Genomic DNA, 135,406 nt, shown 5'->3' on the forward strand with positions numbered 1-135,406 from the left:
CTGTGTTCCCCACTACTTTTGTGTTTCACTGTTTCATGTTACTTACTGTATTTTCACAGGGCAGAGCTATCTGCCTGTACAGAGAACTGAAGCAAGGATGGAGAGTTTGGAGCACGGCTTCATCAGAAGAGTAAACAGATACTGATTTGCAGTACTGGTGGAGAGGCTGAGCTTGTCTCCCACTCATGCCCAGCAGTGGCTGGTCTCAGGTTCTCTTGTGCAGGTGCCAGCTCTGACACAGAGGTGCAATCATCCAGGCTCACCAGCCACAGAATTACACAGATAAATGAGACATTTTGATGCATAAAACAACTTCTAAATACTCTCTTATGAAGCAGTTGAAATTTGATAGGGAGAAATTCAGTTCCATAGAAATTAATTCAACCTGCAGGATGTAGCACTCAGAGCTATTCCTCTGTGTGCAGCGTGCCTCTAAGTAGGCCTACCAACTCTTTTTGGATATTGGCAACAAGCTGGACTTTTCTCACAAAGCTAGGATGTGGTTCAAAGAAGAACAGTAAGCAGTAACAGACTTCTTTGTTAGGTACTACAAATCCTTAATCAAGCTATTAAACCTTTCAGCACTACTTGACATAACCAATTGTGGACTTCACTATTTCTTCTTCTTTTGCAGAAGTGGGAAGGAAGAGCAAGATTATATAGCAGTGATTTCATGAAGTTGTCTCAGGATACCCCAGGAGAGCAGTTCTCCCTGTGTAACTGGCATGTCAGTCGTTTGCAAGGTTAACACTAAAGACCCATGATTGGAAGTTTATGCAGAAGCTCAGACCAAAATCATAGAATCATAGAATGGTTTGGGTTGGAAGGGAGCTTAAAGATCATGTAGTTCAGCCCTCTTGCCATGGGCAGGGACACTTATCATGATGATTAAGGTCCATCAAGGTTCAAGGTCGATCAAGCCCTCATCCAACCTGGCCTTGAACACTCCCCATGATGGAGCAGCCTGTTCCAGTGCCTCACCACCCTCACATAGAAGAATTTCTTCCTTACTTCTAGTTGAAATTGACCCTCAGGTCAAAACCATTACCCTTTGTACTGTAAGTACATACTTTTTTAAAAATCCACTCCCCAACTTTCCTGTAGGCCTCTTTAGGGACTGCAAGGCTGCTGTAAGGTCTCCCCAGAGCCTTCTCCAGGCTGAATAACCCCAAATCTCCCAATCTGTCTTCACAGGAGAGGTGCTGCAGTCCTCTGATCATCTTTCTTTTCCTCCTCTGGACCCACTCCAATAGGTCCATGTCCTTCTTATGTTGGGGTCCCAGAGCTAGACACAGCACTGCAGGTGGGGCCTCAGCAGAGCAGAGCAGCACAGAGCAGAGGGACAGAATTCCCTCCCACAGCCAGTTGTCCATCCTGCTTTGGATGCAGCTCAAGGTATAGTTGGCACATTGCTGGGTCATGTTGATCTTCCCATCAACCAATACCTCCAAGTCCTTCTCCTTAGGGCTGCTCTCAATCCACTCACCTTGTATTTGTGCTTCTGACCCTCATGCGGAACCTTGCACTTGGCCTTGCTGAACTTAATGAGGTTTGCATGGACCCATCTCTCAAGGCTACCCAAGGTCCCCCCAGATGCCATCCCTTCCCTCCAATGTGTTGACCGCACAACACAGCCCGGTGTCATCAATAAATTACAGTAATAGTTCCACTGCATATGCTTCTAAATGCTTTTGTTAGACCATTATAACACAGCATAGACTGGAAGAATATGGAAGTGATAAAAAAGTAATTTAGGGGAAAAGGAAATTCTTTTAAAAAGCTCCATGCTATCAAACTCTGAGGGGGAAAAGATCTTTAAATCCTTCATTTTGTTTGCAGCCTGACATTTTTTTGCTACTCTGGGATTTCCAAATGTCTGTGATCATGGAAAGAATACCTTGGCTATCAGTATCTGGTTCCTCTTCTGGGAACCTGTCTTGGCTAGAAGTGTGTAAAGTTTCCAAGACATGTTCTCTCTCCTAAAACAAAAATAGTTATTTTAGTAAGTCTTGTGGTTTTTTGTTTCATGTCTGTTTCAGGATGAAACTACCACTTGTAAGTGTTGGTTCAGATTCCAGGAAGCCATCTGTTCAGGTGACATAGTCTTCCCAGGGTACAACAACTTGAGATTTAGTTCCATCCTGCCATGTCCTGAAGGGGCTGTTATTTGGAGAGGGAAGAGACCTGTGGGAGTGTGTTTCCTCAGCTTCAAGACCCTGGAGATCCCTGACCCAAACAACCTCTCCCTAAGTTAACAGTGACTACCAAAGAGAACTATGTTCTGGCTAAATGATCAAATGTCAGAGTAGGAGGAGACAGAAATCTTTAGACAGTAGACTTGCCAATGAACTCAAAAAAATCACTCCCAGCAGAAATCTGTGTAGTCATGAACCTCAAGGCTTCAGAGGCAGACAAACCCTCTTGAAAAACATGCACTTTGGGAAATCAGACTCATAGACAACATAGACATAACAACAGACAACCAATTTAGGCTCCAGATTGTGATGGCAGAGGAAAGGCAAGTATAACTTTGAGTACTCCATGATTTTGAGAAGTATTAATCTAGCAATAGCATGAAAGATCACATAAAACTATTAAAAATATCAGAGAGGTAAAAGAATTATTAAGTTGTATTGGTTTAGAGTGTTACTGTGAGGGTGATGATGTGTTGGTTGTCCAGAGAGGAAGATATCCATCCCTAGCAGCGCTTAAGGTCAGATTAGATAGGGCTTTGTGCAGCCTGGTCTAGTGAAGATGTCCTGCCCACAGCAGTGGGGTTGAAACTAGATGATCTTTAAGGTCCCTATCAACTCAAACCATCCTAGGATTCTGTTATTTTGGCTCTTTCAATAAAAAATTCATTATTTCATTTCATACTAGCATATTTTCATTTACTTGGCAAAACCGTTGACAACAAAAGAAACACTCTGTCAAAATGTCACTGGATCACATGGGAAAGAAAATACTTACAATAATAGTTTGGTGAAATTATCTCCTCTGGCCTCCTTGGAGGCAAATCTGGATTACTGGGCTCTAATGTTGTCAAAAGAAGCTTTGTAGAATACCATACGGCTAAAAACATAATGAGCTTTACTAGAGGGGAGTATAACTCTAAAGTTCAGCAGAAGGTGTATGTTTGTATGCAGTGACTAAGCATATGCAAGTAGGAGGCAATTACAGATGGCTGGAAATATGCTACTACTGCAAAACACATATGATGTTTTGTATCCCAAAGCAGAAAGCAGAAATGCTCTGAAGTACACAAGATTGGCTATTAGCTGATACAGTGATGCCGAATTTGTGTTATTTGGGGGCACAGCACCACGCTCAGCAGCAGCGCATCAGCGACAAAAGGCTGCTCACTCCTTTTTTAAAGTAAAAGAAAGTTAAGAGGATCATGGAGAATTTGCAGAGATAAGAGGGATGTACCAAGTAGAAAACAGTTCAGTAAGTTACATCCAGTAAAAGCCCCACTAAGAAAAAAAAGGTATGAGCTAACTCTGAGGCAGCATACTTCAGACACAAAGGAAACAAAATCTCTTAGCTACCTTTGCCAGAGTGGTTAGCCTGCCTTCTCTGCTCCTTTTGGGGCTGTCTTATCTATTTTTTTTTTTGGCTGCACACAGTTCTGAGACTGGTTTGGGCTTAATAAATAGTGTTGCTGATTGTAAAATATTCCTTTGAGGTGTATTAATGCTCTTAGATATACTTTACATACGTATTGTTTCACTTTTATCTATGCATTGAGAGATCAGCCCTCACAGCACTCACCAATTTGCATCTTAACTGGGGAAGTGCCCTCGAGGAGCCTTATCAAGGGATTGTTTTGGAATTGTTGAGTGAGAAATGTCATTAAGGTGATGTTTGTTGGAGAGGACAAGGGACAGGGAAATAAGAGAAGAGGAGACTGAGGGGGGATCTCATTAATATTTACAAATATCTAAAGGGTGGGTGTCAGGAGGTTGGGACATCTCTTTTTTCGATGGCACCTAGCAACAGGACAAGGGGTAATGGGATGAAGCTGGAACACAAGAAGTTCCATTTAAATATAAGAGAAAAACATGTTACTGTTGAGGTGAGGGAGTCCTGGCACAGGCTGCCCAGAGGGGTTGTGTGGTCTCCTTCCTTGGAGGTCTTCAAGACCCACCTGGACATGTTCCTATGTGACCTGATCTAGGTGAACCTGCTTCTGCAGGGGGACTGGACTAGATGATCTATAAAGGTCCCTTCCAACCCCTACCATTCTATGATTCTATGATTCTATGAAATAAACACTGCTTGCCCACCTGTGGGGAGGAAAAGAGGCCTTGCACTGGATGACAAGTCTGTATTTGGAAAAGGAAAAAAAAACCAACAACAACAACAAAAAAAACCCAACAAACCACCCTCAAAACCAAACTGCTCTCCACTCCTTATTTCACTCTTTTAGGTTTCAAACCAAAGAAAAATCCTCCTGATGTCTACCGACTGATCAGAGGCAAACTAACTGGAAAGAGCCACCCTGATTTTAAGAGACAACTGATCTATAGGACTATACAAGTCTTGTATTCTATAGAAGGATAGAATGGATGACTAGGACTCATGTTGCTGATCTGACCAATTTAGCATTGTGTGAGAGAAGAGACAGGTAACCAGACATTTTCTATAGATATAAAGAATGGATTAATATAATGTATTATATTCTATATATTATACTGTACAATATTATAGAAATTCATAACTATGAGCTTATATTTTTAATATAAAATTTATATCTACATAATGTATGTAACTTAGAGCTATGCATTACTCTTTTTTCCCCCCCCATCTAAGGCCTGTTCAGCAGCCTTATTGTAGGGTCAGCAGGACACAGAATTCTGCTCTTAAGCCTGGAAATTGCATCGATGAGTCCAACTGCATCTTGAAAGACTGGAAAAATGAAATGAGGATTTCCTGCAGAACTGCAGGAGGTAACATACATTAGCATACTCTGCCCAGAATCTACATAGGCAGCAAAGCTCTGAGAAATAAGTCAAACTGATGCCTCTTTTGGAAGAGTTAAGAGCATTCACACTTCCTCTGTTAGGAAATTAAGACCTGTGTATGATGACACACAATAGGCTCATTCAGAGGACAAATGTAAGAATTCATTTTTCTTACTCTCAGTTGCTCACTAGAAGAATCTGGTAGCTTGGTAAGGAAGCCCTGACTGACTGTCCTCCTGATCTGGGACACGTGAAAAGCCTTAAGAATGTGCTGGAGATGTCTGTTTTGGTAGAACTGGTCACTGAAAACATCTCAACTCAATCTTAAACTAGCTAATGAAGATGCAATTTGAATAAAGTCTGCTCTCCCTCTCAGGGATCTACCATCTGCATTGCCTCATCCTTATCCAATGAGCCTCAAGCATTTGCTCCCTCAAAGCTTCCATCTTCTGACTGTCCATGGTAAATGACTATTGTTAGATTGACAGCATATCTTTTAACACCCTGTCGGGAGACAAAGGCATCAAGAGAAAATCCTCACCAGGATGAATGACCAGCAATTGTAACTCCTTATCCCATGCTTAAGAAAACAGAGCTCTTTCTGAAGCACTACTTCTAAATTTTCTGGATTTTGCAGTGCTGTCAATCATTCAGACTTCCTACACTACACTACACACACACACTAACTAACATGTATCTGCAAACATGACAAAGGGACTATACTTTTGCATATTAGCTCCAAACTACTTAATTATCACCATGGAGCTCCAGACCTTACATGGGGAACCACTGCTGTAGAGCATCTTACCACCACCATTTAAGTGTGGGGATGCCAAACTGCTCACCCTTCCTGCATTATAGAGGGATCCCAGTGCACTGTCCCTCTCTCACACTCCACCATAGAGTATCATATAGGGGCCTGATACGTACAACTTTCACTAGCCTCTGGGAGAAGACCATAGGTGGGCATGGACTTGACCTCAGTCAGCCCAGTGGGTGGAATGAACAAGAGACGAGAGTCTCTCCAGGGAAGGCTCTTTCACTTGCTCCAGCATCTCAAACTTGACATTTTTACTGTTGGTTAAAAAATTGTACTAAAATAAGAGTCAAGAAGGTGGAAGTGTATTTTACATTGAGCAGCTGGAGGTCCTTTTTGGGTTTGTTTTCATATGCATGATGACTAAACTATTGATTCCTGGAAGAACAAACCTTACTGCGAGGAGGAAAGGTCAATGGTACTAATTATCAAAGAAAGTAGTTTAGCTGAACAAAAGGGAGAGGAGAATGTCTGAATATGCTGATCCCAAAGAGCAGAGTTACAGCCTTTAAATTCTAAGCCAATAAATGTATTAACTAATAAGGAACCATCACAGAAATTGTGATAAAATTGATTAATCCATGGAACTTTTTACCACAAAATGCAACTGAGATACTACAATGTTAGTAAGATTTAAGAAACAGAAATTATGCTTCAGAAAAAAACATTTCCAAGGAGGTTAAAAAGAAAACTTTTCTGTCAAAAGCTTGTTTTGTACCAACTACTGAAAAATTCTTTCCCTTTCTACCGGAGTAGCAGAGATATTTTTAGAACAGATAAATTACTGGTTTTATAAGCTTCAATACTATTCTGGTAAATAATACCTCAATATCTGTGTTCCTAGCTGTAGTCTAAGACAAAAAACATGTTGTTTTACCATTTTGTACAACACACTTGTTTTTAGGTTTTCTGAGATAAAACGTGTTTATCAGCCTGATAACAATCTTGACAGAAGAATCAGATTAATGAGTGCACTCTGAATCACCATAAAATGTCTATTTTCTGCTTTTCTAAACAATCTGGGTTAATTATCTTTCTTTTTCTTTTTTCCCCACAATCACCTAGTTTACTCAACCTTAAATGTTAAGTATGACAGCATTATAAATGGATTAAGATGTTATCTGATTTTTGCTATGATTTCTATTTGCCTGTATCTTCACTCAGGAATAATGTTCTATGAGCTGTTGCAAAGATACTTTTCATCAAAACAAAACGTATCTGTTCATGTCACAGCAATAAAATATAAGGAAAATGACATTCCTCATCCAATGGCAGGACTCTCTTCTGTGAGCACAAGGAAAGAAGTGAGCAACCACTCCATACTTCAAATTTGCTTTTTTCAATGACCACAAAAAAATGCAGAATAATATATTGTGTATATATACATAATAAACCCCAGCAGTTCAAAACACTGCTTTTCTGATTCATTCAATGTGATTTTGATGTACAGGAACACTAAGCTTAAATTAAAACACAAGGCCTGATCCAAAGCCTCTTGAAAAAAGAGAACAGAAGTTGTTTTAAAACAAGTACAGGTTTTGGGGCTTTACTGAAAACAGGGGTTACATACTCAATGTGACAAACTACTCCAACCATACACGTTTACTAAAAGGTAAGATAGATGGCTACAGACAAAGGGAAAACACCACAGGACTACATGGTTTTGATGTGCTACAAGCTTTGTACAACATTTATTTAGAAAGCTGTTACTAAACATAGAGGGAAAATAAGCAAAAGGGCTTTAAAGATTCGTACACCAAGATAAGTACTCTTGGGAACTTTACTATTTTCAAACAGACGTGTTCTGACTGTGCATAGTATAAGAATTATATCATGCTGGCAACAGATTAACAGGAAAGAAATAGATGGGAAGTTACTGCTCCCTGCTCTGTTTACTTGAAATTTGCTACCAAAAATAGCTTATAGAAATGCTTCTTCATGCAAAAATATAACTTTTTGCAAGCTCAGCAAACTATCTTGATAATTATGTAACAATCATCCACGTAATTTAATATATTTCATTAATGCAGCACTGGCAGACATGCAGGTGAACTGCACTTGCAAAAACTGACGGTGTTTTCTTGGCAAAAACTCTTTTTTGGCAAAAAGCGTTGGGAAAAATAAGGAAAACATCAAAACATCACTTTCCTATTTTTTTGTAACAAATACTGCATTTTAATAGACAAAGGAAAAGATGTTTAGGTTTCAGAGTCACAGGACTGTTGAGGTTGAAAGGGGCCTCTGGAGACTGTGTGGTCCAATCCCTCTGTTAAAGCAGGGCTACCTAGAACGGGTCCTCCAGGACCACATCTGGACCAGTCAATCAGATGCCTTTTGACTGTCTCCAAGGATGGAGACTCCACAGCCTCCCTGTACAACTTATGCCAATGCTCAGTCACTCTCACAGGAAAAAAACCTCCTGTGTTTCAGTTTGTGCCCATTGCCTCTGGTCTTGGCACTGGGCACCACTAGACAGCCTGGCTCCATCCTTTTTGCACCCACTCTTCCCATCCTTCAAGTATCTATAGCTAGAGGGAAGATCTTCCTGAGTCTTCTCTTCTCCAGGCTGGACAGTCCCAGCTCTCAGCCATTACTCACAAGAGAGATGCCCGAATCCCTTCATCATCCCTGTGGCCCTCCATTGGACTCTCTCCAGTATATCCATGTCTCCCTTGCACTGAGGAGCTGACTTGTCCAGCACTCCCTGGGTCTTCCTCCTTCAGATTGCTCATAGGTTACGTAGCTTTTATACAAAACAGCTACAGAGTATACAAACGAAAACACTTTCCCCCTCTACAACGATTATATCCTTGTGAATCCAAGACTTGTCAAAAACAGTCTGAATTTTTAAATGGTGATGAGAACCCTCTCTTTCACCAGAAAGCCACAAGATTTACAACACATCTACTAACACAATCATAGAATCATAGAATGGTAGGGGTTGGAAGGGACCTTTAGAGATCATCTGGTCCAAATCCCCTGCAGAAGCAGGTCCACCTAGATTAGGTCACACAAGAAAGTGTCCAGGCAGGTCTTGAAGACCTCCAAGGAATCAGACTGGGAACAATTTATATCAGAAGTGTATCAGACTCAAAGAAAGAGCAAAATAGTATGTCTTAAACCCCACTGTTCATAGTAAAAACTATATTTTTTCAGTCTCATATTGCTATCCATACTATGAACACAAGCTAAATATTCACTGTGAGGGCAACAGAGCACTGGCACAGGCTGCCCAGATGGGCTGTGGAGTCTCCTTCTCTGGAGACATTAAAAACCCACCTTGACTAGTTCTTGTGTGACCTCTTCTAGGTGGCCTGCTCCTGCAGGGGAGTTGGACTTGATGATCTTTCAAGGTCCCTTCCAACCCTTAAGAATCTGTAATTCTGTGATTCTATGAATAAATCAGTTATATTTCATAATGTTTTCTAAGATTCAGATGCTAAGCCAGCTTATTAATGCTATAGACTTATTACACATCTATGGGGACTAAATAAGACTTACCCCCATAGCAGCTCCTTCAAAGAAAAAAGATACTAAGAAAAAAATCTATTTCACTGTTGAGATGAGGGAGCCCTGGCCCAGGCTGCCCAGGGAGGGTGTGGAGTCTCTTTCCTTGGAGGTCTTTAAGACCCACCTGGAAGAGTTCCTGTGTGACTTGATCTAGGTGAACCTGCTTCTGCAAGGGGGTTGGACTAGATGATCTCTAAAGGTCCCTTCCAACCCCTACCATTCTATGATACTACAATTCTATGATACTAAGTCTCCATATTACTTGGGGAGTCCTGTAGTTTATGTTCAGTTCAGAGAATGCCTTTTGTGTGACAGCAGTCAAGCTGCGTTATCCCATGGATCAGCCTCCTGACCTACAAAATAGGGATTTCTCTTTCTTAAGGTAAAGCAATCAGAGAAAAGGCAATATAGATCTAAATAGGGTTTTTGAATATATGTTTAACAATTAAACACGCTCAATATCCCTATCGTTTTTTTTCAAAACATATTCCCAATTGTCTAAAACATATTCTAAACTAAATCTGTTTCAGTAGTTAGGATATTCTCATTTTAGCATCAGTGCTGCATTTGAACAGGAACAGCTATCCACTGTGGTCGCCGGAGGGTCTGCAGGAAGCACTTAAAGCCATGTACCTCTGAGAAATATGGGGTTTAAGCAGCATCTAGTGGTTAAACTTATGTAGGCAGCCTACTTAGCTTTACTTTCTCTTCTAAATGCCAAATTTAGGAAGTAAGGGAAGAGGTTCATTCCATCACTTTCGGTAAACAGGATCCAAAGAGATATTTCCTTTTAAAAATTCTTTATGTATCATTACCTTTAATGTAAAACAAGGGGAAATAATTCATTACAGGAGAAAGACTGAAGTATCTTTAACCAAAGAATATAGAAACTAAGTTTCAACTGCATCTTGCAAGGTAATTTTTTCCGATTTATCTCAGAAAGTTACAAAAGTTTCCCAAGGAACATCTACAAATACAACTGACCTTCGAGATTTCCATAAAATGAAAAGATGAGTTGATGTGCCTGATGAAGGACAAATTGTGAGTAAACAGGGGTAGCCAACATGGCTTCACCAAGGGGAATCCTGTTTGACCAACCTGATGCCTTCTATGAGTGCATAACCAGCTGGCTAGATGAGGGGAGAGCAGTAGATGTCATCTACCTTGACTTCAGCAAGGCTTTTGACACTGTCTCCCATAATATCCTCATCAGAAAGCTCAGGCAGTGTGGCTTGGATGAGTGGACAGTGAGGTGAATCGAGAGCTGGCTGAATGACAGAGCCCAGAAGGTGGTGATCGATGGCACAGAATCGAGTTGGAGGCCTGTGGCCAGTGGAGTTCCACAGGGATCGGTTCTGGGGCCAGTCTTGTTCAACATCTTCATCAAGGACTTGGATGAGGGGACAGAGTGTACCCTCAGCAAGTTGGCTGATGACACCAAACTGGGAGGACTGGCTGATTCCCCAGAATGCTGTGCTGCCATTCAGCGGGATCTTGACTGGCTTGAGAGTTGAGCAGAGAGGAACCTCATGAGGTTCAACAAGGACAAGTGCAGAGTCCTGTATCTGGGAAGGAACAACCCCATGCACCAGTACAGGCTGGGGATTGACCTGCTGAAGAGCAGCTCTGCAGAGACCTGGGAGTCCTGGTTGATAATAAACTAAATATGAGCCAGCAATGTGCCCTTGTGGCCAAGAAGGCCAATGGCATCCTGGGATGCATCAAGAAGAGTGTGGCCAGCAGGTCAAGGGAGGTTCTTCTCCCTCTCTACTCTGCCCTGGTGAGGCCTCATCTGGAGTACAGTGTCCAGCTCTGGGCTCCTCAGCTCAAGAGGGACAGGGAACTGCTGGAGAGGGTCCAGCACAGGACCACTAAGATGATCAGGGGACTGGAATGTCTTCCTTCTGAGGAAAGGCTGCAGGAACTGGGGCTGTTTAGTCTGGAGAAGAGGAGACTGAGGGGAGATCTTATTAACATTTACGAATATCTAAAGGGTGGGTGTCAGGAGGTTGGGACATCCCTTTTTTCTATTGTAGCTAGCAGCAGGACAAGGGGTAATGGGATGAATCTGGAACACAAAAAGTTCCATTTAAAAGTAAGAAAGGACTGTGTTACTGCTGAGGTGAGGGACCCCTGGCCCAGGCTGCCCAGGGAGGGTGTGGAGTCTCCTTCCTTGTAGGTCTTCAAGACACATCTGAGATAAGAGGGATGTACCAAGTAGAAAACAGTTCAGTAAGTTACATCCAGTAAAAGCCCCACTAAGAAAAAAAAGGTATGAGTTAACTCTGAGGCAGCATACTTCAGACACAAAGGAAACAAAATCTCTTAGCTACCTTTGCCAGAGTGGTTAGCCTGCCTTCTCTGCTCCTTTTGGGGCTGTCTTATCTATTTTTTTTTTGGCTGCACACAGTTCTGAGATTGGTTTGGGCTTAATAAATACTGTTGCTGATTGCAAAATATTCCTTTGAGGTGTATTAATGCTCTTAGATATACTTTACATACGTATTGTTTCACTTTTATCTATGCATTGAGAGATCAGCCCTCACAGCACTCACCAATTTGCATCTTAACTGGGGAAATGCCCTCGAGGAGCCTTATCAAGGGATTGTTTTGGAATTGTTGAGTGAGAAATGTCATTAAGGTGATGTTTGTTGGAGAGGACAAGGGACAGGGAAATAAGAGAAGAGGAGACTGAGGGGGGATCTCATTAATATTTACAAATATCTAAAGGGTGGGTGTCAGGAAGTTAGAACATCCCTTTTTTTGATGGCACTTAGCAACAGGACAAGGGGTAATGAGATGAAGCTGGAACACAAAAAGTTCCATTTTAACATAAGAAAGAACTATGTTACTGTTGAGGTGAGGGAGTCCTGGCACAGGCTGCCCAGAGGGGTTGTGGAGTCTCCTTCCTTGGAGGTCTTCAAGACCCACCTGGACATGTTCCTGTATGACCTGATCTAGGTGACCCTGCTTCTGCAGGGGGGTTGGACTAGATGATCTCTAAAGGTCCCTTCCAACCCCTACCATTCTATGATTCTATGAGTGTGACACATCTTTTATTGAAATAAAGCAAAATACATTTACCTGTTGATTCAGATAAGGGAAAATATCTTCAGGTTTTCAGCATTCAGTTCAAAATTAAGTGCTGTATGTTACTTAAAAAAAAAGTAAGAGGGTGCTGAGGAGTGTGTGTTATAAGGGGAGGTAAAAATCAACTTAGGCTGCAGATTCTCTACAAATGTCTCCTTTCACCTGACTTGTTTAGCACATCAACATCCCTGGACCTTAAAAACCCTCCAATCAAAACACAAAGCTGCCTTTACACACCAGAAGGAGAGATAATGCAGAGAAATTGCCAGGAGCAAGACTATCACGTAGAACACAGCAGCATACTGTAACAAACAATTTAAAAGTAAATGGGCAAATCCAGACCTGTTTTCTGTTTGGGTTAAAGCAAGGGGAAAAGTCAATGATTCATGTGCTAGTGAGTGCTTATTTTGAAGGACATAATCTGCTTATCTTCAGGGACAACTTCTGCCTATTGTGTAGGAACAGACAGAAAGTTCAAGTCACATGTTGAAACTCGCACCATTACACAGCTGTGACAATGGTATACAGTACTGTCTTACAGTTTTACCTATTGTTTATAGGCCTAAAGAGTAGCTGCTTATAACACAGATTTTACACTGTGTATCTTTATATTTCAATTTAATCAAGCTGTTTATTCTGTTCATTTCTCAAAATTCATACTCCAATATCACTAAAAGAAAAAAACCTCACATAAGCAATACTGCATTTTACCTCAAAGAGTTGACATTTTTGAACATACACAGATAACGTCTTAAAAAACACCCAACCATGTAACTTAGAACATCAATTAAATGGTTAACATGTTATCTCAGAGGTTTCTCTTCCCCATTAGCCCTTACACCTCCATTACCCTCCTTCTTTCCCCAGGAGCACCTCAAACCTTTCCTCTTTACACCTCAATAGCCCTCTTGGATGATTTACAGAATCACAGAATTGTTTTGGTTGGAAAACATCTTTAAGATCATGGAGTTCAACTGTTAACCCAGCACTGGCACATCCACCACTAAACCACGTCCCTCAGCACCTAACTCAGCTACAAGTCTTTTTAAATACCCTCAGGGATGGCAACTCCACCACCTCCCTGAGCACCTGTGCCAATAATTGACAACCTCTTTGGGGATGAAATTTTTCCTCTTACCCAGGCTAAACCTCCTCTGGTGCAACTTCTGTCCTTTCCTCTTGTCCTATTACTTCTTGCTTGGCAGAAGAGACTGGCTCCCACCTCGGTACAACCTCCTGGCATGGAGTTGTAGAAAATGATCATGACTCCCCTCAGCCTCCTCCAGAATGAACATCACCAGTTCCCATAGCTGCTCCTCAGCAGACTGGTGCTCCAGACCCTTCACCAGCTCTGTTGCTCATCTCTGGACAGACTCCAGCACCTCTGTGTCTCTTGAAGTAAGGGGCCTAAAACCAAAACTCAAGGTGTGGACTCACCAGAGCTGACCCCCTGCTTCTTTTGTAGGAGTCAACAGAGGTCATTTTATATTTCAACACCTTTTCCATGGAGAAAATGAAAGGAATCGCATATAAAATATTAGAAAATCTTTTACTGCAGCATTTTCAACTGAGCTGATGGTTTAGTAACTCCTCTGAAAGAACAAAAATGTCACGAACAAGTTTGCTCCGTTTTAAAAAGTTAGTTATCGTTAGCAATCCTAATCCTCATTCTTTTAAAAACAGTCTGGATTGAGAGCTTCTGAAGACCATGAAGAACTGCCTAAGTGCCAGTACACACATTCTATCTATCTAAACCTTCACTGAGGAAATTTCTTTGAGGTGAACGTGCTTTTAGTGGGGTTGGACTGGATGATCTCTAGAAGTCCCTTCCAACCCCTGCCATTCTGGGATTCTGTGCTTCCCATGACAGAAATCTTTTTAGAGAGTTACACAGTCAGTTACACAAGTGTTGTGCATGTCACATGGAAGCCACGTCTCAAATAGGTACCACACATGGGTTTAACTTGCTCTCAGCTTAAAATAAATGGCTTCAACAAAGCCATTGTAAATTTGCATTAAAATGGGGCTAAGAACACTTCAATATTAGAATAGCATACTATTCATTACCATACCTAATGTAAAATAGCCACTGTTTTAAAGAACAAGGCTCTGAAACTCAGATTCCCTCCTTCTAGATAATTGCCTTGACCAGAAGGCTTCAGAATCTTACTCTTGTTGGTTTGGAGTGGGGTTTTTTTCAGCTGGGGTTTGTTTGTTCATTTTGTTTTTCATGATGAACTCTAATACTTAAATGAGACATATTCTGCTGGATTGTGGAAAGATGAAGACAGATCCCTGAGAAAACACGAGGCCTACAAATTGCAGCACAAGTGCTCTAAATGAGTCACCATGGCTGAGCGCCAGGAGCATGCTGCTGCAGGCACCTAAGTCCTTCCAACAAGACAGAGAACAGACATAGGAATCACCAATGTCACAATCTCAGAAACACCTGGCTAGTGCAGTGGATGTGCTTTATCTTGGTTTCAGTAAAGCATTTGACACTGTCTCCCACAGCACCCTGGCAGCAAAACTGAGAAAGTGTGGGCTGGATGATCAGGCAGTGAGGTGGATTGTTAACTGGTGGAAGGGAAGAAGGCAGAGTTGTGATCAATGGGGCAGAGTCTAGTGGAGTCCCTCAGGGGTCAGTGCTGGGACCAGAACTGTTCAATCTATTCATTAATGACCCTGATGAGGGAACAGAGGGCACTGTCAGCAGGTTTGCTGGTGGTACTAAACTGGGGGGAGTGGCTGACACACCAGAAGGCTGTGCTGCCATTCAACGAGACCTGGACAGGCTGGAGGGTTAGGCAGGGAGAAATCTAATGAAATTCAACAAGGGCAAGTGTAGAGTCTTGCATCTGGGGAAGAAGAACCTCATGTACCAGTACAGGTTGGGGAATGAACTGTTAGACAGTAGTGTAGGGGAAAGGGACCTGGGGGTCTTGGTGGGCAGCAGGATGAGAATGAGCCAGCAATGTGCTCTTGTGGCCAAGGCCAGCGGCATCCTGAGGTGGATTAGAAGGGTGGGGGGCAGTAGGTCAAGAGAGGTTCTCCTCCCACTCTACTCTGCCCTCAGGAGACCACATCTGGAATATTGTGTCCAGTTCTGGGCCCCTCAGTTCAAGGACAGGGAGCTGCTGGAGAGAGTTCAGCACACGGCCACAGAGATGATGAAGTGGAGCATCTCCCTTATGATGAAAGGCTGAGGGAGCTGGGGCTCTTTAGCTTGGAGGAGACTGAGGGGTGACCTCATTAATGTTTACAAGTACATAAAGTGCAGGTGTCAGGGGGATGGAGCCAGGCTGTTCTCAGTGATGGCCAATGAGAGGACAAGGGGCAATAGGTATAAGCTGGAACATAAGAGATTCCAAAGAAATATAAAGAAAAACTTCTTCACTGATGGTGACAGGGCACTGGGACAGGCTGCCCAGATGGGTTGTGGAGTCTTTCTCTGGAGACATTCAACACCCACCTGGATGAGTTCCTGTGTGACCTACTCTAGGTGGTTCTGCTCTGGCGGGGGGGGGTGTACTAGATGATTTTTCAAGGTCCCTTCTAACTCTTAAGAATCTGTGATTCTGTGACTTCTACACAAGGTATGTAAATTCAGGTACTGAAATTCATACACTTTTAAACACAAGTGCTGATGTTAATCAGCATAGAAGCAGCATGTTAAAGGCTTCATAGTCACTAGAGTTCAGTTAAAACTTAAGGATTTTTTTCTTCTTTACCAGAAAATATGTCTATGTATTATAATCCTGTTCTAGAAAACCCAAACATTCTATTGAGATAAACTAATCTGAAGCTCTAACTTCTCACAATTGGTAGACAGCCCAAGCCGTCTCATCTTCCCAGAAATCACTAAACATAAATATTAAACTCTGCCTTTTTTTGGTTGCAGACTTTTAGAGATTGACACAGAGTGAAAGATAACCATGGAATATGACTTTCTGAATAATTTCAGGAGGACAGATTAATGTTTTGACAAGATTTTATTGTGAAACATTGGATTTAGAAAAGGTACAAAATGTCAATGGTCAGATGTGTGGCAGTACAGTATTTCAATAGTCTATACATGTGGACAGCTGAACAGCTTCACTGCAGAACGTGTAGCTCAACATACTATCTAAAAAGGGGCTGCAATATTCACAGGCTTAAAATACATAAATAACTTGAGCCAAAATGGCTGTTACTGGTCAATGCTAATCAACATCTGGAAACAGGCTAAGAAGCACAAGACAGTACAACAATCTCCTCGCAGATCCACGTTTAAAGAACATCAGTTTATCATGTCAATAATCTACAGCTCCAGGACACTATTTTCAGGACTGGGATTCAGTTGGCTGGTTTACAACTTTAAAAAAAATCAAGTTAAAAATGAGATTATGGAAAGTATTTCACTAGAACTAAATGCTGTGAAGCCCCTAAAACTTTTTCAGATTGGGATTTATAAAGTCAATTACTTCTAATATAGAAAGTCATTTGGTTCCTTTAAAATGTCCTTCCTGCAGCTTGAGCAGGTATTACCAAGTAGTCTTCACTGGAACATTTCAATTTACTAAGCATTCTTGTGTTTTAAAACCAATTTTGCCAAACAGGGGGTGCCATTCAACTGGGAAAAAAAACCCAACACTGCCAAAATACTAACTCTGAATTAATGAAAGTCATACACTTGTGTATCAAAAAGAAATAACAAAACCCCCAGAGGATGGCAGCATTCTCTACCCAAGTTTGGCAAGTTTAAAGAAGTACATTTATAAAGATACAAAGTTGATTTTAGGGTATAAAAAATACACATACACCATATGAAACGAGACAGCTTGACTTTTCCAAATTACTCAGTAGTCTGCCACTGATGGAACTTGTTTGAACTACTGAAAAGGTATCTGTAGCTCAATACATGGGTGGACAGACTGAAGAGGAACTTCAGATTTTAGTTCTTTAGTTAAAAGCTGTGTAGTTTACTCTACACAATTAAGCTTACTGAAATATAAGCAGTTATCCCATTACCAATCAGTATCCAGAGCTGAACCAAGTCTTTTTTCTTATGTAAATCCACTTCACTTTATGTCAATCCACAACTCACTTTCCTGAACAGAGACCCTGGGGCACACTAAGTTATGTTCAATAGAAACTTTTGAGGATGACCAACGTCCATTAGGAGCAGAGCTAAATTTAAACTGGTGTAGTTCAGAATCAAAATCTACCCAAAACATTAAACCAACCCACCCTTTGGCACCACGTCCACTCCCTTAATTCATTTCAAGACTGTTACTTTTGACTACTCTTTTCTTCTTGTGTATCTTTTACTAGGGGATGAGAATCTTGCAATTCATTAAGAACTGTCATAATTTACAACAAAGTATATGAAATCAGACAATGGGGAGTCTTTCTTTTTAACCTTTGAGACGACATCAGCAATTAAGGATGCAACATTGGCAGTACAACGTCTGCTACGGAATTCAAATGAGCGCTGTGCCAAACGGGGAAAGTACACAAATAAACCACTAAACTCCAGTGTGGCAGAAAACATTTCACTTCATTTTTGTTCAGGAAGTGTTTGGCATAAGCAGCACTAACAAAATTCTACACCTCACAGACACAAGCTACAAAAGTTACCTAAAGCCAATACTCACTGCCCGTCAATTCGCTAGCTCTTAATGCTGCTTCAAGCACTGCACTAGCCACTTTGATCTTTGTTTCGGATTCCTCTGTACACACATTTATATTTACATAAAACATTTATTAAACATGATTTTAAAACATAAAAACCTTATGTACAAAATACCAACATTCCTATAAATAAACAGTTGGAGAAAGGCACTTGCAAGAAAAATCTACAGTAAATCTTACAAAAACCACACCTGCCTCTGTTACTGTACAATAGATAATCTTTCGGTAAACCCCTATCACAAGAATGTAAAACACTAATTACTTGTTATAACTAAGAATATAACCGTTACAGTTGTATTTACACATACATAGAAGCCTTTTCTTTGTTCAGTTTCACTTGAGAGCACCATGATTTCCCATCTAAATTTCTCTTTTGATACAAAGTAAAAGAATAGTTGCCAGAAACCAGCCTTCGCCTCAGATTCACAAACTTTCCGCTGACATCACTGTCGTTTCAAGGACTCAGTTGCTGCTTTCTAAGAAGTACACCTAGTCTGTTATTGCATGTTGTCCTTTTAGAGAGAGCACTGCTATGTTCTCTACGCAGTTGTTTAATACTATTGCTGGCAAAAAGTTTCCAATATCAAAAAAATAAAAACATTCTTCAAGCCAGTTGAAGTATTTCATCTGAACAGGAACTAAAAAAAGCTGCATATTAATTATAAAAACGTGTAGGAAACATGCCAACTCATCTGGTGTGCAAAAATAGTTTTTTCCACTACACAGGATTTTAAGGGCTTCACAGAATTACTCAAATTTACATTGAGTAGCAAACCCTATGAATAACCAGTTCCTCAAGGAGACGTTAGTATGCTCCCACTTTTATCGAACTTTTTACCCTTGGACAATGCTGCAACCTGTTTGAGCAGTTCTCTGTTTTTGGCCTGCAAGACAGACAAGAGAAGTTTTAGGAATTACTGGAACATCTCAGAGTATAGTATCATGCACTCGCTTCCCATAGCCTTTATGAAACAAATTCTCAAAATGAACATGCTGAAAATATTCAAAGAAAGTAACAACCACTTTTCAAAGATTTGGAGATGCTTTTTGACACGTGTTCACTCCTTAACAAAAAAGACAATCACAATTGCTGAATTGCAAAATGTAGTATCTGAGGTATTGCACTGAGCATCTGCTCAGTCTGTGATTTATAAGGTGACTAATTCTGGCTTTCTCCCCAATACAGTTACTGAGAGATATTTACCTGTCAACTGTGTTAACGCCGAGCCCTTAAGTCAGCTCCATAGCACACTGACAACTGATTAAATATCAGAGAACAGACACAAAAAAATAACATAACCTTTGAGAAAGCGTGTGAGGTAAGCCCCCATCTCTTCAACTTAGAAAGCAATTCTTACAGTGAGTGAAATTGACAGGCAGATTGTCTGTTGACTGCAGAACTGCTGCACAATGCATCCCAAGTTAAACATGGTAATGACCATTCAAGAACTCGGTACTACTTCATTGCTAGCAGCCAACTGCCTGGACACATCATTCCATCTGAAATATTTCTCAAGTATGGATAAGCAAATACTCACCTGCAACTGTTCCACAGTTTCCTTGTGAGCTTTCTCCATACTGTTCATCTTTGTCCTCAAGTTAGATTCCTGGTACTGGAAATCTGCCTTCAGTTCTGTCAACTGAGAACACCAATTCTATGAATATTTGGGCTGTAACAGCCAACACTTCTAATCAACCTGTGAAATCTTTACAGATGCCTCAGGAATCTCTAGAAACACTGTGTTTATTTACTATTGTAGTATTGACAGCTCAGCACTGGAGAAACAGCATGAAAAGTGAAGTATGTCTATTTTGTATGAAGAAAACAACTGTACCTTATATAAACATATTGTTTGGTATAAAGATATTAATCCTGAACAAGAAACAAACCTCAAACAACAAAATACAGGAATAATTATTTATAATCACAGCTGTTCTTTCAGCTGTGACACACTTATCTCTGTCTCCAGTCTGTCTCTTCAGTGATAAGGTATGGTAACACACAGACACCAGAAAATACTTGTGTCCTTTTCTGTTGCAATTTGTCCTGAACAGAAGCATATGTTCCAGAGTCCACTGCTTCTCAACCCAGTAAATTAAACTGCACTATTAAAAATGTGTAACTAAAAGGACTTAATTTATAATTGAATTCTGAGTGCGTGGTGTAGTATTGTTGCCATTGGGTCTCTCCTGAGACAGGGAGAGATGCAGATAACATACACCAAGGCAGGCATTTCTAAATTGGGATATATGCCTCTAACCAAGCAGCTGATTGCTTCTTCTGGAAGCTAGGTGACCTACTAACTGTTGTATATGGAATCAGAAATCTTAGGAACCACTTCTTTAAAAACTTTAGTTCCTCGTGGCATCCCAGATTCACCTGGCTATTTTGAACCTTTCTGGTCAATTTGGATTTATTAAGAAATTAAGTCCCTTCACTATCAAAGCAGCCCACAATATTTCTAAAACAAGTACCAGGACTCCTATTACCAACATTAGCATGTGCTAAATGACACATTGTCCTGGTTCTGGCTGGGACACAGCTGAATTTTTTCTTTTTTCTCCTAGCAGCTGATACAAGGCTGTGTTTTGGATTTAGTGTGAGAATAACGCTGATAACACTCTGACGTTTCAGCTGTTGCTAAGTAAAGTTTTTACTACATGAAGGACTTTTTAGCGTCGCATGACCAGCCAGCAAGAAGGCTGGAGAGGCACAAGAACTTCAGAGAAGACACAGCCAGGACAGGTGATCTAAACTGGCCAAAGGGCTATTCTACACCATAGGATATCATGCCTAGTATATGAACTGGGGGAGCTGACCAGGAGGTGTGGATCACTGCTGGGGTCAAACCATGACACAGGTACTGAAAGAAGGTGTTCAAAAGAATTGTCAATCAAATGGCTTAAATAAAGTGCAGGTATCTTGCCACAAGGATATACACCTCACTATACACAGACTGCTGCCCAAAGTATGTACTTACAGCTTCTGGGGATTCAGTACAAAACTACATACCACAAACTAAATAGCAAAAAACCTACTGGTATTATTCCATCTCAGCAAAGGAGGCAACTAGATGAGCAAACAAATGACATTTGAATACTCAAACTGTGGTCACTTCCTAATGACAGAAGTTTCAGAGACTAACTGTAGTGTCCTGGTATCTCTAACATTTAGTCCAGAGAGCAAAACAAGGCTAATGCTGTAAACAACAAGCACTGGTAACAGCATGGCTGACACATCGACACGTCACAAAACTGTGAAGCCTGAGTTGGTTTTGTTGCCCTACGTTGCATATTTCAGAGGTGTTTTTCTTTTGGAGTACTCTAAATTGTTCAGAACGTTGTCCCCACTCAAATCTTGGGATAAGATCTCAATAAGAATGTCTCAGAGGTCTGGCTCAGGTTTTATCCCAGTACATGTCTTTACATTTACTATCTCACAGTCAAAAAAAAAAAATCAGCAGTGCATTCATTTGTTGTGAAGTTTCAGCTGTGCAAACACTGTGTTCATTTTTTTTCCTCTCCTTGCAGCAGCTAAAGTGATATTCTGTGAGTAATTCATGCCTGAAGGAATCTTTAAGTTGAAAGACCTCTGGGCTCAAATAAAGTTTTAGCAATGGGGAAATTATCAGACGCTCTCTCTATGGAAACAGCATCAAACAAGTTAAATGTGTGTAACCACTGCAGTAAGTGTAGAAATGAAGATGCTGAATGATGATTTAAAAGTGGAAGCAGTCTGCTTTTAGCATGAATGGGTAAAAGCTGGAACATAAGAGGTGTCAAAGAAACATAAGGAAAACTTCTTCACTGTGAGGGTGATGGAGCACTGGAACAGGCTGCCCAGATGGGTTGTTGAGTCTCCTTCTCTGGAGACATTCAAAACCCATCTGGAAAAGTTCCTGTGACCTACTCTAGGTGGAAGATCTGGAAGATCTCTAACCTTTCCAGCCCTTAAAATTCTATGATTCTTAACTATTCATGTTTTGAAAGGCCACTAGGCATCTATCATCAACATTTTTACTAAAAAATAGAACACAGTTCCATAACCTACTCAGTCGTGGACAGACATTATAGAGACATGCTACAGACAAGTGTCTACAGACAAGAATCTAGTTGGCAGAGAAATGAGCTCTAATAAAGGTTAAGCATGTATTTGCTTTATTTCTCTTTTCTTGTCAGTCACCAGGTTGTTTGAAGAGTGAATCTGTTGTCTGAGTTTCACTGCAGCTATTTGGGCCTGTTTCACTTCACCTTTGTTGCCTGCCAAGCATCTAATCAAAGCTTTTCTTCTAGTCTCTGACCATTGACAAAGACTTGATAACCTACACTACACAGATGCTACCAATCTTTTAAGATCAAAATACTTAATTTTCATACACTGTAAACATAAATTTGGACACCAATTCATTAATTATGGCTATAGCTGCCTTAGTTTAAAACTAAACAAAAACTAAGCTAAACTCAGAATGGTTGCTACTCTTCATCCTTCTCTTGTGTGCCTGTCAGTCTACATAGGTATCCAGGATCTTTGCCATGACACACAAAACACTGTCTGGCATTTTATCCATCACCTGTGGCAGCAGCCTGAGTAACAGTGAAGCAGATGGTTAGCTTCTAGATGGCTAAAGTGAATTAGGATGGATTCCTCTTTGACTTGGAGGCAAAATACATTCGTGACATAGAAGTCCCAGACTTGTTCTTTAAATGGTAAGATCTGACTAGCTGCTATATTAAAAAACCAATGGATTTGCTATTTGTTTTATCTCACCATTTTGACACTGATAGGAGTCTACAAAAGAGAAAACAGAATGATAAAGTTCTTATTAAGCAGGTGTGACTTTTACCTTTTTATCTTTTTCTAAGATAGTCTGATCTCTTTGCTGCAGAAGACGTTTAAGTGACATCACTTCTTCTTTCAGCTGACTTATGAGGACAAAGTTGTCAGTTCCTCCACTGTCTGCTGACTGATTTATAGAGCTACTAGAAATAAAAGCCAATAGTTACTTACAACATCAATGGAAAATAAGACAGTATTTTTTTTTAGTTTCAAATTGGATAATTAATAATTCCACAAACATCCTTAAGGACTAATGCAAAAAAAGTATGTACCTGACAGAAATGGATGCAACTGGCAAATTACCTTACTAATGGCACACATTACATACACCTGCAGAAATATAATTAAATATTAGCTTTGAGGGGGACAAATACCTTTTGACTGAAGCACCCACTTCTACTTTTATTCCAATTGTTTGGCTAGAGACAGAATAAAGATTCAGTCTCACACAAGGTCCAAAAGACTTTCTCCAGACACAAGGTCAGCTTAAGCAGAGGTACAACTCTGCATCTCATTGACAAAATACCCACGTCAGGGAATACTGCTGCTTTGATAACTGTTGCCACGTACATACACTTAATTTTTCCCCAATCAGCTTATAAGTATGAAAACAGTGCCAGTTTTCTGCTAATAAAGTCATTTTGTTGATTGATAGCACTCAGATGCCACCCAATAATCAGTCTGGCTGGATAATAGTTCACCTCCCTCATTCTTCAGACAAAAAAAACCCACCCAAATCAAAAACACAACAGAAAAGAAGCCACTGGCCACAAATCAGTGCTCTAGTTGCTTGAAATGGCTCAGCTTTACAAAAATATAACTTTACCTATCTCCATTTGATGGCTTGGATTCCAGTTTGGGCTTTTTCTTTGGAGTTTCATTCTGAATAGCTGCAGAGGATTTATGGCTGAAATCAAACAAAATGTAAACCTAAAGCCTCATGCTATATAGCTCTAATATCATGTAAAAGAACTCACTCATGCTCCCAGCTGGAATGCTAGAGACTAGCCAGAAACACAAGAAAAAGGAAAAAAGTATTTTAAATGAAAACTCCAAAATAAATTAAAAGGAAATTAACAAATAATATCATAGTTACCTCTGTTTCCATAGTCCCTGATCTTGTTCTGGACTCAGACTGCTGATTCTGAAATAGGGGAAATAGAAACAATGAGGTGTTTGGTCAGTTACCAAGTTTGTGTGAATGGTATCTGTACTTGAGAAAAATCATAGAATGGTAGAGGTTGGACCTTTAGAGATCATCTAGTCCAACCCCCCTTGCAGAAGCAGGTTAATCCACACTCCATTTTTTTTTAGAGTTGACTATTATGAACATTCACCTGGCCAGGCAAATCATCTGTCATACTCATGACCACTTTTTACTCTGCCAGGATGCTAAAACATTTACACTGTTGTATAACACAAGGGGTAGACTTCAAGTCTGATGGCTGACCACTTCTGCTGTTACCTCTCAATTTTGGTGAACTTCATACTGCTAATCTTGTAGTCAGCAAGCTGCCCTAAAGCAGCATTCCTGAGATCCACTGCCTGAGGTGGTGCTATCTGGTGGCATAAGAGCACAGGTAACTTTTGGATCTGTGAAAATAACTGCTTCTCAGGTGTTTCAATCTGGTTTTAATAATTTCCAAAGCAATTAACTGAGAGGGGCACAATGTGGAAGACTGCATTGAACAAAATAGTTCAGTCACTCTGTAATTCTACCTCAGTGTCTCATCTTAACAATAGCTGAAATGGACAGGGAAAGAGAGTCAGTATTTACTGGGCCAGAAGCAATGGACTCACGGAGGCCTATAGAAAAAAGGTGCCAAACCAGGAACATTGTTATCTGTATGTAGATATGCTTACTTTTATAACTCTTGAGCATACTAGAAGCTCTGGTCTGTAGTAAAGAGATAACTTATGCTTTATTTAATCCTTACCATATCTCTACCACACACACTAAATTAGATTTGGTTTATTGTAACTCAGTTTTCATCAGAGATTTGCAAGAACAGGAACAGTGCAATAACTTTCTGCATGACAAGAATAATTTTCTCCAAATTCCTAATAAACCAAATCTTATTTTTCTGTTTAAGTCAAAGTGTGTGCATTTCTCTTCTCATCCCCCATATCATTCTAGATCATTTTGCTTCTATCTTTGTGTCACGCTTCCCCAGGAAAGTTTCAGTCGAAATGGAAAATTATAAGCACTAGAAAAGTGAAGCTCAGAATGGAAGTGCTCTGTGACTGGGGTCAGGGTCATAACCATCACAGCTGTAGGATTTACTATCCAATCCATAAATTAAAGAAGTAGTTTCTAAAGTTATGTTGCCATAAGCCTACCAATGAAAATACGAATCATGATTGCTATTATACTGCCATAAATCCCAAATGAATTCTGGCATTTACAGCTAAATAAAGTGGGTATGTGTGTTCAGGTTGGTATGCTGCATATGCCATGGCCAGAGATGGCATGCTGAGAAAAGTTGCAGAAGATGGGACAAAACCGAATGAAACGCCATCAGAGCGCCAGAAACTGAACTGACAGTGTTCTTTTTCTACACAGATGCTCACAAACTGCTTATTTCCTGCAATATCTGGTTACAAAAACTAACAAAGACATATAAACTGGTCTGAGACCAAGGGTGATGTCACAGCATTACTCTTGCTTCTCCATTTCACTGCAAGTGTGTGCACAGCAATGAGCCAGGGTGAGGTATGCTGAGGGTGAGAATTCTAAGCAAAGTAGCTGTTCTATGCTCACTGCTAACACACACCTCTTAACCCACCATAAATGTGTGTCAAATAGCAGTTACCACACAGCAGTTACTGCTTAGAAAACCAAATTCAAGTTGTGTCTGTAGCCATCCTGTGGGGTGCCTGTAGCCATCCTGCAGGTCTCTTTTCCAGACTTGCTACCAATTTTAATATTGACTAGTTGAGTGATGAACAAGAATTTCTGTTTTTTGCTGACCTCCCTTCATCTATAAGAATACAATGACTTTGACAGACTGTGGAGGAACAACATGTTGCTCCTGCTTTTGATGCTGTGTTTTAAACAGCATTTCTCACTTCCTTTGATTTGATCTCAGTGCTAACAGAAGGAAGGGGTACTAAGAGCTGTTTTAGCTTTTGAGATACTTACTTATGGTGACTGCTGCTGTGACGATGGTGGTGGTGGTGATGATGGTGGTGTTTGGAATGATGCTGGTCTTTCTCAGTAAGAGATGAGGATGAGGAGTTAGAATGTGAAGATCCTAGGCTCTTCCTCTGTTCTTTTGTCTTTTGCAGCACTCTCTTGTAGGACAGTGTGCAGAGCCAACACAACAACTTCCCATCCACCTTTGGGGAAATAATTCATGGTAAGGTTTTTTTTTTCCAAGTGTACTTGCACTACAAAAAAATATTTCAATATTTTCAAGAAAAATTTGTTTCATTTCATCTCTTTGTCAAAAATCCAGACATTTACAGGACAGCACTACCACATCTCCAACATATGCACGTTATCTTTTAGTAAAGCAAATCTTGCTCCATTACTTTTTGTCATCTAAAGTGATCCTAGAAAGCAGTCTTAGAAAGTGTTACAGTCCCTCTATATCACAGAAGTGACAATAACTTTTTAAAGAGGTATCATTTTTAGTTTAGACACCATGTACCCTCTGTCAGCCCATGGTACTCCAGGCAGAATCAAGAAATGCAGTCAACGTGTTATTTGTACCAAGTAAATGCTTTTGTAAAAACAGCATTATTCCTGGGTTCTGGCAAGAGGCTTTTGAGGTCATTTCCTCAGCACCTTCTGGAATGAGAAAGTGGCATTCACCAAAGCCATTTATGCAAACAGAACACAAAGGGCTGCTCAGAGCAGTCCATCTCTCTACTGCTGTACTTTTGGGCAAAGACAGAGAATCAGCAGAGGTAACGTGACAGATTCAAGTTACAGACATACAAAAGATCCAACAGATAGAAAAACACAAATGCCTTAAAATCCAAGCAGCAGGAACTGTACAGCTGCTTAACCTCTGACCCCCAGCTACGACTGACAGCTTATGCTTAAGCTTACTTTTTAAAAAAAGAGTGATTTAAGTCAGTTAGCTCAGCAGCTAATGTAACAATTGTGAAATCCAACTCAAATGTTGCAAAGCACAGCAACATCATTAATCCTACTGAACTTAAGATACAGTCCTGGTAATCTTTCTTTTATGAAAGAGGAGCATTTTCTGTTGTCAGCCTAAGCCAGCACAGCTGTGGAACAAAGCCTACCTTCCTTCTTCCCTCCTCTTTTCGATCAAAAGCACACTGCTGTTTGCACTGTTCACACGTCTGAGGTGGGCCGTACTTCTTCTCCGAGTTGGTGCAACGTTGACATTTTGTGCCAATGAATGCTGCAATAATGTTACAATACTGACAAGGCTTGGGCTGAAAGACAGGGAAGTGGACTGAAGTCAGTACATTTACAGCTTCTGTAATGAACACAGGTATTTCAAATCAGATGGCGATGCTCTGAATTACTAGGGCTTCATTTAACCTACTTCGAAAAACCTTCTTCCTAACATTTCTATATTCTATACTAAATTTTTCCCCTAAAATAATGCTCCTTTGATGCTCAAAAACTGTCTGGACTTACCATGAAAACCCAGGTACACATTCAGTGAAACACACACAACATGACTGTTCACTTTTTTGTTTGCTTGGTTTTTTAATACGATGATGTTTCTGTTTTACTACAACACTAAAGTAATTGCTTAAAAAACTTTAAGAGTAAATGAGTTGTTTTTTAGACTGGTAGTTTCTGAAAACATTTGTTTCCCTTGCACTACTCAGGGATTTGATAACCATACAGTTCCAAAATGAGCATCTTGTTCACTGCAATTCTGCAGTAGACAAAAAAAACAAACCCCCAGATAACCTCGATTAACATCAGGTCAAGATATTGACTTTGATATCACACACTCACCCAGACTAATACACTGTTGAAAAAAATGCAACTGCTGTCAGGTTTCACAGGTTAGGAATCTCCAATTATCCCCAGTGCAGCTCTATTTTTTAAACAATTACTGATAAAAACATTGCTGTATCTGTCTTGCACTTCATTTTGCTACATTTTAAGCTTTTGAAAGGATGTTCTTTGTTCAGTTTACATTTACATTCACCAAATGCCTGAAAACATTCCAACAGCTGCTCTGTTTCACAAATAAGCTGAATCTCATCTAATAAGGTTTGTGTCAAGTTTGTTTCACAACATGGTTATCTCCATACCTTCTATAAACAAGTTCCTGCAGGGTTCTATAAACAAGTGCTCAGGGTGCTCAGATACAAGAAGTGTATTCATATCTTTAAAAACTGTTTCTTTTAACAATGTTAAAGCTGAAATTCCAGATGAGAAAATGCAAAGTACCACAGATACAGATAATACTCATAAAGTCTTTTTGCTTAGCAGCTTAACATGACTAATATGCATTTAAAATTAAGACTTGCATACTACAAAGTATGTGGCATTACTAAATTTTCACATCCACCCCTCATTAAAAACACAGAGAGCTAACGGTCTTTCTGCTATCAGGTGTAAATTTGGAGGAACATGCAAAGACTAACTTTACATGCATGAAGTAACATTGTTTTGGCCCTGCCCAGCTGTACTGTGGTTATTGGTACCTGTGAAGTTAAAGATAACCACAAGGGATTCCAATTTGAAAAAAGAAACTGCAAGCCATGAAGGAAATCAAGAGCTGCCAGTAATTTGCATCACCTTTCTGAAAGGTAATTTCTCTTTTTATCCCCAAAAGGGCCTAAGAACTTTAGTTGCAAGGAAACATTCTTTGTCTTTCAATTTAAAACCTGAGTGAACTTCACTTCAGTAGGTAGAGCTTCAGCCTACTCACCGTTCCAAACTGCTTCACGTTTTGGGCGCATTTCTTGCATATCGTATTAGTTTTGCTAAAGATAAAATTGCATAATGTTGAATTCAGTGACAAACACAGACCTTGAAACTCTTTCCCATGCAATTACTGGAAAACACACATGCAAACACAGGCTACGGGAAGCGGTTAACAACAAGGGAACGGATCTAACACTGTGCTGCCTTCCTGCGGCATGCTCCTATCACCGGAGAGGGCAAGTGGGTGATTTTATAGTGGTTTTGGCCTCGTTAGTGCCTCCATGGCTCCAGATTGCTGCTGTTACACCCGGTGCTGCCCGTGAATAGCTGTTCCTCCGGCAGGTCCACCGACCGCCTGTGGCGGGACTTCAGCTGGGCGAACCCCCCCCGTACCTCTCCTGCTGGAACTCCGACCGGCAGTACGTGCACTTCACGATGGGGTGCGCGATCCGACACTCCTGAGGAGAGAAGAGCGACTTTAGTCCCCTCTGCCGAAGCCACCGAACCCTCAAACCGACCTCACCCGGCGCTCCGCGGCCGGTCCCCCGGCGGGGGCTGCCCGAGGAGCGTCCCGCTGGGCCGGCGGCTGCCTCCCCGCACCAGGGCCGAGCCGCCCTCACCCTCCTGCTGCCCGGGCAGCTGGGGCTGATAAGAGTCCCAGAGAGGGAGCCGGTCCCACCGGGCGCTGCCCCGCGCCGCGCCCCCGCCCGCCGCACCTTGCAGAGCTGCTGGCCCTGGGAGAGCTCCTCGAAGGGGTAGCGCTGATTGCACTTGGTGCAGGCATAAAGAGCCGGAGCGGCCGCCGCGGCCGCCGCCGCCATCCGCGCCACGGCCGGCGGGGCGGACACGGGCGGGCTGAGGGAGGGGAAGAGGGAGGCGCCGGGGCGCGGGCCGGAGCGGCCGCCGGGGCCGCCGCCGAGGAGCCGCCCGCCGCCGGGGCCGCCGCCGCCACCCTAGGCCCCGCGCCGAGCCCGCGCCGCGTCCCCCTTGTGTCGGTGTCGGCAGCGGCGTCACCCCGCGCCCCCCGCCCTTCTCTCCGCCCCGGGCTCGGGCTCCGGCGGCAGCCAATCGCCGCCTCGCGCCAAACCTGCCTTCAAAACGCGCCGCCCAATCGGCGCCTCCGCCGCCCGCGCCGCCGCCAATCCCGCCGCGGGCGCTCTGCCCTGCGCCGGGCCGTCATTGGGCGGCCGCGTGGCTGCGGCGCTAATTGGGCCGCCCAGGGCGGCTTCTGCTCCACGATTGGCCGAAGCGCTGGGGCTCCCCGTGACAAAGACCGTCCTCTTCCGCCTCCCGCGGCCCGCGCGTGCGCGGCAGGCGCCGTGTGCCGCGCACGAGTCCCGCGGCCGCTCGCTGCTCTTCCCCGCTCAAGCCATTGGTCGCAGGAGGCCGCACGGCCTCCTTTGAGCTCTCCCCTCCGATTGGCTGAGAAGCGCCCTTCCTCTTTTTTTATTGGGTGCCTTGCGTGTCACTCCAACCCGAGTCCCCCAACGGGCGCTCGTCTTCCTTCGGGGTGGGGCCGACGGCGCCAGCGCTCCCTTGCCACTGGCGAGGCGGGCTGTCACTCAGGCGGTGCGGCATTGGCGCGCAGGGCGGAGTCGCCTCCCGGGGCTGGCGCCTTAAAGAGACACACAGCAGCGCCTCCCTCCCGGCGGCATGGCGGCGGCGCGCGGCTACCAGCGCACGGTGAGGCCCGCAGCCCGCCTCGGCGGGGGCGGCGGCGGCTCCGCGGGGGAGGTGTCGAGGGTCCCGCAGCCTCCCCGGGCCGGCGCAAGTGGCCTCTCGGGCGTGCGGTGCTGTGTCAGCCGCCTGCGCGGGAGAGGCGGGTACCGGGGCCTTCGTCCGCGTCGCTGCCGCCGGCAGCCGGCCGGAGCCGCGCTGAGGGGAAGTGTAAGGCGGGCGGGGCTGCGGGCACCGGGCGGGCGCTGCGGGCACCGGGCGGGCGCTGTGGGGCCGGCGGCCTTTTCCCCCGGCGCCGGGAACAGGCGGTGGGGTGGGTGAGAGCGGCCTCGCCTGCTGAAGACAACATGCGCGTGTGCTACAGGCCCTGTGTGCCCGCACGTGTCTTCCCAACGCGCCGGGAAGCGAGAAAGGCACTGCGCTGGGTACGGCAGCCCCTGCGCCGGCCGCCGGAGAGCGCGTTCCTAAGCGGGTGGGAGTGAGGCGTTGGAACTCGGATTATTTTCGGAAGTAACTGGGGCTCGCGGCTTTGAAAACGCCTGTTCCAAAGCCACATGGAGCCGAGTGAAAGAGAGGCTTCTGCAGTTATGGGTCTGTCAGGCCGTCCCAGTCATCCGCCACCTCCTGAAGGAGAGCTGGTAACAGATCAAGTCCCTGGTCGGTTGTCTGTAAAATGAAAACGTTACCAAATAGACTCGTGTCCTTGGGGGTGCGTGTGAGCCTCTGTCGGGTTTGGAAGTAACGTGCAGGTGGTTACGGGAAGGACCAGAGTCTCCTCTCTCACATTCCTGTGGAGGTGCTGAGCACAGGGAAGCAACGGGAGCAGTGTTTCTGCCGGAAAGTCACGTGAAGAAGCAGATGCTCGGCTGGCTAAACCTTGGAGGCTTATGATGGAGTGGAACTGAGTGCCTGGAGGCTGCCTCAGAGGGCAGTTTCCAGCTGGGTTTCTCATTTGACATTTTGGCTTGATGTTTGCAGCACTCTGAAGTCAGGTGGCTTTTTGGTTGGGTTTTGTTTTGTGAGTAGCTGTCTTATGTGTGCTTTAGAGAAGTAGAGATGGTGAAAAGAGTGAAGCGTGATGGCGTGTGAGGTATGTCTCATGAGAATTTGTGGCTTGGGGTCTCACTAGCTGCATCATGAGCACCCAGCTTGGTGTCCTCTGTTGTGTATCTCCTGTTTAGTCTAGGGAAGAGGAGACTGGAGGAGGGGGGGAATTGAATCACATTAATTATTAACAAATATCTAAATGGTGAATGTCAGGAGGTTGAGGCATCACTTCTTTCTGTTGTATCCAGTGGCAGGACAAGGGGTAATGGAATGAAGCTGGAACACAAAAAGTTCCTCTTAAACTTAACAGTAGTGAAGCTTTTCCTTCAGGTGAGAGAGCCCTGGTACAGGCTGCCCAGGGAGGATGTGGAGTCTCCTTCCTTGGAGGTATTCAAAACCCATCTGGACGCGTTCCTGTGTGACCTGATCTAGGTGGACCTGCTTTGGACTTAATGATCTCTAAAGATCCCTTCCAACCCCTACCATTCTATGCAGATTCTCCTCTGCAGTGTGGTCCCATATTTACACCTGTACCAGCAAGCATCGGGACAAGAATTTGAGGACACGTATATCCTGGTATTTTTTCTAGCATGTGTAGAAGAGGATGTCGGAAAACTAACTAGTTCTAATCTTAAGGAGATGAATGTAGTCTAGTCAATGTATTTAACATAACTTCTAAGAAAAAGAAAAAGACTTTTTATATGTGTTTTTAAAAAAAGGAGAAAAACAAACTTTATGCCTTCTGAACTTTGACAATAGTTGCTTTTAATACATCTGTCACACTTCAGCAGAAATGTCACAAGAAAATACTTTAGGTCTTTTCCCTATTGAATGTTAACTTCATTGAGTTAACTTTTTAATGTTTGCTTTTAACTAGAGATGTCATTTAAATTTGGAGTGCTCCTGACTCGGTATCAGGGAGACACAGACAGCACTGAAGTTGGTCTCTGGGTGATAGGGGCTGTTCTTCCTTCTCCACTCTCCCAGTTATGCTATGTTGAGGGAGGAAGGCAGGCTGCTAATTGAGATTAGCCCTCCAAAATGTTTTACTAGCAGAGTACTTGAGTAGTTTATGCACGCTGGACTCAATGCCTGGTTATTCTGTTTTCTCTCAGTCCCTACATAGTTGGGGTATTTTTATTCAGGCATCACTTACAGCATTACCAAGCATCTTTTGTTATTTTTTTCTATTCCAAGCACCCATGTAAGAACTTGCAATACATCCAGTCTAACTCGATCCCTGTTCCCAGTGCCAGAGTGCTGGTATCAAGGGTACTGACTTGGTACCTTCATACTTTTTTACTGGAGTTGTTGCCAGAGAGATTTTTCTGTCTTTTTGGTTCTACAGTTTGTTTATAAATAGTCAATACTTTTTATTGTCCAGGGATCTAGCCAAAGTCCGTATGGTAATGAGAAAAGCATAGAGCTTTTTTTCCTGTGGGAAACATGCTGTACCACTGTCATGGCTTAACCCCAGGCAGCAGTGCAGCACCACACAGCCGCTCACTCCCTGTCGCCAGCCCTCACTCCCTGGTGGCGTGGGGAGGAGAACTGGAAGAAAAAAGCAAAACTCGTGGGTTGATATAAGAACAATTTAATAACTAAGATGAAATAAAATATTATAATACTATTTTTAAAGTATCAAATAATAGTAATGAAAAGGAATATAATAAAAAGAGATAAACAATCCCTGAGCAAAGACAAGTGCTGCCAAGTGCAGTTGCTTACCACCCACTGACCGATGCCTTGGCAGTGATCCCCCTGCTGTCTGCTCCCCCCAGTTTATACACTGGGCATGACCCTCTAGTATGGAACAGCCCTTTGGCTAGTTTGGGTCAGCTCTCCAGGCCGTGCTCCCTCCCAGCCTCTTGTGCACCTGCTTGCTGGCATGCCACGGGAAACTGAAAACTCCTTCACTTAAGCGCTATTTAGCAACAACTACGATATCGGAGTATTATCAACGTTATTCTTATGCTGCATGCAGACCACAGCCCTGTACCAGCCACTGGGAAGAAATAACTTGAACCAGCCAAAACCAGGGCAGCCACTGAGATTAACAGCCTTATGGAAAGTTTTCCATGATGTGTTGTATTTCTTTCCTGCACAGAGAAGCAACAATGTTAAGGTGGGTCATTTTTAGCATCTACACAAGTTGCTTGGTTTGAGAAGTGTACCTCTGCACCAAGCACTGACACATCCACCGCTAAACCATTTCCCTCAGCACTTCATGTGCACATCTTTTAAATACCCCAGGGATGGGAAATCCACTACTTTGCTGGGCAGCCTGTGCCAATGCCTGACAACCCTTTCAGGGGAAAAAAAAAAATTCTAATCTCTAATCTAACCCTCCCCTGGCATGACTTGAGCCCACTTCCTCTTGTCCTATCGCTTGTTACTTGGGAGAAGAGATCAACCCCCACTTCACTACAACCTCCTGTCAGGTAGTTGTAAAGTGATCATGTCTCCCCTCAGCCTCCTCTTCTCCAGACTAAATGCCCCCAGTGCCTTCAGCCACTCCTCATCAGACTTGTGCTCCAGACCCTTCACCAGCAGCATTGCACTTCTTTAGACACAGTCCAGCACCTCAGTGTCCCTCTTGGAATGAGAGACCCAGAACTGAACACAGCACTCAAGATGTGGCCTCACCAGTAGGACAATCACTTCCTTGGTCCTGCTTGCCACACTGTTTCTGATACAATCATGCAACTGCTGCATTAAGCTGATGCTGCTCTATGTTTTTAATGTTCTCTTTGACATGCTTGAACACAGTGGTAGCAGCAATGGCTTTTGGAAGGTGATGTCCTCAGAGCTGTGAAGGCTGAATGTGTTCAGTTCTCTGCTGTCTCACACACAGGTGCACTGAGCTTCTCCTGGTGCTGCTGAGCCACTTCCTGTGCTATTGTGAGGCTCGAGGGAGGAAGGACTATAGGAAGCACCCAGTCAGAAGGAAGATGGTGTAATTGGCAAATGTGACCTAGCTGAAATTCAGAACAAATATATAGAGTTCTCTGATTTTCATATGTATTCTTTTTTTAAGTTTAAAGATTTTCCTGAGCATCACAGCATGATGCTCCCTTTGAGAATTTCCAAGAGTATAAACAGACTTAAATAATTTTTAATGACTTGAGAGACACTGAAGTGCAGAGAACTGGTGTGGTATCTTAGTTGGAAATTTGCAATATGAAACATCATCAGTGAATTTCCTAAACTTTCTCAATTTTTTTGCTCAGGTTGTTTAGAAGTTGCTCTTTGTGGAATGTTATATAAACCAGTCATCTGCTTAAACATCTAAGAAAATGTATTTGGTAATAAGTGATTATTTAGGCTGAAGCAAAGAGTGATTGCTTATTCAATAGATAATGTTTCAGCACAGTTTTTGTCAATGTTTATTCAAGTAAATATCTGTACTATGACAGTATTCAAACCAATACCGGTGCAGTACATCCTGCAGAAATGTCAAAGTCAAGCAAGTGGTCAAAAGCCTGTATTTGTTTTGCTTTGTGTAACTTTATGTTCAGGTGTTCAGGAGCTTTAGGCTCAGGAGTGTGCTTGCTTTTTCCTTCCTTCAGCATGCTGTTGTCTACAAAAAAGGTTACCATGTAAGTGAAAAACAAAACCACTGCTGTAGTTTGGTGGGTTTATGCAGTTATTTTTTATTCACAGACAAGATTTTACAGGTAAAACAAAAAGACATCTAGGAAAATTGTAGTACTGGCAGCCTCACTTGGATTTCAGACTGATTCTCCCTTTCTTTTGGCTGTTTCCTGGGACACCTTTGATTGGAATCAATAGCAGATAGTATGTTGATATTTGAATCAATAGTTACTGTCATTTGGGTTGCTGAGGATTACGTTACTGCTCTTATTCTGTTGCCTGCTGTATAAAGTACTATGTTTTGCTCAGTTCATTTTTACTTCATTGTTTGCTCATCTTATTCTGTGTTTACGAATTCAAAGTCCTGTAGTGCTGGTAGCATTTTTGCAGGGCTGACATTTAGGTGTTAGCACCCAAAGGCTTTCATTTGTCTGTGAATTCACATGTACTGGTTAGATCAGTGTGGCTGCTGGATACAAAACTGTGTGTACATGCAAAAACCTGGTAAAAATATTTTTATTAATATATTCTTAATTAAGGAGTAGTGTTTTAATTGGATTTCTGTGGTAGCAGAAGTTTTGTGGAAATGCAGTCATTCCAAGAAAAACAATTACATTGTAGAGAAAAATGCTGTAAATCCAAACTGCAAAGCATTCATAGAGCTGTGCTTAGAAATGCAGATTGATACATTCAGAGAGCTTAGGGTCCTAATTTTCTTGTCCACAATGACCCACTTTGTAAGAGGAAATTACCTGTGTATAGGCTTTAAATAACTTACAAATTTCCTTACTTTTTTCCCATTTTATTTTTCTTCTTCATAATGTGTTTGGGCCATTGTCTAATCTGCTATGAGATGGTGATGTAAATACTTTCTGTAGTTAATTTAGGTCATGATATACTCACAATAATTTGTATTTTGCAAATTGGTATTTGCAAAAGCTTAAAAAATAGCCCTGACAAGATCAGCAATTATCCAGTAGATGTATCATAGAATCATAGAATGGTAGGGGTTGGAAGGGATCTTTAGAGATCATCTAGTCCAACCCCCCTGCAGAAGCAGGTTCACCTAGATCAGGTTGCATAGGAACATGTCCAGGTTGGTCTTGAAGACCTCCAAGGAAGGAGACTCCACAACCCCTCTGGGCAGCCTGTGCCAGGGCTCCCTCACCTGAACAGTGAAATAGGGTTTTTTTATGTTTACGTGGAACTTTTTGTGTTCCAGCTTCATTCCAAAACCCCTTGTTCTGTTTCTACTATAGAAAAAAGGGATGTCCCAACCTCCTGACACTCACCCTTTAGATATTTGAAAATGTTAATAAGATCTCCCCTCAGTCTCCTCCAGACTAAACAGCCCCAGTTCCTGCAGCCTTTCCTCATATGAAAGATGTTCCAGTCCCCTGATCATCTTGGTGGCACTGCACTGGACTCTCTCCAGCAGTTCCCTGTCCCTCTTGAGCTGAGGAGCCCAGAACTAGACACAGGACTCCAGATGAGGCCTCACCAGGGCAGAGGAGAGAGGGAGAGGAACCTCACTTGACCTGCTGGCCACACTCTTCTTGATGCATCCCAGGATGCCATTGGCCTTCTTGGCCATGAGGGCACATTGCTGGCTCATATTTAGTTTATTATGAATCAGGACTCCCAGGTCTCTCTCTGCTGAGCTGCTCTTCAGCAGGTCAACTCCCAGCCTGTACTGGTGCATGGGGTTGTTCCTTCCCGGATGCAGGACTCTGCACTTGTCCTTGTTGAACCTCATGAGGTTCCTCTCTGCCCAAGTCTCAAGCCGGTCGAGATCCCGCTGAATGGCAGCACAGCCTTCTGGGGAATCAGTGAAGTAAATGCCCCATGCAAAGCTGTATGAAAATTACATCTTCCTGCATCCCACTGCTCTGTTAGGCTACCTTCAGATTCCATTACTGAAGTGTTTAGTGCTGGGTACAGTTGAGAGATTCCTCTCACGCATTAAAAATAAGCATCATATTTTATTTAATGCATAGACACGTATCACGAAGCTTAGACCAGCTGAGTCAAAGCCATGAACACAGTACACTAAGTGCCATGCCCTTTTTTTCTCAGAAGAATGTTATTAGAAAACACATGGTTTGCTGGTATCTCAACTGCAGAGCAGTTCACAGTCCTGGAACTGGAAGATTGGTGGAGGCTCTTGGGCAGGCTGTGGTCTTTGTGGCCATGTTTTTGACAACAGTTTCAAGCTGATCTAACAGCACATTGCTGCCCACAGGCAGAAGTACCTTCCTATTACCTTACTAATAGCCATACCTGCTATTGGTGATGGTACCTGTAACCATGTGCAGCATAAAGTCATCTAGATGTAGCATGTTTGGGAATCTCATTCAAATATCTAAATGGTGGATGTCAGGAGGTTGAGGCATCACTTTTTTCTGTTGGATCCAGTGACAAGACAAAGGGTAATGGAAAGAAGCTGAGACACAAAAAGTTCCCTTTAAACTATTTCACTGTTGAGGTGAGGGAGCCTGGTACAGGCTGCCCAGGGAGGGTGTGGAGTCTCCTTCTCTGAAGGTCTTCAAAACCCACCTGGACATGTTCCTATGCGACCTGATCTAGGTGAACCTGCTTCTGCAGGGAGGTTGGACTAGATGATCTCTAAAGGTCCCTTCCAACCCTGCCATTCTGTGACTCTCTGTATCTGATGAGGAGGTTCAATCTGTTATGGAAGGATAGGGAAGGTGAGTTGAAACACTGGAAAAGAGGAGTTGGGCCTCTGCAGCTGGGAGGGTGAAGTGAGGAGAGAGTACGTCCCCTGCCCCATCTACACTCAACTGTTACATTAGATGAGTGGATGTAGGACTGTGGTCCTGGTTGTGTTTTATCAGGTTTAGCCACCTTAGTGCAGGATCTTGTGTGCAGTAAGTATCAGCAGTAGTTGAGAAGGCAGTTGTTTTCCAACTGATTGTGTATCGCCTGCTCACAATAAACAAGCCACAGTATAAGTAGAAAACACAGTATAAGTTGAAACTGAAAATTGGTATTGAAAACACACTTTCAATGTGTTTCAATGCTATTTTTAGTGGAGGGAAGTTGGCTAGAAAAATGACACAGCCTGAGACTGCAAGTAAGGAAATGCAGTTTTTGAGGGGTTCCAGTCTCTCCTACAGCAGTACTTTTACACATCATCTAATTGGATTCAACTTTTTTATTGTTGTTGTGAAAGAGAAATGAATGCGCTCAGTAACATCTATGTTTTGTTTTCAGGATGATCTGCACAAGACTCATAACTCAGTGTCAGCCGCAGATGGACTCTCCTCGACTTCATTTATAGACTATCCAAAGTACAAGCCTTTTATTAATTCGGATTTGCTGCTCTCTCCACGGAAACCAGTAATTCCATATCCTGAAAGCAACAGCAGAGGTAATGTAGTTCAGCAAAGTTGTTTCCTTACCTGTTTCCAAATCACATGGTGAAATACTGTATGTCCATATCTACAGAGGTTGCAGATATCACTTCCACTGGGAAGTGATATACAGGTCACTGGTTTCATAGGTCCCTTGCCCTTCTCTTTCTGAAGAATACCTTCTGAAAAAGGTCGTCTTACAGCTGGAGGAAGACAGTAGAGAACTGTGTAATTGACTGAGTACTTAGGGAAATTGTCTTGACTGGGCTTTTTTGTTCCTTCAGTCATCCTCTCCCTCACTCTTTCCTCTCCTGATTTCACAGCTGAATTTGAAATAAGGAGACTGTAGCCCCCAGAATGGTTTTGGAGCAAAGGAAGAGGTTTGGTTCCACTCAAATGGGAAGGCATGTCTTGGACAAGAGGTCCATGGGCCTCAGGATGAGGTATTTGGATGAGGATGTGGTGAGAATATTTATCATATCAGTGAAGACTTAGAGGATACAGACCAGATGATCTCTAAAGGTCCCTTCCAACCCCTACCATTCTATGATAGTGATGAACTGAGAGCTCATGACACCAAAAAGGGAGGTGATTTTACTCCCATTTATTTTTCCTTGTCTCTGGGCCATTCCTTCTCCTTACTTTCCCACTCAGGTCCTAGTATTGATCTCCAGGTAAACAGATTTGTCTTCCTTGACTGGACATGACAAAAACATTCTTGGTTAGTTTTCTGTTTTAGTGAATTGACTTGCCATGCAATGAGATTCACTCCAGAGCTGCTGTAAGTGCCGGAGGTAGCAGAGGGAGTCAGGAGTCTAGAGCAGGACTGATCCTTTGATGTGAGCTGTTTGGCTCAAGGTCATTGTAAAAAATATACCCCTTAAGGTGAGTTGCACGGAGACTTAAGGGCATGGAAAACTTGGTATTTTTTCCTGATGGAGATAAAAGTGAGAAAGACTAAGGATTCATCCTAAAAATCAGTGTGCGAGCCACAAGACTCTGCTCCAGTAACATAATTCATATCTGAATTATTGGAGACTTTTACATTTATGATCTGATAGATGTTACATTGGTGACAAACTTTTGACTTCCAAGTTTTTGCTCGGCAACTTGTTTTCAAGCAGGGAATCTGTCAGCTCTGAGATAAGTGTGGGTTTAGGGAGACAAGCTGATAAATTACATCCTTCTTAAACAATTACGAAATGTCTTTATTTTTAAAAGATGTTGAAGTAAATATGAATACCTACTGGAAATGTCATCCAACAGGCAGATGATCCACTATCTTCCTCCTTTTGCATAGCTTTTAAAAACGTAGGACTGTTCCACAATGTGTATTTTGGTAAGTTTAAGGATATAGGAATTAACTTCAGATGGCAAAATAGATTTGGTGGTTCTTGAAAGTCCTCGCTGCTCCTCCCACGCCCCACTTGAAAAAATATCATCTTGAAAAATCCTGAAGTTGATTATAATAAGTTCTGCTTGTTTTGGTTTGCATTTGTTTCTTTGTGTTGTCTGTGCGTGTCTCTCATAACTGGTTTTAACACTCTTAATAGTGATGACTGAATGATGCTTGGCAACCTGTTGGGTTTCAGCTTTCTCTGTATGTTGCTTGAATTGCTTCATTGCTGTGTTTTGCTAGGTGTTACTGTAAATATACAGGGATTTCAATGTAGCTCTAAGGGTAAGAGTAACAAAGATACTTATAATTTTAGCTAGGCCCATTACAGCTGCGTCTTGATAATAGTACTATAGAGAAGAGGCTACTTTTGGTCTTGTAAACTAAGCCAAGTTACCTGTAACTTCCCCCTGAACTGTGACTGTGTCACTTGTTTACTTAACAGCTGCCTTAAAGCGTGTAGTTTTTAGTGATGTAGTACTCTAATGTGCTCTTCTGCCTTTCAAGATTTGATGAGACAGAGACCTGGCACAGGCTGCCCAGGGAGGGTGTGGAGTCTCCTTCCTTGGAGGTTTTCAGAACCCACCTGGACACATCCTTGTGTAACCTGATCTAGGCAGACCTGCTTCTGCAAGGGGATTGGACTAGATGATCTCTAAAGATCCCTTCCAGCCCCTGCCATTCTGTGATTCTATGAGTTTTTGCTCTGGAAAACTCACTGTGATAATTATTTTCCCTTTGTTTTTGGTAAGCTGATGCTCAGACAGATCTTCGGTCCCAACTTTCTTTGTGCTCATGCAGTCTGTAATAAAGGTCTGTGTTCCATTTCTCTAGAATGGGTTGAAGCACAAAGGAGGGGGCTAATGTGACCTCACAGATTAGTCTGCTGTGTGAGCTGTCTGAACACAGATGTTGCTGTGTTTAACTTTAATAGGACTGTTTAGGGGAAAGGGCTTATGGTTCCCCTTGTAGAATTAAACAATGTAGTTAAGAGACGTAATACATCAGATTACCAGCAGATGGTCTAATTGTAAGGTGATGTGAGTTCTGTTACAACTGCTTTGCTTTTTGTGGTGATGAATATATAAAAGTTTTGTGGAGTAATTGCCAAAGGAGGGAATGGAAGAGAAAGAAGGAGAGTTGTTGAGCACAAAGGAGATGCATGTCTTGGTGGGAAGCGGGGAGGACACAAGTGTAAAACCAGAAGAATTGAAAAAGAGCTGCCACTCAGAGAAATAAACACTTTTATAGTCTCTCTGGTAGCTAACATTTATTCTGCTCCATGACTTATTTGTCACGCTAGCATGCACTTGTAGAGGAATAATAATACAGAGAACTGCTTCTGTTTTAATTAGTTAGTTGTGACCTTTCATTTTTCTCTCCACAAAGAGTCAGAAGATGCACTGTTTGCACTCAGTCTACAGCATATTTACGTGCCTTATTCTGGGAAACAGATGCATCTTCAATGTTTCAGATGGTGTTGTGCAGCAAGGGCATCTCTTCTTTTGAGACTAGTTTTAGAATCAGTGATGGTTTAAAGGGAAGCAGGTCTTAATTCCTGGAAGGATTCTTGGGTGCCGGTAAGGAACACACTCTGAGTTTCTTACATAACAGGCTTTTATAAAAATGTTTCAGGTGCAGTGTTACCTTGAAGTGGTGTTTTAGTGGTGTCTCACACAAGGTACCTGTTCAATTACAGCAATATTTTCTGCTCTGAAGAATCTCCAGGAAAAAATTCGGCGACTGGAGTTGGAACGGCTGCAGGCAGAGGAGAATGTGAAACACCTCAGCAAGGAAACTGCAGACTACAAAAAAGTGCTGAGTGAGCAAATGCAACACAAAGAGCATGACAAGACTGAAGTGTCAAAGAAAAACCAAGGTTGTTTGCAAATTTTATATAGATACTACTAAGCACTAATGCTGATAGAACTCAATTTTGATCAATGCATAAAACAATTGTAACTTCCTTTGTTCAGCATCTTTCACTCTGCAGTGACACAATTTAAAAGCATACTTTGTTTTATGGATTTGCATGTATACAGAAGTTCATGAGTTTTAACCAGTGAGGTGTTTTTTTAGAGGATCCTTTTCTTGTTTGTTTTGGAACTGTCTCAAAAACAGGATAAAAAAAAAGTCAGAGAAGAGCAGTGCATGATTTCACTTTTCTGCCTTCTGCTGTCTTCAGAACTGGCTTCTCAACTGGCAGCTGCTGAGTCTCGGTGCAGCCTGTTAGAGAAACAACTGGACTACATGAGAAAAATGATCCAGCATGCAGAAAATGAGAAATCTCATCTCTTGGAGAAACAGGTGTGTTCTCAAGATAATCTCAGGGTTAAGTTATAAAAATCATTAACTATGCCATGATATTTTTGTAGTTACTGTGATTGTACTAGCTTGACGTGTGGATATCTATTTCAGCTGGCCTTTATAGACTTGGGTGTGGATAACTTCTCCACTTAAATTTCCCAATCTTACCAGAACCCTCCTATTTTCGACCTTTGTGCACCTGTCTCTAAGGCAATGTCAGCTCTGATATGAATAAGAAATGCTTGTTTCTGCATGATTGGTTTACAGCAGTAACTAATTCTTATTCCCCAGTGTTAAAGCTGTATGCCACTGGAAAAAAAAACAAAACTCCCTTTTGTGTTTTGCTCTTCAGATCTTTGGGAGTTTTCTTTACAAGTTATTGTTATTGCCAAACTGTGGCTGAAAAACTGATGCTACAGAAATAATAGTAAAATTTCTGTTTCTATCAGTGACTGACATTCCCCTTTTATCTAAAATGAGCTTAAATTTTGTTTTATAGGAGTGTGGATCACCTAAGGTGCCTCTTTTCTTTGGTTTCTGTGGCTGTCCTAATTCAGGCTATTAAATAGTTAATGAGTTAAAAAAAAACATGAGCAAGCTATCTTGAATAGCTGAGGATGAGTGTTTTTTACAATGATGGAGTCAGAGGGAGGAGAGACTCCAGAGTTATCTCTCATCTGGTGGAGTGTTGGGCTTCCCAACATTGCTGGGCCAGTGTGCAGTTGCTCCTTAATCATAGCACCATCTAAAATGACACAGAGGATGCCGTAGTTCCTTCAGACTATTGTGGGCCTCCCTTGTGCAGCAGGCAAAGGCTTTCTGCAGATGGTGACATTGTATTGTGCTTGTCACCATTTTGTTTTTCTTTCTCCCTTCAAGGGTTCGTTGGAGAGAGATCGGCTTCTTGATCACTCACACGTTCAGTCTAAGTTGGAGAAGCTGGATATGCTGGAGAAAGAGTACAGCAGACTTACTACAATGCAGTCCATAGCAGAGGTCTGTCATTTGTCCTGGATACTGTATCAGTTACCTTGTTTATTGTACTCAGCAGTTTCCATGTCAATAACAGTGCTAAGCAAAACTTGGTGCTGTAGAGAAAGACAGCAACCAAACACTATAAGAGTTGGAGCTTTGCTGAGCCTGAATGGTACCTGTTGATGGTGTTCTTGTGAGGTTAGTTGGTGCTAGGCATGTAGGCCTGTGGGTGTTCCTGAGCATGCAACTTCTGAGTTGCCTTTCTAGCATTCAGTAGCCTGCATATTGGACCCAGATTTAGCTTGACTTGTGTGGACTTGGTGTGTTTGGGTTTTTTTGTATTAGCCACTTGCCCTTTTCCTTAAGAAAAGCAATTATTACTGTTTATTCTGTGTGCTGAATTCTGGAGCTTGGCATTACCAGGCCTCCAGAACTGACAGGCTGCCAAGGGGTTGCAACCAATCTGTCTCTTAGGGTTTTATTTTGAATCACCTTGACCATGTTTGATCTTATTTCTGTTTACCCTCTGTGTGGTGTTGGCTTCTGGAGTCCATTCCATGTTCTGCCTCTTTCTGCTGCTATGTAGAGAGACCCCAAGACTCTCAGACTTAGGAACTGCAGAGGGATTAACAGGGAGAAGCTTCCACGTGCAAATTTCCTCCATCCAAAAGAAGCAGAAACTGAATGATGAGGTTGTGGTATGGAGGGCAGCTCGGGGCTCCGTCAACTGATAAACTGTAGGCTTGCCACCCTGCACACTGACCCTTACCAGGTGATGAAGTAGATGGTGTTTTTCCAGGATAACCTAAGGAGATGTTGGATAGTAAATCCTTAAGTGGCTGGTTTGCTGCAGGGCCTGTAGACACTGCAGCTATTCTGGGGAATCTCTGGCCCAAGGCAGCTGCAACAAGCTGTTTAGGGTCATGACACCCTATTTTGATGAGCTGCCATTGTGGAGTACATGTGCCAAACTCTTTCAAAGAGACAAATGTCTCCTGGGCCTTGTCATTGAAAAGAGCGGCAGGAGTTCCTTTCTCAAGGGCTTTTTACCAAGCTTTTACTGGTAGCTGCTGGAGTTTGGTGGGGCTGGGTTGTTTCAGTTTTTGTGCCTGGCTGCTGAGTGTGATTTAAGCCTAACAGTTTTTGTGGTGGTGTTCAGTTTTTTCTTCCTGGATCAAACCCGATGTCTTTGATTCTTTAATATCTTTAGGAATTAGTAGCTGTCACAATTAAATCTGTTCTAATGGAACTGGGTGTTAAATTCACAGTTTTGAATCAATTCTAGGAACTGAGAGAAATCTGGATTTAACTCTGACTAAAGGGCATTTTCCCTGTGACCATTTTGCTGTCATGAGCCATTTTCCCGTCGATAGGTCTATCTGCCTCTGCTTGTAGGCTGTGATTCTGTGTGAGCATCCATGTGCTAGGTGATACCTTATCTTGAAAGGGTGACTTGTGCACTTTGCTCAAAGCAGTTGCATCTGTTGGCTCTTCTATCTCTGCATTAGTTGTAGCAAGACCACAGGACCATTGCAAGTTTAATTTGAAGCAAGAAATAGATAAGAAAGACTATTTGTATAGATGGTGTGCTGAGAGGAATGGAAGGTGGTGAGATTACTACTCAGGAGTGAGCAAGGATTTCACTGACCCTGATTTCAGACACTGCCAGAGCACAAGTTGCATGTTGGTCTTGCTGAGAGCATTTAATCTCTGCAGAGCCACTACCTAGCCTTATAAGTATTGCTTTCAAACAATTTGCCAGTGTTTATATTGGTTGTGAAAAAGAAAATGCTGAAGCTCCTATTCATGTCAAGTACTTACAATGTAAGCACTTGCCCTAAAAGCATTTTCTGGTGTATGTTTATTGCAGCTGTTGTGGTGCAGCATAGTCTCTGGATGATTGGAAATCTGAATGTACCTGTGTTTGAAGACGGACTAAGGGAAGGGGGAGGATGTTCCCTAAAAGCACAGTTTGGGCTCTGGTCTTGTGTGTGGCCAGATGGCCAGAATTTGAATGTATGTTTTTGAAGAGCTGTAGTTGGTAGTAGTTGGTCTATTGCTAACAGTGAGATTACTAAATCCCACCATTCTGTGAACAGCATAAGTAAAGAGCCCTCAATTCCTGTTGTGGCTGTAGGCTACTGACACCTCTAGTTTCTGTCTCCTCTAACTGCCAGGGGATGAGAAGCCACAGCTGCTGCATGCAGCTGGGTGTGTATGCTGATTGCTCAATGTCCAGCAGGTAGTGAAGCACAGAGGTATAAGCTGTCTTCACACTGGAGACAGTTTCTCTCTGATAAAACTGATTTTTAGCAGCCTTTTTTTTTTTAAAGAAATGTGGGTATTCTGTATCTTTGAGGTCTCAAAACTTTCTGTTCTCTTTGGTTAAAATTATTTGAAGGATGGAATGCCATCCAGAGGCACCTGCACCAGCTCGAGAAGTGAGCCCACGAGAACCTCATGAGGTTCAACAAGGCCAAGGGCAAAGTCCTGCACATGGGTTGGGGCAGCCCCTGGTATCAATCCAGGTGAGGGAATGAAGGGACTGAGAGCAGCCCCGGTGTTCAAAAATTCATCTTGTGTAAGAGTTTTAGTAGCGGTTTAAATATCTCTCAGGTTAATGTATGTAAAACAACCTACTTTCCAGGAATCTTTACAGCTGAGGAGAAAGCCAGCCTGTATATTGCTCTCCCTGCAGGCTGTGACTTAAATTCAGATACCAATTGCAGAGGTATAAAGAGAAAAAAAATCAGTGAAGTTTTAAGCAGAAGCGCTTGGCTGCTGCGTGTCTGCCCGTGCAGGCACAGTGTCAGTCATTCTGAAGCTGAAGTCTTCACTTGACTTTAAGCCCTAAGTTGAACTCATATACTTTTTGCTCATGCTCTTGGTGTTGTAGGGAAAAAAAATAGACCGTTTCATTAGTAATGCTGTTATTTTATTCAACTTTGACTAGAAAAAAATGAAAGAGCTGGAACAGAAGCTTCAGGAGGAAGAACACGCACGGAAGCTCGTTCAGGAAAAAGCAGCGGAGGTAACCAACAGGAAATTGCTTTTGTACTGGTGTGCACTGTAATAAACTCTTCCTTTCCATCAGCTTTTCAACTAAACTTGCTGAAAGTGCATCTAAAATACAGAATAGTGAATACAAAATAGTCTTCCTGTCTGAGGTATCAAATGCTCTGAAGTTCTCTTAAGCTTTTTTTTGAAACCTTTTTTCTAAAAGCCCCTGTGCACTGATACTTGATGTCTTCAATAAAAGAAGCTAGCTGCAAAAGAGGAGTGGAATTTCAGACTAATTGGTAGTTGAGGATGTATGAGGATCTCTGCTTAAAGTAGATCAAGGTCAACAAGTGTGCTCCCTTGTCTGTAATTGTCAGTAGGAGTCTTGCAGGAGGAGGTGACATACTGATGACATGATTATGAGCCCATAAGGACAGTGGTCTTCTCACCCTGAAGGGCTGAGTCCTCTCAGTGTTCATTGTATGCTGAAGAAGTGTTTAGGTAATGTATTAGGCTCCAACATTAACCTTTGCTGAGAGTCTAGGGAAGGGAGAAAGAGTGTCACAATCATGAATCATTGTTCTGTGAATGCTTGTAGTTGAGGTGGGCTAGGAGGTGATTGCTAAAGCTATGTCATAGCTTTCCCTTGGAAGGAACAGTTGAAACATATAGAGCTTATTTGTGACAGTAGGAATCCTAACCTTAACTCTTCCAGTAAATGGTTTGTTTGGGTTGTTTTTACTGTCAATTTTAACAGAACAGAAGGAATAGTTATTATTAGTCTGTTAACTTTCTACCACAGGACCAACTGAGCAGGGTGGGTGACTCAAGGTCCCTAATACTTTGTCAGCTGTAAAGCACAGCTACTGTTTTGGCACTTACCTGCATGGGGGTAATGTAATAAGCCTCATTCTCTAACTTAGTAGGATTAGTGGTAAGTAGTGCTACCAGAGAAAGGATTCTTATTTAATGTTTAAATTGACCTTAGACTGCAAAAACATCCTAAAGACCTGCAGCCCCTGCTTCCAGAGAGCCTGTATTTTAAAAGCTCTTGTTTTGTAAATCTCAGCTTACTCTCTCTCTGATTATCGATTAATATCATTCCAATAACTCCCTTTGTTCCCTCCATTAAAGCTTCAGACAGGCCTGGAAACCAACAGACTACTGATTCAAGCAGCATCACCGTTGCTTTCTCCAAAAGCAAGACAACCCAGGAAGAAAACTAAGCAGCGAGAGAAGGTAACGTGGAGGGAGAGAAGGGCAAATAGTGGGGAGTTAAATAAGGGGGTATGCATGCTGTCAGGGAGTAGGTTGCTTCTTTTACTACAAAGCACAGGGTGTAGCGTCATCTTTGATAAACGTTTCTCTCTTCTTTCTCCCCAGAAATGCTCTCCTACCAGCCACCTCGCTCCGCAGCCCCATTACAGACTGTGTCTGGGCGACGTACCCTTTGTAGCTGGGAAGGTGAGCGTCTGAAGCCCCTCCCTCAGCCCCTGCCTCTCCCGCGGCAGCCTGGGCTCGGTGCACTCCTGACACCCAGTGGTCACATGCGTTCCTTTGCTTTGACTCTGTCCTTCCAGGTTGTCTTTAAAAGGCTTGTTGAGTATCGATTACCTGCTCAGCTGACATTTCTAAACCTTTGAATCAATATGCACTAACAAAAATACATTCTTGGCAGCAAATCAAAGATGTTATTGTTTGTAAATTAAGGAGGTTGTTGACAGTGCTGTATGAAAGAAACCTCTTGTACTTTTCCTTCCAGTCTACCAGTCCCAGCCATTCAGTCGGTGCCAACGTGCAACATGTCCTACACCTGATGAAACAACACTCAAAAGCTTTGTGTAACAGTCGTGTGGTAAATGATACTCCACTAGCAAAACCCATCAGTACTGGCCATCCTGCCAGCAAAAGCAGGAAGTCCTCTCTGCCAAAGGAATCTTCTTCATCCCAAGAAGAGCTCTCAGAAGTGCTGCTGACTCTACAAGATGAATTTGGACAGATGACTTTGTGAGTGTGGTGTATTCTCCATTGCAGATTATGAATGTAGATGCTTTCTATTTTTGCCCTTTGCCTTAAAGTTGGAAGGTTTTGCCTGAGAAAGGGGTTAGTTTTTGGAAGTCTCTAAGATCCAATCTTTTTGCTCTATGGACTGCAGAGGCTATTGTGTCTCCTAAATGCTCAGCAGTCTGGCCCTCCCTACCTGTGTTTATATGCAGCAGTGCTGTGTTGGTAAGGGGTTGGGGGTAGGCTGGTAACAGCCTCTGGTGCAGTGAACAAACACTCCATTGAAGGACAAGTTTACCAAGTCATTTTGCTTGTCTTGGTTAACAAATGTGAATTGTTATCCTCCTGCACAACTGCAATGGATGCAGGTACCCAAACCAGTACCTGGCTACATGCTGAGACCATGTCCTCAAGGGATTCTTTGGTCATTTTGAATATGTGATTTGAAGTTGGAAGCTACTTACATTACTGAGGCTTACTGCTGCAGCAGCCTGCCAGCAGGATGTGCTGCTGCAGCCACGCTGCTGACCAGCAACACTCTTCCTGCTGGCTCGTCCTGGCACTTGAATGTGTCTGGCTGCTGATGCTGTTGTTGCCTAGAAGTGTGACTTCTGAACTGGGTGTAGAAGCACTGTAAGGCAAGGGAGCCTGATGCAAACTTCCCTCTGTCTGAATTCTGTGCTAGTGATCACCAGCAGCTGTCAAAGCTTGTCCAGGAAGCTCCAACCATTGCAGTGAGGGAAGATCTGGAGAGGGAACTTGAGGTGCTTGTGGGAAAGATGGAAGCAAAGGCAGACCAGATCAGCAAAGTCCAGAGGCATCGGTTGCAGGTCAGTTACTTTTGACTATCTCCATGCTTCTGTACAGTTGCTGTCTGAAAGAGGTTTGATGTTTTATCCTAATCCAGCAGCAATTGAACAAAGCAGAAACAACTGCTGCAGAACAGTAGTGCCTATCTCTAGCTCTGATGTCCCACATTAGTCTGCATTTCCCCATCATTCCATCCCAGTATTTCTGCAGAGGTATCCTTTCCATCTCACTGTGCCACCCTTGTGCCCACTCTTCATTCATCCTGTCCTGGGCAGAGCTTTCACCTCACACTGTGTTTTACCCTCCTCTCATCCCCTGAATCCTTTTACTCCAAGCAATTGAGAACTGGTAATGACCTATTTGTGTTTTGATTTGCTTTTTATGAAACCTGAAGTACCTATTTCAGTTGAAAACAACTTCCAAAATGTTCTGCACAGTGTAGCCTGTTCATTCAAAGCTGTAAAACCTACTGATTCCCTTGTCCTCTAATCTTCATTCATTTTAGTGAATTTCTTCCAAAGAGTTTAATCCGTGTCTTTAATATGGTTCAGCTCATGAACCAAGATTCACCCTCACCTGATGTAACCTACAAAATATGTACTGAGAGCACTGCTGCTGGCATCCAGAATGGACACATGACATGCTCTCAGTTAGAAGCACACCTCTTAGGACCTTCAGAGGAACAGAGGAGCAGACATGGACTGCTTCCCAGTAGTGATGATTGTGCACATGCTGTTGGTAAAAGCTGTAGCACTCAGGATCTGGGGAAATTGCAGCGTGCCATCTAGGCAGAGGGAGCACCACTGCCTGAAGAGAGGGGAACTACAGAAGCCTCTCCTGTTTTGCAGTTGGGAAGTAGAAAAGTGTCTGTACCTTGGAGTGTCCAGTTCCCAGTCAGGCTCATGCCAGCTCTTTGTTGCTGAGTCCTTAAAAGCAGTGTCTTACTGTGCTGTGTGTGGGCAGCAGCTCCTCACACCAGCAGAGGTTTGGTGTTCTTTTAAAGCTGCCTCTCTGACGGGGACTAGTTATTAAACTCACTGGTGTCTACATAGAAGATGTTTTCTGGTGTGGTGACAGTGACAAACCAACTTTTGTCACATACAGCTCTTTCTGTGACATTTGTAACCGAGATGTTCCCCCATAATGAACTTGTCAGTTTTTAATGAGGGAATGGAGTTCGGATTATAAGCCAAACACAGTTCTAAAGATGTGAACATAACAATGCTGTGTGAGGAAAACCAAATGTTTATTCTTCAGGGTGACTTGGAAGCATCCACTTGCTTGGCTGGGTGAGAGGCAGGGGGATATTTCAGCTGCCTTGGAAGAACTTCCCTTCGTAAACTGAAATGAGTTCACTGCCTAATGTTTTCCTTTTGGGCTTCTCTTTCAGCTTGAGAGACTCAAGAGAGAATGTAAATCCCAAAAGACTTCTGCTAAACAAATAAAAGGCAGCAGGTTCCCTGTTAATGAGGTTAAAGTGACAACTACAGTAACCACGAAAGGGAAGAACGTCGGTCCCATCAAAGTGAAACCTGGAGAGAAGAGTCGGAAGAATCTGCAGCTGCTGAGAGACATGCAGAGCATACAGACTTCACTGCAGAAAGATGATATCAGCTGGGACTACTGACTGTTCTGCACGAGGTGTTCTGGAACCATCCTGCTACATGTTCTCACGTTCTGGATATGGAGCAGTTGTCTCTCTTGCTGTGTGACTGCTGTATGCCAAGTGCACTTTGGAAATAGGGGCCATTGACTCCACATCTGTGGGTTTGGTTTGTGTGTATTGTGGTCTAGTTTACAACTCATTCCATTTCCAAGACACTCAGCCACTGAATCTACCCATAGGTCTCACCATTTCCTTCTGTGCTGTGGCTGCAGCGCTCCCTCTGCTTCACCCAGCACTGCCCCTGTCTGTGGGGTGCTGTGTGTGAAATGTCACACTCCTGCTATTTCTGCATCTGGAGGCTTCTCAAGATGCATCTGGCTGAGAATGCTGCCCTTGAGGAACTTATGTCAGTGTTGTGTGTCTGCAGCTGCAGTTACTCTTAGGCTGTCTCAGGGAGAACAGGTAAAAGTCCTTTTACAGGTGACTGGAGCTCTCCTCAAAAAGCTTTCCTAGTTCTTGTGCTGCATTGCATCAGTCAGCATTAATGGCAGTGGCAGGGGAGGCTGAGTGCTCAAAAAAGGAGCGAAATAACTTTGCCAAATAATTTTGCTTAGTGATTGATTGAAGCCTGAAGAGTGAAAGTTTTCTACACCAATCTTACTTTATTCAAAAGGTACAGGATAGGGGATGGTACCTTGTCTCCTAGTTAGCTTTGGGTGGTAAAGGACAGAGATAAACCACAGGCATTTTAAACTGCAAGTGCCTCAGTTGTGCCATTCAGTCCTGGCATCTTGCTTTTAACTTGAAATCCGTGCTTGGATGAGCTGTCTGCTTTGGTAGTGGTGCAATTCATCTTGCACTCTGACTTGCACAGCTGACTAAATGTTATTTATTATGTTAATAATGTAAAGAATTTCCTATTAATGGAATGTATAGAAGGCCTAGATTACCTGTTTATACAGTTGAAAAGTAATAAAGCCAGCTCGCCTGTTAAATGGGTTGTGGAAAGGCTGCACTTCCTCTATATGACCTGTTTGCTGCAGCACTGTGCCCCCTCCTCTGTGCTTTGTGTGGTGAGGTGTCATCTCCCTGGTCAGGGTGATGACAAGAGCTACAAGCAAGCTGCAGGTGAGGTGAAAGGTAGAGCTGTCCACCCCTCTGCCTGTAGCTGAACAGACAGGGAACTCTAGAGGGTCAGCACGGACAGAAGGGGTTTGAGTTTGAAATAGCTGTAGGTGATCCATGCTGCTTGCCCCCGAGGCACAGAGGTGTTTAACTGTGAGGGGAGAAGCCAGAAGCTGTTAAGCAGGCCTGGAGCCATCCCCCTGAACCTCACTGATGCTGGAGGCATTGGCTGCAGGGAGCTGGGGAGCAGCTCATCCTGGAGCTGAAGCTGCCCATGGGACATTTGCCTGGGCACAACCTATGAGGAGCAGGGGCTGCCTCAGGCCTCCTGCAGCTCCTCACTGATGGAGGGCTGAGGGCTGGATGAGGCTCTGTAGGTGCTGCACACAGTGCATGAAGTGCCCGAGTTGGAATTAAGCCTCCTAGGAGCGAGAGCACTGAGGAGCTGGCACTGAGTGGATCCCAGATCATCCCAGGGAACTTGGGATTAATGTCAGTTATGTGGAAGAATGTGAATCCTGCTTTTGACAGAGATGACTGTGCTAATGTGCTCCACAGTGCAGGAATGGATCGGGGTTCTTACTGTGAGGGTATTTTTGCAATACTGAGCAGTGAAGCACTGTACCTGTATTAATATTGTCTGTATGTGGTAAGGGAAACCTGGCCAGAGATGCATTTTGTTTCCTGTCATTCTAAATTTCAGAGCTTGAACGTTAGCACCTTGCAAGAGCACCTGCAGAAGGAGGAGAGTGATTTGCATTTGCCATACTAAATTTGCAGTGCTATTTCAGTAAAGGTTGTGTCCTACAAGTCCGTTGGAGAACCAGGGAGGTGGAAACCAGAGCACAGAAACCTTTACCCACTTACCATTTTTATTAGTGTTCAGGAAACCAAACAGCCTTCATCAAGGAACAAAATATACACACAGGGTCAGTTTGCTAATACAGAGTAACACTGTGAACCATCTTCTGTGGTGATTGTACGCGAGAGCAGAGCTGCCCTTGAACCTTAAAGCAAACCCAAGTCCTTCAGAAGGTATTGTGAGGGGAGTCTGTGCACCGTTGAACCCCAGGGTTCAACCCTGAGACTGCAGGGGGATGCTGCTGCTGCTGCCTCAGCGGGAAGGTGGCTTTTGAAAGGAAGTTTCTCAGGCATAAGTTGGTCTTGGTCCACTCCGGTGCTCTCTCACAAAATACTTCATGGTGGGAGAGAAGCTGAGTGGTGCACGCTGCAGAGGGGTGTATGGAACAGGGGACCCCAGTCTAGGGTCCCCTCTGCTTTCACAGGGAAGGAAGGAAGATCCTGCCCCTGCACAACTTGTAACTCTGTTCTTTTACAGCCCTGCACATGGCTGTTGGGAAGAGCAATGGGGCAGTCATGGTTTTCACCAAATGTCTTTTTTTTATCTCCATTTGTACAGTAACATTTTGTATTAAAGTTGAATTTGGACTTTGGGCAGGTGACACATTCTTGAAGGACACCATGAGGCAAGAAGACCTAACTGTAGGGCTCTCATGGGCTCAGCTGTTTAGCCTGGCAGCATGGCCTGAAGTAGCAGTTGCAATGTGGGCAGAAAGGCTTCTTTGGTCAATACACAGTTGCTTCTATGAGTTAGCAGAAAACTGAAATACCTGCAGCACACCACGCTGACCCTGCACAGAAGCATTAACATCACTAAGCAGAATGAAACAGCGGCTCCCAGCACTTCACATGTGCCCCTCAGTATCCCACTCCCTTTCCCCTGCTAAGCAGGAGGCACTGGAGGCCAGAGGAGCTGTAGGAAGGCCTAAGGAGCCATGCTCTGCTATCCCCTGAGAAACAGAGGTGCTTGAGCTGCAGCCTGGCACAGCCCACATAAACTGAAGGTGAGACTATAAAGATGCAGAGGTGGAAGTAAACTTCACCCTACAAAGTCAAATCATGTAGGTTGCTCTTCTACGTGCCCTGGTGGAGTGGTAAAAGCTGCCCCTCCTTTAAATAAGGCCTCATTTACATGGCTTCCTCAGAGCTAGAGTGAAGGGGAAAGTGAGAAAGGAAGTGGGGTTGCGATGCCGTCACTGCTGGTCTCTGGGGATGGTGGCAAATCCCCTCATCAACCCCACAGTGCTGACACCAACAGCGAGGCTCGTGGCTTCACAGCTGCCTTCTGGGCTCCACAACAGTCCCATTCAGTGCTTCCTCCTAGCAAACGGGAGGGTTTTCAAACTTCTGGGTAGGCATTTTTCCTCCACAGCACTTCCTTCCAGTGCACTATCTCTCTGTAAACCCAGGTGACTTCAAGCACAGAAGTGAACAAAGAATGAGCTCTAGGTTTCTTTTAGGTGGCAAGTGCAATGAGCTTGTGTTACCATCAAGCCACTGAGAAGGTTAGTTGCATAGGGGGCCTTGTTTGTTTTTGCTTAAGCTTCCTCTAGTGCTACAGTACTAATAAATTACCCTGGAAAGAAATAAATAAATAGGTTGGCATTTCCCAGACATTGTGCTGGAAATCCAGAGGGCTTCAGAACAGCTGCACCCACAGTCCTGGGAAGGTACAGGGCAAAAAATAGTCCCCCTTTTACACCACCGTCTGTACGGGAGCGACGCACTGCGCGGGGGAGCCGGCGCGCTCCGACGAGGACGAGGAGCGTGTGGTGATTTCCCTCTGCAGCTCCTCCACCTTCTTCTGCAGCTCAGCCCGCTTGGCAAGGAGCTCCTTGTAGCGATTGTGGACAGGCTCCTGCAAGGAAACGTGCAGCTGAGTGTGGGGAGGGAGTAGGGAACCACCCCACGCTGCTGCTGACCTCACACGGCTCTGCAGGGAGTGGGGGGGATGTGGGTTGTAAGGGCTCCAGCCCAGGGGTGCGGGAGCAGTTGCTCTGGCTTTGGGATGCTCCTTTTGGAGAGACCTGGGGCTGTTCAGCCTGGGGAAGAAAGGGCAGCTGTTGAGAGGATGGGGCCAGCCTTTGTAGCGCCCACTGACAGGACAAGAGGTAACGGGCACAAGCTGGAACACAGAAGTTCCACTTGGACATGAGGAGAAACCTCTTTGTTGTTGAGGCGAGGGAGCCCTGGCACAGGCTGCCCAGGGAGGATGTGAAGTCTCCTTCCTTGGAGGTCTTCAAGACCCACCTGGACATGTTCCTATGTGACCTGATCTAGGTGAACCTGCCTGGAACTTGCTTTAGCAGAGGGTTGGGCTGGATGAGCTCTAGAGATCCCTCCCAGCCCCCACCATTCTGGCATTCTGTGATTTTTATCCAACAGGCATGGTGGCTGAACATAACAGTGTGTGCTTTGAACAGTGGCAGCTGCAGAACGCTGAGTGACATTTCTGGGGGACACTGGCCATAATGTCAGGGCTTTGGGGAAAATAAATGCAGATTTATCTAAATATTTTCCCATAGCTCTGACCGTTGAACAGTTGCACTGCAAAGTATTTGTTGGGTTCCTGTATCTAATGCCCCAGATTTGCAGAGTTCTGTTACCAGCAGCTGCACACTGGGGCAATCCAGGAAACTGTGTCCCTTCCTGTTGGCATTCTGGGCCATGCTGGGACAGCGTGTCTCAGGTGCAGCCCTGAGTGAGCCCCTGTCCTGCTGCTGGGGCTCCAGAGCACAAGAGGGCTGCAGTCAGCCCCGCTGCCTCGGGCACCCAAAGCAGCAGCAAGGTCTTCTGGCCAGGGATCTAAACACAGCCCTGAAGCACCTGCCTCAGACAGCTGCAGGGGCTGCTCTCCCGCCTCAGTCGAGCCTTTGGCTTCCAGATGTAAGCAGTGGGAGTTCAGAGGTGTAACTCGAAGCTGCGGGAGCGGTGCCAGCAGAGGGCAGTGAGCAGGAGAGGCCGTACCTGCGGCTTCATGCGCGGGTTCCAGCGGATGTAGTAGCCGACCCAGAGCTCGAGGTGCCGCATGCTGGCCACGGGATACAGCACGTGGTTGGAGTAGCTCACGTACAGGGGGTTGCTGAACTCCTCCAGCTGGCTGTTGATGTAAGACCAGAGCGACACGGTCTTTTTCGGAAGGCTCTGTAAGGGAAAGGGGTGGAGGAGGCTTCATTTCCCAGCTGAATCCCAGCATTTATATACCCAGTAACACCACGTGCACGTTTCTGTCAGGAACACAGGCCTGGGGTGCTTTTGAAGCTTAAGAACTCCCACCCCAAGCCCCTCTTTTGCTGTGTCTGTTGAAACCAAAGCACGGGGATGCAGGCAGAGACACAGGAACGTCCCCTCTCACTCCCCAGAGCAGACGTGGCCTGGCACAGGCACACGGGCCTGGGAACTCTCAGTGCCTTGGGTGAACTTGAGCCCTGTAAAGTGCTCCCAGAGGGCTCACTGCAGTATTTCATTGCAAAGGAAAAAAAGCAGAAAACATTTGACTTAAGCCCTGATCTAGTGGAATAATTCGGCCTGAGAATAGTCCCAGTAAAAGCAGTGTTGAAGAGCTTTCTACATTAAGCACTTCACTAGGCTGAGGCCTTAGAAAAAACAAGCCAAAGCTCAGACACGAACAGCACGTGGGGTTTCTTCCCTGGGAATTAGAGATTCAGTCCCTGTGGACTGCAGAGACAGAGGGACCCCGATTCCACTGCATTACAACACTATGATTTTTGTATTACAGTCATTTGTATTTCTTTTTTAACTGCTATGCTATCAGATACAATCACACAGATCCACACAGCGCTGTCTTCAGGGTACCTCTGCCACCTGGGGCTGCGACCTGCTGGTGACAAAACACCTTTATGGAGGGGAGACAGAATGAGTGTCTCTCATTCCAGAGCAGCTCTGAAGGGGCACATGTATATGCTCCCCCCTCACCAAACCAACCCCAACCAGGCTGCAGGTCAGAGCTGGCTGGGGCAGGACGCAGAGACACGTCTTTCCTCACACCAGCAGCTCTGTCCTCCCACAAAAACACAAGCCCAGCAAGAACAGCCAATGATGAGACTCCCAGTCACTTGCTGTAACCTGTGTGTGCAGAATGACAACACATACTTGGGAGTTAAGGCAACCTTAAGGGAGCACTTCGAGGAAAAGGGAGGTTGGTACATCTGTTTTTTCTGTTATATCTAGCAACAGGACAAGGGGTAATGGGATGAAGCTGTAGCGCAAAAAGTTCCATACAAACACAAGAAAAAACTTTCACTGTTGAGGTGAGGGAGCCCTAGCACAGGCTGCCCAGGGAGGGTGTGGAGTCTCCCTGCTTGGAGGTCTTCAAGACCCACCTGGACATGTTCCTGTGTGACCTGATCTAGGTTGACCTGCTCCTGCAGGGGGGTTGGACTAGATGATCTCTAAAGGTCCCTTCCAACCCCTACCATTCATTCTGTGATTCTATGACTAAAAGGTACCAGTTTCTACAGAGAAGGTTACATGAAAATGAAGTTGAAAGAAAAACTGCACTTCCAGCTACGTGGGAGACACGAGGAGCTCGTCAGCCAGCAGTGAGCAGCTGAAAGCCATGCTGAAAGCAGTGGGACTGGCCAGAGGGAAATGGGATTGCTCTGAAAGGTCAAGTCTCCAACAGGCAGCACTGCACAAAGAAGAAAACACCTCACGTCCCAGCTGGGAGCAAGAGGCTTGGCATTGGCCAGACTTGCATTACTGCTTTCTTTTAGGGCTGAAACAGCCTCTCTAGCAACATCAGGCCAGCTAAAGCAATCCCGGTATCAGGCCTTCCCCTTGAACAGAAGCCATCTTACCTCCTTCACTCTCTGCTGCTCACTGCTGCACAGGAAGGTCCCAAACAAACAGCTATACAAGTGATCCAGGATGGTTATCAGGAAATACTCGTTGAACTCAAATGCTGTAGGAAACTTCAGACAGAACCAACACATTAGGGTGGGATTTTAGAACAGGAATTTCCAGTGAACATTCTCCCACTTTGTGCTCTTGGTGACGGCCCCTCTTCTTGATTTCTAAACCAGGGTTTGTCCCTGTTCCCTGCCTGGATGATTATTCAGGATCAGATCTGCTCCTTCCAGAAGACAGACTTTATCTCTTGGAAAGCTGCTTTACACATGCAGAGAGGAATTTTGAGCACAAGCCAGAGGTCTGAAGGGTCTGACCACTGTGTTTATACACACTCAGTGCTGCTTCAAGTTCAAGCATGCTGTGCTCTGCCTGCCCCTCACACCAGAGCAAGAGCCAGAGAAGCACCTGTGAAATAATGCATAAAGAGAAATGGACACATTCAGACCCAAGGCAGGGAGAACTGAAGCTCCACAAGGGCCTGTGAGAATACATGCAGTGCCCTGCAAAGGTGTGCTTGGGTGGTGGAGAGCAGAGCAGGAGGCCTTCCTCCCTCACAACCACCCTTTTCTCTCCAGGCTGCCAAGACTGCAAGATTCATACTGGAAGGAGCAATCCAAGGAGGCCATGATGAAAGTGACTCCCTCTTTCTCTGCTTGGATAGGGTACAGCTTCATAGGAAGTGGCATTCTTCTTTTCCATTTCACCTGTTTGAATCCATGAGTAGCCCAGTTTTTTCAGTGGACTGCCTGCCCACAGCTGACATGTGCCATGTGACACATCTGGTGTCACAGCAGACACAAAAAACCTTCCAGAGACCACATACCTGGGGAAGAACCTCCCAAACTCTGCCATGTCTGGTCCAAAGTGAGGAGCTCCCCTGGACATCATGTATGAATTGGGAGCAGTATGTTTGCCTTCAGAAGAGTTAAAATGGAGCAAACACACATCTTGATGCAGGTTTGATCACGGGCTCTACTTGAGCAGAGGCAACAGGGATCCATCTGCACCCACCATGCTGGAGACTTGAGTTACCAGCTCAAGTTACTTAGGCTTCTGAGGCACATGGGCTCCTGAAGAGCTGGGGTGGCTGTTCCTGCCCGTGGCAGGGGTGAGGCAGCTGGTGTCCCTTTCAGGGCAAGGCAGGCTGCTTCTCGTCAGCTCACATTTATTATAGCAGCACCCACTAACTGGCTGAGCTGATGCAAGCTGACATCGTGGCCTTCCTGTGCACTTGTGTGTTCAGGCTCTTTGCTGAAGAGACTCCCAGGAATCTTGTTGCCAGAGCAGAAGGCCAAGAAGGACAGCCTGTGTGCAGGTCAGCTTTGGCCATTCCTGTGGCCAGACAATGTATCACATCTTGATCCTCTGGCACTGGGAACACAGTGTTCAGAACAACTTACCTGTCTTGTCATTTGCCAGACACAGTCGATGAACTGGAGGAAGACTGGAGAGCGATCAGCATCTGCATGGTTCTTATCTCCATGTCCAACCCTCTGAAACAGAGCAGAACAAAGAGCAAGAGTCAAACAGGGCTTCACAGGAAACTGCTGGGGTCTGCTCTCAGTCACTCAACCCTTTACCAGCAGCTTAACAAGGTGCAAATGAGCCTCAACTCTGCTTTGTCCCTATCAGTGGGCAAAGGAGTAAAGGACAGCTACACCCTTTCTCTTTGAAGTGAAATTTCTTTAGGGGCTGTTTTCATGCTAAATTAAAACAAGAGTTGTTTGAGCAGAAGCTCCAGATGCTATGCTGGCACTGATTTCAGTTAATAGCTAAAGTTCAGAAGGGAGAGAAAGGGACTGGTTTTTGCTTCAGCTGCAGCTGCCGTGCTGGCTGTGTGGGATTGGGATTGGGTGAGCACAGCCCTGCGGTGCCTGGGCACAGCTGGTGAGGCAGCACCAGGGAGGCCTCCAGCCCTGACCACCCTGTGTGCCTGAGGCCTGTGAGGCCCAGCTCCTTATACCTAGCAGAGCCCCTTTGTGTTCTATATGGCCCAGGGGCCCCAAGTGGCAGAAAGGCAGAGCGTGGATACGTCGCAGTGGTCCCTGCTTCAGTGATGCCGTTCTCCTGTCACCAGAGCAAATCACAGAATTGTTTTGGTTGGAAACGACCTTTAAGACAATCAAGTCCAACCACTAAGCTCACACTGCCAAGCCCATCACTAAACCATGTCCCTCAGCACCTCACCTACATGGCTTTTAAGTATCTCCAGGGATGGAGACTCCAACATCTCCCTGGGCAGCTTGTGCCAGTGTCTAACAACCCTCTCAGTGAAAAAGTTCTTACTAATCACCAATCTAAACCTCCTCTGGCACAATTTCAGCCCATTCCCCTTGTCCTGTCACTCATTACTTTGGAAAAGAGACCAACTCTCACCTCACTACAGCCTCCTTTCAGGGAGTTGTAGAGAGGGATCATGTCTTCCCTCAGCCTCCTCTTCTCCAGACTGAACACCCCCAAGTTCGCTCAGTTGCTCCTTAACAGACTGGTGCTCCAAGCCTTCACTAGCTTTGTTGCTCATCTCTGGACACACTCCAGCACCTCAGTTTCCCTCTTGTAATAAGGGGCCCAAACTGAAGCACTGGAGGTGCAGCCCCACCAGCACTGAGTACAGGGGCATATTCAACATCATTATCTTTGTATAGACAAGGAAACCAAAATACTCATCCTTTAAACAGCAGATAACAGCTTTGCTGCAGCAGAACCTCAGTTCCTTAGTGCCTCAGTTTCTCCACCTCCCTCAGAGCATGTGACTACAAAACCCACCATCACACATGCTGTAAACAAACCTGTTCTATAGCCCTTGCCAGAATGAAACTACTAGAGAACAGCTACGAGCAAGCACCAGCAGAACAAAGACTGAAAGGATACTGCAGTGATTCATAGAATCATAGAATGGTAGGGGTTGGAAGGGACCTTTAGAGATCTAGTCCAGCCCCCCCTGCAGAAGCAGGTTCACCTAGATCAGGTGGCATAGGAATGTGTCCCATAGCCAACTGCTGTTGGCAGTCCACAAAGCTGCCTCTCTGCCAGCCCCAGGGACACCTCCACCAGTCTCTTTTACCTAAACAATTAAAGGCCTCCCCAAAAAATCAAATGTGCCGGAAGAAAATGTGGGGTGAATGCCATAACCAAATTCCCCATGGGGCCTGCTCCATACCAAGGCATTTGTTAGATTATAGTGTCCAAGCAGTCTCAGAAAACAGACTTAACTGGAAAGAAAGAGAAAAATACCCCAGTGCTCTCTGCCAACTCCCGGCAGAAATGCCTACTCTGAACCCAGAGCACACTGTTAGTTTAAGCCTAAGCATGGGAACGTCACATATCAGGCATCTGAGAGAGGTAATGCCACCTGCTCCTTGTATCTAGCCAATATTGTCTGTAAGGAGGTTAAGATATGACTGGAATTACCAGCAGAAAACAATAGCAGCAGCATTCACCTTTCTTCTGCGAGTTCAGCTGGGAGACTCCTCACAGTAAAGACTAAACTCTGTTGAAATCCTTCAAAGTGGACAATAACTTTCTGTTCAGTGCCTTCCAAGGGCTAGTGACTCACCAGCTGAAATCTGTGGCCGAAGCTCAGCCACTCCTTCTCCACCAGCACTTCAAAGCCCCTGATAGTTCGGTAGTAGCCATCTAACATGAGCAGAGAGAGAGAGGTGAGCTGGGCTGTCCGGTCCCAGCCGTCGCTGCAGTGCACAACCACAGAGGTCTTCCCCGACTCCACCTTGTCAGCGATCCGAAGCGCTCCAGCGAGAATGAGCTAGGACAAGCACATTAAAAACAAGGTGCAAAATCTCTTTGGAACAGAAACTGCACATGAAAAACTGCTAGTGATAGCACAGGAGAAACCAGAGGCTCTGTCTGCCTGGAGAAGGGTGAATCAGTTCCAACTACTTTATGAGTAGGACAGCAAATTGGCAAACATGTTTTTTGTTCCAGCAAGATGACACCACATCCAAACTGTGTTGCAGGCACACCTTCAGAAGAGCCCCTGCATTAGCTCAGTCCCCAGACAGGTCAGGATTTAAACTCAGGAGCATTCTGTGTCTGAACACAGGCACAAAACAGCCATCACCTTGCAACTGCCCCAGGAGGAGGTTCACCCCTGTTTGCATTAGCAGGTCCACAATACACAGTGGACATTTTGAGGAGATAAAGAGCTTGATTTGATAAACCAACATCTGTAGAAGCTGAAGTATTTTGCGTCAATCATTCTGACAGGGCACAAGCTCCCAACATGCTGATCAGGACCAGGCAGTAACACCAGGATGTTAAGGATCCCTGAGGCAAGAGCTCAGAAACTCTGGGTCTCCTGTGCTCTAACCAGGGCTTTCATAGCTACACGTTACCCAGGAACACACTTCACTGCTAAAACACCCTTTTTCAGTACTTCACCCTCCTCTCTTGTTTCTCTTCCCATCTCCTCCAAATTCCCCATTCCATGAAACTCTGGGTTTAGCTGTTTATAAATAGAAAACAAATTGTAAGTTTGAAGTTCCTCAGGAACTGAAAGCCCGGCACTGGAGCTGGCTCCGGATACACCTGCCAGGGACCAGAGCAGTACAGGCGTGTGGTTAGTCCTGCCTGCAGATGTGCTTACCTTGATATGCTCTAGCCAGTGAGTTGACTCTAAATTGGACAGCCAGTGAGTCTCCTCAATGTTGGGATACACAATCTCCTTCAGTTTTCGCAGCGACTCCCTCATAACGTGAATGTTGTGAATGTCCAGGAACACTAACTCTGCGTTCTGGTAGGCGTCCTCGCTCTCGTAGCCCCCTCCTTTGGCCTGAACAACATCCACATACAGACCATGAAGCAAACCCATCTTTTACAGCTTACCCCGGTCACTGGTCTTAAGCGAACATCAGGTGACATCGCCACGGCTGTGCTGTCTGAAGCAGCCAGAAAACATGGGGCTTATCTGACAAATGGGCACAAACGTGTACATGCACACACTTTGTGTCCCTCTCCTGCAACAGCGAGTGAATGCTGTAATTATTACCCAAGAACATCACATTACAAGCCTTCTTCTTCTCTGTAATTATCATTTATCCCCATTCAAGCTGCTAGCTCAGTGGATTCACTATTCTGTCATTTACGAATGTACCATGCCGTTATCCCCCACACTGACTGACTTCCCTAAGCAGTGGGAAAGACAGACTTGTTTTTAAGAGAGGAAAAAAGAATTAGCTTTAGTCCAACAAAGCAGTTTTACCATGACATGAGACATGACTTTAAAAAGGGTAGCAAGGAGGACCCTGGGCACTACTGATCTGTCAGCTCACCTCTGAGCCTGGGAAGATCATGGAACACATCCTCCTAGAAGCTGAGTTAAGGCACACAGAGGACAGCAAAGGTGACTTGGGACAGCCAGCACGGCTTCACCAAGGGCAAGTCCTGCCTGACCAGCTTAGTGACCTTCTATACTGGAGTGACTACATCAGTGGACAAGGGAAGAGCTACTTATGTCATCTATCTGGAGTTCTCTAAGGCCTTTGACATAGTCCTCCACAATATCCTTCTCTCTAAATGTGGGGGATATAGATTTGATGGGTGGAATATTCACTGACTGAGGAATTGACTGGATGATTGCATCCAGAGAGTAGTAGTCAACAGCTCAGTCTCTGGATGGAGACTGAGGACAAGTGGTGTCTATAAACTATATTGGGACCAGGAGAGGTTAATATCCTCATCAATGACATAGACAGTGGGATCAAGAGCAGCCTCAGCAGGTCTGCAGATGACACCAAGCTGAGTGGTGCAGTTGACACACCTGGGGAACGAGATGCCATCCAGAGGCACCTGCACCAGCTCGAGAAGTGAGCCCACATGAACCTCATGAGGTTCAACAAGCCTGAGGGCAAAGTCCTGCACATGGGTTGGGGCAGCCCCTGGTATCAATCCAGGTGAGGGAATGAAGGGACTGAGAACAGCCCTGGGGAGAAGGACTTGGGGGTACTGGTAGGTGAAAAGCTGGACATGAGACAACAATGTGCACTCAAAGCCCAGAAAGAAAAATGTACCCTGGGCTGCATCCAAATCAGCATGGGCAGCAGGGCAAGGGAGGGGATTCTGCCCCTCTGCTCTGCTGAGACCCCACCTGCAGTGCTTTGTCCAGCTCTGGGGTGCTCAGTACAGGAAAGACACGGACCTGTGAGTGTGGGCCCAGAGGAGGCCACAGATATTATCAGAGGGCTGGAGCGTCTCTGCTGTGAGACAGGCTGAGGAAGTTGGGGTTGTTCAGCCTGCAGAAGAGAAGGCTCCAAGGAGACCTTAGAGCAGCCTTCTAGTACCTAAAGAGGCCTACAGGAAAGATAGAGACACATAAACTTTTCAGCAGGCCCTGTAGCAATTGGACAAGGGGTGATGGTTTTCAACTAAAAGAGAGTCGATTCAGACTAGGCATGACGAAGAAATTTCTTGCAATGAGAGTTAGGAGAAACTGGCACAGGTTGCCCAGAGAGATGGCAGATGCCCCATCCCTGGAAATATTCCAGGTCAGGTTGGATGGGGCTCTGAGCAACCTGATGAAGATTCCCTGCCCATTGCAGGGGGGTGGGACTAGATGGCCTTTAAAGGTGCCCTCCAACCCACACCATTCTGTGACTTTGTAACAGCAGAAAGAACACAGCAATTTTCCTAAACATTAAAAGAACCCCACATTGCATTTTACAATTTAAGATGATGATGCTTGATTTTCAGAAGTGCTGAGCATCCCCTGCTCCCATCAGGGTTACCAGGGACAGAGTTCTGGTGCTGTCAGAGGAAGCACTTTTGACCAGGTGCAGTGAAAATCAGTGATACACAAGATCCTGCTGCTGGGATCCTCAGTACTACTTTGATGTCAATTTTTTTCTTTCAAACTTTATTTTCCATTGCAGATGAACTCAAATGGACCTTTAGTAGTCACACTGATACCTTACAGATGCCAGTGCAGGTATAAAAGTCAGTCTAGAAAATCAGATCATTGCATACGATTCCCTTCAGAGTGGAAACCCCTTTGTGATCCTCAGGAACAATTGGAAATGGTGGTGGGAAATGTGCTCCAAATTACAGAATCACAGAATGGTAGGGGTTGGAAGGGACCTTTAGAGATAACTAGTCCAACTCCCCTTGTTAAAGCAGGTTCACCTAGATCATTACTACTACTACCTAGATCACTACTACTACTACCACCTAAATTACCACATTCGTAGTGTTTAGACAGAGGAAAAAAAGCACCTGACCTTATTGGCTACTGCATTCACACTAGGCCTTGCATCAAAGATGAAGATTTTATGGGACTGAGCATTAGAATCCATGATGGCCTGAAGGTACTTCTCATCCTCCTTGCTCCGCTTGCCGCTCACTCCCACCATGGGCTGGCTACAGCGAGTGATGGTCGCTTGGCTTTCTGGGTGAATCCATGACAAAACCTTCAACAACAAATGAGAAGGAAATGAAGGAAAAATTGGATTCATTAAACCAGTGAAGTGTTGCACCTGTGCAGGTTTGCTCTGGGACCCTGCTGTGTTAATACACTGGTCAGCAGGTTCCAGAAGGCTGGACCCTATTAAATCATGGCTGAAGGAAAGAAAGAACTCTTCTGTCCTTATTCATTCTGATGGCATTCCCCCAGTTTGGACAAATAACAGGTGACTGAGTAGGTTTAAGTCTGACTTTTAAATATGATGCAGGCTGACTTCTCGCTGCTGTGTGAGTCACAAACACTTTCTCACTGCAGCCACTGGGCTATGTCACACTCTACATCACACCATGTACAAGTTAAGCACTTTAGGAGCAGATTTCATTTCTCACAGGCCTGACAAAGCAGTGTATTTCCAGCTACTGCTTAAATAATCATCACAATGATGTGTTTTGTCTAAATTTCATTTAATAAGCATTTTCACTGAGACTATCACTAAGTATTCCTCTGCCCTGAAAGTCAGAGGGGTCAGACAGTTGTAAGCAACCAAATAGGGCTGCTGTGCGTTTCCCAGGCACTGAACTGAGGCTGGGTCTGGGTTGTGCCAAGTTATCTTATCTTCTCGTTCTGGTTTAGTCTACATTTCTCTTACAACAGTAGTTCCAACAGATCATGTTGCTTTCTAACTCCTCAAACATGTTGCTGACACTTTTATTATCCATCGACCATTTATTTGCTCCCTGGAATCCACTCAGCCTGATCTTGGTATTATTTATGGCCCAAAGGTATGTAACAAAACCACACCAAAGCAGCTGCTTTTGTCACACTCACTGGTATGCGTCCTCTGGATCTGAAAGATGCTACTCTCTTTAGTTCTTCATCAGGAATGTTTACAGGCACAGCTAGAATGGCAGGGTAGGTATCACAGAGCTCATAGCGCTCGTTAATCTTGGTCAGCCTCCAGCTTTCATTGGGAATTCCCTGAAGAGGAAACACAGCAGGTTAGCAAATGAGTTGCTCTGAGACCTCAGCACAGCCGAATCCCCAGATCTGAAATTCAAGGCAACTTCTGTTAATGAAGGATATTTAGGGCTTGAGCCTGGGACTGCACTATCTTGGTAACTTGCATTTCAAGCCTTGTCTCAGAGAGGCAAATGCTTTGCTCAGGTCACTGAAGAACAGGAAAACTAGAAGACTGCAGGCAGGCTGCCTCACCTATGGCAAAGGAATTATGGAAGCTACAGAGGTGGTGACACAGCTGAGCCCCTGAGAGCATCTTTAACACACCTCCTGGTCTCATCATGGTGCTCACAGCAGAGCCAGGAGCGGGATGGAATGGGTGACCAACAGTCCTCACTCTTCTCTCAGCAGTGAGCTCAAACATGGTGGGTGGAAACTGGGGATGGAAAGTGGAGTTACCAGGTAGGATGGAAGGGAAGACAGAAAGGAGAACAGGCAGTAAACCCCTTCCCCCCCAGAAAAAAACACACCAATCTGTCTTGGGCCCTGATCAGTGTTTGTAGCACAGCTGTGCCCCAATCCCCTGTATGTCTCTGGCTGCATGTGGTCTGGACAGTGACGTGCAGCTCCCCTGTTAGTCTCAGTAGTCTGACAGGCTGGAAGGTCAGGGAATACACACACCCCCACACACACATACATCATGGAAATCAGTGTGCCCTGACGAGGAAGAAATGCCAGAGCTTCCCAGGTGACAACCTCCAGGTAACACCCAAAGCACAGTGAGGATGATCCTGACAACCTGAAGACTTAGCTTGGCCAACACTGGGAGTTAACAGATCAAAACAGTGTGACTGCCACGGCCTGCCTGCAAGCAGACTTTTGAACAGGCACATGCTGCAGTAGGGCTGAGCACCAACACAAAGCAGCTCTGTGGGAAAGACACATCTCCTACAGTGAACAGGGCTAGACTGTTAAGCACAGAGTCTGGTTTTGAGGAATATCAGCTCTTAAAACAATACATGCTTCTGTTCTAACAAACAGTACTTCATTTTCAGGAGGGTGGTGGGACACTGATTGCCTCTGCTGTGGCTCCCACAGGAAATAAATGACACATCTAAGCTGAATCAGAGGAGCTGTGGGAACTCTGTCTGCCCACACAGGCTGCAGCCGGGTCCCTGTCCAAGCCCCAAATCACACTGTCCAAACAGGTGGCTGGAAACACCAGGGGAGGACAGACCCTTTGTCAAATACCAGCCACACCCTGCCTTGGTCCTGCGGCCCTCCCTGGGAAGGAAACGTCACTACAAGCAACCAGCAGAGCTGCCAGGATCATGAGTATCTCAAATCTCTAAAGCACTTAAGAGATTTCACCTTCCTTGAATCTGAGTTAAAACTACACTGTCAGCACTATCTGGGCAAGGAAAATGGGGGCTGACAAGCAGTCACATGGAAGAAAAGCTCCATGTCCTTCTACCCTGCAGCTCACTGAGAAGATGAGGCAGTCACTGGCACTGTAAAGCACCTTCTTCACAGTGCTGGGCAAAACAGCTCCAGCGCACACTGCTCAGTCCACAGCCAACACCTCCAAAGCTCTCAGTCTTTCAGCTGCCACCCTGATGAATTTGAATGAAATCTTTCCTCTGCAACAGCCCTGATCAGGAAAACCCATGACAAGCCCCAAAAGAAAGACAAGATATTGTCATAAATTAGACATGCCCATGACTGTTCCCATTGAGACCAGCTGGCACAGTGCAACTCAATCCACATTAATGGAACCAATTTGTCCTCAAAACAGGGTAGTTTGTCCAAACTGGTCATCCTTGGCTTGCATCAGCCCCTGAACCGTGCCCAGGGTCAGCCACAGGCAAGCTGGCCGTGCAGCCCTCCCCCTTCTCTACGCCACAAGGGCACAACCACCTCTGCAGAGCCTCCCAGCTCTGGTGTGGCCCCACTGCACATGGCTCAGACCACAGGCACTGCCAAGTGCTGTGAAAGAGTTGTGTGAAAATCCACAGAGGTAAAACCAGAGACTTCAGTCTCTTCAGACTTGAGACTGGGATTGCTGGTAAATCAAGATTTCAAGGGAAAACAACTTCATGAAACAGTATAAAACCCAAAAGGGAAAGCTGTGAGTCCAGTAGGCAGTCACTGGGCCACAAGCTGGGTCACTTGTGCACCAGTGCTGGCATTACTGGTGGAAGACAGCAACAACCACCCAGCTGAGGGAAGTGCAGATGCTGATCCTTATTGCCTGTCTGGCCAGGGCAGGCCCTTCAGCTGCCTTCTCTGAGGAGCTCAGTACTAATGCTCAGCCTAGTAGCTGGTTAAATCTCTGCTATCTTTTCTGTGTGTTAGCCAGTAAAGAACTGCTTTATACTTTGAACCTGCACACACCTTGCTGGCAGAGTGTCTCTGAGCACAGCTAAGGATGCTCAAACACACGGAAAAGAGGGATGGTTCTGTCACTGACAGGAAATAACTTCCTTTTTGGAATTACATGCTGTTACATCTCTCTATGGGATCCAGCAGACCAATTCTGAGCTTAGCCACACAGGTACACCCTGAGCTGCAGCAGACAAGGCAGGAAGGTCCTGAGGTACACACCAGCAGTGCCTCTCTCAAACTCAGTTTGAGCAATGAGCACATTACATGAGCTCAGCTGCATTCCTACACAGATACAGGATACAGATGCCAGAGCCAAGCTGGTCCCTCTGCTGCGTACTCAGCCCAGGTTGGGTCCCCTTAGCCTCTGGGAGCTGTGATCTGTTTTGCAGTACTGACATACCCATCATAAGCAGAAGCTCAGTTAAACCATGGGACATTTAACAGTTCAATTCTCATTTTACTCCCCTAAGTTACAGCGAACCATCCTCTGTACGATAGTGTTCTCATGCTCTCCATTTCCCACCCAGCTTGTATACTAAGGCTGGACACTTCTTTTAGCCTCTAAACAGGTCAGAATTAGTAATTTCTAAAAGTTTTTTTCTGAAAGCAGCAACCACAGCCCTATACTGTGCCTCCCTGGTACACATGACCAGAGTACAGAATTAGACAAGCATGGCTTCTGTAGGGAAATATCACACATTTCCAGCTTCACAGCCCCTTGTAACATTTTCCAAATGCTCCCCACCTTGTTAAGGAAAATGAAAGCCTTCAGTTAGTCCAAAGGCATCTCAAGGCCTTTCAGTTTCAACTGAGTGTTACTCACTTTGCAATTCTGTTTCATACTCTGCCAGCCTGTGTGTAATAAAAATCAGGGAGCAATTTCAGTTTTAGGTTTCATTTGCCACATGTGCTTCCATTTACCAACTAAATCCCAAGCCTCTCTGAGTTCCTTTTGTTCTCTACAGGTTGTTTATTACTCCCCATAGTTTTACACAATCACATATTTTTAATATGTTACATATTTCCATCTTTCCCAAGAATGCTAACAGAGAAGTCAGGGGTTTACTGACTGTCTTTCCTAATTGCTACAATCTCTGTCATATCAACACACTAACATTAAGCTGAAGAGAACTCTAATAAATCATACCACATGCAAGCTCACCATGTCTACTAGCGTAGACATAGATCCTACACTGGATCCTGCTCTAGAAGTCTTTCCTGGATGCCTGGTAGTTGGCTTCTACTTTTGCTCTACTCCCCCTCCCCGTGTCCCTGCTCCCATGGGGAAACGACTGGCCTGGCCTGAGATATCCAAGTTAAGGCCCAGCCGTGTTGCTGGGCTGATTATGCCCTAGGCCAGCTCTTTTCTAATAGCTCTTAAACCAATTCCAAAAGGTCCTGCAGATAGTGCACATGTCCTGCTTTTCTATTTCTGATCACAATTCATACAGCCAGAGACAGGTAATCCCATTATCCAATCTGATGCTGCCAGTTTTGTTTCACTGTTAACGAATCCCTGCTGCCATTTCAGGACATAATCCTGATTTACTGTAGTATTTGTTATGGCTTTAACAGAACCTGGTTGGATTAAGAAAAAAGGCTAAGACATTCACACAGATAAATTGAACATCCATAGTTATAAATGCTGAAATTAAATAAACAGACCGAAATACCTAAAAGTTTTGGAGGGGACATAAAGCTTCCTTCGTGCTGCAGGACCTAAATCAATCTAAAGAAAGGGGTGAAATGCTCCTCCTGGCCAGACCACAACATAAACATCTACAGCAGTGTAGTTTGCCTCTTCTCCAGCAGCTGGTGTTGGTCAATCCTGGAGATAAGCTACCAGAACAGATGGATTGGGTGATCTGGAATGGGAATGACTGTGGCCCACCATGGGTAAAACTCAGATAGGCCATGGCTGAAAAAAAATCCTGGTTTGGATTCATCTTCACAGTAAACAGTGTAAGCAAATGACCTGGGGGTTCAACTCCAAATGTTAGTTTGCTTTCTTGACATAAAAGCAGTCAGGCTAAGCTTTTCCTGTCTGCTTAAGAACGATACAAAAGAAGGTCATAACAAAAGAAGTACACATTGCAGCACTGTCCCAGTTGTGACATGCTGTACACACACTGATGCCTCACGTGACCAAAACCAAAGACATCCCTGGCCCAGAGTCTTGTTTTCTCTAAAGAAAGGCCATAAAGAGCTGCAGTTGACATGCATGGAAATGTATGTATCCTTTCACCATGTAAATCAAACTCCTGCTGAATGTAAGGTCCAGTCAATCACAACATCACAGCTAACATGGACAGAAAAGCTTCTACTCTAAAAACAGACGTGGCAGAATTAAGAAATTAGAAATAATTTCCCTCCAAATCCTCAGGATGACCCTTCCTACTCTCCAGGAATTCTAAGAGTATCTTTTGTACTTCACTTGTTCTAACTGAAGCTTGGCTAAGTGAATGCCGTGCTTTTCAGTGGAGGCTATTTTGATAGCACAGGTAATTCCTTAGTCTTTCCTCCAAAGTCCTCAGTGGTATAAAGAAGCATCTTGCCCATCCAGTTTGGGCTGCAGATCCTTCTTTCTAAAGACATCTTTCCTTAAAATAACTACCAAGAAAGACATAAAGCCCAAATGCTGCAATAATCACTGCATTATCTGCTCTTATTAGTCAAAGTCAACCTTAGATACGCGTGTCAGTGATTACAAATGACCAGAGCCTGTCTCTACAAGATTTTAGATTGTGGTATCTCATTGCAGAACATGCAGGTTTTTGCTATGAAGACAGGGGAACTAAGATACATCTTGCTTTCCATTAGCAGCCTAGAAGCCAGCCATCTATCTCAGGCAGCTATTTTAGCAGGGAACAAATCACCCCCAACAGTCCAGTGCTCTCTCCCCATCTGTTAATGACAGGCCTAGATAACCAGTTTAGAAGACATGCCCAGAAAAAGGAATCTTTCCCTTTGGTTTTGGATGTGAGGAATCAGATGAACCACTAGGCTTAGGACAGTGGTCTGATTGTTATTTATTTTATGGGAAAACCCCAAATAAATCTTCAAATTCCATGGTTTAAAATTTCTTATTATTTTCCAAAAGAAAACTGGTTTTACCCTGTCAGATCTGGATGAGACAGAAGTTTACCGTGTCCAGGGCAATTGTGTCAACAAATGGTGCTGTTTCCTCTACTTGACAATGTTATGACAAGAGTGATTTCCTTACAAAATACAAAATTCTCCCATCTTTTCTCCAAAGCAGGAGCACTGGAATTTTTACCATAGTGTTCCTAATTGACAGCCTGACACTTCATAATCATTAATACCTTTGACCAGTCCACTCTGGACACATTACAACTGTCTGTTCTAAGTTATGGTTAATCACAACACTCTCTAGGCTGATCCTTGTGCTGATTCCCCAAGTAAATTAAGGCATTCTACATTTATTATTTTTCCTTCTATGTTCCTGTTTGAGACAGGAAGAAATGGAAAGAATCAAAACTGAAACATAAGAAAAAACTATTTCACTGTTGAGGTGAGGGAGCCCTGGCACAGGCTGCCCAGAGGGGTTGTGGAGTCTCCTTCCTTGGAGGTCTTCAAGACCCACCTGGACATGTTCCTGTGCAATCTGATCTAGGTGACCCTGCTTCTGCAGGGGGGTTGGACTAGATCTCTAAAGGTCCGTTCCAACCCTACCATTCTATGATTCTATGATACAAGCAAACACTAAGGTGTGATAGTCAACAGTGGGATGCCTGTACCTGCCAAACACATCCTCTGATCCTCGCCACCACTGGCTGATAACTAAGCCAGAGAAACAGGTTTTTTCTACCAAAGTCTGAAATCAGCTCTCTGCAGCCTGAGTAATTTCTACCAGTGGATGCTACTGTCTCTAAAGCTGTATTGCTGCCACCAGTCACTGCAGTGTAGAGAACAATGTCCTAACGCAGCCTGCACTACACTTGTCAGGAGGACCCTTCTCTGTTCCACAGGGCCTGTAATTGCATAGAGTCTCATTTGAAGAGGAAAGAAGATGAGGAAGGACGTGACACAATACCCACCTGTCTTCTGTACTCCCAAGTGGGGTCATACACCTTCCATCCATTTTCTGGGAAAACCTCTTTGTACTCAAATGCAAAAAGTGGCTGAAAGAAAGAAAGAAAAATGACCATTAAGAGCCCACTCAGAGCCTATTTTCAGGATGTTTGATATCTCAAATAGTAACTCATGACTCGTTCCTTTTCTGCTGCTGTACTGCTTGTCTTCTAGGGCTTTGTGAAAAAGATTAAGGCACTCTCTGTAGCAGGTAATTAGCACAACAATGTACTTTCCTCTATACCCCTGATCCTGCTTGTCTATTACCTAGTACTTCATGAACAAAAGAAGCTCATTATTAAAAGAGAGAAAGAAAAGACTACTCAAGCAAGAACTCTCTTACATATTAAGAACTTGATCCTTTCAACCAGGATTTGAAGCAACAATTGCAGTGTCATAACATGACAGAGCAGAGGATCTGCATTCCAGATTTGGAGCAGTGCAGTCACCATTACCTGTAAAGCTCTGATGTGTAATGCTCACTGTGCTTTGAATCATTTCCTTCTGTTAGGAGGATGTCTCAGTAAGTTATTCTCCATGCATGGAGAATTCCAGCCCCAGGATAGTATTTTCCCTGTTTTCTACAATCTAAACTCCTGGGGAATTAATTCTACCAAAGCCTTAAACACCAGTATTTCTCCTCCTTCAGCAAAATGCACCCTATGTAAACATTGTACCAAGTAGGTGGGGCTGAACAAACCAGCTTACTGACACTCTGTGTCTTTTGGTAAAAATTGAAAGTAAAATACTTACCAGATTGTTTGAAACTGGGAAAGCATATTTCATCAGGTTCTCAAATATGGATCGTCTCGTTCTGCCTTCGGGCTTATGAGCAAACCGCAGGCTTCGGATGTCCTGGGGAAAAAGGAGGGGAATCAAAGGGCAGGTCTCTGAACCACTTCAAAATCCACAGAAAATCCAAAAGCCAGCATTCAAAATAGGGTCACACTTTCTAGTACTGGTTTAGTATCACACTGTGAACACTGTTGTAGTGTGACTCTGGGCTTGGTAGGCCTGATGGCAGCACCCTGCCTCCTCATGAAGCTCTCTGCTTGTTCAATGTCTGGGGTGCACCCTGCTCAAGGAGCAGCCACCTCTGATGGGCAGGGCTTTGTGAGATACACTTCCCTGCTCTCATTGGGCTCTCACGCTGAGCTGTGCCAGACAGCTGGAAGGAACTGCCTCACAAAGTGCCTCCATAGAGCTGCTGCATGGAGGGTGCCTGTCCAGCCACCTTGGTGCAAAGCAACCAATGCCACCTCCCTCTAAAGCTTCCATCTCTCAGGGCACTCAAGAGGGTGTCTTGAAACTGAGAACTCCTCCACTTTGTGCTGCAGCAGTTTCCACAAAGAGTGGTAACCCAGGACCTCCTTTCCTTACTCATCTACAAAATCAGATTCAGAAACTAAATAAAGCATCTTTAAGATGCCAAGATTTTCTAGCCAAGCCTACAACTCCAACACTTGTAGTAAACAGTTCAAAAGCCACCAGCAAGAAATGAGCTATCAAGTTCATGCATGAGAAGATGGTGCAGCAAGTCAGAGAACGAGGTAAAGAGCTGCAGACTTATTAGCCTTCTCACAAAGCTGAGATCAGGTAATTGACAGAGAACATTTCAGGATGTATAAGTTGCATCTGGACTACTCTGTTATTACACTACACTGCTCTGCACATCTTGGACCAAGCAGGTTGACACACACACACACAGATATATATATATATATATGTTGTATAAGGCCAAGAAAGCTACAGTTCACTCCAAACCTGACCATGGGTGCAAGTTTGCATTTAGGTAAAATGGCTGAGGACTAGGAATCCAGATCAACACGGGGAACAAATCAGCTTGCCAACACAAGCACCCTTCAGTTAGCTGGGCAGGGAGCTGATGGTACCAACTGCTCTTCACTCAGCAGACCTGCAGCTTGGGACCCTGCTTAGCTTCCTGGTGCCTCAAAATCCCAGTAGTGACCAGATTGAGACTCATTTTCATTCCTCCATCTGCCATTATCCAGCAAGTGGCATCCTTTCAGCCTTGAGAAGGCTCTGACCAGAGCTCTAAGTACCCAAGACCTCCAAGGTTCAGAATGTCTCTCCCCACATGGCCACTGAGGGAAGCTGAGGGAAGCTGAGCAGGGGTATGGATTTAGGACTGGAAATGATGGCTTCATCTCCTTTGTGGGTCTGTACTAAGTAGACGTGAGTTGTCAATTTTTATTGACGTTTGAATTTCCACTGATTCCAAGGGCTCTTGAGAGGCACATGTGGAATATGTACTGCCTTGAAAGAAATGCAAGAACAGCCTTGAGGAGGACTGAATGCCGCTTGCCAGTCCCTCACCACAAAGCACAGCAGCAGGAGACACGAGCTAACAATTTAGGGGAAAACACGCGTCTTTCTTGCTCTTGAAATGAAAGTGAGTGAGACATCCTGTATTCCACAGTGACTGGGGTCTCCCTGGAATAGCCTGGCAGGCAACCCCAAGAACTGTCTTAGTGGGATGCAGGCCTATGCTTCCACTATGAAAAAAAGACATTACTTAGCACAAAAGTTCAGAATAAAGGTTCAGAGCTCATCCTGAATGAGGCGAGCTGGAGAATCCTGGAGATTACTTTTAAAATCAGATGTTTTTTGAAGCATGTGAAGTCATACTGACTGGAACAGTTTGCAGAACTTGCTATGCTACTACAGAGAAAACCTTTTAAAACAGATGTTCCCCTTCCCCTATTGTAAAACACAGATAAAAGTTTACCTTGCACACAATCTCCAGCCCATATGAATTCTCACCACGACTGGAAGCGCCTCCAATTTTCTCCACTCTGTTAATTACACCTAAAGATGCATCTAGGACAAAAGGAGGGTCCTGTAGACAGTTGAAATTTGTGAGTTTAAAAAGGGGAGGGGGGAAAATCCCCAGCTTCTGCTCTCTTAGGTCTATATTCCCAAACGTATAGCTATGACTCACATAGAATTACTCCCAAAGAACACCCAGGTCTAGAGATTGAGTAGCCAACAAAAGCAGATGGTTTCAAATGCTTACCCGTTCCATGCTTTTAAAATACAGCCTATAATTGGTAACAGTAAGGGTTCCTCTGATTGCTCCAGTGAAGGGGCAGATGTAAGTAACATCCTTAGCTTAAATAAAGAAGAAAAAAAGAAAGTTGTTAATGTATGGGAGTAAAATTATGTCAGCAAAATTATGACAGCAACAACATTCGGGGCTCTACTTTTCAGATCATGACATGAAAACAATCACAATCTGGGGTTCCAGCCTAGAGCTAACATGCAAGTTTCATTTCTGTGGAGAAGGTAGGAGTTTGGGTACAAACTGAACTCCAGGCAAGTACTACCACCTAGAATCCTACATTTGCAAAGAACTGCTACCCTTGTGAAAAAGACACTGTTTGGCTGCAAATTGTTCACTCTTCCCAAGCAAAGCACTGCCAGAAGCTGAGCACAAGAAGAGATGACAATTCCTGCCTGAATACATATATTTTAAGCTGACAACAACCTGCATTAAAAGCTAAGGATGGTCTGTAAGCTCATTTGTGGCACCAAGGGCAGGAGAAGGCAATTCTCCTACATGTGGCTTTTAGCATGCTTGGGTCCTTCAGCATAGCTGCACGCAGAGCCAGCCCTACGATGAAGGCCCTCATGCTAAAAGACAGCAAAGCTACAGGAATTACCAGCAGCCACAAATCTGTATAGCAGCCATGAATCTGTATAGCAGCCATGAATCTGTATGGCACCCAGCTGCCAGGGATTTTAAGACTGAAGTTAGCGATCAAGTTACTCTGCAACAATTCAATTATTTTTGAGCCTGAGTGATGGTGACTCAAAACAGTCCCCTTCTTAAAAGGCCTCAAATGTTTCTCACTTATTCCAGCTAAAGGCAAGAGGTGCTGCTGGTTTTTCACAGCAAACACCTCCCAACTGCCCTGCTGTTTTCCATCAATTAAAAATGTCAACATTTAAGTCGTTCCCAGCAGTGACCCATCACATCTTCTGCCCCTGAAGCAGTTGGCTGGCTGTGCCTTGGCAATGGTTTACGTTATGTTAATGACACCCCTCAAACACACTGAGATTCTTTCAGAAAGAGACTCACTGACCAGAGTTAGCAGATCCACAAAAAGAACTCCCCAGATCACCTTAATAATCCCAGGCCTCCAAACACCACGGGATCCATTTTGCAAGGGCTCTGTGAAGCAAGTAGGGCAGCTGGTCTCCCAGACAGCTGACAGCCACCACACACATGAGATGTGAGGCTACTGATGAGGGGGACCTGCATTTTTGCTACCTTTATCCCATGAGAATTAGGCTGGAGAGAGGGAGGGAGGGAGGAAGATTGCCTTACTCCAAGGCACTGACAACTCATATAATTAAATCATCCACACCTCAGCTCTGCTTCTGCCTAGTCTTCACTGACTCTTGAGATATGGAGAAGTATCCTTACAATATCAGAAGTGACTAATTCAGAGCAAAATATGTAGCACAGAATTTCTGGTTACAAACATAAAATAGATGTGCATATCCACACTGGTAATTTCATTATTTGTTTATTCATTTCAATTTACATGTGTTTGTTCAAAGGACAATTAAACACAAAATGCTTCTAGCCAGTTCTAATTAAACCAAGTGTTTCATTATTGGCCAATTATTAATCACCTCTTTTCAAAGACCAGTTTGACAGAGGTTTGAAAGCAGGCTCATGAAGCATAGTAAGGGTGAGGGCAGCCTGCCTGGTTTTTCCAGGAGTTCTCATTATTCAAAATGTAATTTTGAAATGTTTTTTAAAAAATAAACCAAAAGCTACTAAGAAGAGGAGTGTGCATTTCCATCTGAAAAGGAACAGGATCTCTGGGTAAAGAGGAAAGGTGCTAGAACAATGTTTTTCAAGGTATAGAATCTCAGGCACGATCTCAAACATTGGCCTTGCCAGCTTGGAGCCACATCACCTTTCACATTTGCATCTTATTAGCTTGGCTTCCTAAGGAAACGATTTCCCTTGATTACATTGCACATGTGCACAAGTACCTACTCACATGGCTTGTCTGACCTTAACCTCACCACAGCTGTATGATTTCAGCAGTCTCTATCTGATACATAGGGATCTCCAAGACATTAAAACGCTTCACTATGAGAATGGATGCCAGGTATAAAAGAGATGGTACTAGTGCTACTCCCAAGGGAAAGTCTAATCAGCTCAGTCTTTGCTGGATATGAGAATCCACATGTGAGAAAGATACTGAAAACCAGGACTTACTAATTCCTCTGTTTATGGAATTCTTGTCTGTGATAGAGCTAATCTTACCCTAGATTATTGAGCTGGCTGAAATACATTTTCTTCCCTTCCCTGTAAAATACAAAGATAATTCCATTTGCCCTTCTTGACAATTTTGACAGGAAGTATTTACTGCTGATGAATGAGTTCCTTTGCTACCTTTAACTTTTTGCTGGATCAGGCAGCTGCTCTCTGGACTACTCCAAAAGCCACCTAGTCTTGCTGACTTACGTGGCTCATCATATCATTTGTCAAAATACAAAACACTGGTAACTCTGATCTCTTAAACCATTCCCTGGGAACCCTTGCTGTCAGAGCTAACCGTGCCTGTGGAGCGAGTCAGACTGCAGTGCATGGTTGGAGTACAAGCTCAGGATCCTTAGGAAGGGAGGTAAAGGATTGAGCACGGAGGTGGGTTTGGGGTTTTTTTGTTATTGTTGGGTGTGAGGTTTTGGTGAGGTATTTTCACTTTTGGTTTGGGGTTTTTTTTTATTCTTAGGACTGAAGTTGCACTCTTCCATATCATTTTAAGAGGAAGACAACATGGTAAAAGTAGTGAATGCAAAATCTTTCACAGAAAATGAATCAAGAGGCTTACTCAGACTTTCAGAGTGGAGTACATCAGAAACCTGATGCATGTCAAAGTCTTATTAAAAAAAAAAAAAGAAAAAAGCCCCATCCCCCTCTCACAGCCAGTTCTCTGCAATAACACTGTAGCCTCTCCTGTAATCTGTGACACATTCGACACACAATTGTGCTGTGTCTGCAGAAGCTGCACAACTCAAAATAGTCAATCTGTGTCCTCTCGGAAGGCAGCAACTGCAAAGCTGTACAACCTACCTCATCACTCAGGCCAAGATATGTTGAATTGCCTGGTATTTGCTACATGCTAAGAGGAGACATGCAGTTATCTTGGCTCGTGATGCACAACAACTTGATTAATGAAACAACCTCATTTGATGTTGTTGGTGATTGACCACCAAGATATTTTGGACCACAGATAATCTATCTGGTCATCAGACAATAAGGGATTTCATCTTCACATACCCATGTCTTTAATGGTTTCTCCTGGTAGCAAAGGTGGCTCTTCCATTTCAGCCAATTTATTAGTCTCCCTCAGGACCTAGGCAAAAGACAGAAGCAGTAAAATAAACCAATTACATTTTCATAAACCAAGAAGTTCACAGTTACCTGCAACAGATCAATAATATCAAGAAAACAAACATTCAAAGACTTTCAGGTACTGCCTAGTATCTCAGCCTCTGCAAGGTCAACATAAAGCCTGTGAAAGACCTCCACACATAGCACTGAGTGTGCAACTGGGCCACACACAGTACTTAAGTGAGGATGCCTGTGGTGGAGAAGTGGTTTGAAGCAGGCCCTGTGCTTTGGCAGTACATTTCCCACGTGGTTTCCTTTCATGCGCCAACTCTCTCCAGCCCATTGTCATGGGTCTAACTCTTCATCCACACAGTTACACACAGAAGCAAAAGGATCGGTTCCTTTCCTGGCTGAAGTGATCAACTGTTACCATGATTATAAAAAGTATTAAGTATAGCAATTTCTAGTTTACACTGAGGAAAGTCAAAAGGGACATCTTGTCATACCGCTGTCTTCAGTAAGGGTCTGACAACTGCAAAGGCCCTAATTTGACTCAATAGTAGTGACTTGCTGCAAAGGTTGTATTTTGAAGGCACGTAAAGGAGGTAGTTTAGATTTTCTGGGGCTGCCAACTGACCTCTCCTCCTCTTTCCCTTGGGATAAAGTTATAAGACAGGGCATTACTTGATTTGTTTACACAAAGTTTTTCACAGAACCAGTTACTATCATGAGGAGAACGACATTTTAGGAAGGCATGGCTGCAACTACAAAAGCTTTAACCTGAGGTCTAAACATATGGTAAGAAGTAGAGGAGAAGAGAGAAGATTGAGTCTATATGGCCAAATGCAGATGGATTTAACCACATTGCCCATGCCTCGAACTGACCAAATGATTACAACCACAGCAGTTCACCAGTTGCTCAAACTAGTAACAAGAGAGCAGGTAAGTTAGTCCAGACTCTGCCTCATGCTGCAGCAGCCACAAGAGTTTTGAGTTTAAAGTTGGTGTGCATCCCATCCAGAGGACACAGGCAGAGAGAGCTCATGTCTGCTCACAATGTGTAGGCTCACTCAAAAAAGCTTTCTTTATCTTAATGTGAGGAAAAAGAAAGACTTGTTTTAATTCGATAACAGGAAATCCTTGCAAAGAAAATTCAAAGACACGGCCTAAAGTGGTACTCCAGAACCTGACACATCTGTGGTCAACTTTCATGTACAATCAAGCCAGAGGGAAAGCCTCAGGGAAGGAAAATTACCTAAAGTATTAAAAAAAGAAAACAAAACTCAAAGAACTCTCATGCCACAATAAAAGCATGTTCCAGCATTCTCACACAACAGATTGATATTTAGATGAAAAGATTAACAAGATCAAAGCCTTCTTGAGAACAAGCCGTACATTTTAAAAAATGCATTCAAAAGACTCTTAAAAAACAAATAAAATAAAAACAAGCACAGTCCTGGTTTCCTAACAGGAACCTCACAACTGTCCCCACTTAGGCCAGGTCTTACCAAGGAGATTGACAGAGCAGTTGGACTGGTGTCCACAGCATGGGTAGAGGGAGGTCGCCATCGACAGAGCTCAGACTGGCAGCACTGAGCTTGCAGGAAAGTGTCTCCTTCCCCACGCTAGCAGAAACAAAGTTTTGCTGGTATAACTAGCAGAAGTCTATACTGAGGACCTCTTGTCAGCACAGCTGTGTTGGCCAAAGATCATACATCCTGTCCAAGCCGTGACTGACAGCCTCCCCAACAAAGGCCTGTGCTGTAGATCAACTCCCGTGTGTCAATTTTTGTGCTTGAGTAACAGCCTTGACAGTAGCAGGATAACATCTGGGTTAGGCCAAATGAGACAGGCACTTCTGGCCAAGGTGTCCATGAGAGGTGGGCATGTTTGTGGCCCTTTATCTTTGGAAGGACATCGTTCAGGCTGTGATTACAAGTTCTCTGAGAAGGCCCATGCCCTAGAGAGCCAGCAGCAGCTGCCCTCACTGCTCTCCTGTAGATCTTGGCTGGAGCATGGGCAGAGGGAAACATTTGGAGGACTGGGATGTATCTTAAGGCAAAACAAGTGTGAGGTAAGATACGTAGAAAGCATTTGGTATGACAATGAGCTGCTGTGGTCACTAGATGGGCAGTGCTTGGGTGGGTTTTACACACTGTACTGCAGCGGAGACAGAGAAGGCAGGAAACGGCAAGCAGTATAAGACAAAGACCTCCATGTCAACACCATGCTGCAAAAACAAGGTTGAAAACTGTCATGGTTTGACATGATAGCCTTTTCTGGTAAGGGGGAAGGGGACTTAAAGATGGCTCCTGTAAGTAATTGCTGAAAACTCTCCCCAGCTCTGAGCCAGATCCACTTCTGGGGCTGAGACAATTAGATGCCTCCGTGATCACTTTTTAAGTAGAAGTCTGAAGAGGAGGCTTCTTCCTCCTTCTTCCTGTTTCTTCCATCTCTTCTTTTTCTTCTGGCTGGTGGTGGTGCAAGGAGTAGGAACAGTGAGAGAAACAACCATGCGGGCTCCAAGGTCAGTGATTAAAGAGGAGGAGATGTGCTGGAGCAGAGACTCCCCTGCATTCTATGGAGAGAACTGGTGAAGCTGAGATTTATTTTCATTTCTTTAAAGACCCCACATCAGTGGTAGAGACTCATTTTGATAATGACCCCATATCAGGGCAGAGACTCATTCTGCTGAAGCTGGCCCCGGACCAGGGACAGTGATTCACTTCATTAAAGGCCCCGAGCCAGGGACAGTGACTATGGCTGGAGGAGGCCGTGTCCTGTGGGAGGGACCCAACCACTTCACTGCAGACCCCGAGCCAGGGGCAGTGATTTTATTCTTTATCACTATGGCCAGAGCAGGCTGTGCCCTGATGAAGGGACTCAATATCCACAGCTGTAACTGTGGGGAAGAACCCATGACAAAGCAGCTCATTAAACTTATGCCCAGAAGAGGCCTTGTCCCAAGAGAGGGACCCTGTAACTGCAGAAACTGCAACCGCGGTGAAGAATCCACTCCAGAGATATTCACCAAGGACTGTGTCCCGTGTGAGGGACCCTGTATAGGCAGAAGCTGCAGCTGTTGGGAGCAACCCACACCAGAGAAGTTCATTAAGGACTGTGTTCCAGGGGAGGAACCCCGTGTTGGAGCAGGGGAAGAATGCCAGGAGTCATCCTCATCTGAGAAGACAGAAGCGGCAAAGCCCATCTGTGAGAGACTGACCACATCCCCCACTCCCTGCCCCCCTGAGCCGTTGTCGGGGGAGGAGGTAGAGATATCGGGAGCAGTGAGCTGGGCCCGGGAAGAAAGGAGGGATGGGGAGGGAGATCTTAAAGTGCTGGTTGTAATTTTCTCATCATCCTACTCCGTTTTTGCTTTTATTCTGTTCTGTCTCTTGTAGAATAAACTTTCCTACTTTCCTCTCTAAGTCGAGTACTGGAGTCTATTTTGCCCAGAACCATAATTGGTAGTGAGCCCTCCCTGCCCTTGTCTCAATCCACAACAACCTTGCTTATCTTTTTACTCCCATTTTGCTGGGGACTCTGTCATCCTAACGAGGGTGGGGGTGAATGGGGGTGCCGAGCAAGAGACTGTCGTGGTGCTGCTGTGCTAGCTGGGCCAAATCACGACAAATCTTTTTTGGTTTAAAACCTCCTCTAAGTCTAATAATATCCATTTGCTCACTCGCATCTCTGCAAAGTGGAGTCCCCAGGGTCAGAGGAAATGGTTAGCGATCCAATCCTGCACTCACTTCAACACAGGGCAGTGGACAGATGGCCTCCTGGAATCACAGCAATTCAAGGCCAACAGCTTCTGCCTCCTTGACCTCTCCCTCCCCCTCTTTTTTTAACTTCTCTTTTTCTGGTACAGCGTCGAGGACTAAAGACATTTTCACCATCCCTCAACTGACCTCAGCCACATGACCTACCTCAGGTAACACAGCATCGACTGCCTTCACAATGATTTCAAAGTGGGCACAAGCACAGCCATCTCTCCCCAGAGGCTGAGACAGACACCGCCAGAAAGCCCAGGAAAAACACTTCTCTGGTGTGCAGGTCTCTGCAGCATCTGCCCAGCTCTAGACCTTGAACAAGCCTCCTAGTTAGAATGTGAACACTTGAAACCTGTCCTGGCAGAAACTGAGAAATGAACAGCAGGCGTTTTCCACCTCCATCAATGGCTCCTTGAAACCAACTCAGGGAAATGCAATCTGTGTGCAGCTGACAATGCATGCAGCAGGCAAATGAGAAGACATTTGGGGCAGCACTAAAGAACAGGCGTTGGCAAGAGGGAGAAAAAGTAGCTGGATAAGAGGAGTTTTGGAAACAGCAAGTGAGAGGAATGGGATGCACACAGAGCTCTGGGAGGACACTAACACCATAGATGGACCCTCTGTCCCTTATATGACTAATGAAATGACATGAAAAGCCCTTCCATCCTGCTGCCATCCTCTCCTTCCCCCTACAAATCCAGAAATGGTTCATTAAACTGTAAGAAAAATATTTCTTTTAACATTAACCTATTTCCAATATTCTAAAAATAACACTCCTAGGCCACGATTTTACCCTCTGCAAATCTTGCAAAATGAAATTCAGAGCTGCAGTGAGGCAAGGAAGCGGGAAGGGGAGCCAGGGACATGACTGCAGCAGCCTGGCTGTAGGAAAACAGCTGCCTACTGATGCTTGTGAGGCAGGTACCATATATATCTGTAAATGAAATGTTCCACCTTTGTGTGCCTCAGGTTTTTTAATTGTTCAGTGGGAACAAAATCAAAGAGTGCTTAGAGATCTGCGAGGAGGTCCCAGCCAGAGCTGGGCAGAAGCAGCATTACTTAGGAACAAGACCATGCTGATGTCAAGCTACACGTTGGCCATGTCTATAAGAAACAAACATAACCACCAAAATCAGGAAACTAGTTTGCCTCTCCTCTAAGCCCAACAACGTCTTGTTACCTTTCCCCACAAAAAGACTATGTTTGGTTACTGAATTTCTGCAGGAACTAAGAGTTCAGTTAAAAAACAGAATAATCTTTATGTCTGTCTCAAGTTGGCTGATGACACCAAACTGGGAGGACTGGCTGATTCCCCAGAAGGCTGTGCTGCTATTCAGTGGGATCTCAACCAGCTTGAGAGTTGGGCAGAGAAGAACTTCATCAGGTTCAACAAGGACAAGTGCAGAGTCCTGCATCTGTGGAGGAACAACCCCACGCACCAGTACAGGCTGGGGATTGACCTGCTGGAGAGCAGCTCTGCAGAGAGAGACTTGGGAGTCTGGGTTGACAGAAAACTGAACATGAGCCAGCAATGTGCCCTCGTGGCCAAGAAGGCCAATGGCATCCTGGGATGCATCAAGGAGAGTGTGGCCAGCAGGTCGAGAGAGGTTCTGCCCCCCCTCTACTCTTCTCTGGTGAGGCGTCATCTGGAGTCCTGTGTCCAGTTCTGAGCTCCCCAGCTCCAGAGAGACGGGGAACTTCTAGAGAGTCTGGTAGAGGTCTACCAAGATGATCAGGGGACTGGAGCATCTGTCTTGTGAGGAAAGGCTATGGGACCTGGAAGTGTTCAGCCTGGAGAAGAAAAGACTGAGACGAGCCCTTACCAACATTTCTAAATACTGAACACATTGGTGTCGAAAGGATGGGACCAGTCTTTTTTCTGTAGTGCCCAGCGACAGGACAAGGAGTAACAGGTACAAGCTGGAACACAGGAAGTTCCACTGGAGCATGAGGAAAAACTTCTCTCCTGTGACGGTGAGGGAGCCCTGGCACAGGCTGCCCAGGGTGTGGAGTCTCCTTCTCTGGAGGTTTCCAAACCTGCCTGGACACGTTCCTATGTGATCTGATTGAGGTCAACCTGCCCTAGGTGGGGGTTGGACTGGATGATCTTTAGAGGTCCTTCACAACTCCTACCGTTCTGGGATTCTGTGCAATTCTGTCTTCTTCTATCAAGTAACATCATCTACCCATTCCACTCATCAGCAGCTCTCCTAGATAAAACAGCATGGGAGTACCTTAGCATCCAAAAACAAGCCCTGTCTAGCTCCGAGGGTGTGAGGACTTCATGACACCACTTAACTTTGTTCTCTGCTCAAGCAGCATGTCGGCAGAACAAACCCACACTGGCTACATTTAACAGCCACTTCCCTTACTCCAAGATCCCATCTTGTGTTAGCTCCAGCCCACTTACCCATGGCTGAAGGTGCAGAGCTTTTTCATGCCCTCCCACCTGTAGCACCTAAGGCAAGGAAACCCTGATGCTGTATTGTTGACACAAGCTCCAGATCTTGGCAACAAAACAATCACCTCCTTTGCTTGAATGCCTTGGGTCAGGGGGAGAGGTTTAGATCCTGGTAAAAAGGTAAGACTGCTCCCTGCCTCTTACTTTTTCACACTGCAATTCAGAGTACTGCAGTTCTGTCAAGCCTCTGCCCATGTGTTCACAAGCCTCCTAAGACAGCAGCCAGCATGCTGCTCCAAAAAACCCTCTCCTGATGGACATCCCCACATGACTTGTGTATGTAGCTCATCCCAAGTGGCTACAGCCAACTCAGTGGTACAGAGTCCTAAGAGTTAGGACTAACTCTCAGTACAGGGTCTCTGAGGTCTGCACATTGCTGAACACTGCTCCAGAAGGACATGAATGCATCAAACTCTATATTCAAGGTGTGTTTTTTCCTGTGAACAAAACAACTGATATGTTTTCCTCCTACATTGCCCATGAGGTATTTGCCTACCAGCAGAGCTGCACAGCCAGGATGACACCACATGCCCTGCGCTGGCTGAGAACAAGCCAGCATAGCCTCCTCTTCTTCAAGCCACCAGCACTGCAATTGCTCCTTTGTCTAGTTCAGTCAAGATCCCTGAGATCCCTTAATGGCTTTTTTTAATGGCTGTTTTTCTATAACCTGGATCATTTCACCAGGGCTGGCTTGAGTCATGACTACAGAAGCAACTCAATGGGTGTAAACCCAAAGTAAGGAAAGGAGAACTGCCAGACTACGGACACTTTGTCCCTGGACATTTGTAGCATACACCTCCAGATAACAAGAATGCATGAAGAGAGCACCTGAGATTCTCCTAGCCATCTTCCAGTTACTCTTTCTCTTGAATATTTGAAGCCTGAAACCCACAGACCAAGGTTAGGGGTTTTTGGCTTCATGCAACTTAAGGTTTGCATTATCAAATTACTATGCAACAGTTCTCCCAAGTCTGCAAAGATCCTTCTGTCCTGAATCACAATCAGAATGAACAAAAAGAATCTTTTTTGGCTTAGACAAAATTAAAATGTACCCTTTTTGTGATTCCCCCCCTCCCCCCTGAGTTAATCTCTCCTTGGTAACCTCCTACACACTCCAAACCACTTTGCACATTTTGAGCAGGTTTGTGAGGCATAAAGCCACAGCACTGGTGTGACGTGTCCTATCTCGCACCATGTCCACCTTGCTCCCACATTATTCCTTTCCTCAAACTACTTCTGCCCTGACTATTCAAAAGACAAGCTCTCCAGGCTCAGAGCTGCTTTTGTTCCAGCCACACATAGTCCTGTTCCATGTTTCCTACAGCAGGAAGCCAGCCTTTTAACTGGTCCCTTGACATACTTATATACTCTGTCTGTACAGACAAACATTACACACACACACACACACAGTCCCTTTGCATTTGCAGCCCCTTAACTCATAGGTTTAGCACATGAACCTCATGAGCACACACTGGTCAGCAGGAAGAGGTGGGGTATATGTTGCAGGGACAGGAATGTGCATGTTGTACATGTGTGTGTGCAAGAATTAATAGCTTTTAAAAACATGCAGCTGTTCAAATTATGGGTGAAATATGGATTAGAAACTCAACAGCCAAGTGAGAGTTTTTATCACCTACAGGAAAATACTTGTCTGATACTTTGAATTTTTCATGGGCTATCAAGGAATATGCTGCTTGTAATCTTTCCTTCCTCCCCAACTCTTCCTTTTTTTTTTTTTTTAATGTCTTTCTCTCAAGGACTGGCACGTGATTAAATGTACTCCTGAATCAGCACTCTTGCCACTATGCAGGCAGGGTAGTCAGTAAACTGTAGGAATATCCATTTCACCTCAAATCAGAGACCTACATCTGAGCTAGAAAACCTGAGAGCTCTGTTCAGGCAGTTAGAAAGCAGAAGACCTAAGAGATTCGCCGTTAGGATGAGTGTCTGCCTGCTCACTCAAGGCAGAGAGCTAGGATATGGAACCCTGATGCAGATTGCCACATGTGGTAGACCAAATCCCATCTCTGGTACTTCACTGCAGCCAGGACAGCAGTGCCCAATCTCCTGGACACCCCAGCACAACTGAGCAGTCACAATCTGTACTTTGTAGACACGTCTCAATTTTCTCTGTGCAGAGAGGCAGGATGGGCATGAGCCAGCTCCATGAACTTCATTAAAACAGGCATTGACTCCAGAGCTTGTAGGTTTGTTCTCATTAGCCAAGTTACCAGGGTCAGCCTTTGGGCCAGGGCTAGCTCCTTTCTGCTGTCTCGGAGAACCGCAGGAGGGCAGTCAGTCTTCCTGCCAAGGCATAGCCAGAGGTCCTGTCCATACTTGACAGGTTTTTAAATTTATTTTCTTTGTAAATCAAGAGCAAAAGGTTCACACTTAGGTAACCAACGTTTTTCTCCTTCCAAATGCCTTTTGGTGGTCTCAGACCACGTTCACTTGTTTCTTCCCCCGAATTGCCCACTCCATCCCTCTCCTCTTTCATGGTTGTTACCATGGAAGTTAATCAATGAGGGACAGTGACACTATGGCAGGTGTATCAGGATGTGTCATTACCCCAATGACTGTAAAAGCCTCTGAAACAAAACAGATACAGAAGCTCTTTGCATTCACCTGAAAAAAACCACAGAGGTCTAATTCTGTCCTGCTGATGTTGACAGACGCTGCAGAACTGAAACAAATATGTGCAGAAACAAGATCAATATGCTTAGAGTATTTTTTCATTGGCTTCTTCTCTAAATTAAACATCTCTTATAACAAAAAAGGTACATTTTTTTCTAGCATTTTGCTGCTTAGATGCTTCTGTCTTCTCAATGGTCAATTAGAAGGACCACAGAATAGTAGTCGTGCTTATGTGACAAATCCTTCTGCAGATTGCAAGTGCTGCCATTTATGGCTATTTCAAGTGTACTTTGAGAAGATTTGTGTGCTACATATCCTACTGGAAATGCAATAAAACAGAAATTGAGCAAGTAAAGGGACTTTGTTGATTATTTTTGAGTCATTAAGAATACCACAGCAGGCTGACTACAGGAAAGATCAGCAGCATCTCTGCATGACAGACTCACAGGGATTTTTCTGAGGATTATGACCCAATGGGTTGAAAAACTATGTTAGAGACATTCAGACCAACAAGATATTAACTGCAGGGAAATGCTTTGTGTCTTATTCTTTTGTGATATTAGATGTTCAAAGGGAAATAGACAAAGCACCATGGACACATGGATCATTTCAGAATAGTACAGGGAGTCAAATATACCATTCAAAAACCACATCAAGCCCACTCAGCTCCTAAGAGAGCACTGAGGCCAAAAAAGCTTCCTAGCTTGGTTAAAAAACAAGACAAGAGGCATTTAAGTTATCAATAAAAAGTTCTGACAGCAGACTGTCTGTTACACTAAGGACAATAATCACATGCTAACTGCAACTGTCTTTCAGCTATGCTTTCCCAAAAACTAAGAAACAATTCACAAACTGTGATTTCTAGCTACCATACATATGGCAAATAGTATAAAAAGTAGAAAGCATAAAAAGGCTTGAGAAATCACATGCTTACTTACCACTTTCTTGAAAATCTTTAAAGAGAAGCCAAAGATTAGTGTATTAAAAAAAACAAACCCCAACCTAGTCACCAGGGTAACGTAAAGGCACCCCTCTGTAGGAGGAAGCAGTCACCATGCAGTGTTCCTCTGGTGTTTCCTGCTCTGTTTTTTCCCCACGATGTACTTCCCCATTCAGACCCAAGTGTCCAGCAATGAAGAACTGCCTCTGTGGGCTGGTGAATTTCCCGGGCCCTCGCTGCACAAGTACAAGACAAAGCTTAGAAGCTCAAAGAAATACATTGTCGAGGGCCATTCGTTCAACCATGGCTGGCTTGTCTCTTCAAGTTTATATGGGCTTGGTGCCTCAAGACAATTCTCTCATTAGGCTCCGACAGAAAGTCGTCATTGACTCAACACAGCAATGCTCTCTGGCACAGAAGGTTGCAGATATTATCTATTCAGACAAGTCCAACATTTTTTAAGACAGAACCTTCTTCAGTGCCAAGGATTCCACAAACGTCTCAAACAACAATGGCTCTGCCCTCCACTGGCTGCTCAAAAACTTTGAACAGCACATTAGCCTGACTATTCTTTCTTTATTTTTACTGAGTTTTGTTTAATATATAATTTATACTGGAAAGTAGATAAAAATTTTCAAGCATTAAATCAGTTAAAGTATTGAACTAATTCACTGAGGTTCATATCACCAGTCTTAAGTAACAGAAAAACACTGAAGAAAGAGAGAGTTATAAATTGTACCAATTAAAATATGTCACAAAATAACTCTTTCACCAAGAATTTCACCTTGGAGTTTAGTGATAAATATGGGTTCAAGATACAAGTAATTATATATTTAAAATGAGTAAACAATTATACAAAGGAGAACAAAGAGGTTTCATTCAGTGCAGAAACATCTACAGAAAATCAAATCTTGGCAGGTACTGCATGCAGTCACAAACCTGTGTGCTCCTTCTAAATACCATGCCTGTTCATTCCTGCCCGATCTGTGCTTCCATCTACAGAACTGTAACTATGAGGAGGGAAAAAAGAAGGGGGGAAAAAAGCCACCTCTTACCCAGTTTTACTCAGTAAAAGCAGAATCCTTGCATTTTGTAGCTAGGAGAAATACTGCAGTCGATTAGGAAGTGCTGAAAATATTTCTGAGGAACATATGAAGGCCATTTGCTTGTTCTCCTTAGTTTTCCATTCCTAATAGATGGCAATCATAAACGCTTCCAGAGATTTCCTTCACTGTGCATTACTTCATATTCAAATATTCAGATATTTCTACATAAGAAAAACGAGCAGCACTTGCCGTCTTTGCTCTCTTCTAACTATCTGAGCACTTAGGGAGTATTATCTACATGCAAAGGAGATAGAGAACTGACTGCATCTGGCTTTTCCTCCTCCATCTAATTTGCACAAAATCAATATTTTGCAGCCCGGAGGTTGGCTACTCTGTGGTTTTGTTTCCTTGAAAGTGGGAAGTACAGAAAAGGACTTAGTGGGGAGAGGTGCAGGGACAGGGCCAAGGTTTTTCATCTCTTATGACAGTCTAAAAGATTGTAACTCTCATGAAATATACAGCATTTACAGTCATGGAAACTGGAGTGCCAGAAAAACATGGCAACGGCAGTGCTAAATTACAGTCCCTCACAGGGCTGTCCTGGAATGACCACTCTTATGGACAAGAGCATCATTCATTCTCCAGAACCAGTTCTTTGTGCCTTTGTTCAACGACAGATTAATGCTCCAAGGAAGCAAGAAAGCCCATTTCCCACAGTCACACAGACAGAACTGTATGGCCCAAATCAGAATTCTGAGTTAAAATATTTTTCTCCCTAAGATTTTGCTACTTCTCTGCTCCTGTAAGTCCCACTGCTTGATATCTCTGATAATATAACCATCACCAGTTCTTGTATTTGGGCCCAGTTTCATGCCTGTGTGCAAGGGACTGTTGAAAACACTGTATGCAGATCAGGTAAAGACTACCTCTGCCTACTGTTCCACCCACAAAAGCTCATATGAGGTGCATCTCACTGAGAATATAGCTGAGCCCAAAGAGACAACACAGAAAAATGCATATGGCCAAGTCGTCACACAGTGACAGTAAAAGGATTAACTGCTTATTTAGTTTCACTACTGTATCACCGGTTCACATGGAGCCAAGTCTTTTGTGAGCACAGGGCAATTATCTTCACCATCTGCTGGCTTGCACAATATAGTCTGTAATTTAATAGCAGTCACAGTCCAGTGCACTGGGAAGAAAAGCTCACACCATAGAAAACATCTTTGCATTTGCTATGAACTAGTCTTCTTAGAGGCAGTCCCACACAAAGAGTCAAGGGCTAGTCCAAAACAGCAAGACCTATCCCTATATATCATTACCATATCATTAGCCAGCAACGTGCCCTCGTGGCCAAGAAGGCCAATGGCATCCTGGGATGCATCAAGAAGAGTGTGGCCAGCAGGTCAAGGGAGGTTCCTCTCCCTCTCTCCTCTGCCCTGGTGAGGCCTCATCTGGAGTCCTGTGTCCAGTTCTGGGCTCCCCAGCTCAAGAGAGACAGGTAACTGCTGGAGAGAGTCCAGTGCAGGGCCACCAAGATGATCAGGGGACTGGAGCATCTTTCTCATGAGGAAAGGCTGTGCGAACTTGGGTTGTCTAGTCTGGAGGAGACTGAGGGGGGACCTCATTAATACAGCTATTTAAAAGATGCATGTCAAGAGGCTGGGGCAACACTTTTTTCTGTAATGTCCAGTGACAGGACAAGGCGTACAAAAGCTGAAACACAAAAAGTTCTGCTTAAACATAAGGAAAAACTTCTTGCTGTTCAGGTGAGAGAGTCCTGGCACAGGCTGCCCTGGGAGGGTGTGGAGTGTCCTTCTCTGGAGGTTTTCAAAACCCACCTGGACATGTTCCTGTGTGACCTGATCTAGGTGGACCTGCTTGAACAGTGGGGTTGGATTGGATGATCTTTAGAGGTCCTTTTCAACCCCTAACCATTCTGTGATCTGTGATCTGGATTAGGGGATCAAGTGCACCCTCAGTAAGTTTACATATGACATAACACTAGGTGGCTGCATAGATCTGCTTGAGGACAAGAAGTCTCTTCAGAGGGACCTGAATAGGTCGGAGCAATGGGCCAAGGCCAATTGTATGAAGCTAAACAAGGCCAAGTGCCGGGTTCTACACCTGGGCCACAACACCACCATGGGATACTACAGGCTTGGGGATGTGTGGCTGGAAAGCTGCCTGGAAGAAAAGGATCTGGGGTTGTTAATTGATAGCAGCTGAAAGTGAGCCAGCAGTGAGCCCAGGTGGCCAAGAAGGCCAATAGCATCCTGGCTTGCATCAGAAATAGTGTGGCCAGCAGTCCCAGCAATCCCCCTGTACAATCTGGTACTCGTGAGGCTGCATCTCGAGTGCTGTGTTCAGTTTTAGGTCCCTCACTACAGGAAGGACATTTTGGTGCTGGAGCATGTCCAGAAACAAGCACAAGACTGATGAGGAGTGGCTGAGGAAACTGGGGGTGTTTAGTCTGGAGGAAAGGTGACTGAGGGGAGACATGATCACTCTCTACAGCTACCTGAACGGAGGCTGTATTGAGGTAAGGGCTGGTCTCTTCTCCCAAGTATCGAGTGATAGGACAACAGGAAATGGGCTCAAGTTGCACCAAGGGAGGTTTAGATTGCATATTAAGAACTTTTTCCCTGAGAAGGTTGTTAGACACTGGCACAGGCTGCCCAGGGAGGTGGTAGAGTCCCCATCCCTTGAGATATTGCAAAGCCATGTAGCTGAGGCACTGAGGGACATGGTGTAGTGGTGATGCTCTTAAATGTCCTTTCCAACCAAAACAATTCTATGATTCTATGGTTAAGCGATAAACCGAGCTGACTAGCAAGCCTGGAGGTGCTTAGGCAGAGGGTTTTTTTCATGATTTAGTGCTTTCAAGCTTGCATCATTCACTAACTGAAAAGTCCCTTAAAAGCAAAACTAAAAAATATTGCTTAAACAAGGGCTTAAAGCTTAAAAAGTTATGCCTCTCTCTAAACCCAGCTCTTGTTGAACATGTGTTACACATAATCAAAGCCTGACACACTTCCTGTGTTGGCAGGGAGATAGCAATGGAAATGCTCACTGAGGCTAGTTTTAGTGATTTACAGCAAAGAACGGGGGGAAGAAATCACATCTTTCTTCAATATGTTTTTCTACTAACAATATACATGTTCTACATAAAACTAGTCCAAGCCACTTTACACTAAAGCTAGAATAAAGTAACACAATGGTGACAAAGTCAGCGACTGGCTTTTCAGTTAATCTTGCCCCACATTACCTGAGGGACAGGATTTACTTCAATTTTAGAGGTCTACATCTGGAGAAATTACCATGAACTCCATAGTCAAAGGAACAACAGTAGGTTTTCAAATGAGACAAAACTGCATCTTTACTGGAGCACAGCTAAAGCTGATATCCACGCTTAAGAAATTGTTGCTGCCCCTCAAATGTTCACAACACCCTGCAGCGAGGACTTCTCCAGCTCAGCTACATGTTGTTCTCACTTAGCATGGTCATTTCCTTAAGGCCAAGACAAATCAGATCATAAACGACTTATTTCTTTCCATCAAGTACAAAGGAACTGTGGTTGGCTAGCTTGAATGCAGACTTGCTCAAACAGATTTCATCCAGAAAACCTAAACAGACAGCAATTGCATCCATTTACTCTCTTGGAAAGAGAAGACTCTTTCATATGCCTTTTGTCCTGCATCAGTTGTGCATCTAACAAAATAAACCACAAGGGCTTGTTTGCAGTCTCAAATCATACATACAATGGATAACAAGGTTATGCAAGCAACTCTTTCTTCCCTTTTTGCCCCTTCTCCCCAGGACCTTTGAGTCCTGGGCATTCTATAACTTTGTTGCATCTCACATACAAACCCATTCAAAATCTACCGATTCCCCATACATTAAAGAAGCAAATTATTATGGAGGGAGGAAACAATCATGGAGGATGGGACACATGCTCGTTCAATATTTTGCTCAGAGGAATATCAAGAATTGGGGATCTTACTGTTGCCTGTAAAGGAGAGAATGGTTTGGTGGTCACAAGCAGCAATACCAAGAGCAAAGATTTTAACTACTTTTTTTTTTGGAAGCTGCACAAACTAAAGATATGGGTGAGCTGTACTGTTTCCTCTGTCTGCAGAATGGACCAGAAACAAGAAGCAACATAAGAAAGCCAACATATGAGTTACCATCCTCTAGTTCACATTTTCACTGAATGCAATTCAACATCAAACACAAGGGACATCAACAAATTTTCAGGCAAAGGTACTGTTCTTAAGGGAAGCGGCAGCAGGCTCCACCAGCCCTATCCACTGTTCCAAACTGCAGATGGAAAGGATTTAACCCTTTTATGAGAGCCACTCCAAGGCTTTCAAAGCAGTAAACTTCAGGCATTATCCTACTGCTAACAGCTAGAGCATTAGCAAGCAGGCTTAAGGGCAGTACTACAAGATGCACAGACATATCTGCCTATAGGCATGGGAGAAAATACCATCTATAGGACCCAGGAGCAAGAAACTCACCGTACTTTCATAACCTAGTTTCCAGATCTGTAGGGGATATTTTTTTTGCACCTCAATGCCTTTGGCAATGTTGGCTCTAAAGCATTTTTAAAATCTTATCCCAAATCACAGAGTATCTATGAATTTCCATCTCATTTTTACTTCCATCTACTTCAATTCTATTCTTGCCTGATCTATAACTTATGTTAAAACATATGGCAGTGCATTTGCTAAAAATTCCCTCAAAAGAAAGCATTTCCTAAATCAAGTCTAAACAGCTTCAGATTTGAGACTGGGAAGAGGGTGGGAGGAAGAATCTAATAGTCCTTTGTTGTTTTCCTGTTGAGGTTCAGTGGGCTTTTTTCCTTCTTTCTTTTTTTTTTCCCCATGAAGCTAACTGAAGCAGCCAAAAGTTACTTAATTTATGAAGTGAAAATTCTATAAATTGTAGTGGAGAGATAATTTAATCTTTGTTCCAGATACTGAAATGTTCAATATACATTAAAAAAAACAACAACAAAAAAATCCCACCTTCATAAAAGTTGTTATTAAACACTTCAGAGAAAGATTTAGGAAAAGTACCACACATGCATTCAGTAGGAATCCCCAGTGGTTGTCTCATTTACCTCATTACAGACATGTGCGCACACATACAGAGTGTTAATTGCACTCCAAAAGAAAACTGCAGGCACAGACTGCAAGAAATGATGTGGGTCCTTCCCCTGGTTCCCTCCTCCCGATGGACGCCTACTATTCTTCTAAAAATTCCCCCCAGAAAAAGAGAGTGCTAATTGTAGCTATCACAGAGTGTTTTTCCATCGTCACAGAAATTTAATTCCTAAATTTGAGTCAACGCACACGCAGAGGCAGAGACCAAGCAGAGGTGGGAGTGATGATGGATCCACGTAGCAATTCATTCTAGCAGGGAAAATTTAAATGCCCATCAAGAGCATAATCCCATAATTGGCAGATCCACTTCAGATTTTTGAAAAGCTTATTTTCAGCCTCTTAAAGCTAACTGATGCATCACCTTCCTGTGAGAACACCATGTAGCCCAGGCACTTGTCTCCCCTACCACAGTTGCCACAAAATGCATTAGTTCCCACTTCAAGGCTTATTCTCCTTCATTTTTACAGGAACTATGTGGGACTGCTTTTTGTTCTCAAAAGTAATAAGGTGCTTAGCTCAAATCTCAGGCCCTGTTAAGACTTGGGAGTTCGTGCTGTCTCGCACCAATCAAAGCTGCACAAGACGCTGAGGTGTGTAGGAAAAGGACTAGAACAGAGAACATGCTCATGTCACTGTATCAGTGAATGGCATGACTTCATCTGCAATATCAAATGCAAGGCCACATCTCAGAAAGGCGAAAGAAAATGGTGAGAACAATCAGGACCTTGAAAAATCTCTCACAGAAATGACTTTAAAAAATTTGGCAGAACTGTCATATGACAGAGTATTAATTCAGGGAGAACTGGGCAAAGGATGATAAGAATGATAAGGCCAGGGGGAGGACTCTGTTCTCAACTCAAGCCCTGAAAGAAACTGGTGTTAGCTGATCACTGCTCACAAGAAATCTTCCATTTAGGAGCTAGCACTAGGCTCCAAGAGGAAGTGTGAGAAGCAAACAGGAAGGCACCATCACCAACAGCGATTGATTTAAGGACAGGTTGTGTGACTGCAGTTGCACTGGCAATGCCAACACAAGAGGTTGTCCACAGGCAGAGGACAGGTCTTCATCTCATATTGCAGCCTTGTTGTCCAGCATCACTTTCAGGAATGAAGAAAGAAACGGTTAATTCATAAATTCCTCCAGAACAGAGAAAGTCAACTTGTACTAGTGGAAACTGCTCCTCTCTCCCCATACCCTAATACAAGTAGGACCATGGAAATGCATTTCTTCTGTGTCTGCTTTACTTTTGACAACCCGCTACTCAAGTGTAAGGGCAAGAACCTGCTTTATGCCTACACACAACCGCATTGGAGCCACTCACACCACCTCAACAACAGCAAGCTTTAGATGAGACACAGCAGGCTTATGCTGAACTTGGAGCTGGTGCAGGTTAAAGACCAAGAAGCATTTTGCCAGCAGAGACACCGGCTCACACCTGTCCTGCACTGTTTAGTTACATATTCTAAACAAGAAATTATCTGCATTATCATATTTTCTTAAACGCTATTCTAAAATGAAACAGGAATAGCCTTTTTTGCAACCATTTCAGTACTTCAGTTTGCTTAGAAAGAAAGAAAAAATAAAAAAGGAAGAGGGGGGCAGGCTGTGAAAAAACTACTCTACAAATTACAAGAACTGAGGAACAGCAAGGAAGTCTGGGCTTCTAATAGCCTCCAGTAAACAGTACATACCTATTTTCTGCCTGAAAAATTCATCATGCAGCTAAATGAACATTCCTCTGCAAACACTGTTTTTGATTGCTACTGAGTACAGAGGCCCTGTTGGACAGGGAACCAGATGAGCTCAGGAGGGCTGGAATCCCTGTCCAGACAGCTTACAACTCACGCAGATAAGGTGACAAAAGAAGGGAAAGAATCACAAGATGAAATCTGTGTTACAAGGAAAACATGTTGAGCCAATATAACCACTGGGAGAGAAAGACAATCTAAATCCTAGAAATGCTGCTCCATTCTCTATTTCTAAAGGTAATCCCCAGGTGTCACAAGAAAAGGTGCAAAGTCAGTTCAGCTGTGCATTTTTTGTATCTATAGGTAAAAGGTGTAAATTGTCATTAGATAATTTTCAAATCTTAGCTTAGTATTGGCTAATATGCTGCCTTTAGGGGGAAAAAAATCCATGCTCTTGCCACTTATGAACAAGTGGACTTTCTGTTATTAATTAGGGACTGCTGAGACAACATGGGACAGAAAAAAATACCACGGTTGTCAAAGGAATTAGTTTTGCATTTAGAGCTTTTTATGCATTTCTACTGCATTTAGATTTTACAAAGATGCTCACTCACACCTGAGAAACGCTAAAAGTCATTACTGGAACGTACCAATAGTTTTATCACTTGGGGACTTTTTTTAAAAGCACAGGTGTATCAGCAAACTTTTCGGTTTCATAAGAGGAATGTACAAACAGCTTTCAAACTCCTGTAAGGCTGAACAAGAACTTTGAATTTATAATTAACTAATCCAATAACAGACTTAAAAGAACCTTGTTTGGACCTTTTTATGTCAGAGCAATTTACTATGACAGAAGATTATTTTTATCCACTTGGAGATAGCAATCTTTCTCTGAAAGAAGATACTTCCAAGGACTCAGTGTTTACAAACAAGCAGGACTTCTCAAGGGAGAACATCTCTCAGATAGATATACAACAGGAAAAAAAAAGAAGGAACTACAACTGTCAGGTTGAGGATTTCACTTACTTAAAGCACTTAAAAGAAAATGGAGTTCCTTTGAAACTTCAGCTCCAAGTGTGGGTTGCAGAGCCAGCTTTTTGAAGATTAAACAACTTTATAAAGAAGGAAATAATATGATAGAGATTAAACTTCAATTTCACCTGTTTGGCTTTGGGTCCTTTCATGCTTTGGTTACATAAAATTTGGCATTAATCTGAAAGCTGATATCATTTCACCACATCCAAACTCATAGGAGCAAGAAATGTCCTCTGGAGGACGTTATATTTATTTTACTTTTCTTTTTTCTTTTTTAGGATACATACCCTTAAATCTGGAGAGAAGTTCTCTGCCGAGGTGGAGACCGAGTCAGATGATATAGCAGAGACAGATTTGGTGTGAGTAGAATGGTCCGATTGAGAAGTGGAAGCACTATAAAGAGAGAAACACCACAGCATATCAAAGCCATGCTCAAGAACACTCAAAGCCAGTCGGTATGGCCACGCATAGTCACATCGGGCATGTCTCACTATTTCCACTCTTTCCATTCTCAGAGAACCTGTTTTACCCACCGTTGCCATGGCTTACCAAAGTGTGTGTAACATAACCAAATCTCAGCTCAGACTGAGCCAACATTATCATGACTGCGAGCTTGACCAAATCCTAAATCACAGAAACCAAGGGCCTCCATTTCAGGCTTTCAGATGGGAGATATTAGTGCACTGCGACAGGATGAGAACAGACAGACTCCTGAACACATGCCAGCACAACTCCAACCACAGCTTTACAACAGTGGAAGAAATTCAGAGTAAAAACTCTTTCCATCACACAGAACTTTCCTCCTTCAGGTATAAGTACAGAGGAACTGAAAAGACTCTCTCAGTATACTTCTCTAGTGATACAAAGTGCGATTTGCTAAATAGCAAAGCGAAACAGTTATTTTCTTTTTCTACATAGTCTTTCTGGCACAGCTGTAAGCAATTAAAATAAGATTTTATAGCTTCTTTAATGCTGTGACCTCTCCTACGACCATAATTGCTTAAAATTAGCATTTGACAATAATACTTTTTAAATCCCAGATGACTAGAAAGAAAGCTCCTCCATGGTACAACCTCACTCCCTGAAGCCACAGTACAGCAGTGAACGTTACCTGTGGCAATTCATTCCCACACTCCTAGTGACCCCAGAAAGGGTTTAACCTGGGTGTAAAAGACACTCTTAAGGATCACCTATCAAGCTTGCAAGTCTAACCGTAGCTGAAGCAGAATACCAGCAGGAGCATTACATTTTCTGCTTCATAGAATCATAGAATGGTAGGGGTTGGAAGGGACTTTGTATTAATTAGACACATGACAACCTAGAAACAGCTCTATTTTAGCTTCCAAAGGGCCTGGAGATCTGTTAATTGTCTGAAAATTGTTTTGTTGCTGGTAAACAGCCACAAAAAGGCCAAAATGTTCCATTTTTATTTCTATTCTTTGGAGTCTGCCAAAGTACTGCACAGGAACTGTTAAAAACAACGAAGGACTAAAGTAAAATTGGGCCCTTGCTGGGAGTTAGTCCTTTCTCTCCAAGGATTAAAGAGTACTTTCATCCTAGAAAGTAGGAACTCAGCAACTGAACCTTTTGGAACAGTAAAAAATACTTAAAATAAATGACACTGGTGTGCTAATTGAATAGCCCAATCCCACTGAATGCATTTCTTGTACACAACTCAACAGCTAACCACTCAGCTTTCCAACTCAGTTAGCTCTTGCAGGGCTGCCAGGTTAACTCTCATAATTTTGGACGGACAGTGGCACTTGTGCACACAACACTGCTCACACCGCAGCAGCTCCAGAATCTCTGTTCCAAGCAGAAACTAATCTTACACTAAAGTAATAAGAATTGAACCTGCAAGGCTTCTTATTCTTACAGATCAAAGGGCCTCCCTCACAGACTGAATTTGTGTACAGTTTCACATTAGAATAAAATGGATATGAAGTGTATTCTGCTGCTGAAAGGTCTGTTCATGTCCTTCTCTCTTTCTCCCCCTCTCAACCTGGGCTACACCCCACTGCCATGTCCACTGCCCTGGACCAGCATCACAGGATGCAGTTCAACTTGCTGATCTGCCAGGGCAGTAAACTATTAATAAACATGAAGAGAGTCTTCTGTTGGATAACACAGCAGATTGGATTCATTACATGGCCACATAAATCATCGGATGCAGCACACGGAGAGGGAGGGAACCTGTATCTGGAGATGGTGGGAAGGCTGAGAGCACTTCTGCACGCAGCAGCCTGCAGCCATGCTAAATTAGGCTTAGCACTAAACCACATTTCTACATTATTTTACTTAAATGAGTTCAAGACCCTTGGATGTGTTCCCTTTAAACTCCTTTCAGCTTTGTTTCTGCATGGTCAGCCTTCATCTTCCCAATACCCTCATGTTTGCAACTGTTTCATTTGATTTTTAAGAGGGAAAGAAAAAAAAGTAAATCACAATTTAAACATTTCACAAAGCAGCACCAGTTTACTGTCCAGAAAGTCATAAGGAAATGGTACTTAAAGTTATAAACAAAAAGTAAGTGGATGGTGCAGATGCCTTTGTCACCAGGTGACAACTCTGCCTCCAGTCCCTGGGTCCCAAGGAGCTGGCTCCAGTCGGGGGAAGCCAGAGGCTGGGAGTGAGACTCCAGAAGCCTTCTGGCTCCCTCCCCTTTCCCGGCATGGAACTGTCGGTAGTTAAATGCATTTTAAAGGTCTGCAACTCTGATGAGTTTACAAGTCATTTAGCACAGGTGTAAATAACTACAGGGCACAGCAGCAGCTAACCTGGCCTGTGTGCACCATGTAGGACAGCTTACTCACTGAGCGACTATAACTAAATCAGTGAGCACAGTAACCTATTAGTAGAAGCATTTGCATCAAGAATTTAGGCACAGAAAAGGGTGCAAGGAAGGCTGGAAAATGGAGTGTGATAGTCTCTCTGCCCCCAAGCTAGTACAAGCTACACCCAAAAAACTCCCAAGACCCGTCTGTTGAACTTGTTCATAATGGCTCCCAGGGAGGGAGAGTGCAAACAAAAGGATCAAAATTTTACAATTTGTCTGTCCTCATAAGTTCCCTGTGTCTATTCAACACACAAGCAGTGACTATCTAATTATTGTAGACCTAAGATTTTTATTAAATTGTTCATTAATTTCAGTTAGACAGGCTAAGGGGCAAACTGCTTTACAAGGGAGAAAAAAAGAGGAGGATCATAATCCACAGCATGTGCAAGCTGTGAAAGTGTTTTGTGTTTGTCGATCACGCTTGGCTTCAAGTGGGTTTTCATGAAGGAAAGCATTTGCATTTTAGAAGTGTACTTTCCAAAGCTCCCTCCCCGCAGCAGCGTCCCTCAGCTCCCGCAGGAACCTCTGCTGAGGCCGCTCCCTCTGGGAACAGTGGCGTGGGCTCTTGGGAAGTGCTGCCTGCACACAGAGAGAACAATGCCGCACGGATTGCGTGGCTCTGCACAGGGTGCATAGGTTGCATATGTCTGGCTCGCTGCCTCCATTCTCCTCATCCATCATTTATAGGGAGCTGAGATGGAACGAAGGAGCAAACAACCAAAACACCGCTGGCTTGCGGCTCCTTCCTCTTATCATCGTCAGGCAGTTGCGCAGATCCAGCTCTGCTGCTTAGCAAACTAATTAACCTGATGTCCCTGCACGCTCATGAGAACTTTATTAGCTTCAGTGGTTTAGCCAATCTTGAGCTCTCCTCTGCTGTCAATGTAAAAGGAAAGATCCTCAAACCACAGAGCTTCCTGTGCCTTTGAGTGGGGGAGAGTGTCATGCGGCTGACACATAATGCTCCCTCAAGTTTGCCACCAGCTCTTTTGCATCATCTTGGGCAAATCATTTACTCCTCTTTCTATCACAGCTTCTACCCATTATCCCAGCTTTTGCCAATGCCATCCTGGAGTGTATTAGAAGAGGTGTGGTGAGGAGGTCGAGAGAGGTTCTCCTCCCCCTCTACTCTGCCCTTGTGAGACCACATCTGGAATATTGTGGCCAGTTCTAGGCCCCTCAGTTTAAGAAGGACAGGGAGCTGCTGGAGAGAGTTCAGCACAGGGCCACTAAGATGATGGGAGTGGAGCATCTCCCTCATGATGAAAGGCTGAGAGAGTGGCTCTTCGATTTGGAGGAGACTGAGGGGTTACCTCATTAATGTTTACAAGTACATAAAGAGCAGGTGTCAGGAGGATAGAGCCAGGCTGTTCTCAATGAGGTCAATAGGACAAGGAGCAATGGGTACAAGCTGGAACATAAGAGGTTTCAAGGAAATACAAGGAAGAATTTCTTCACTGTGAGGGTGAGGGAGCACTGGAATAGGCTGCTCAGATGGGTTGTGGAGTCTCCTCTGGAGACATTCAAAACCCACCTGGATGAGTTCCTGTGTGACTTACTCTAGGTGATCCTGCTCTGGCAGGGGGGTTGGACTAGATGATCTTTCAAGGTCCGTTCCAATCCTTAAGACGCTGTGGGATTCTGTCTCATACAAGACCTTTGGCAGCATGATAGGGTACTTCTGGTATCAGTCTGAAACACTGAGGAGCTCAACGAAGGTACTCTGTTCTCACAGGGACATACTCTCAACAGCAGTGTTTCAATAGCAAGACCACAGAGACCAAACCTGAGGCATGGCATGGGCATGATGGTCAGACCTGACTGCTGGGTTTAGGGGTGCCTGACAAGCACTTGAGAACACAGGTAGGTTTGGCCAGACATCAGTAAGGGTTAAAAATCACTGCAGCTGTGCCAATCACTGCTAGCTGAAGGTCTGGTTTAACACTTAACACTCGGCTGACCTGCAAAATAACATCATCTCTGAACCTCATTAATGTTCTAGGAAACAACATATATTTAGGTTCTCAAAATACTTTGGGGTCTTCCTAGGAGGGCAGATGTTCCTGTGAGGAACTTGTGAAGACCAGGGACCTCTTGGAGGGGATCTCTTCCATGCTTCAGGACCCGGCAGCTCCACACCATCCTTGCTGCAGGATATCAAAAGAGACCTCTACAACAGTTTAAAAGCACCTTCAGTGAAAGCACCTTACCCCTGTTACTGTCATTCCTGTTTCTCCTCTCCTTTCTTCTTCCCCATACTGAAGCAGGAAACATCTTTAGGATGCAATTAACACTAATCTATGTCTTTCATCTTAGTGATTATTTTTATTATTTAAATGTGTTTCTTATGGCCAGATTTTTAATGATAAATTAGTCAAAATGGTCTTGTATAGCATCTGCACGCAGTATTAACCCCTTGGCTATGTGGAATATATACATGTAACCAGAGAATTACAATGGAAACCAAACACAGTGACTCAACTCCTGATAAAAGTTTTCAGTGTTATTATTAGGACTATCCCACAACATGCCAGATATATTTGAAAACTAACTCAGACAGATGCCCTCTGGTGATTCTTGTTCAGGCAACCGAAAGGTATTACTGCATCCATAGCAGAACTGAAAGTGTGCCAGCTGTTTGGCTTCAACTGGCAACAAAGGTGCACAGAAGCTGCAAACAGAAGTGTCTGAAACACATAAACCTACCCTGTCAAACTATGAAGGTGTAGAGGAAATATTTGGGGGGAAAGCAGTGATGAAGTCTTAAGATGCTTCAAAAAGTATTGTTAAATGGCATCTGCCAGAGTCATCTGAGGCAATCTACCTTCAATGAAAGCCAAGGAAAAGAAATGAAAACTTGTAGTTGTCTTTTGTTTCACCATTTCAGAAAGAGTTTAACTATAAAGTTGTTACTTTCCTAGTATGGAGATACAAGTTTTCCCTGGAAGTGAGACAAGGTGAAATCAGGTCAGGTAGAAGATAAGCACAAAGATGCAAGGGAAATGCCAGATCCAAACTGTGAAGCCCAGCAGCTTTAACCCATTGCAGACAAATGCACTATTTATGAGGCTTGAGTTCTCCTCCCTGCATCCTCAAACTCATTGTAGGAAATTTAATATAGCATTCTTTGTACTCCAAGCCCAGGATATTTTACTTCCCTGTCTCCACCCTCCAAAGGAAAGAAAAACTCCTACAAAGACCTTTCTGTGAACATCAGGCCAAAGGATGACCACACCATGGTCACCTTCTTCTCAGACCTCTTCAGCTGTGTAACTCAAGAAGAAAGTCATAACAACCAATTTCACACATCACATAAAACTTCACAACAACTTCTGGCAAAACCTGAGACACAGGTCATTTTAACTGAGACAGAAGTTTCAGCTTGTAGCTGCTGAGATGGTTATTTCCAAGCAAGCTCTTAGAGGTGAGTCTCTTTTGAACAAGAAAATAAAAAATACACATATGTATTCCTTCTACTGTATTTCTATTCAGCAAGAACATAAAAATAACACACAAATACACCTTGGGTACAGGTTGCCCAGAGAAGCTATGGATGCCCCATCCCTGTAAGTGTTCAACAGCAGGTTGGATGGGGCTTTGAGCAACCTGGTCTAGTGGAAGGTGTCCCTGTCCATAGCAGGAGGATGGATTAAATCATCCTTGAAGGTCTCTTCCAACCCAAACCATTCTATGATTTTGTGGGTAGCAACTCCTTGAGAAGCTACTGTTAATTTTTGAAAACTAAATAAGAGGCCTTTGCCTTGCTTCAGAATAAGACACTGATGGGATGGGAGAGACAGACATCTCCAGAAAATATGTCCTTCTTATTTACAGCACATGCATAGGGCTCAAGCACACCTATTTTTTTGTACCAACATCTTAAAACACTAACTTGACCCACTCTTTCAAGTAACACAATCAAAAGGCTGTCAGTGATGATAAAGTCACCTCTCCAGGACCTTTTTCTTCGTGAACATTCTTTCTCTGCCAGTACAAGTAGCTGCTTCATTGCCTGCAAAGTTGTGCTGATTACTCAGATGCTAATTGGCACGAGCTGCTCACACCATTTTTTCCTGTATGAAACCAAATGTTTCATTTCAATAGCCATTGAACTGACACAGAAAACAGGTGACAAAATGCACCACTGAGTGATACAGTTTCAGACACAGAGGTCATAAATGAGAAAGACACTGCAGAGAGTAAATTTCCATTTCCTCTCTTCCTGGTTTTTAAAAAATTCTCATTATGTACATTCAAAAAAATTAATCATCAAGGTGAAAACTGCAAATTAGTGATGACTAGTGGCAAACACTATTTAATTTGGAAGCCTCAGATGCCAAGATAGCAGAATCCAATTGGTTCAAATTTACCACAAATAGGAGCACCTGCAGCACTTGGGCATGTCTCTTAAAGTATAATGAGGCTCAGGTATTGAGCACTCTCTGCTCACCTCCCAAACTCAAGCTGAAAACTTTCAACACTTCTGTTTCTTTCAGAGAAGGAAAAAGAAATACTGAAAAACCTTCTGGGTCACATCAGAGCAGAGGAGACAAACTGGTGCTTGTTCCCCATGAATATGACTTTGTCCTAGCTGAACTGGCCTGGGAAATCCAGCTGCTACCCACATCAGGCTCTCCCATTTACAGTAGCTCCCTGTGCATCTGTGCTAAGTGGTCCCCATAGTCCCTATCTCTGTATATGTAAGGGTACTCAGAAGTCCCTCGTATATCCCTCTTTGGGACAGCACTCGAAAGTATGGCTGGCATTTGATGAACGAGGGCCTTGCAGCAGGAGCTGGGCACTCTTCACTGGCTTCCACTCTGCCATGGGGCCCTGACAGGCTCTGCTGCCATAAATTAAATTCTAGCATCTCAACAGCATCTCCCCCAGGACAGGAACCCCACAGTGCTTGGCACTGCACATGCCCATAATAATAAGCAATCCCTCTCCCAAAAAAGCTCACGTGCATGGACAAAGGAGTAATATGTCCAGTGAGCAGCAACTATATCTTGGTTCTTCATAGCATAACAGAAAAATCAAAAGAAGCTTATTATACTTAGCAAACAAGTACCTACAGCATACATGACATGCATCCTTACTCCCTTCAAACACCCAGTGCCCTCTTTTTAGGCACAGGCAGGACAGACAATTGCTACATTTCAGAAGTACAGGGAGCTCACAGCTCTTGTAAACATTCAAAGATCTCTCTTTAACCTCTGCTTGACCTGTAACAATCTCAGAGAGAAAAAAAAAAAGCCAGACACAAATATGCTTTTGGAGGAAGGAAAAGCACCAACTGCCAGGCTTCCTCTGGCTTTTGGAGGAGGCAGACAGTTATATAAAATAATAAGGTACCTTCTCCATTCAAAAGGGCTGACAATGTCAGACCTTAAAAACATCTTAAAAAGAAGCCTTTTCAGCAACAAATCATTGTGCATGTGTGTGACAGACCAAAAATAGCCCCCCGCACCACTTGCCTTAATGAAAAAGATTCACTTCTGTTGCCAAGCAAAGCTGGGTCTCAGTCCGACTTCAATGTTCCAAGGGAGGAAAATGTCATTTTTTAAAAGTTGATTCTTCTAAGTAGCATCCAGAGCTGAATATATAGTACATGTTTTCCCATGAGCCACAAAGAGAATGTCCTATATTTTGACCGTGAGCAAGCTTTTCTAGGAATGCAAATTTTGCTCTCAACAGTTACACAATGGACTACAGTGTCACAAGCACTGTTCGTGCTCCATTAGTCATTCTTTTATTTTTTTTTAAGCAGAAATTCACAAAAGGCCTACAGTATGTGTAGAGCACTTGCTAAACAATAGCCTGATTGTTTAAAATATTTGCAAGATTCCGAGAATAGAAGGCCAACACCCAAAGACAAACCAATATGCAGCACGTAATTAATAACAGCGAGCAGCCCACAGTATCATGCTTTCATGAGTCAAACAATCCAGAAGGTAAAAAACAGGAAGAACAGTAGCTATCAGAGGCCTGAACCCATACCCTCTGGAAGATAACTACAAAATGATCTGTATTCATGAGTGCAACAAAAGGGGAGTTAGGTTTCTAACAAGCTCAAAGGCTGGTATGGGATGGTGCTCAACTACAAGGAAGAAAAGGAGGAAGAAAAAAAAGAAGAGATGAAGTTGTTGCACTTCTGCAGGCAACTGACATTTTACCTCTGTCTCACCAAGTAAAATTTTAGACCGTATCTATAACAGAGTCTGAAATTAGGTACTACCTCCTGAAAGCAGACGATAATCCCGTACCTAGGAACTGGAATCAGATCAAATAGAATTCTGCAAGACAAATGTTTCACCACCGACACAAGTGCCTTCACCTGCAGCATCAGGAGTTTAGTCAGTGAGTGGTAGGTAGGCAAGCAACCCACCTCCTCCAGTTGAAACACAACAGCTAGATATGGTGCGCACATCTAGGTCTGTGCTCCAAAGCTTTGGGGTCTCCAATCACCAGGACAGACCCTTCACATTAAAAACAGAATCACAGAATGCAAAAGACCTTTAAGATGATCAAGTTCAACCACTAAGCTCACACTGCCAAGCCCATCACTAAACCATGTCCCTCAGCACCTCACCTACACAGCTTTTAAATATCTCCAGGGATGTGGACTACACCATCTCCCTGGGCAGCCTGTGCCAGTGTCTAACAACCTCAGGGAAAAAGTTCTTCCTAATCTCCAATCCATTTCTTCTTGCCCTATCACATGCTACTTGGAAGAAAGGACCTACCCCCACACCTCACTAAAACCTCCTTTCAGTTAGCAGTAGAGAAGGATCATGTCTCCCCCTCGGTGAAATAAATTAAGACAACAAGGTGAAGAAGGGTTCAAAATACGGTCAACACAACAAAGTTGCCTGCTGAAACAGTGCTCCCTCTCATCCACCTCTGTGCCTTCCTACACATTAGGTTACTGCTATGCTTTTGGGATCATTTGGGGTTGCTCATAAGAAGTTGGAGCCTTTGTTTTCAAATGTAAGATGCTGCAGAGGGCAGGACTGAACTAGAAGTGAAGAAGATCTTCCTTCCCCCTGAGAAAACAGGATAGAAAACATAGCTGAGGGAGAGAAGTTCCAGCACCTCAGGCTTCACATGGCTGAAGTGCTGCACAGTGACAGAGAGACATTAGGGAGATGACTGATTGACAGGATGTCTGGCAGGTGATCTCTCAGGCTCTGAGGGATTTGCACATGTACTGACCTGCAGTTTTCTACCCTAAACAGCAATGCAGCATGGCTGACTTTAGTAAAAAGACAGTTCAAGAACTCAAATCCCATTGTTTCCTGGTGCTGAAAGACCACCCATGTGTCTCAGCCCTACCTGTGGAAGAAGCTGATTCCAAAGCTCCAGACATTTTGTGGCAAAGACTTGGGTGGTGGTGGTGCTGCTATCTCCTACATCAGAGCAACCTCAGATTTACCACTGCATCCCACGGGAGAAAGAAAGTTGGCAACATGTGTCTCCACAGGTACTTTGCTAGCTAGAGTTCAAAACCACTCTTGCAATTTACCAGTTTTTATATTTACCATATGAACTTCCACTCCCTTCCTTTAAATAATCATAGAATCACAGAACAGAAAAGACCTTTGAGAGGGATATTTAAGCCAGAAAAGAAACACAGAAGTAAAAAATTATCAGGATTTTTATGCAAATTCAGGCAAGTCCCATGGTAAGTTGCAATAACAACTCCAGAGTGTGAGAAGATGAAGCAGAAAAAATGGAAACCAGCACAAGGTATCAAATCTTTTGTTTGATTGTTTTATCTTTTTTTTCAAAAAAGAGAAACTATTAACTTGATAAAGGAAAGAAAGAGCAGTAAAACCTTACTTACATTAGTACCTTAGGACAGAAAAGAGAACTGAATAAAAGACATATAACTTCTCTTTTACTATTTGTATACTGGCAGCACCTTAATTGCTAGTAAGAACTAATTATGTATAGTTTAACCAAATATATGTATACTTCCCACTGTTCATGTGTTGTTTAAATTTTCCTTTGGATTCCTACCTATTTCCCTATTTTAAAAACACCTTAGTTAGAACATTACGCATATTGTTAAATGTTCTGACTTTTTGTCCAAACACATACCACACAACCCCCTCACCCCAATAAGCCAAACACCCACAGGAACTTAAAATACCAAAGATTCACTAATCAATGACATTATTTGTTCATCCCAGGAATAATCAAAAGAAGGGGGGGAAAGTATCTAAATAAAGCCAATCTAGAAAGTCTTGTATCATCTAGCAAAACTGACGTGGTGTAACACGTTGATAAGCTTTCACAGACACTACACAGCTGCAAGCTGTGGCAGACTAGGTTTAAAAAAGGACTGGGAACAACTACATTCAGTTGGCAACTCAGTCCCTACATGAAAATTGGTGCCTAGCAGAGTCTCAAGGCTGAAGTCAAGTATTCAATAATCTGGGAGCATTATTTCCAGAAATTGAAGCAAAGACAACACATGATGTTCTCAGCAACACTGAGCACTCGTATCTTGTCATGATCTTCCAGAGAGATCAGCATCTTTGAAGACTGTGGTCCATCAGTCAGAGCCCTCGGGTCCAATAAATTATACCTGGGACCAGGTTTCTCCACAGACTTGCTTATTGTCTAAACACAAAGCTCGGTTTCCCACTTGCTCAGTGGACATTGATTTCAATATAGCCCAGACATGCCGAAGAGCTCAGCCCACTCACTCACCCCACTAGTTTTTGTTGAAAACAGAAGTCTTTCAAGTTCTTCCATCATCTGACAAAATGAAGCAAAGTTTGCAAACTCACCTAAGATTTTCTGAATTTCTGTAGTGGTTTTTTGCTGGGACAGGTTTTTTGGTAGCAGGGGGGCTACAGGGGAGGCTTCTTTAAACAAAGAGCTGCCAGAAGTCTCCCCTGTAGCCCACAGAGTTCGGGCCAGTCAATTCTAAGTTGGACCCCACACCTGACCCAGGCCTAACCAATTAGTGACTGAGGTAACACCTCTGTGATCAATAGAAGAAGTTGCAGAGCAGTTGCTGAACTGCAGCAGCAAAAGGGAGTGAGAATGTGAAAACATCTCCACAGACATAAAGGGCAGTGGAGAAGGAGGGGGAGAAGGGTGCTTAGGCCCTGGAAGAAAGACTCCCCTGTGCCCATGGTGAGGCAGCTGTGCCCCTGCAGTCCATGGAGGCCACCAGGGAGCAGAGATCCACTCACAGCCCGTGGAGGAGCCCACGCTGGAACGGGTGGATGCCTGAAGGAGGCTGTGACTCTGTAGGAAGCCCACGCTGGAGCAAGTTCCTGGCAGGACCTGGGAGTCTGTGGGGAGAGAGGAGCCCAGGCCAGAGCAGGTTTGCTGTCAAGACTTGTGACCCTGTGAGGGACTCAGGCTGGAGCAGTCAGTACCTGAAGGACTGTTCTCCTGGTGGGTGACCCACGTTGGGGCAGAGTGTGAGGAGCTGCCCCTGTGGCAGGCCCCATGCTGGAGCAGTTCATGAGGAGCTGCAGCCCATGGGAAGGACCCACGCTGGAGAAGTTCATGAGGGACTGTCTCCCGTGGGAGGGACCCCCCAGTGCATCAGTGGGAACTGTGAAGAGGCCTCTCCCTGAAAAGAAGCAGCAGCAAAGTCCATCTGTAATGAACTGACTGCAACCCCCTATCCCCTGCGCCCCTGGGGGGGAAGGAAGGAGAGGCCTGGAGGAAGGAGTGGGGGTAGATATTTTAAGATTCAGTTTTATTTCTCATCTCCCTTATCATTCCTTTAATAAAATCAAACCTTTTCCTCCCCTAGTAGAGTCTGTTTTGCCTGTGACGCTAATTGCTCTGTCTTTAACTCACAAACCATTCACTGTATTTCTCTCTCTCCTGCCCAGTTTAGGAGGAGGGAGTGATTTTATGACTTGGTGGACACCTGGCTAAACTACCACATCACCTCTCATGTATCTCAAATGAGGGCTCATCTTCTAAGATCACTCACAGCCACTTTCTCCTGCCACTTTTGCTTCCTCAAGCAAAAAATGAGTGTATGCAAAAAAACCTCAAAGTAACTCAAAGAGGAATAGGATCAATGAGGTCTGTATGGTTCAGCTCTCCGTGGTGGGTATCAGAGGTGTCTATGCTCACACTCAGTTAATGGAAAGGCAGGTAATGGGAGTGTAGATGACAATTCAGCTCTACCAGGAGACACTTAGCTTTGTTCAATTTAATTACTTGTGGGGTGTACTGACTCTGCTGAGGGTAGGGAAGTTTGAGATACCCACAGACATATGGCAACCTGAACTAGATCCTGCCCTGAGCAGTGTCTTGTGGCAGAGAAATTTGTATTTGCTTTTTGTTTTCAACTGAACACAGCCTTCTTTTTTAGGCACCTGAGAAAGCAGGAAATGCAAAAATGAGATAGTATAATGAATTTCTCCAACGTGAGAGAAGACTTACCAAGAGATTCTGCAAATATTCATGACATCTTTCTCACCTAGGTATTCCCTTATGTTAAAAAAGGAACAAGCTGCTTCTGTAATGGAAGAACCAACATGGCTTGCCTTCTTATCTCTTATCTCTGTTTAAACGCCAAACTTGTCCTAAGTTGGTACCCTTGCTATGGTTAAAGTCATCCAAATGGTACAAAAATCATGAATGGACAAACTAGACAGAGATACACACATATGAGGGAACAGGGCTTAAGAAAACAGACTACAAATCTCTGTTCTCTCCTCAGCTCTGAACAGATTTAGTTAATATGTAAAAAAAAGAGGAATGACATGAGTTAAGAAATAGCTCCTTCCTTTTTTGGAGAACAACACAAACTTAATGCACTTTTTGCCCCTGCCACAATGATGGGGAAGAGTTCTGTGTAGGTGGTCATAACTGAATTATTCACTGTAGGCTCTCCTTACAGTCACCAGGGAGAAACTAAGATGACTCACTCTTCCCCATTGTCTACAAAAAGAAAACTAGAGACTAGCAGAGGTCTGCATCAGTCCAGTGAGATGAGACAAATTTCATCTGGGGTGCCTGTATTTCTCTTTATGCAAGGTGGAAGCAAAAAGAGGAAGAAGGTGGAATCTAGAATCTGAATATGTTTTAGAAAAAAAAAAAAAAAAAAGAAGAAAGGTGTTTCTCTCTGGTGCTGGAGGCAGCAGTGTTCAGCAGAAGCTACACCCCAGCAGATGGTAAAAAGTGAAGGGCCAAGACCTCTCCACAAGTGCTGAGCACATCCACAAACAACCCCACCCCAGTCTTCTCACACCATTCTATTAGCATGCTATGTCAAGTTTGAGGAAAGTCTTGGGAAGCAATCTCTCATGAGGTGTGGGGCTTCATTTCCAGTGTAGAAGGTGGATGTCCATTCTTAGACTGGAAGTCACAGCCTGAGTTTTTAACAACAGCCTACACTAAAAGTCAATCTGTGTAAAATGCAAGCAGAAGGTCCCATATTTTCATTTTCTTTTATCAGAAGCATTCTACTTACAAATGAGATGTTGATCAGTTTTGATTTCTTAAAGGTATCCCATCTGCTGGTTAAACCAACCTCTACTCTGATGACCGATTTTGATGGTCATCCTTCAGCAGCTCATCTTGGATGCTACAGGTTTCAGTGACCTGTACCTACCTTCAGCATTTGCTCTCCACAGCAACCAGACAGTCCTACAACCTTCCACATATAACCAACTTGTTCCCAGGCTCAAGCTTTCATGGGCAGATTTAGCTGGAACAGTTGATGAGGCTAGTCTTACTATCTGCTTGTGCAACCTCCCCTCAAGAAGGCCATCATCTTATAGCGGTGCTACCAACTGAAACCAACAATAGGATTTATTAAGATGGCAATAAAATAGCATAAATGCTTTACTTTCACTGAAAGCAGGATGTAAGAATGAAGCTGTGGTTCGAGAGCTCAGTAATTCAGATATTAGTGCTTTTTGTGCCATGAAAAATAAAAAGCAACACCAAACACTTTGCTCACAAAACAGCAAGCAGTGATCAGATGTACACTCACTCCACCAGTTAAATTTTGTTTAGAAAAATATAGTTGGATTAACCTTTAGCCCTGTTATTTAGTGCCGCCATTGCTCTTCATAGGCCATAAGATCTGTAACGAATTTTCAAGGCCTTGGGAACAAGGTTTGTTACTCTTGTTTTGCCTAAATTTCTCTTGGCCTGCCTGCAGCTTTATTTTACCTGGTTTTATTTGGTTTCACTGTGACTGCAATTTCTGTAATTGGCCAGGTGTCTAATACCTACTTTATTTCAATTTGTGTGTGGTACAACTACAGGTTTACACAGGTAGCAGTAACAAGTAGTTCTTCTATACAGAATATTTACCACTAATGTAATGACTTGGTATAGAGAAACACAACATGCTGGTATGACAGCAGAGGCTTTGAGAAGTGGAGACATAGAACGGTGCATAGAGAAGTACAGGATGATAAACAAGGGGCACAGGCTTGGCACTGGAAATCATGGCTATGAACAACTCACCAAAGGTCGGTTAAAGAAAAGCAGACCTAGACCTGGATGACACTGGGTTTAGGGGTAACAAAGAAATAATATCTAGTACCCATAAAAGCAACTATATATAGCAAATATCAGATGTAATGCAGAATTGTAGACCAAGGAAGAAAGAGATAGGTGTAAAGTTGTTTTAACAAACATACTAAAATGATCCCAGGTGGATCCCACAGTAAGGAAAGAAGAAATCATCAACATGAACCTCATATTTCTCCCAGTAAAGGAATCCAGATGCTGACAACTCACTGTAACACCCACCACCACCAGAATGAAACCAGCAACTCTGCAACGCAAAGGAGCAGAGGAGGAGTGAGCATAAGAGCAGGAAGAGGGGTAGAAATTAAGAACTTTAGGGATGACAGTTTTAACTGCATTATTTTTCTTTATTTTTCTGTAATAATTGCATCTGGACTAATAATGATTAGACTTTCAAAACCACACTAACAATAAATTATTTGCTGTATAAAGCTGTTCTGCCTTTTTGCCCGTGAACAAGATTTTGAGTGTAACACTTTGTATGGCCATGTAGTCTCCTTACATAGCAGTAAATAAATCCAGATAAAAATGTTGGTTTATTCTAAACAGGTGTTGCCCATCTTCCTAGAACAAAGAGAAAAAAAAACCCACCACCATAAAGTTGTGTTTTTCTAACTAGTTCAGCAGAAATATGATCACATACCCACACCTGACCCAGATCAAATTTGAACCATTGGGTGACCTAACATTAATGATTCTGGAGCCATGGCCAGAAGACTACAGAAAGGCCAGATCTGTAAAGCGGGAGCATTTGTGCAGAGCTAACAAAATGAACATCACCTTGAAGGAGTTATGAACTTAGAAAACTGCTAACGCTTTCTCGTCATCAAATATATCAGAGAGCAATGGAAAAGAATTTGTGGAGCAGAGAGGCAAGGGAGAATCAAGGAAAGGAGATACTTTGAAATCACTGGAAAATTACTGAGTGAGAACATTGTCTGGCAAAAGAACCTACAGATGGTGGGAAAAGGAAAAACAAGTACTTGAAAAGTTCCACTGTTGTCGTCTTTCACGGATCTTTTTCTTCGATTAGCTCCCAGATACTGGGGCTATAAAATAGCCAGATGGTCAATAGTTAAAAATGAAGATGGGGGTAATTACTGTGACACTGTATCTTCTGCATCCTCACTTCCATGGGTTTCCCCAAACAACTCTACAAACCACCTTTCTACCTTTCTTCTTGGTGGAACAGGCTTCCCATGGACAAAAACAAGACTACTCTTTCAATGGCCTCTTTTACAATACACCTTGTATATAACACCCTATCAGAGTGGCCTATGGAAGGCTTCAAACATATTTCAAACGTATGCTTTCTGGGGTTTTTTTTCCCTTATTAAGCTTTCTGATAACGTAAGCCCGTTGGTGTTTCGATCAGGTCTCTTTTTACACCACCTGATACCCTCAGCATGGGAAAAACAGTAACAGTAAAGCAGGTCATCAGCAAAAGATGAGTGAAAAAGAAGCTGTGGCTATTGATTCTGCTGAGCTATTGAAGAGGTGTTACGACCTTTCCAAATGCAGTTCTTGCCTTTGTACATGACCTATAAAAGAATTAGCAAAGGAAACGAGATGATATGATGTCAGAAATAGGAAACAAAATATCTTCAAGGCAGGTGTTAACTGATAACAGGAGTATAAGCATGTAACAGAGAGGAATTGTGTCAGGTCATCTTCAGTCTTAAAATTCAGGTTCTGTAATTGTGTCTGATGTAAATAGGCTGTAGTTAAAAAACTTTGTGTACAATTCAAAACTGTCTAGCAAGTAGACTGTTCATCAACATGATATTACAGTCTCTCTTCAGAAAAGACAGTGCTTGATGGGACCCTAGAGAGTCGTGTTCTGAGCCTAGCTTTACTCCTCACCAGCTGTCAGATCTTGCCTCATCTCTCCACAGCAGTTTTTCATCTCATCCTTAGACTCGCTTTTTGCCCAATCTCTCAGCAAGGAGTCCCAGCACTTGACTGCACAGCCAAGAGCTAAGGAAAACTACCTGCCAGTCGTTAGTAAAAACAGAGTAGTCCTGGCTTAGGCACATTTGAAGAGCTGGTTCTTCAAGGCAGAAATTGTTGCCATCTGTATAGCAGCTAGCATCATGGGACCCCAAGTTCCTGTGAGATCTTTAAACAGTAATAGAACATTACTTACAGTACAAGAAACAAGTGTATTATAGTTATAGTTTATATTCTCAAATGAAAAATACACTTAAAAAACAAACACACATACTTTCATTGAATGGTCAGAGCCTGGATTAAGAGGTATGCCTGTGCCTGACAGAAAAAACCTTCTACAACTTCCCACTGCAAGAGAAGTAGGAATGGTTCCTGCTGAAGGCAGGAATAGAAATGTTCATGCTGAAGACTGCTACTAAAAGCAATTCCTGAGTTCCTCAAAGGTAATAGTTTCTCTTCACAAGTGCCCTGAATAAATTAGAAGCTCTAAAGTCTTTTTGACTGAATGTTATTTTACCTGTTTTCTGCCCTAAATCCTCAGACTCAAATAAAAGATTCTTCTCACTTTGCAAACACGTATGCAGGCAAAACTGCTCTTTATCTTCACAATATACAGTACACAAAAAATCTATCTCAGAATGGACTTCGGTCGCAAATAAGTGTTATAAATTATCACTCACATACTACAATTAATGATAATGAGCCCATCTGGAGTTGCTAATTGGTTCTAGGCATAGTGTTAAGTTTCTCAGATGCAAAACCAGTTCATTACCAAGCCTCAGCCAGCAATGTACTTGTCTTAAAGAGCAACAACTCTCAAGAAATCCTGCTTCACACGTACGAGAAATCAAATGCAAGAAGTGCTCTCAAAGCCCATGAGGAAAATGACAGCTACTCACATTTCACTGAACACCAGAACTGGCAAAAAAATCTCTTTCAAACTCATAACTTCAATGACTCATCACAAAACAACTCAATCAGCAAAGCTCACACATCTGGTAGCAATGTGGTGCTAGCGGGCCCTCCTCAGCCAACAGCTCACAGACCCAACTCCTTCCAGCATCACTCTCACCCATGGGGAAAGAATTCCTACAACGTAGCCTTAAATCAGACCAGGTATTGACAGGATCTTATTTGAGACGAAGAGAGGAGTTCATATCTCATGGAGCTATTGCTTCAACAGACTTTGCTGCAGTGATTTACACAGAGCTTACGTTTTCAGAGTTATCCCTGCAAACATAAAGACAAGGAGCATGATTATTCTCATCTGCCTCAGTAAAAGTGCAATGCATAGGATCCACTGAGTCTGCAGACCTCTGTTGATGATAACCACCAGAAGACAAGTGGCAACAAGCAACCAGAAAGTGGTAACATCGCTACAGTCATGCTGGCAGGAAACATCTGCCCACTGCCTTATCTCTTCCTCTTATTTTACACTGAGGTTGAAATATAACTGACATTTCCTACAGCAGCTTCTTCATAGTACAATCACCTCCACGCTTTTGCACAGGCAATACAAATTTACCTTCATCAGATCTGACAGAAAGCCTCACAGATATCTTGTTGAACTGTTGTTCAGGCTGGACTGTAATCTTTTTCAGATAACATTTCAGAGGAACACAAAGAGATACACATTTACTCGGAAACTACAGCACATAATCACAGACTGCAGGAACAAAATCCCTAATCACTTTTAGTGAAAAATAAACGTCTGAAGTTTGACATCATATTTTTGCTGAAGTCATATGTTCTGCTAAAGTCATAGCTCTATCTGGCTTTCCTTTCACAAAAGGAAAGATTATAGTAGAATGTTGTTGGCTGGTACTTTGAATTCCAAAGGTCAGAGGGTCCACATGCAACTTTCAATTAAAAACAAAACAAACAACAACAAACAACCCCAACCAAAACCTAAAACCCACATACCCACAACCCTACCTACAAATCCACTTAAAGAGTGGTCTTTGAAGAAGTCTCATTAACTAGAATAACTGAAAGGTGTTTATGATTCACACACCCAGGATCCCCAGGTCATTTTACAGACCTGAAAGCAGTCCATACCACCGAGTAAAGCCTGTTCTTGTGAGCATAACCATGTGGTAGATCATAGAACATTAGAATCAGTGTTTTACCTCACCCCTTTTTCTGTCTCAAGGGTTGCTCCTGGCCTGACACTGTAGACACACAAGCGTTCCTTGCAAGCTGCTAGTTACATACTACGGCAGCATTTTATAAGTACTTGGCTCATGGTCATCCATCTTCAAGAAGAACTGGAGGCCAGGGGAAAGTCCTTCCTAAATATTGACCTTTAAAAACCACAGAGAGCTGCAAAACCCACTGCTGTGCCACCCAGAACTAGCAGTGGGTGAGACAGCTTAGACTTGAAAGGCAGAACAGCTGCTTCAGCACAACTGTGAGGGCAGCTAATAAGCGCGACCTGCTCATTTGAAACGAACTCAGTATTTCCACAGAGAGCTGGGGATTTTTCACCATATCCAAACAGCTATACTGTGAGTCTCAGCTTAAATATTATTCTAGTTGGGATAGAAAGTAGGTAACACTTGTTTAGTTATTCCCATATCCTACTCGGAGAGCACAAGTACTGAATGTTATCAAGGTCTACTAAAAGATCAAAGCACTGTCAAATGCCCTTATTGCCCTTATCTCACATGCATTATTAAGAGAACTACATGTATATATGTTAAAGCACTTACTCATGAGAGCAACCTTACATATAAGCAAAGTCTATCAAGAGTGTCTTCTCAAGGGGGTTAGATCTTAAGTATCATAGAATGGTAGGGGTTGGAAGGGACTTTTAGAGATCATCTAGTCCAACCCCCCTGCAGAAGCAAGACAACCTAGATCAGGTCACATAGGACCATGTCCAGGCGGGTCTTGAAGACCTCCAAGGAAGGAGACTCCTGAGTACTTCTAAAAATACAAAACTCACTCAACTTCTAAGCTGGAGCTGAAAGAATCTGGAGAATGCAGTATGTATTTAATACTAGCACCTTTCTAAGTCTTATAAATCTTATATAAAACAATTCAGTCAGCTACTACTCCACACGGCTTCTTGTTGCTAGGTAACGCTGCATCTGGCTTCAGTGATTTTCTGCTCACTTTTTTGTTGCTGTCCCTTTTAAATAAAACAGATTATGAAAACTGATGACAGCACCCTCACGACTCATTGTGCTCTTCACATCACGCCCAAAGCTAACTTCTCCTTTTTAAACAAAATTACTTAGTGAAAACGTGTCACATCTCTGTAGTCATAGGTTAACAATTCAAAGTTGGTCTATCAGATCACAGTCAGAGAGATGAAAATAAGTATGTTTCAATGCATACTTCTCATTAGCTTCAGAGGGATTGCTCCGATGTATAAAATCTGACTGCAGTGCTGCTTAAGTGAAAAATATACTTAAAAAAACCCCCTTAAAACGGATCTACAGTCCAATTCATATGAAAATTAATTATATGTATGTGTCACTGTATTTGCTGGGGAAGCTGGTAGTAAATGTAAAGATCACCAGGCAACTGTCATTACAAGAACATTATTTTACTTAAAACTCTGCCCTAATCTTAACCATTTAAATTTTTAAAATTTCACAGAATACACTAACTTGAGATGAAGAGTTTCTTATAACTACAGATGAAAAACACGTTCTATTTGCAACACCTAGCTCAAGAAAATGTATTCCATTTGCAACATATCAAAAAAACTTGGATAGCTTTCCTCTGATAGTGCTAGATGTCAGAGCAGAGACTTGAAATTCTGAAAGCTTTTGGATAAGCTTTTTTACATCCCCAGAAATCTCTGCAAGCCTAGGCCTTTTCAGGGCTTGGAGGACGTAGCCTTGTGCACGCTCAACGGAAACAGATGTATGATCTCGATTTCCTAGCAGTTTCATCTGTGCAGAGCATGCTGCTGAGAGGCTGAACAGGACTTTCCTTGTAGACACTGGCTCTTTTGAGCAAAGCTCTCTTTTGTGTCCATAGGCCTGTGTCTCTTACAGTGACTGACCTACAGATGGGTACAAGTTGCATGAGCTGATGCAGAGGGAAAGAGTATGTTGAGTCAGCTAGGTAAAGGGGAAAGAGTCCCGTAGGTAGCTGGCAAGGCACAAGGAAACCAATACAAAGAACAGGAAACAGAATAATCAGATGAAGGATGATGAAATGAGGATAAGGTGACATAAAGGACTCAAGGATGAAGAAACCTGACTGCAGACTGGGCAATGCCTCTCTGGGGAGCAGCTCTGCTGGAAAGGTCTCAGGGGCATCCTGCTGAGGAAAAACCAAGTATGGGAATACAGAGATGTTGGCAGCAAAGAAGTCACCAACGTCCTAGGCTTTAAGGACAGAGGCAGAGACAGGAGTTCCAGGGAAGAATCCCCCTCTACCTGGCACTCTGAGTCCTTCTGGAATACTACATCCAGGTTTTAGCCTTCCAGTGCAGGAAAGACATTGATGTGCTGGAGGGATTTCAGAGAAGCACCACCAGCATGGTTGGGCTGGAGCATTTGTGAGGAGGGGCTGGGGGAGCCTGGAGCAGAGTGTGCTTTAAGGGAACAAAAAGCAGCCTCAGTGTATATGTGGGAAGCATCCAGGAGATGGCAATGAGCAGCTCAGAGAGGTTGTGCAGTCTCCATCTTTGTAGGTTTTCAAAACCAGACTGAGTAAAAGCCACAAGCAGCCTGATCTGAGAGCAGTCCCTACTGTGAGCAGGACACTGGGCTGAGGGATGGTTAGATCTCATTCGTCTGAGTCACTCTATGATCCAACAACCTGGGCATGGCAAGTGCAGCCAGAATGGGACAGAATAACCTTCAGCCATTAGATCATCCTGTTCCCAGGCCTTACCATGAAACCCAGGGCCCTCCATGCCACCACCCCTGTCATTCAGCCAACATCCTCCCTTCTAACCCTACCAGTCCCCCACATCAAACGTATGGCCCAAATGAGATGCACTTTCAAGTAACAAAACTCAGACTTCACTGAGAGCCAGCAGAAGCTGGGAGGAATGGAAAGTCTTTCAGCTTCTGTGGCTTACAGACCTTGGAAATTACCCACGTGGCATTAAAAGTCATTTGGACTGTGAAGGCAAGCTCTCAGAAAAAGCCATGAGCGCAAAACCACAAATGCTCAGTACACCCCTGGAAATTTGTTACTGAAAAAGCAAAGGATAGGGCCTAGCTTGGGAACAGCAGATGCAGGAAGGCAGCTAAAGAACCAGGTGCCCTACCCTGCACCAGCTCACCTGTACTGTTGATTTCCTAAACCTATTCACTGCCCGTGCCAAAGGCAGGTCGCACAGCTTTGGCTATTTAAAGAGTTTTTATCGAAAGGCAGGTAGGGGTGGCATCTCGGGCTCTGACTAAACGCCTCCCAAAGAAACCGGCTTGGCCGCAGCCGAGCAGTGCCCACGCCTGCCAGCGCGCATCATCGCCCCGAAGCCTCCCCAAAGGCAGGGACAAACCACCGGCGGGCGAGACTCGGCGGGGGGGAAACGCCAGAGCCTCCTGACCACCAATGGCACCAGCTGCATCCCCTCGGTGTCCTTTTCTCTGCCAACCCCTCTTCGCCCCCCTCCTCCCGCTCCCACGCCCCGCCACGGCTCGTGACAGACGAGGAGCCCCTGAAGCCGCCGAGCTCCGCGGCGATGCGGCAGCGCGGCCCCGGCCCCGGCCCCCCGCGGGCGGCGGCGGGGGCGATGGCGCGGCGGCCGTTACCTGGAGAGGGAGTCGCCGCTGGGCGGCCGCGGCGCCGCCGCCGCCGCCCGCCCGGCGCCGAGGCTCTCGCAGCTGGAGCTCTCCTCCATGCCGGGCGGCGGGGCGGCCCGAGGCGGGCGGCTGGCTGTCAGCCGAGCGGCGGCCGCCCGGCGCGGCGGGAAGCGGCCATGTTGGCCCGGCGTGCCGCGCGGGGAGGGCGGGCTGAGGCGGGGCGGCGGGACGGGGCCGAGCCGGCGCCGCGGGGTTGCGGGGAAGGGAGTGCCGGTGGCGGCAAGTCGTCGAGCTGGTTTCCCCTCAGCCGGCAGGCACAGAGCAGGAGAGCGGTGCCGTGCGGTCCCGTCCCCTCGCCGGGCAGAGGGACGGGGGGAGGCGGCCAGGCCGCTGAGCTTCGCCGCCTGAGGGAGGGGAAATGAATGGAAGGGGGTTGCGCCCAGCCTCCCCTCCGCACACTCCCGCCTCGCTTCTCTGAGCGAACCGGGCCGGCAGCCGAGGCCTCTCACCTCTCCAGCCAAGAAGGCGAGGCGAGGATGAGACGGGACAGCGAGGGGGGTTGATAATACGGCTGCAGAACTGAAAACCATACGGCTCTTGAAAACCAAGGGAACGCGGCAACTCCCGGGGCACGAGGGGCACAGCGGTCATTCCTGAGGACAAGTAAATGGTCTCTCTCAAGGGTTCCCCTTGCAGTCATTTTATATGGGTATGCCAGCCTGCTAAAGGCTCTGCAGAACCCCCGTCTTGTGCTCGGTTGTCTACCCGTAATAAAGAAGTGTTGTGCTCCTGAAATTTTTAGTTGCCTGCGTCTGCTTGAGAATCCCCTGGGTTTATCTCTCACCTGGATGGGCCAGGAGCTGTGGAAAGGTCAAAATCATGCGAGTCTGCAGGGTGCCAGCATGGATCTTCTGTGTGCTCCCAAGGAGACAAGTTTCCTGACCGGCAGCTCATGTGCATACGTGACGAATTTGTGCCCGAGGAGCTTTGCAGTCACAGCTGAGTATCAAATATCCTGCAGGAAGAGCTGTGGTACGTTCAGTTCCTTGAAGCAATTTAGTGAGCAAGACAAAAGCTCTTGGCATTAGTTAAAAAGTCTGGGGAATGGCCTTTTGTACCCAGCATCAAGGTGTCATCCAAATGCACAGCTGTTGGCAAAAATCCCTTGAGGCAAAGAAACTTAAATGCTGGGGACACATTAGCAGGCCGGTGGATTTGCAGTAAGGCCTGCTTGTTGGCAAAGAGAGCAGCCAAAGTCAGGAGCATCGGTCCAAATAGACTTCCCCCTTTGAAATGCTACTTGAAAACAGCATAAACCTTGTAAGTTCTAAATATCTGAATACTATGTGGCTGTAAAATGATTACTGAACCACTATCTCTCTTTGTGCTCCAAGGAGTAAATTAGTTGATGTATTTCTTTCTGTTATTTCCCATGTTGTTCCTGTCATCAGAGCGTAAACACCAGAGCAGTTGAAATCCTGCAGAAGCCCATGACTATGAGCAGGATGCTGAAGCAGGATTGCAATAGCCCTGCCTGAGACTGCACAGTGTGGCTGGGAAATTGCCTCCATCACTCTTTCTGTTAGTGCCTATCATTGAACAAGCTTGATGTGGGATGGTCTTGAAAGGGGGTTTAAACTTGAAAACACAGCTTTGAAGCAGTGTTGGGTTTTTTTTCTTCTGTTTTTTTTTTTTTTTAACATACTCTTCCAAACAGAGAGTTTATAAACAGGGAAATGTTTATGTCTCATCTATTTGTCTAGGTGGGGGCTAGGTTTTTGTCACTTTACTCTTTCAGAAGTACCATTTATTAATGGGAAAATGAGATACTAAAGAGATATTCTTTCCTCCCCTCTTCTCTTTTCCTTTCCATCCCCAACGAGTCTCAGCAAGCAGACAATGTCCTCTTTGGAGACAAGGGGACAGGGGGTGCTGTAGCAGCAGTAGTTTTGTGTCTTCGGTAAGCAGTCACACAGTTCCTAGTAGCCTTTTCCCACTAGTGCACTCTTTGCCTAGCCTTTCCAGGGATGGAGCTCCTGACAGTAGTAAGTAACCCTTGGAAGAGGTCAATGCTGTAGAACTAGCACCGAGCAGTGCGTGTCTCCCTTTTAAATCTTGTCAAGTATCCTCGTGGTGAGTTGGTATTACCTCTGTTCCCTCTGCTAAGCTTAGTTTGATCGAGGTGCAGTTGTTTAAAAAAAAAGTCAAGTAGGAATAAAACCAATATATAAACCTCCTTTGCCATGTGAAAGTATTAGAATGCCTCCCTTTCTTCCTAATTTGCTATTGATGTGGCATCTCTAAGTAGTTTATTGATGAAGTGCTCTATTTGCTTTTCAGTGCTCTGTTTTGTTCTTGGCCTTATCCCCAGGGCCTGTGAAACCCTTTAGAAATTCCCACTGGTGCTTTGTAAATGAGAACAAAGCTAATCACCTCCTGGATCTCTCCTGCTGCTGAAATAAACTAGCAGTCTGCTCAGGCAGTCTTTCTGCTCAACAATACATTTTCAAAGTCAGTCAGAATTTTCTCTCTGTGAAATGAGTTACCTCAGGGCTCTTACAAGTGATGGAGAATTAAATAAAAGCCCTGACATAACCAAAACCAATTAAGGACAATTCACAAGACTTGTTTTATACCTGATGCAAAATAAGCATAGTTTAGTCTGTTAACCTACTTTTACTTGCCGCATCCATTACTATTATCTTACAAGTGTCACAATTTGAGGGTTTTTTAATGTTCTGCTGTTTTGTGATTTGAACATAGGAAACAGTAAAATAAAATTAACATCATGCATAAGTAATAAAATGATCTGTGTTCATCTTTAATGTCATGTGGCTGACACAGTTGAGGTAAATGATATCCTGAAAGAATGGGAAGAACCTTTCTTGAGTCAAAGGTGTGAAACATACGTTCCAAGTAAAGGACAAAATACTCCAGTATTTTCTGAAGTTGTACATGGTTGTAACTTTTGTTTATAGCACATAAGAAGTGTAAAATACATAGCGTGACTTTCTTAGGTGTTTAGAGGCTGTCAAAGCTATGATGAATCCAGCACAAAGGGGATCATTTTATGTACCATGTAAGACGTGATTAAGTGAGGATAAGTAAAACTTTTGCCTCAGTCCTTCAGCATGAAAGGGAGATGGTCTTTTCATCCACTGTATTTAACCTATGTGTCTGTTGAGTAATGGACTTTCTAGCTCTGTATGTCTGTGTAGTCCATCTGTCTGGTATGTGATAGATGAACGTGCCAGATGTTCTTATCCCTAGAACTCTCTGGCTTTGCTGCCACGCAGCCAAACACAATCACAGTGCTTCCCAAAGCTGGAAACAGCCACACATCCCAGGCATCCTCCGCTGCCTGCTTGTAGGGTTCTTGTGGGGATGTCTGGTCATGGCCTGTGACTCCCTGACTAAATGTGCCCTGGAGCGTGCGGTGCCAGAGCAGAGAAAGAATCACACTTCTACAGCAGTCAAAAGGGTGGACCATGAACCAGAAGCACGTGCTCAAATGATTCTAAGAAAACCTGCCACCCTGATGCAGTCTTTGCCATCACCCGCCAATACCAATGATATCCTGGCTTGTATCAGCAATAGCGTGACCAGCAGGACCAGGGAAGCGATTGTCCTTTTGCATGTGGTGCTGGTGAGCCCACAGTTCTTGTTGAGTTTTGGGCTCCTCACTACAAGAAGGGCATTGAATTGTTGGAGCATGTCCAGACACAGGCAATGAAGCTGGTGAAGGATCTGGAGCACAAGTCTGATGAGGAGCAGCTGAGGGAACTGGGGGTGTTTAGCCCAGGGGAGGCTGAGAAGAAATATGATCACTCTGAAAGGGAATTGAAGGGAGATGATCTCTTCTCTCCAGTAATCAATGATAGAACATAAGGAAATGGCCTCAAGTTGTGCCAAGGGAGATTTAGACTGGACATTAGGAAAAACTTTTTCACTGAAAGGGATTTTGAACACTGACACAGGCTGCCCAGGGAGGTGATGGGAGTCCCCTTCCCTGGAAATGTTTAAAAGACACACAGATGAGGTGCTTGAGGGACAGGATTTAATTTAGTGATGTGCTTTGCAGTGTGAGGTTAGTGGTTGGACTTGATGATCTTAAAGGTCTTTTCCAACTGTAATGATTCTTTGATTCTCTGGCCTTACATGGTACAGCTCAGCAGACGTCCCCTTTTCTCTTCCCCTCCACGTGACCCAACGTGGTTATTTGAAAGGCCTATAAATAACAATGGAGGCAGAGCTGTAATCCCTGTGAAAATGGTTGCCTTGTCCCCTTCACTCCAGCCCTGACATTAAAATCATACCCAACCCAAAAGTGGCTCTCTTTGCTGGAGCTCTATGGATCTCCCATATTGCCCCCACTATACTCATCCATTCCTTTGCCCTTTTAGCCAGCACATTCAAGACTTCATGGTGATGGCAGCTTCACACACTGTGCCTTCCTCTCTAGTCATTCACACCAGTGAATCCAACAAATATGCAGCATGACTCAGTCCCATAATTGTTCTGAAAACCACACAACCAGAGACACCCTCATCTGTCCCTTTGATTCACTAAAGTGTTTCTCAGATTTATTAGTTTTCTTGTCTTCTTGATGTACAGCTTAAGGGCAGTGGGCAGCAGATAAAAGATTCTCAGTGCCTTGGGAAGGGTGGATTGTTACTGGCGAAATCCCACTGTGATGTATGATCACCGAATCACACTGGAGGTGGAATGTGTTCCTGTTGTCAAGCTCCATCAGCTGAGGTATGAGGTCAGAAACAGTGAGAGCTTTGGTGCATGCAGAGAGGCTGATGAAGAACAACGTGCTGTGGCTGTGATTTGGAGCTAGAGATGCTTGTGGTTGCAAGAACATCTGTTACAAGATGGTCATGAAGCACATGATCAGATTCGGTCCTGCTGATGCATGATGCCTGAGCCATCAAAGCTGGAAACTAGTCAAAACCATGGGAGGGACTTACAGCTACACTTAAATTGTCACCGTGTCTCCAAAATTACTGTACTTGAAGTTAACCTGATCAGAGTGGCCACTGTAGCTCACACATGATGTAGTTCTTTGCTGGCTGTGATGGCACCCTGAGAATGCTATTGCACCCCCACCGTGGGTCTAATAGAAGCAGAACTGAATGATCAGTCAGGCCTCTGACACCTTTTATTTTGAGACTTCATTGCTTGTTTTTATGCAATCATACACATATTGGTGCAGGCTGTTACAAATGGGAATGGATGTAATCCTGCATGCTGTAGCTTGCTACCTGTTTACAGAACGCTTCTGATGGCAAGAAGATTTATTCTTCTTCCTGCTCTGCCTGCATAGTGCTTTCTTGTCCCTGCTCCCACCAGCAGCTCATGGCCGCTTGCAGAGCAGTGAAGCATTTAATTCCAGTCAGGCTAATGAGTACATCGGGATCCATCCCAACGTGTGCTCAGTGTGTACAGACCGCTGCCTGGAGTCAGCCATTTCACCTGCCTTTTAATAGCCTTATGCTTTTAATTTTTAATGGCCTCTGCAGATACTGATTTATTAGAGTGTACTGCAGCATGCATTGTCTTAGAGCTAAACGATGATGCTGCTGCAGCCCAAGACTGACAGGGTAAGTTCTTCAGTGCTGTAGCAAACTACGAAGGCTGAAGGTGCAGACACCCTTTTCTGGAGAGCATAAGGCTGTCTTACCTCCCGTATGCTGCATTCCTTGGGCTCTAGGAGCAGGGCGTCCAGTACTTGCCTCAAAACACAGTGGAGTTTTTGAAGATGAATTTTTGGTGTCATTTCAAATAAAGTAATACAAAATCTTTCCTCCTGAAGAACTAAATATGTCACGGCAGCTGCTGGCTCTCTACAGGTTTGGACTGCAAGACTTGAGCAGCTCCTTGCCATCTGTGTAATGGTCTCCAATCTGGCAAACACAAAGTCAAAGTTACTCACAGGAGTTAAATTTGGAAGTTTTGGTGCTTGTTAAACCACCACTGCTGGAAATAAATATATTTCCAGAATTTATAGGGCAATAGGCATGAAGGACATTGAGTTATGAATGTTTTTGATGTTGCTAGCCATTAGGAGAAGGGTTTTCTGAGATTCCAGCTCTGGTGCCGAGCAATCTCATTAAGATCAACAGGAATAGGTGTTCATATGCAAGGAAAGGGTCTCTGTACCTCTTGGACCTCAGATCTTTATTTTACAGTCCTACTCTATACATAAATTTTCAAGCAAACAGCCATTTTAAATACAGGTAATTTTATGTCTGCATTTCCTGGTACAGTATTGTCTTTGTCTTTATATTGTGTGTTTGTGTGCACAGCCTTCTCAAAGTGAGATCTTAATCTTTAATAGCTACAATTAGGGAAATGTTTAAGAATACTTGATTTTTATCAGGTTTATGCATCTTTTCCTATTAAGAAAGATGTGCATTTGTGGTAGTGTTTTAATAAAACACAATAAAATGATGATGGTAAGATCTGGAGATGATATTAAAAATGAGGACACATCTAGAATACAAGATACAGTAGGAATTCATTCCTGTTGACTCTCACAGTTGTCTGCCTTTCTTTTACAAGCAACAGAGTGTTCAGCTCTAGTGATGGAAGGGCTGGGGAGTTGCAGGCTTAACAGTGACTGTAATAAAAATGAAGTATTTGAGAGGTGTTTGATTATCTTCTCTGTGTAAGTAACCTGTCTGCAGCGGTAAGCTGTGGAAGGAGTGCAGGGAGCTACTGAAGACGTTAAGCCCCTGGATACTGCGAGGGAGGAAACTTACTGCCATTGCCAATGGTACTATACTTTGGAGACAACAAATCACAGAGCTGTCAGTAATGCCAAATGAGAGGCACAAGGAGCAAATTTAAGTTCTGGAGCCTTAATTAAGCATTACTTAACTGTTAGCTTACCATCTGGGGTGGAGAGACTGCTTCAATCTGCTACCTTCAAAACACCCCTATTACCCTTTTGGATGTATCACTGGTTGAATGATCTTTGAGGTAGAGCTCACTCCAGTGATGACCCTCCAAAGGCAGCGTGGGATGGGCCTGGACCAATTTGGGCTCCCTGCACCGCCTCTGGCACTTGTGACATTAAGCTGTGCCTCCTCAAAGAGCCCAGTGCTCTCCTGCCACCCCTCCAGAAGTGCAAAGCATTTTCCTGCCATGAAAATACCTGCCTGGTGGTTGTCCCTCTGTAGCAGGCATGCTGATTTGAAATAGCCTCAAAAACAAAAATGCCATCTGAGTGTCATACTGGGGCCAGAGGAGAACCAGGCTCAATGTAGTGTGATGTGGCCAGACTGTTTTGGAAGGAACTGGTTCTAGTGTGAGTAGAAGCCAATTTGCTCTTCTGGCCTCATGGCCAGCATCTCTCCCTGACTGCTTTTTATTTAACAATGTGAATCTACCCAGGGGGTTATTTCTCATTGCCTCCAGGGTCATTGCACACCTGGTATGAGGATGCTGCTCAGTGCTTTTAGGAGCACCAGACAGCTGGAAAGGGGAATGTGTGCTTCTCCCGAGAGTGGTAGCGAGTAGCCACTCAGGGAAGTGCCTAACTGCAGGAGCATCCAGTGTCCTACAAATGGTCTCAGACTCTAAAATTTTGGCATGGGCTGAAATGACTGGTTACAGTTACCCTTCTCATGGACATGAACTCCATTTCTTTCCTCCTGAAGCTAGTTTTAGGTCATGGAAACAGCAGCCAGCTTATGCCTATCCTGCCACTTGTAGCCAAATCTATGTTGCATTTAACAAATGAATGAATGAATGAAATATTTAGGCTGTGATGCCATGTGTACCAAAAGTTAAGAAATATGGGAAAATGGATTCTCTCTGGGGTCCTCAGCATAAGAAAGACATGGGTCCGTTGGAGAAAGTCCAGAGGAGGCCACAAAGATGATCGGAGGGCAGGAGACAGGCTGAGGGAGTGGGGAGTTCAGCCTGGAGAAGGATCTGGGGAGACCTTACTGTGGCCTGTCGTGGCAGGACAAGGGGTAATGGTTTTAAACTAAAAGAGAGTCGATTCAGACTAGATATGAGGAAGAATTTTTTTACAGTGAGGGTGGTGAAACACTGGCACAGGTTGCCCAGAGTGGTAGATGCCTCATCCCTGGAAACATTCAAGATCAGGCTGGACTTCTGCAGGGGAGTTGGACTAGATGATCTCTAGAAATCCCTTCCAACTCTGCCTTTCTGTGATTCTATGATGGGGCTCTGAGCAACCAGATCTAGTGGAAGGTGTCCCTGCCCATTGCTGGGGGTTGGGACCAGATGCCTTTTAGAGCTCCCCTCCAACCCAAACTGCTCTGTGATATAACATGGATGGACCCTGTTCAGACATCCCATCTGTGCACTGGATGCAGTGAAGGTTCAGGCCAAAAGCATGATAGGACTATGTGATTAAAATCAGTTTAATGCCTGCATGTAAGTGTGACTGAATTCAGGTTTCACAAGCAACTTCAAATACGCCATTTCTCCTCATATTCCAGCATTTGCATCTCGAATGCTTCTACTCCACATAGCAAGACACTGATGCAGTGCTGATACATAAACTGCAACTTGTGAAGGCTGAAACTAGGCATTAATTAACTTCTGTGAGTGTAATAAGTCACTGTCACCTGCATTCAGTGACCCCTGAGCCTTCAGTACTGTAACTCAGAGACTGCGATGGTCCTGATACTCTTATCCCTTGTGCATATCTGTGTGGTTTGGGTCTGGGATGTTTGAAAAGGGTCACTGCCTTATCTGCTTGGGTTAAAAGATAAGGAGGAAGAGTACAATTTGTTATCCTCTTGCAGGGCCTTATGTCCCTGCAATTTGTCTGGGAGAATGGGGGGGACGTACGCTACTGTTGGGGAGTTTATGGGCGGAAGATGGTAGCACTCATTGCTCAGCTGGGGAATTCCTGCCCCTGACACTGAAGGGAAAGCAGGAGGAGTAAGTTTTAGTGCTGGATCTGTTGTCACAAGTGTGGAGAGAGAAGAAAGAAGCCTGAGGCAACCTTTGTTTTTTTCCTTCCCCCTGCCCAGGGATGGCACCCTCCAGCCATCGTGTGGGCCCCAGAGTGCTGTGACGAGACTGTGACATCAAGCACAGTCCTCCACCGTCTCCCAGCTGCAGCTGCTCTCGCAGCTCAGAAGTGTCTCCAGGCAATATCTGCTGCTGCTCTGCCAACTGATTCAGCCCATCCTCAGTGTGCTGATAGATGAGCTCAGGTGGTTTGTGAGTGGAGACAGGTTGGAGGCTGATGCTTTGGCCGGGATGTGTTTTCTTTGGCCAACACTGCAACAAAAGCAACGGCAGAGAGCAGAGGTGCTTGTGTGGCTGGCAGTGCCTGAAGCCAGCAGGAACTGAGAATGAGCCCTGGCTTGAACCACCAGCGTGTGCCTCACAGCTCCCTTGGATACTTCAGTTGTGCTGGAGTATTGCCAACGTGCTTTCCAGCCTAAGGAAACAGAGAGAAGTGAAAGAGCAGGGATTTAACATTAAATGTCTCAACCCAAGCAGAGTGGAATTTCCCTGGGCACAAATATTTCTTTACCCCAAGGGCATTCCCTATGCAGAGTTTTGAATACCTGCTTCCTAAAAAATGGAGGTGTGATCTCTTCCCAGAGAAGGTCATGGGAGTCCTTCATAAAGGCAAGGGCTAAGTCACGTTAATGTAGGATGGACTGGCAGGCCCAGTATGAGATATTAATTCACTTTTAGAAAGAAAAGGAACAAGAGAAATATCCTTGTTCTGATCAAACATTTCTTCATGGACAAGATTTAAAGCCTTTGGCTCTATGAATATGTTGTTCAATAACCTTAATATCTGTTAGCTCAGTGCCCATTGTAAAAATGCTTGGATAATATTCTATAGAGCACATTCTCACTCTGATTAAACCTAACACAAAAGCAAATGCGTTTCAGGTGTATACTGTGGCAACTCAGAAGGGGAACAAAGTTATTTTCTTTACTGTGGGGCCTGTGAAGTCTCAAGTAATGCAGCTGTGTTAGGTGACGGGCAGCTTAGGAAATTGAGGCTGTGTTTGCTCAGAATGAGCATTTGCTGTTACAAAGACTTTTACTTTATTCTCTAAGGATCGTATCAATAGCTACCAGTCCAAATTAACTGTTTCAGTGATAATATCTTTCAGAGAGATAGGCTGGAGCGGGAGAAGGGAAAGATATAATGAGCAAAGTTTTCACCTTTGGTCTGCCCCTTCTGTAATGAATAAAAGAGAAAGAGCAGTGAAGAAAAATCCATGAAAGCCTCAAATGCAGCTGGAAGAGATGTTTCCTTGTGCAGAAAACAGCCATCAGACTGCCTTTTAAATATGCTTTCAGAAGCACTGGCCCTGGTATTTTGAGAAGATGATGCTAGAGACAGACAGGTCCAGAGGGAGAGTGCAGCCACAGTGCCATGCAGAGTGGCTGCCCCAGGCAGAGCTCTGGTGTCCAGAGGGCAGTTGCTGCGGGGTATGTGTCGTAACTCAGCCAATGTCCTCAAAGTCAGCTAAGCTATGCAGAATAACTCAGAATCAGGAGGTATTCCAGCCCCTACCATTCTGTGATCCCATGTATCCTGTGTAAAAGACCACTTTAGTTGTATTCCTGGAGCTGCAAGTTTCTCAGTTCAGTACAAATCTGATTTAATGTCATAACCTCTCTGAGAAAGATGTCTCTCTTCCTTTAGAAACTCCTTATCCCTCAGTTTTCAAGCTAAGGCACTGTATTGAATTCTTGACTAAGCTCTCCTCCCTGAATGCACCCACTGACCTGAGAATCTCACCAAGAGTGTTTCTGCCTCAGATTATAGAGCAAGTTCCCTGTTTGGGAACTCAAGAGCTCTGTTCTAGGTATAAGGCTGACTTAACAGTAGGAGCTGAGCTGCTGGCCAGCCCTGGCTGTCCAAGAAAACTGTTCCTAGGAGAGGCCATGGACACATTGCTCTACTGCTGGCCATTTAACCCACAGCCCAGAATGGCAAGATAAATTGAAACCACCAGCCAGGATGCTTCTCTTCTGTTTCCTGGAGAACAATCCTGAACCGGCTTTTTTGTCCATGCTGGGGGTTGTTTACTGGTATTTTAAATTCTGAACTTCATGTCACCATTTTACCCTGCAGAAGGCCATGTTCTTCACCCATCTGATAAGAACCATCCAGTGTCTTTGTGTATAAATCTATTGGGTCCTGCCTGCATTTTCCACGTATTGTTTTAGGAGTCCCCTTCCGGTGACTAAAAAGGGGAAATGTCTTCTTTAGTATCATCTTCCACGTCTGAAGCTGAGCTAAATAACAAAGGCAGACAAACATTTCATTCTCCCCTAATCCTCTAAACATCCTTGCAAACACATGATGTTCACATACTGTTAAGCTCATCTCCTGGAGCAGCTGTATGTCTTCTTTTGAGTCTGCCTTTAAAGCCTGCAGCTTCAACTGGAGTGGAACGGGAGCCCGTGATACCTCATCCCGGGGTGACTGCCTTTCTGGGTGGTATGGAGAGGGATGCTTTGCCATAATAAAGCGATCATCTGGATTGAGTTGCAGATATCTAATCCTTACACAAGCTACTCCTGTTTGGCTTTGTGAAGGGAACAAAGACATCAACTTAGACAAGCTCCGTGCTGGATTTGGGTATCCCTGGGACCTTCTGATCATTCCAGCCGTTAGCCAGCCTGCCTTGGTAACTTTAACACAAAAGGGCCAGCATAGAATCAAAACCTTTTTCTTCAGGAAAGGGGGCTCAAATGGAAAACTTCCTGATTTTCACCCCCAAGGGAAAAGACTGAAAGGACAGGCAAGACTATTGGGAGAAACACAACTCTCTCAAGCCTCCTGCTGTGTTGTTATGGTATGGGAGCAGAATGGGATTTGAGTAGCTGCATTAAAGGATGGGAGGAGGGGTGATGATGTTAAGTTGAACTGGTGAGCATTCATTGATTTAAGCCCCATAAAACTATTTACTGATTTTTTTCCCCTTTCTTCCTCAGCATGAAAACTTTCCACTTGCTTTCTATAGCTTTTCTGTCTTTCTGTAAGGATCCACAAAGACATTTAGTCCATTCCACTGTCTGAAGGCAGATAAGCTGTACCAGAATAATTTCTGACAGCTGCCTAACCAGGTCCTGAGGACTGTCAGACCCCATGCCCCCCTCAGACAGTCCATCTTCATATCATCCTTCCTGTTAAAAACTTCCACCTGGCATCTACCCTGAACCTGTTATGTCCTGTCCTGTACAAATCAATATAGAAATACACAGTCTTTTGCCCTGGCAGAAATGATTTATCCACTCAAAAACTCTTTATCCCATCTCCACTCAAACCTCTTCTTCATTTGGATAAACAACATTAACTCTTTTCTGTATGTTTTCTAGACTTCTGATCATTGCTCTCTGGGTACCCATCTCCTGAGCTGAAGACAGGGACAGGGAGCAGAATGAAGCTCCCTTAGTCTAAGGAGAAATGGTTTGTGACCTACTGCTACATCTTGACTCACACAAGCCTATGGGGCCGGATGGAATCCCCTCGAGGGTGGTGAGGCAGCTGGTGAAGTGCTTGCCAAGTCATTCATCATCATCTACCAGCAGTCCTGGCTCACTGAGGAGGTCCCTGCAGACTGGAGGTTGGCAAATGTGACCTCTGTCTACAAGAAGGGCCAGAAGGAGGATCCTGGAAACTACAGGCCTGTCAGCCTGACCTTGCTGCCAGGGAAGGTGACAGAGAAGATCATCATGAGCATCATCGTGAGACACATACAGGACAACCAAGGGTTCAGACCATCTGTGAATTTTTTTCCCTGAGAGGGTTGTTAGACACTGCACAGGCTGTCCAGGGAGGTAGTGGAGTCCCCATCCCTAGAGATATCTAAAATCCATGTAGCTGAGGTGCTGAGGGACATGGTTTAGTGGTGGGCTTGGCGTGTGAGGTGAGTGGTTGGATTTGATCTTAAAGGTCTTTTCCAACCAAAACAATTTTATGATGCTATGATTTGCATTGCTTGTTTCTGCCTGGAGTACATCATAGTACCAAGGTGTCCTTATTTTGTAGGCAATGGTGGGTCTAAAATCTGAGCACCAGACATCACCATTTTCATCATCGTGGCCATGGCAGATAAACTTTGGGCACCATTTGGAAATCTTGCCTTTTACCAAAGGCCGTGAAAGACTGGTGTAAGCATTCCCTGCTGAAAGCTTAGACAGTTTAAGGTAAAGTAGCATTTCTGAAGCTAATCTGCCATCCAAATGCAGAGCAACACTGTTTTGTGATGTTAGTGATGACTAGGAGTTTTTTCTTTACTGCACACTCTCTCTTGCTGAAAGCTAAAACTGGCCTAAAAGCAGGAGCCTTTGGAGGCAGAGGAAAATGTATCCAAAAAAACCCTTTAAAAAAAAAATAAGGAAAATGGAAAAGAAAACCAAAATAAGCCACTACTGAGGCTTAAAAACACAGACGTAACAACAGAATCTTTCTGGGGTTTTGTGCTGTTTTGGGCACTTGTGTCACTGACTATATTCAATGTTGAGAATGTAATGAAATGTTCTTCAGGACAGGTTTCCTTTTCTGGTTTTTATCGATTTGCTTCTTTAAAGGGCACTATCTTGTCAGCATTTGAAAATGTCTCTTTGTAACCCTCTAAAACACTCCTGACATTTTTTCTATGCTAAGGTTTTAAACTCCCCAGTATAAACAGATGGTCTGTTGGTATTTGTATGTAAGCAGCCTGCAGATTATATTGTGAAACAGACTAGATTAAGTCTTTGGGGTTGGAGGGAAAGTTAATGAATAAGATTAGCATGCGGATGGCTTTACTATGGTAAGAGCCACACAATTAATCAAGACCATTGTGGCAGATTATAATAGAAAGATGCAGTGTAGATATGGGGAAACTCCTTTGATTAGTGGGTTTGTTCCTTAAATAGAGGGAAAGGTTGGCTTTGAGGGAGTGTTATGAGTGAAATCCTGATTTCAGCTGTACTAATGCAGTTAACTTGCTGCTCGCATGTGAGTTGGGACAGCACGTAGCTCTGCAGCTTTGCTCAACCTTTAGTGAGCACACCTCAAGTTCCTATCACTGCTGTGGACATCCTGTGAGCATGATTATCAACAGACCAAGGCTAACGTGTTCACACTAAGCAAACTACAGGAGAGAGTACAACAGGTTTTGTTGTGCTTTGGTACTTTCATAGTACTTTCGTTGTACTTTGGTGTAGAATGCAATTACTGGTAGAATGCAGTTACTCATAGAGTTACTATGTAACATGGAAAAAAGCTCAATCCTGAAGAGAAGAAACTCAAAAGATGAACAAACCATCATTGGCAAAGTTTTCATGCAGATTCAAAAGGGTTGTTTTGGCCAATGTGTATATGTTTAGACATTCCTCAATATTTACCTTAAAGACATTGGTAAACTTGATGAATCAAATAATGTGGCTTGTGCCTTCTGACACATCGCTCTTTTGAAAAACTGCTCTTTGGAACATGTAACAGATTCCTTCTACAGAGCATTTGAAGAGACACAGCCAGCTTGCTGAGTCCCCAGATACACCTTTCCCAGAGAAAGCTGGGTCTTTCACTGTTGGAAGTTACATTCATATATGAATTATACTACTGTATTAACCTGAGTGGCATGTATGCCTGGGAGATCAGCTTATGGAACTAACCCTATGGGTTACTTCTACAAGTAGGAGCTTTCCAAATTAGAAACACAGTGACTTCTAATACACCTCTCTCAGTCAGCTGGTATCCTGCAGCTACTGCACTTCAGGCACTAATTCAAGTTTTAAAAAATATTTCAAGTCTCTAAAGTTGGGCTTCCCTGTTGTACTTAGAGAACAGAAAAATTTGAGGCATTTGAATATAAGAAGCAATTTGAATCCATTCCAATTTATTTTCACCGTGTTGTTCCAATGTAATGGTGTCAAGGGCAAACTCTGCCCTTACATGGTGTTAGTTGATCTTTACAATGACCAGGAACCTTTCCTTTCATGTCAAATAAATATTGAGGGATAGAT

The 135,406-nt window shown here is 44.1% G+C and overlaps 3 protein-coding genes across 5 annotated transcripts; 1 reads left to right on the forward strand and 2 right to left on the reverse strand.

Moving 5' to 3' along the window:
• Positions 1-18,103: 18,103 nt before the first annotated feature.
• Positions 18,104-29,632, reverse strand: FAM76B (family with sequence similarity 76 member B). 2 transcript variants are annotated; one of them, XM_061991568.1, is made up of 10 exons: positions 29,480-29,632; positions 29,157-29,221; positions 28,768-28,822; positions 27,149-27,304; positions 26,034-26,230; positions 23,988-24,035; positions 23,718-23,798; positions 22,899-23,031; positions 19,593-19,694; positions 18,104-18,938 (listed from the first exon to the last, which is right to left on the reverse strand). In XM_061991568.1, exons 1-10 carry the CDS (start codon positions 29,582-29,584, stop codon positions 18,849-18,851), a joined length of 1,032 nt encoding a protein of 343 aa, XP_061847552.1. In that variant the 5' UTR covers positions 29,585-29,632; the 3' UTR covers positions 18,104-18,848. The 2 variants fall into 2 exon arrangements, with proteins under 2 accessions (XP_061847552.1, XP_061847543.1); XM_061991559.1 differs by having other exon boundaries at positions 22,899-23,034.
• Positions 29,633-30,359: 727 nt separating this feature from the next.
• On the forward strand, positions 30,360-54,127 carry CEP57 (centrosomal protein 57). Of its 2 annotated transcripts, XM_061991598.1 has the most exons (11): positions 30,360-30,446; positions 38,316-38,472; positions 41,551-41,730; positions 42,037-42,158; positions 43,038-43,154; positions 46,087-46,164; positions 47,268-47,372; positions 47,517-47,597; positions 47,896-48,140; positions 48,823-48,967; positions 50,338-54,127. In XM_061991598.1, the coding sequence occupies exons 1-11, from the start codon at positions 30,417-30,419 to the stop codon at positions 50,572-50,574; spliced, it is 1,497 nt and encodes a 498-aa protein (XP_061847582.1). In that variant the 5' UTR covers positions 30,360-30,416; the 3' UTR covers positions 50,575-54,127. The 2 variants fall into 2 exon arrangements, with proteins under 2 accessions (XP_061847582.1, XP_061847591.1); XM_061991607.1 differs by lacking the exon at positions 43,038-43,154.
• On the reverse strand, positions 52,533-120,544 carry MTMR2 (myotubularin related protein 2). The gene is made up of 15 exons (XM_061991583.1): positions 120,428-120,544; positions 97,669-97,774; positions 78,582-78,657; positions 75,294-75,388; positions 75,006-75,116; positions 73,010-73,111; positions 72,223-72,306; positions 65,651-65,800; positions 64,641-64,829; positions 62,015-62,200; positions 60,968-61,174; positions 58,812-58,904; positions 57,360-57,473; positions 55,507-55,683; positions 52,533-54,397 (listed from the first exon to the last, which is right to left on the reverse strand). The coding sequence occupies exons 1-15, from the start codon at positions 120,514-120,516 to the stop codon at positions 54,236-54,238; spliced, it is 1,941 nt and encodes a 646-aa protein (XP_061847567.1). The 5' UTR covers positions 120,517-120,544; the 3' UTR covers positions 52,533-54,235.
• Positions 120,545-135,406: the final 14,862 nt, after the last annotated feature.

The sequence above is a fragment of the Colius striatus genome, chromosome 1, assembly GCF_028858725.1.
Source record: "Colius striatus isolate bColStr4 chromosome 1, bColStr4.1.hap1, whole genome shotgun sequence".
NCBI lineage: Eukaryota > Metazoa > Chordata > Aves > Coliiformes > Coliidae > Colius > Colius striatus.

What these genes read in the sequence shown, in the direction of transcription:
- FAM76B (XM_061991559.1), bottom strand. Translation starts at nt 29,584, where the DNA reads ATGGCGGCGGCGGCCGCGGCGGCCGCTCCGGCTCTTTATGCCTGCACC. An exon ending in CACAGCAGCAGTCACCATAA is followed by an intron (nt 24,036 to 26,033) that starts GTAAGTATCTCA and finishes CCCCTATTTCAG; the next exon opens with AATCAGCAGTCTGAGTCCAG. An exon ending in TCTTAGAAAAAGATAAAAAG is followed by an intron (nt 19,695 to 22,898) that starts GTAAAAGTCACA and finishes TGGTGTTCTCAG; the next exon opens with TTGACAGAACTGAAGGCAGA.
- CEP57 (XM_061991598.1), top strand. Translation starts at nt 30,417, where the DNA reads ATGGCGGCGGCGCGCGGCTACCAGCGCACG. An exon ending in AGTGTCAAAGAAAAACCAAG is followed by an intron (nt 41,731 to 42,036) that starts GTTGTTTGCAAA and finishes TGCTGTCTTCAG; the next exon opens with AACTGGCTTCTCAACTGGCA. An exon ending in CAATGCAGTCCATAGCAGAG is followed by an intron (nt 43,155 to 46,086) that starts GTCTGTCATTTG and finishes AACTTTGACTAG; the next exon opens with AAAAAAATGAAAGAGCTGGA.
- MTMR2 (XM_061991583.1), bottom strand. Translation starts at nt 120,516, where the DNA reads ATGGAGGAGAGCTCCAGCTGCGAGAGCCTCGGCGCCGGGCGGGCGGCG. An exon ending in AGCGGCGACTCCCTCTCCAG is followed by an intron (nt 97,775 to 120,427) that starts GTAACGGCCGCC and finishes CTCTCTTTATAG; the next exon opens with TGCTTCCACTTCTCAATCGG. An exon ending in ACCCGCGCATGAAGCCGCAG is followed by an intron (nt 54,398 to 55,506) that starts GTACGGCCTCTC and finishes GTTTCCTTGCAG; the next exon opens with GAGCCTGTCCACAATCGCTA.